The sequence below is a fragment of the Hoplias malabaricus genome, chromosome 4 (genome assembly GCF_029633855.1).
Source record: "Hoplias malabaricus isolate fHopMal1 chromosome 4, fHopMal1.hap1, whole genome shotgun sequence".
NCBI lineage: Eukaryota > Metazoa > Chordata > Actinopteri > Characiformes > Erythrinidae > Hoplias > Hoplias malabaricus.
Window position 1 is genome coordinate 29,744,335 of NC_089803.1, and position 144,179 is coordinate 29,888,513.

At 37.9% G+C, this 144,179-nt stretch overlaps 6 protein-coding genes and 1 long non-coding RNA gene across 11 annotated transcripts in view; 5 read left to right on the forward strand and 2 right to left on the reverse strand.

The window, feature by feature from the left end:
- The first annotated feature begins 9,072 nt into the window (after positions 1–9,072).
- Positions 9,073–16,630, forward strand: hexa (hexosaminidase A (alpha polypeptide)). The gene is made up of 14 exons (XM_066668407.1): positions 9,073–9,482; positions 10,448–10,549; positions 10,657–10,722; positions 11,104–11,150; positions 11,244–11,354; positions 11,449–11,550; positions 11,752–11,884; positions 12,366–12,546; positions 12,646–12,732; positions 13,040–13,112; positions 14,680–14,860; positions 16,029–16,119; positions 16,202–16,309; positions 16,408–16,630. The coding sequence occupies exons 1-14, from the start codon at positions 9,221–9,223 to the stop codon at positions 16,469–16,471; spliced, it is 1,608 nt and encodes a 535-aa protein (XP_066524504.1). The 5' UTR covers positions 9,073–9,220; the 3' UTR covers positions 16,472–16,630.
- Positions 16,631–27,666: 11,036 nt separating this feature from the next.
- nr2e3 (nuclear receptor subfamily 2, group E, member 3) lies at positions 27,667–30,811 on the forward strand. Its single transcript, XM_066669878.1, has 8 exons — positions 27,667–27,757; positions 28,009–28,159; positions 28,335–28,438; positions 28,541–28,819; positions 29,219–29,400; positions 29,851–30,091; positions 30,217–30,322; positions 30,679–30,811. Exons 1-8 carry the CDS (start codon positions 27,667–27,669, stop codon positions 30,809–30,811), a joined length of 1,287 nt encoding a protein of 428 aa, XP_066525975.1.
- A 1,358-nt stretch (positions 30,812–32,169) lies between these two features.
- Positions 32,170–35,452, forward strand: stoml1 (stomatin (EPB72)-like 1). The gene is made up of 6 exons (XM_066669174.1): positions 32,170–32,558; positions 32,650–32,799; positions 33,672–33,875; positions 34,279–34,492; positions 34,603–34,818; positions 34,942–35,452. Exons 1-6 carry the CDS (start codon positions 32,277–32,279, stop codon positions 35,136–35,138), a joined length of 1,263 nt encoding a protein of 420 aa, XP_066525271.1. The 5' UTR covers positions 32,170–32,276; the 3' UTR covers positions 35,139–35,452.
- Positions 35,453–37,121: 1,669 nt separating this feature from the next.
- cyp11a1.2 (cytochrome P450 family 11 subfamily A member 1, tandem duplicate 2) lies at positions 37,122–43,891 on the forward strand. Its single transcript, XM_066668363.1, has 9 exons — positions 37,122–37,440; positions 37,594–37,749; positions 37,833–38,032; positions 39,210–39,413; positions 39,623–39,780; positions 40,677–40,843; positions 42,532–42,610; positions 42,716–42,907; positions 43,542–43,891. The coding sequence occupies exons 1-9, from the start codon at positions 37,163–37,165 to the stop codon at positions 43,662–43,664; spliced, it is 1,557 nt and encodes a 518-aa protein (XP_066524460.1). The 5' UTR covers positions 37,122–37,162; the 3' UTR covers positions 43,665–43,891.
- Positions 43,892–43,934: 43 nt separating this feature from the next.
- Positions 43,935–63,168, reverse strand: ccdc33 (coiled-coil domain containing 33). The gene is made up of 12 exons (XM_066668364.1): positions 63,056–63,168; positions 54,487–54,545; positions 53,714–53,898; positions 53,556–53,622; positions 50,333–50,528; positions 48,195–48,283; positions 46,474–46,605; positions 45,897–45,990; positions 45,524–45,648; positions 44,535–44,624; positions 44,290–44,406; positions 43,935–44,028 (listed from the first exon to the last, which is right to left on the reverse strand). The coding sequence occupies exons 2-12, from the start codon at positions 54,529–54,531 to the stop codon at positions 43,966–43,968; spliced, it is 1,203 nt and encodes a 400-aa protein (XP_066524461.1). The 5' UTR covers positions 54,532–54,545; positions 63,056–63,168; the 3' UTR covers positions 43,935–43,965.
- A 42,695-nt stretch (positions 63,169–105,863) lies between these two features.
- On the reverse strand, positions 105,864–129,994 carry LOC136694764 (uncharacterized). Its single transcript, XR_010802237.1, has 3 exons — positions 129,878–129,994; positions 126,521–126,696; positions 105,864–106,010 (listed from the first exon to the last, which is right to left on the reverse strand). It is a non-coding gene; the product is annotated as an uncharacterized lncRNA (long non-coding RNA).
- stra6 (signaling receptor and transporter of retinol STRA6) overlaps positions 129,614–144,179 on the forward strand; it is a 19,171-nt gene continuing 4,605 nt past the window's right edge. The window contains exons 1-13 of one of the 5 annotated variants that reach the window (XM_066668552.1): positions 129,614–129,746; positions 132,894–133,257; positions 134,553–134,619; positions 135,336–135,418; positions 135,877–136,010; positions 136,663–136,829; positions 137,322–137,447; positions 138,079–138,149; positions 138,805–138,881; positions 140,192–140,253; positions 140,432–140,594; positions 141,660–141,735; positions 143,032–143,165. In XM_066668552.1, the coding sequence (XP_066524649.1) occupies positions 133,178–133,257; positions 134,553–134,619; positions 135,336–135,418; positions 135,877–136,010; positions 136,663–136,829; positions 137,322–137,447; positions 138,079–138,149; positions 138,805–138,881; positions 140,192–140,253; positions 140,432–140,594; positions 141,660–141,735; positions 143,032–143,165 (1,240 nt within the window). In that variant the 5' untranslated portion in view covers positions 129,614–129,746; positions 132,894–133,177. Of the gene's footprint in view, positions 129,747–129,769; positions 129,907–130,791; positions 130,810–131,016; positions 131,099–132,893; positions 133,258–134,552; positions 134,620–135,335; positions 135,419–135,876; positions 136,011–136,662; positions 136,830–137,321; positions 137,448–138,078; positions 138,150–138,804; positions 138,882–140,191; positions 140,254–140,431; positions 140,595–141,659; positions 141,736–143,031; positions 143,166–144,179 lie in introns of those variants that run through there. The other 4 variants (XM_066668557.1, XM_066668553.1, XM_066668555.1 and 1 more) reach the window with 4 other exon arrangements.

Consider the following 144,179-nt stretch of genomic DNA (forward strand, 5'->3'; position numbering starts at 1 on the left):
GGCCAAAAAACAAAAACAACACGCAAACACACAATAATTAAACTGCACCTAAAAGCTGGTGTTGTTGTGGTTTTCAAAACCAAGTTTTGCGACATCTGCGGGTCCATTACGTTGGGGAGCTATGCTAGTGGAAAACAATGACCAGCATGTCGAGCCGAGACAATCCAGTGCAGTGGAAAAGCACCATAAAACCACTGCTGTGCTTTTAAAGGTACATTTACACTTTTTTTCTGATAGTGTAGGAATTACTACGCTGTTTCTTGTAAATGGTTTCTTTTATACTATTAATGTAAATATTTAGTTAGTTATTAATATTAATATATAGTTTTTTTATAACAGTTAATTGCCTAATGATACTTTTGTGGTATGATAATGTGAAAATGTATGTAAATCAGTGCTTCAAGTTTTGACTGGCAGCTTTCATGTGCAGAGGCAGAGGTGGAGTCACCATACAACTACTTAAAACTACTTATTTAAGCCCAATAAGTCCCAGATTTACTCAGTTCTTTCAGGATAAATTCATTTTGTTTTGTTGTCTTTACTGTTCATTGAGTGAACAGGTTAGGAACCAAACCAGTTGAGGGTGTTGCAACAGATTCTCTGGGCGTGGTTATGTTCTCTGAAAACACTGACAACTAACAGTATATTTAACTGAAAATCATCTGTATGGTGAAAATGGGCACTTTCACACCCCTCTGATAACATAATTATTTTTTTATTTTTATTTTTTTTTTGGGGGGGGGGGGGGGTGTAATTAACAAAATGCAGATTTCCTTTAAGTATTAATCTATCTTTTTAAAAGATCTATGATGTTTGTGGGAAAAGAGGGTGTGTAACTGCCACTATGTCATAAGGAATGCAGTGTGAAATTTGTAGGGAAGGGTCCAAAAACAATTTCTCGCATGTGTCACTTGTATTAAACTATATGAATCACTTCTCAGACAACAAAAAGCACTCTAGTTTATGAGATAAATACAGATGAATCATATCAAGGTTTATGATACAGTGGCAATAATTTTGTAAATCCAGCAGACAAGTGGAATTTGTTAGAAAGCACAATAGCCTATTTAGAAATACCATTTGAGTAAACTTTCTGGTAGAATGCAAAGGAACATGATCAGATTAGATGAGGGGTCTGGTATGCAACTGCAACAGCATTTTCTCCATATATACACCTCTTAAAGTGTGAGGTATCCAAGTGAATCTACTCTAGCTGTAATTCAACTATAACTATCAAGAGGAATCAGAGCCCTTAAAATCCACTGAGCCATTCCAGGCATGTTTTATAAAAGGTTGAAGTCATACAAACCCTGGCAAACATGATGGGACCACCACTCTTTGAGGATGTTCTTTAAATAGTTTAATTTTGTAGAAAATATATAAATCACAGAGACATACCAAAAATTATCTTTTGTTTTTTTTAAATTTCAACCTTCTTGCATTAAGAAACACCAAAAAGAAACAAATATAATTGTTGTCACATTTTTTAAGATCATAAAGAGGAAAACATATGGAATCCCTAATCTCTGAAGGAATATATTATGGAATGTGAGGAAAAAAAAAAAAAAAAAACAAGAGCAAAGAGAAACTAGGCAAGCCTAGTTTTGCCAGACCACCATTAGCCATATAGCCATTGTCACAGAGTGTTTCTGGCATTTCATAAACAGGAAAGCCCAAAACACATACTGTTATTGGAAGGTCTGGGAAGTTTGGCGCTTCATATCAATGTCATCGTTTACAATAATAATAAATAAACTATAAAAATAGTTTATCTTGTCTATTGCTATAACAGTGTATGATCATTGTAAGTCTGTTATTTTCTGTTCATTCAAAGCTACAAAACCGAAGCACCGTGTTGAGATGACATTAAAGCAACTCATTTACCAGAAAGCAACAAGATAACTTTTTAACATTTAAGTTTTGAACATTTCTAAAACCAAGATTAACATTTTATCAACCAAGTAATCTACACTTGATAAAGGAACAGGGCATCGATGGGAACTAGAAATTTATTACTGACTTACATTTCTATAAGGGTCCGACTGATAAAACGGTGCTGTAATTAATTCACAGCCTTGTATATTATCACAGTAGTGATGTTCGATACCACTGACTTCTTTTCTGATCTGTTACAGAGTAAAATTCAGGCTGGTATCAGTGATACCGATCCGATGCAGATTCTTTATGCAAATATGCCTAACGTCCCAGACAGTGAACGTATATTGGTCCACTGGGTTAAAAAGTTAGCACACCACTGACTGTAGAGCACTGCTGGTCCACCATCGGATCACTCATATTACTGTCCTGTGTTCATGATATAATTAATTTTACTCCTCAAACTCATTTGAAATTCACAGAGACTTTTATTCTGGAAAACAAACTAATTATTACTAAATATTATCAACAACTATGCAAGATATAATAATGAGTATAGGTGTGATATAAAATGATTATTCCAAAAATGTTGTGCTGGATTAAAATTATTTACGAATCTATTTTGTAAAAATAATAATATAAGAACCTAATGAATGAAAAATTAGTAAATTGGATTCTGAATGGAAAAGTGCTAAAATGTGGCATTTTGACTAAAATTCTTTTTTATCACCAGTAGTCCACCCAGAAAACGACATGCAATATGCCAGTGGACCTCTAACTTTGCCCTTAATCACCAACGGTTGTCCGCTGTCTCCTTGTTATTAGGGGTGTCTGATAAATCTGAAAAAAAGTATTGTATTTCAAATCATAGCTTATCCAGATCAGGGTCGCGGTTGGTCCAGAGCCTACGATGGAATCACTGGGTGCAAGGCAGGAACACACCCTGGATGGGGCATTAGTTCTTTGCAGGGCGACGTGACATACACACACACATTCACTCACACCTATGGACACCTTTGAGTCGCCAATCCACCTACCAACGTGTGTTTTTGGAGTGTGGGCAGAAACCAGAGCACCCAGAGGAAACCCACCTGGACACAGGGAGAACACACCAAACTCCACACAGACAGTCACACGGAGCAGGACTTAAACCCTCAACCTCCAGGTCCCTGTTCAGAAAGGTTCAGAAAGTCAGTAACAGTGAGTCACAAAGTGAGTCACAAAAAACATTCTCCAAACATAAAGAACAGACTATGATAAATATTACCTCAACAACATTCAACACATTTCTATTCAGTAAAATACTGAGCTTCTGTTCTTTTATGTGTTAATATAAATGTGTTTGTGTTAATAATGGCTGTTGTTTTGCTTTTCTGTATGTAAATCCCATTTTTTAGGCAACTTTTGGCCACCCACTTGTTTTGTTGTGCCTTTTTGTTTTCAACTATCTTGAAGCTTTGATGTCTTCCTTGGTCTACCAGTATGCTTACAACCTTCCTATTTTGTTTTTACCTGGTCCAGATTTTAGATGCAGCTGACTGGAAACAACCAACATTTTTTGCAACTTTCCATTTAAGAAGTTTTTCCTATTTAAGAAGTTTCATAATTCTCTCCATTGTTTCAACTAACATTTCTTGTGTTGGAGTCATGATTCATGTTAATCCACGTTATGCAACCGATCTCTAAGGTGTGAGAACATATTTTTTAACTGAAGACTTATTAGCAGGTGAAGGTGATGAAGTTTGTTTTAGAACTGCAAAGTACAAAGTGATTTAATTATAATTGAAAAGAGTGATTCCATATATTTTTTCCTCTACTTGATCTAAAAAAAAAAACAATTGTAACTGACTACAACAATTACATTTCTTTCTTTTTTATTGTTTCTTTATGCCAAAAGTTTGGAGTTTTGAAACATAAGATAGTAATTTGGAATGTCTCTGTGATTTATTTTTTCTACAAAATTAAACAATTGAAAAAAAAAAATCCTCCAAGAGTGGTGATTCCATTATTTTTGCCAGGAGTTGTATTTAAGCAGCCTGTGATTGAGTGTCTTGCTGAAGAGTACAGCACCAGTGGTCAGACGGGAGACCCTTGAAACTATGGTATGTGGTGCCAAGTTTAGGGTCAACACTAAAATATGAAAGGTAACATATGTATACATTAGGGAAGCTTTTCAATCAGTGAATATTGCTATAATTACTGACATCCAAAGATTTCTTGTTGCCAACAGTCTCTCTGTTCCCGATTAAGGAGGGTTTTTCCACTTTTCCTTGTAGAATGCTTTTGAACAACACATTGTGCCCTTTACCACACACATTTAAAATCAGAAAAAAGTGGTCATTTCTGTTTTTTTTTTTTTTTTTTTTTTTTTTGCGCTTTTTTAATACATCACTTTTCAGAGTGTATTCCTGAAATGTTCATCTTACAACTTCTTTGTCAAGCTATGATTCTACATAATGGTAGAGTGTTTAGGTTTGACATACAAATACATAATGATGTAAACTCACTAGCCCTGTTCAAACATAAATAGCATTATGGATATTTAAGTTATTGTATCAAAGTTTGACCGTCCTAAAATTGCCTAAAATGACCTATTTTCACATAGGTTTGAGTCTGACTGATCAGGGCAATTCATGGACAGTTAAGAGACAGGTTCACTATTTTCCAAACCAGGCCATAATAAAACTGTATTTCCTCATATTCCTCATACCTGCAAAGTACATCAAGTCAAAACTGTATAAATTGATACTCATATTTTAGTGCCATTCTTTCATATTAGAATATAAAATGTCATATAACAGTTATAACAGTAAAAACAGTAATGGTGAGTTTTGAGTCAATATATTTATTTAGTCTGAAAGGTTTCTGTGACCTAGTAGAGGGACTGTTATAAACAGCGTTCAGAAGCAACTGTGGTACAATATTATTGGTAAAAATCTACAAAATACAGGGAACATTGGTAAGTTACAGTGATATATTGTTATTCAAGAATTAAATGTTTTATTTTGCATTTTCATTAATATTATATGTGGCATTACATGGTCATGTTGCTTATAAGTTATTTTTAATTAAATAATAGTAAATGTGTAATTACAGAACCCAGTAATATTAATAATAATAATAAAAAAACACCTCAAAGCAGCTGTTAATACTTACTGCTTTGAAGAGAAGATGAAATGGAACTCTCTCTCTGGTCAGGGGTATTGCTATTGGCCTGTCTTAGAGGGTTTATACCCCCACACTACATGCGCCCACCTTAATGTTATTTTACCCCTTAACCCTACATTTAAATTTAATGTTGATTTTGCTAATCATCAGTAGTTTTTCTCATTCATTCTTTTTTATTCAGGTGCCATCATGCATCTAAATTATTAATAGAGTATTTACTAAGACCTGAGGGAGGAAAACAGCTGCAGTAGAATGCTGCCACTATAGAGCAACAAGCAGTAACCTTTTACATTTATATAGTTTTATTGCTTGAGGTTCCCTCTTCCCTCACATGAGTAGCTAAAGGTTATATAATATACACATAAATGCCAGGTTTGTGTGAAGACAGATAATTTGAAATTTATATCAATTTTTAATTTAACTGAAAATCTAACTGAAATCATGTGGGAAATAAAAAAATAAAAATACAAAACATAACACAACCGTGGTTGCAATACACAATATTACACACCTGCCATCAATTACAATGAGGGCGGTGCCCATATTTTAGTTCAGATTTTTTAGTAGGATATTCCAGACATTTCAGCGAATCCATGGCCCTCCACAAGCCATGCTTACAAATCTTATAAAACAGCAATGTCGTATCATCATCTCTTTGTTGAAAAGTATAAGGCAGGACAAAACAAATCTCTAAGACCACAGATATACCCTGGAACACACTGATGAGTGTCATCAGCAACGAATAACAAAAGGCACAACAGTGCCTTTAAAAAGAACAGGATGTCCCTCCTGAATCAAACCACAAGAAGAAAACTGGTCAGGGAAGATGCAGAGAGGCCTCCAGCAACACTAAACAGTGTAGGAATTTCTGGCAAGTACAGATTGTGTATGACGCATGACAACAATCTCCCATATACTTCATGTGTCTTGGCTGTGGGGTGGGAGGCAAGACACACACGGGTGGAAAAAATATTAATAGTTAATTTGCTACACCTTGGAAAAACATACATATCTGCCAAAGGAATGTATCAAATGTGTTTTGATCTGATGAGAAAAACATTTGATGAGAAAAACATTTTGACCATAAGTCCAAAATGTATGTTTGGTGCAAAAACAACACTGCACATCACAAACAGAACACCATAAACACAGTGAAGCATGGGGGTAGCAGCATTATGCTTTGGGGCTGTTTTTCTTCAGGGAATTATGAACATTTCTATATATAAGTCAATTTTGGCACAAAACCTTCATGCCTTTGCTAAGATGAAGAAAAGGAATTTCACGTTTCCGCATGACAACAATCCAAAGCATACCTCCACATCAACAAAAGACAGGCTTTTCCATAGGAAGATCAAAGTTTGGAAAAGCCCAGCCAGAGCCCAGACATGAACCCAGGTGAAAATCTTTTGCTGGTCTGAAGAGAGCTATGCACAGGAGATGCCCTGACAATCTGACAGATTTACAGTGGGCAAAGATTGCCATGTCAAGATGTGCCATGAAGACTCCTACTCAAATAGACTGAATGCTGTCATAAAATGAAATAGTGCTTCAACATCGTATTAGATTCTGGATGCAATCACATTATCATAAGGTTTTTATTTTTATATTTCCCACTAAAATATTCCAGTGTGTTTGTTTTAAATTGCATTGTAAATAATATATAACACTTTTACAATTAACAATTAAATAGTGAACATTTTCTGAAATGATTCATCTTGTTCTCACTTTTTCTTTTACATCATAAAAACCTGGAGTTTTAACAGGGGTGTAGAACTTACGGTGTGGTTTCCCAGACAGGGATTTAAACCTAGTCCAGGACTACACAGCATTTTGAATTTAGATTTTCTATTGAAAGGAGAATCTATTCCAGGACTAGGCTTAATTCGTGTTTGGGAAATCAACCCAATGTCTTCTATATAAGACACTGCATATTTTCTTCTTTTTTTTTTTTTTTTTTGCTTGCTTCAGGGCCATGTGATTTTGTTTGTTGCTTTGGTTTCTGATTAAAATTTCATTATTGAGGGGTACTTTTGCCATTTGCTTTAATTCATCTCTGATTATTGTTGTGATCATATGTAATTCATTCATTCATTATCTGTAATCGCTTATCCAATTCAGGGTCGCGGTGGGTCCAGAGCCTACCTGGAATCATTGGGCGCAAGGTGGGAATACATCCTGGAGGGGGCGCCAGTCCTTCACAGGGCAACACAGACACACACACACACACATTCACTCACACCTACGGACACTTTTGAGTCGCCAATCCACCTACCATCGTGTGTTTTTGGACTGTGGGAGGAAACCTGAGCACCCAGAGGAAACCCACGCGGACACAGGGAGAACACACCAACACACCAACTCCTCACAGACAGTCACCCGGAGCGGGAATCGAACCCTGGAGCTGTGTGACTGCGACACTACCAGCTGCGCCACCATGCCGCACATATGTAATTCAACAAAAACATAAAACACACAGAGTTTATTTCAGAAAAAAATTCTGGTGAGATTTATTTGCTCATTATTAAAGTGGAGACCAAAACATCATGGCTGGGCACCAGGTGTTGCCAGGCCACTAGTCCTTGCAAATGCCTTAATATTTGTCTTCTGTTTATAATAATAATAATAATTATTATTAATATTGTTTTCTGCATTTGATGTTTTTCCATATTTACTATAACTACTAGAAGAATTAGAAATGGTAAAATGTTAAAATATCAATGCATAAACTCTGTTTCCTCACAGACGTACACAGAATAGATTTCGGCAGAAGAATTTGATTGTAATTTGTAAATGTAAACAACTTTAGAATTTGATGCTGGCACCACACTCAGAAGCTTTAGAACAAGGTCAAAATATGGAATAACAATATATAGAATATTCAAGATCCCATTTTTAAACAATCCACAATGAACAGGTTAAAATGAAAGTAAAAAATTGGATGCACTATTAACAGTCATGCTCAGTATTCAGCCTGTATTTAGTCTGAACCAATTCAGTGCCATAAAAAGTGTTAATCATTAATGCCGGAAAAACAACATGTAGCATGTGCAGAATAAGACCTGACATTGTTTTGACTGACTTCCTGAAGTCCAGATCTGTTTCTTATGGCAAGTCAAGAAGAGGAGAATCAGACAAAGACAGCTTAGGAGTGTAGAACAGGTAAAGTCTTGCATCAAGCAAGACTTGACTTTAATTTGGCCTTCAACAGTCAGGACTCCCACAGAGTAGATATTATTTGAGTGGTGGCATGTTTGAGTGTTTTGCACTAGACTGACAATAGTCCAACAACTGATAATATCCAGCCAGCAGGGCCCTTTGTCTACTTATAATTACTAACACAAACTGTGTGGCAACAGGTGAAATAATGTCTTGCTTTTTATGTACAAGAAGGATGATTAAGGAAGACGTGTCTAACAGTAGGCAGTGAGGGAGCACAGTGTTGAAATACTCTAGCAACACTGCTGTTTCCCCTACTGTTTTTGTATTGTTGTCTGACTCAAAACTTTCGAGCAATGACCTGTGTCTCTGTGAAGGGTGTCAGTGACCAACTTCTGGAAAACTGTCAAATCAACAGCCCTCCCAATGAATGTGGTTGTGTGCTGAACTAGACAGAGAGCTGCACAATATCTGTTCTGTCTAAGCAACACTGATAAAAATGTGGCAGATAAAAATCTTGAAATATAATTTTATGAATCTCTATGTCACAAATTTGTGTTCTTATTCTGTTTTCTTGAGATGCATCTTTATATTTCTGTTCTGCTGTGGATTCGAGTGCCCTCTGGTGGTTTCATTTCAGCCTTGCAGAACACAACCATCATTTCCAGGCTTTTTTTTTTTTTTTTTTAATGATTAACACTTTTTATCGCACTGAATTGGTTGGGTCAGGGTTCGACAGTAAATACAGGGTGAACATGGACCATCGACCAACGTCAATAAACATGCATCCACTTGACAGAGGGCGTGCATCATTTACTTTGCAAATAAAGAGACAGCAAATAAAAGGCTGCTTGGGGTCAGCTGACTCTTTAACATGTGTCATATGACCAGGTAGTGCCGTTTTACCTCTTCAGCGTTTTCGCGTCTGTCAAACGTTGCTATCGCGGTGTTTTGTTTGTCAGACGTGTGAGCTGAGGGCTGTTCGCGCGTTTTAGAGTAAGCTACACACTCAGCTGCCACCATGCTGAAGACGGAGGCAAGGCTTTTCCGCTTTCTGCTTTTGTTTTGTGTTTTTTACAGTGTAGTCGAGCCGGGGTGGGCAGTGTGGCCGATGCCGCAGCAAATCAGCCAGTCTACTGACCGCTACCCCTTAAACCCTCGGCTCTTTTCCTTCAGCTACTCCAGAGACTCAGCTGCTCAGAGCGGATGTTCGGTTCTGGACGCAGCTTTCAAACGATACTACAGTCTGATCTTCCCCGATTTTGAGGATGGAGCAGGCAAAGGTGGGTCGAGCTCTGTATTTTACTCTTTGATACCAATGCAAGTCTTTTAATGATAACTCATAAAAACCTACATAAACATCTATAAACGTTTCTTCCAACAAGCGTCAACTGTCACAAACCCGTGCTTCAGTCCTTAGTTCCTCTTTAGAAAGAGATAGGACAACTGAGTGTGGTTGGAATAAGCATTTGTAGATATTTGTTAACTTATGTCGGTTGTAATATAATATGAACAAAAACTTTTATGAACGACTACCAACCTAATGAAAATAAAGACCCGTTGAACTAGGACAGCATGACAGTACATGAGTAGCACTGCAGAGGAAGTGCTTAATTAATCCAGCATCTAACCTAACTTTTATGGTCAAAGATTTCTAGACACCTGCTCATCCAGCATTGCTTTTTAAATGACAAGTGTGAGGTGGTGATATTCCAGATTCAGTAACTGCTGCAGTAAGGCATTCTACATTTCTGAAAAGGCTTTAGACTAGTTGTTAGAACATTGCTATTATTATTTAATTAAATTCAGTCAGATAAACATGAGTAAAGGCATGTAATGACACTGGATGATTACTTCTGGATCACCACTCCAACATACTCCAGTGGTACACGATGGTGCTCGATTACTCCCAAGATCAGAACTCCACGTTTGAATATCAGTATTTTACTTAAACACGTGTGATGTGCTTAAGTACTTGTATCTAATACACATCTCTGGGGACATTCTAAAAGAAATTGTAGTTTTTCTCTTAGCATCTTTCCCTTAGAAGAGCCCACACCTGCTAGATTTGCTTAAGTCATGCACACAGGTTATACACTTACTGCATGAAAAACCATATAGTATGTGTACATTATTGCTTAGTGCATTAAGATATTAAAGGGTTTACTGTACCAAAAAAGGTAAATATAAGTTAACTTTTTTTTTTTTTGCTTTTCTAAGACATACTGCCTCATTTTGCCTTTTTCAGGGTTCAGTTATTTTTGGTCAGAGCCAAAGCCCTTTACAGTTTTTGTGAGTGTGAAAATTGGTGAATGTGATGGCTACCCTGATGACAACTCTGATGAAAGCTGTGAGTATAAGAACTATTTAATGCATTTTTCCCTTTTAATGTGTGTCTGATCTAAAGGAGGACTTCTGCACCCAAATGATTTTAATCCTTCATTTCCCCATCTTCAGATAACATGAGTGTGTCTGCAGGACAAGCTTCTTTAAGAGCAGAGTCAGTGTGGGGAGCCTTGAGAGGTGTGTCTTGACCCATACTGCATTTTTGTCTCATGCATATTATGCTGTGACCTACTTAACCCATTTTAAGCATTGTACCTACAAAATGCTAAAGATATTCTAAGTATTAAGGATACCATTTACAGTAAGAAGTTTTTGATTACTTGAAGAACCAAAAATATAGCATAACTCATATTTTAATTTTACCTAAACCATTGTGAATATTAATATTTCACTTTGGTCTCAATACAAAATAAAATGCATTAGATAAATAATTCCAGACTTGTAATGTTAAAAATGTTATTACATAATTACATAGTTATACATTTGAATGAATATAATTGCATGAGTATAGTAATTAATATCTGTATATTTAAAATTTCCCAATCATTTAAAAAACAGGCCTGGAGTCATTCAGCCAGCTGGTATACCAAGATGATTATGACATAGTAAGTACAATATGGAAAAGACAAGACCATCAATTGAGTACATAACTAACAATTACCTATAGTGAATCTTGTTTGTCCACTTTATCTTTGCAGTACTTTGTCAATAAAACTGAAATTGAGGACTTTCCACGCTTCAAGTTTAGAGGGCTCTTGCTGGACACTTCAAGGCACTATTTACCTGTGCAAGCTATTCTGAAGACACTGGTGACCAATTGCTTTTATTTAAGACAAGGCAGCTGTTGACATCTACAGGTAGTGGATAGAATGTTGTGTTTATGATGCCTTTTTCTTATTCCAGGATGCCATGGCCTACAGCAAGTTTAATGTGTTTCACTGGCACATAGTGGATGACCCTTCTTTCCCGTACCAGAGCCGCTATTATCCAGACCTTAGCAGCAAGGTAGCCCTTACAGGCTCCAGTACTTTTTTCATATGAAATATAATATTAAAATGCCAATTGAGTTGAAAAATTAAATATTTAAGCCACGTAGAAAATACCATTACACATTTAAAACTGTAGGAAAATTGGTGCACTCTGGGTTTAAAGTGATGTATGCTTATAGTGCAGTGGGACTTATTTATGGCCTTATGTTTGGCACAGGGAGCCTTTCACCCGATGACCCACATTTATACACAGTCAGATGTACATTGGGTCATTTCTCATGCAAGACTGAGAGGAATCAGGGTGTTGCCAGAATTTGATTCTCCAGGACACACCCAATCATGGGGTAAAGGTATGACAAGCACAAATATAAAAGTTATACGGCATCAGCACATACAGTGGTATAAATGTGACCTGTTCTGTAGAAGTTAGACACTTAGTGTCCTTGTTAAAACACAATTTTTTTTAGGGGAAAAAAATACAAAGACATTTGTGTAGGCCTCATTTGTTCATTCATTCATTTAGACATTCTTTCATTCTTAAATTCAGAATGAATGAACAAATGAGGCCTGCACAAAGGTTATATTTTTTTCAACATTAATTCACTAATCCTTGTTTAATAAATAAATACATACATAAAAATAATGCCGCCCATTGTTCCCTGAATTCCCAAAAAAGTCAGTTATATTTTGAACCAATAACAAAGTCACAGAGGCAGGAATACGACTGAAATTGTACTGCAGAGAAACATGTATTTATTTAAATCCACACCTGTATAAACTGTAATAAAACCTTAGTGTCTTGCTTTATTTTATGCTATGCTTTGTTCTTAGGTCAGCCAGACCTGCTGACACCCTGTTATAAGGGAAAAGTTCCCTCTGGAACTTTTGGCCCTGTCAACCCAATCCTGAGCTCCACCTACAAGTTCATGAATGGTCTTTTTAAAGAGGTGACCTCAGTGTTTCCTGATTCATATGTGCACCTTGGAGGAGATGAAGTTGATTTCACCTGCTGGTAAAAAGTTCATCAACAATTGCTCGGCTTTTAGTTAATATTATTTTGATTTGATTTTAAACAAAAAAAATCATTACATGTAATGTTTACCTTTGATAGGAAGTCAAATCCGAATGTGCAGGCATTCATGGCAAAAATGGGCTTTGGGCACGATTACACCAAACTTGAATCATACTACATAGAAAAGTAAGTAGAAATTAGGGAAAGCCATAATGAAAATACAACTTCCTGGAGTTGACCTGTTTATTTTGGTATATAAAGTGGAGTGTGTGTATATCCTACAACTGGATTCTGTAACAAGATTAACAACCAGATGAGCTGAATTTCTAGCTGAAATTAAAAATCAATAATATTAATTGCCACTCTTTTTGTGAACATAACAAATGGTCAAACGTTCTGCCAGCGGGGATTCTACAAGCACAGTGTACAGAGTTCATTGCCAAACTCTAACCTATTCTGAACCTCTTTCTTTATTTTTTATCATATCTTTTAGCCTTGTGAACATCACTGTTGCCCTAAACAAGACACCCATTGTTTGGCAGGATGTGTTTGACTACCGGGAACGAGTAAGTGCAAAATTACCCCCTCTTACTTTCCTCCTTAAAACTTCTTCCTGCAATCTTTTATAATAAGCTGGGTGACTTATGTTCTAGTACAGGACTCGTTATGTGGTGGAGGTGTGGAGGGTGGGCTGTTACTTGTGTGAGGTGAGCAGGGTGACTAAAGCAGGGCTGAAGGTCATCCTGGCAGCACCATTCTACCTGGACCTGCCTGGACCGACACATAACTGGGTCCGATACTACACAGTGCGGCCTCTTGCATTTAAGGGTCAGGCTCTGAGTGCCCAGTGATTCGAGTGTTGTGATGTGTTGCTGTATAATGACACTGTTACTGTCCTCTCTTTTGTTCCATCTATGTGTTTGTGCAGTGTTACTTGGTTCTTATCTGTTCTATCTAACTCTTCCCTGAAAAGTTCTTTTCTCTGCTTCCAAGTTTTCATTCCAAAAATAATAATTTAACTGTTAAGATCTAAAAGAAATCATTCAGAGTGTGCTTTAAGAAATTTTTGGGAATGTTACAGGCTCACATTTCTTTATAGTACTGGGTAATAGAAACCTAGGGCTACAATGTCTTTTTTTTTTTTTAAATTCATTTACTATTTAAAATGCCTAGTGCACCTACACACATGTATGTGTTGGTCATAATGGTATAATGGTAAATCTAGAAAAAATAATGTAATTTCTGGTATAGTTTTGCTGTGACAACACCCTGTTCATACCTCTCAGCCATTGCTTGAAGAAACATCCTTTTATCTCAAACAAATCTCAAAACAGTCCTCACTGCTTTGAGTAATCCTGACAAGCCTGGGATGCCCCTGTACACCAACCCACTCTGAATGACTGCCCATATCTTAATGGTTTAATTATAGAAAAATGTCTAAAAGACATATGGATTTCCCTGGTAAGGGCTTGATACATGTTGATGAGCAGAGGGATGAATGCTTATACACCAGTTTATAAGGTGCCTAATCTCATGGGCCATTTTGTCAGCTACAACCAGCATATAAATCCACTGTGTATGCACAATTTATCTAATTAGTAGTGATCCTATGATGGTCCCTTTTCATTGATTGAGGTGGTCAAGTGTGGCTGGTAAATTGTGCAACAGCAAACTGTGTTGCAAAATGCACCTCCATAGCAGGTGTAGCTAATAGAAGATCTTATTAGTGTAGGTAAAGAATGAACTGTGTGTGTATATATATTAAGAATTTTTATTACCACCAGATGTCAGCAAAGAGTCAACTGGTTAAACCCTGATGACTGTGATCTCAGCCATGGCAAAGGCTTAAGATGCCCTAGTTGATGTATCAGGAAAGAAAGAAAGAAAGACTAAAAACTGACATACAAAGTACTTGTGGACCACAACACTGCAGTTTTTAGCATTTTATCTGACACACCTGATTCAGCTCATCCGCTAACAATAAAGGACATAACAAATTGTAATCATAGCATTAGAAAAGGAAATACACACCTCTCTCTGGCTGTGGCCCACCAGAATCAGAGTTTGACACCCCTGTAAAGAATGAGATGTGTGGGGAAACAGGGCATTACTCTTCTGTGTGCACTCTCTCAGATCCCCAAGGACACAGTGCTGGAGATCTGGAAAGGAGTCCCTGCAGAATACTACGTTGAACTGAGCAAGATCACGCTTGCTGGGTACAGGGTACTACTCTCAGCTCCCTGGTATATCAACCACATCAGCTACGGGCAGGACTGGCGCAACGCCTACACTGTGCAGCCTCAGAACTTCTCTGGTGTGTGTAGCTGCATGTTGGGCTGGGGGGCTAGTGTTTGAGGGTTCCCCAGTGTAATTTCGTTCCAGGGTGGACTGGTGGTTTATGTAGTAGTGGATCTAGAGACATTTGAGAGCTAGACTTACTTTGTGATTAGGACAAAAGTTTTTACATGCAAAATGTGTATCACAGATGTTTTTTTTTTTTTGAATGATCTCAATTATTGGGATATATTTATCCTTCGCAGAGGTGTCATGCTCCAGTCCAGGAGGGCCAAAGCAATGCAACACACTTTTTTTAGAATTTTGCCATCAAATTTCATTTAAGGGATGTGTTAATGCAGTAGAAAATGTATTCATTTGGTTATCATGTTCCAGTAGAATTATTAAAATTACTAAAACTTTTCTGATATAAATAGAAGCAAAATAGGAAATGTAAAATAAAAATTGTTCAGGGTTATGTCTGAGCAAATACCAACCCCATTTTCAAAACAGCTGAGACAAAATATAACTAAAAACAGAATGCAATGATGTGCCAATCATAAATAACCCTGGAAATAGCATAAATACTATATTTCAAATGTTAAAACATGTATATTATCAGTATAATTTACTTTATTCACATTTAAATTTGATTTGGGGTAACAAAAGTTGAGTAATGCTGCAGAAAAATAATGAAAATATTTTTGAGACTTCCTCCAGGCTAAAGATAAAATGGAGGTAAACGTGCCTCTGACCCAACTTTTTTGGAACATACTGCTGGCCTTATAAATTTAACATATTTATAGAAAAAAAAAATCACTTCTCAGTTTCAACATTTTCATGAAATTTTGTCTTTGTACTATTTTCAGTTAATTCAGATTCTGTTTTTATTTACATTTTGCACATCGTCCCAACTTTTCTGGAAATGGAGTTTGTAAGATTAATGTGATTGACTGCAATTAGATGCAAAAAAATATGCTTAATAGTAATTTTGACATATTATAATGCATTTGACAGCCCTATATATAAAATAAATAACTGAACTCACCATCTGTTTGTTAATCTCCTATGTGCCAAGTGTAAGTTTAGTGCAGTGAAAACTCTGCAGTGCTGTGGTTTTAAGTTTGACACTCCTAGTATACTGTAGCTGTGTGTTTTATCTTGTTTTCCATGTTTAGTGGCTTATTGAACACATCTGTTGGGTTTAGGCACAGAGCAGCAGAAGAAGCTGGTGATTGGAGGTGAAGTCTGTATGTGGGGAGAATATGTGGATGCAACCAATCTCAGTCCACGCCTGTGGTGAGGAAAAAAAATAAAATGCTTAATTATAGTGTCAAAGGGGTGGCCTCAAAAATATTCAAATTGTTTTGTATGTGCACAGGCCCAGAGCAAGTGCAGCTGCTGAAAGACTGTGGAGTAATGAGGAGAAGACATCTAGTGTGGATAAAGCTTTCCCTCGGCTTGAGGACTTCCGTTGTACACTGCTCAGGTACTGAGAATTCAGCAAATTTGAAATCCGACAAATGATGGTTGTAATTCTAAGAGAAGTAAAATGCAGTGTTTAAAGTTTTTCCTCTGTCTTTGTAGGCGTGGCATCCAAGCAGAACCTCTTTATATTGGGCACTGTAAGAATGAGTACACTGGACGTTAGAATAAAAGGATGGTGACAAGAATGAACACTGGAATATTAACGCACCAACATTATACTTGCATTTTTAATTTATTTTTTTACACAAGAAATAGCATTGTATTTTTAAATTTTGTAATATAATGTCTTTCCTCTAATGCTAAATTAAATTATAATAACAAAGGCTTCTTCAAAAAAAAAAAAAATTGTGTTGGGTTTTGCATATCATAGGAAATTTTGTTGAACAGTAAAGGATGTCTCAATGTTTGCGGTAAACTAAGCACATAAATGTAAAGAGCTGCTGTTTCGCTGGTTACATTTCACTAGCATCACAACTGTGGACCTGTTGATCCTAAATGTTTTTACACCTGAGCCTATGTAGGACAAGAATTATCCTGAAATATTATAAATGTAAGACTATCTGTGTATACAATCCTGTTTTTGTCACTGCTTATTGTCAGGTGTACAAAAGCCATGAATATAGAACTGTAATTGTAGCAACACAATTTACATGAAGTATTCAATAAACAAGGGATTAGGGTTTTTATTTTTAAATTAGTTTTGTTTAGGTTTTCATAACTTTAGAATTTTACCATATTTAAACCCCAATAGGGAATATCAGCCCCCACCCCCCCCCACCCCCCAAAAAACAAAACATTTCACAAGTACCATGTCATTTTAACTTAAATCTAGACACTTTAGTCTCATTTTTGTCTTCTTCCTATCGGCTTTGTATATGCTGCAAGATGTTGCCTGATCCTTTATATGATAATTCAGCAACAAGTGCAGTTGCTTATAATAAGCTTCCATATCCCTTGTTCAGCAGAAACATGGTCTTTTAACTTAAGTCTCCCTAATGTTTAATTTACTTGCCAAATGAGCTTACATGTCTTTGATATTTACTTAGACAATTGATTTTCTCATTGCTGGGATTATGCTGCTGACAGCAGATGGCAGGGATTGGCTAATCCTGCAAGGCTCTGGTGCAAGGCCTAACGCTTCCTGGACCACTGACAGACCCCCAACCCCCCCAACACCTCTTTTCAACCTCCACTCAAAGGGGCTACATACTCCAAAACTACAGCCAATCCTACCCAGTAGTTCACATGAACCATGTCAGGATATTGACCTCTGTATGAACTTTACCCTCTATATGTTTACATATGCTTTAGTGGTAGATGAAGTGGAAGTAAATTGAATATATGTATCAAAATAATATCAAATTACACTTTGTTAATATGAAAATATGAATACACCCGCAAATTTCACCAAGACATTTTATTGCAGTCTTTTTAGATATTTATATTTTTTAGGAATTTTTTCTCCCTAAAAAAACCTGGGATAGAATTAAGAAAATTGCCCATATGTTGTACCCATTGCCCACATCATAGAGCCCTTCTATCAGTAAAGTGGAGGTCAAAAGTTGAAATACATATAGTTTAAATACATTCGGTATTCAGATTTTCACAATTCCACACATTTAATTTTTTAGTAAATTACTATTTCTAAATTTTCCTCTTAAGGATGTCATTGACTTTCTAAAGTGCACTACTAAACCAGCTCCACAACATGATGCTGCCACTCCCAGGCTTCACTGCTGGGATGGTGTTCTTTGGTCAAGTAGCCTCACCTTTTCCTCCATGCATAGTACATTGTATCATTATGGCCAAACAAAATTTTGTTTCTTCTGATCAGAGAAAATTCACCCAAAAGGGTAGGTCTTTGACCTGTTGGTGTGGTAGATATAATATTTAATGTTCAACTTACAAATAAAATAGTTTTACACATTTAATTTTTTAATACCAGGCTTGCTCCTTGTAGATTATTTATAATTTCAATGTTTTTTAAGCAACTGTATTCACAAACTAATTAACTTTTATATATAGTTATATATAGTTTGTCTTTTTTTCTGTGGTGATCTAAAGGTTATAAGAAATGTGTTGTGGTACGCAGAAACTCAATAACGGTAATACCATTGTTCAGTATTAATCTTAAATCTGAAAAAGCTCAAAGTCATCAATTTCAGAATAATCAGATGTTCACTACCAAATTATGTTACTTGGCAAGTGACTACAATTTCTCTGTTGATCAGTTCCAAAGGTGCTGTCTATTTAATGATCTAATTAGTGCCTAAGCCCAACGTGTTGTTTTTGCCAAGCAGCTTTTTTTTTTTGAGTATCCATTCATGCAAGTTAGGGATAACCTCAGCCAACATATGGCAGCTTGAGGTCTATAATGTGTTTAATCCTAAACTAATAGATGAATCACAATGAGTCAGAAATATAAACCTTTGGCTTCCTTCTAGTTAGTTTCTGTATATTATGCATGGGGTAATATAGCTGCTAAAGTTCAACTTTGTGATGTAATCCAAAAATAATCGAATATACCTTCTTTGGAAGGGCAAAAAGAAAAATGATGTTTGTCCTCCATCCACAATTAAAATCAAAATGCTGAATAAAAATATATAATGGAAGAGACCAGCCCATTTAATCTATGCATAAACTCAAAGTAAATTATGCATGTATGCTGTGATATTAGTGGTTCTGGGAAAATTAGTTAACTGAATTATTTGAAGTAGCTTACCTAATTAGCTGATTAATATTTTAAAGTTTGACAGCTCTTAATAAATATTCATCCTCAAAAAAATAAACAAAAAACACCAATTTACTGTCACTTATAGATGGACAACACAGGTCAATAAATGTTTCATTTTTTTTTAACAGAAGTCCTTATAAGTTTAAGCAAGTTACAATAATGATACTTTAATATTATTTTTATTTCTTATGATTAGCTATTTATTTAAACATGCAAATATACATGCATACTAAAAAGTTAATCTCACTCTTTGACAATAGCTGACATTCAAACAGCTTATACACAAAGCTGCTTAGAGTGATGCACGGAGATGTGAACTTATGGCAATGCGCTTTCAAGGACATTCTTATTCACCTGCGGGGGCTGTCCTTATATATTCTTATTTGCTGTGGTGGAGAATAGCATTTCACAACTTTCATGCAAATGTAGTGCATTATATTCTGAATTTCATGTGTGATTGCAGAAGAACTTATGAGAGACTGTGGTCCATCGACAGATCTGTGACCCCAGACACATGTGGCTGGTGTGTGGCAAGTCAACTGCCATGGAATATATTTTTCCAGTGGGCAGCAGTTAGTGCTAATTAGACTGGCTTGTGGCTTGGGGCTGCTCTGTTTAAGTGCCTCTGGATCTTCTAAACAGTCTGAGGGCTGCTGAGCCCCATCAGGAGGCTCAGGAGAGGAGCAATCTGACACTGATCCGCTCTCAGGCCGGGGCCCCAGCACACCATTTTGCTGATGGCAGCAGCACCTCGAGCCGGGCAGCAGCTGTTTACTGTCAGAGATCTAGGTCAGGCCATGCTTGGGGAAGGGTTATGGCTGCTCACATGCTGGGGATGGAGAGGGCCTCTACTGTTTGGGAGCTATACTTCTCTTGAATGTTCTGGAAGCTGCAAGGGTTTGAAAGTGCTTAACAAAAAGGCCTAATCCTTTTTACCTGCACCAGTCTTTCAAATTGCAGATACTTTATTCAGTTAATAATTTTAAGACATGATGTTCAGTAATTTACATTATTTAGTAAATAAAATTTTATAAAATACACACATATATAGTATTATATATCATGTGTTATTTAAGTAGTTATAAGAGAAAGGATTGGATGTATGCACTCGCATGTGTTTCTTAAAGTTTAATGCATTGAACTTTCTCAAAAATTTCAAACCCAATAAATTTTCAAGTTTCTCACTCCTCAACCTCAATTCAAGAGTTCAGGATTTGATATAGCAGCAGTTAAGCAAAGAGATAATACTCATATAATCACAATATTTATGTTTAAAAACCAGTCCAATCAGTTAAGATCTTTTGTCCACCATTTAAGAGTGACTGACATCAACAGCTTTCTCCTGACGTGTAGGGAGTGTAAGAGGCTAATCTCCAGAGCTCATGGCTCTGGCACAGGCAGACTGTGATACAGGCTTTAATGCATGGTTATGTAACACAGGCTGCAGAGTTACACTGTCAGCACTGCACAGATCAGATCCTAAACACCTTACCTGACCCATGTACACTCAAAATTAGTTTAGCTGTTAAAATGAAATAGAATTCAGGCACATATCTTCCCATTAAATTACATCCAACAAAAGTCTTTAAACAGCTGAAGGGCGTGATGTTCAGTAAAGACGGATTTATGTTTATCCTAAAAGTGCCTTAGTGATATATATATATATTTCTTGCTAATATATTTTTTAAACATCTATAAATATTTGTAAAATGAACACTAGGCAGAGAATTGACTAAAAACAATTCACTAAACTCAAAACCAGCAAAGCAAACCTTTTCACTGCCAATCACCAAACTTAATATTTGCGCTATTTTAAGCCATACAGTTCATAATCTCTTCCTTTTTCATAATCTCTGCTCTGCCCGTCTAAGCAAGTCTTGTCCTAAAAAGGCACCCGAGAACATTATGCATGATGACAGCCACCTGCCTGTTACATAAACTCTAATACCAGACCTGTGGCTTTGACTGCCGCTGGCCCCCACCTGCACAGACAGCAGACTGAGCAGTGTACCCAGGTGTGTCACGCTCACATGACATCAACACAAACAGCAGCTGCAGCCACTCTTTGTTACAGCCACTCACATGTTTTTAAGCTTGCTTTTTCAACTCCCATTCCCTTGTGAGAAACAAAATACACAGGACAAACACCTATTTGTGACAATGTAACACTATGCAGCAAGCTAAAATCCTACTCTGCATGCATTCAGTGTTCTGCTTAATTCGTACTGAGAGGATGGTAGTCATAACTATAGATGGAAATGGTCATTTCTTAATGCCAGGTGTCTTTTACACTAAAATAATTGACACGCAGACAGTTACAAATTACCTGAAGAGCAAACCTCGTGTTATTAAAACTGATGTTCACTGACCTTTTTTTAATCAATGTCTTTCTTATGTTGTGAGGAAAAAACACATTTTACTCAGTATTTCACTATTGCTATACATAAACCTGAACTCCAGAAATGCTGATACAGTATGTATAAATAGTTTATTTTTATGTATGCAATCTATTAGGGTTAATGTATTTTTACAGTGTGATGCTTTCCACATAAACTGAGATGGAAACAGGCATAATTTATGTGTTCTTATATGCTTAAGATAAATCTCTGTACACTGTCTGAAAAATTGTCAATGTGGTTGTACCATCAAGGGTACATATTCATACTTTTAACTAGGGAGCATAATTGTACCCTATTGTATTATAATTGCAGATTTTAAAATTGTGTTGATTTCATACACCCCATTTCATCTCCAGGACTTAGTTTATGTTTTATGTTCTCCTTCTGGAAAAAGTATGTAATGTACCTTTAGGGAACTAAACTGGACATTAAAACCATTGTTATTACCTTTAGTGACAATAATTTAACTCTACTTCCACCTTTTTTCTGAGAGTGTATGATCAGCCTTTTTCAATTATCATGCTACAATTGTTCTGTAACCTTGAAGTCTAGTTGCATTTATAGGGAGGCACAAGTTTGGGCTGGTTAAAGGTGATAGTATTTTCTATAATTTGTGTGAACTACTTCAATTTGGTGGGAGAGAGAATAGGAAATGCTCATGTGTGGTCATCTCTGTATAGGTAGTTTTAAATAAACCTGAAACACTCCTCACATGTGCACACCTCTATCCGGTATTTCTCAGTTACTTCTACATTTTGGGCTAAACTTACACTAAATGTCTATGAATTGGTGAATCCATCCAGGAGTCATTCAACTACAATCAAGATTCTTTTTAAGTCAGGAAGTCAAACAGGAAGTCTTGATGTGCTGTCACACAGCCACGCAACGGTGAGCTGAACTGTGCCGTCCTAGCTGAAGAAATAAATCAATGTATCAATTACATAACCAATAAATATTAACTGCCCCCTCTAGGGTGTGTTCCCACTATGGGCCCAGTGATTCTGGGTGGGTTCTGGACCCACTATGACTCTGAACTGGATAAGCGATTACAGACAATGTATGAATGAATGAATAAACAAATATTAATTGAAATATTTAATTAAATCTTTATCATTTGAGTTGAGCAATCTGGTGAAACTAAGATTTAGCATCTCTTTGGGGGTATTAAATAATTAAATATTTGCTAGCATGACTATCTAAAAGTTTTAAGAATATATTTGTTGAAAATATTAACAATTTTAATTTATTAACAGCCACCTTTTAAGCCTGTAATGAACGGGATAACATCCTCACTTTTTGTGATGATACTTGCAAATGTCAAGGGGAGCAGCCATGGCCTAAATGTTAGAGAAGCAAGCTTGAGGCCAGAGGGTTGCGACATTCGGGAATTAAACTGGCAAGGAAAAGAAAAAAGTAAATAAATGCAAAAAAATTATTCATGACTGAAGTGCACTTGAGCAAACTGCTCCCTGAGCTCTGGTTGTGTGTGGGTTCACTGCCCCTAGCGTGTGTGAAGAATTGCTCACTCGTGTATGTTTGTGTGTTCACTGCCACAGTTGGGTCATACAAGTCTTCTTGTATACATATTTCTAACACTATGCATATATAAAAAAGAGTTCAGGGAGCAACTGTAAAATTGTAGAGAAGTACACACAGTTGCCAAATGAAAAGAATGTTTCAGACAGATATTTCAGCAACTATTGAAATGCTAATTGTTTCCCTCTACATCTATATCTAATATAGCGCTCTATAATTATTTATGTTAATTATATGTGGGGTGAATCTTATGTCTCCCTGTTGCTGATACTTTGTGTGGTTTGATTTAAGAAGTCTAAAATGATGTAAATCAGAGAAGCAAGGCTTTAGATAATGGTGCCTTCACAGACAAATTTTCAACTACTATTTCCATAAATAATCTGAAACATGGGCAGGAAAACAGCATTCCTGGACAGTGTTGACATATGAAATTCTCTGTGCATAGTACAGTCTTAAAATTCATTCATGGATGAAGGGTTGAACAGTGTTTATTAATGGCATGTCAAAATATTCATGAGAACATGCAATGGTATTTATCACAGAAATCTGCCTGCCTTAATGCCATAGGGATCAAAGGTCATAGTAGAGCTGGACAATATGGACAAAATCTATATCAAAATATACTTCTTAATTTCCATAACTTTACAGTTGAGTGCAATGAACTGATGGCAGCACCCTGTAATGAACATCAAGTCAGTGATGTTCCACCCCACCCTCTTCCTACCAGCAGCCACACAATTTCTATTGTTCCAATTCTACAGCTACACCCTAAGGTTGCTGTGGCTGTTAATGTGCCGATCAACAACCAACTACCCTTAACATTTATGGTTACTCATTGAGCCCATCACGAGTACCCAAACCACCCACAGCATCACTAGTCTCTTCACAGGGGTCATCAGGTAGGCACCTCCCCTCATCAGTGTTTCACTGAATTAAGCCCAGGACACTTCCAGAAGGCTCACAAGTGAAGTCTGGCATCCCAGACCCCCAAGCTAGCTTTGCAGTCCTATCTTACCCTTAAGTATCAACAACCGTAAATCCACACTGGCCTCCTTGATGACTAGGGCTGTACCTAGCCCCACTGGCACTGTTAATATATGCTCAGTGCCACCAGTTCCATATGATCTTTACATTCTACATCACCAACAACCGCACCTCTACAGTGCATTTCCCAAACTAGTCTGTGTTCTCCTTATCCACAACTACTGACTAGACCTTTCAGCTATTTCTGATAAGCTATTTCTCTCTCCACCCGTTTTACATGTGCCTGCCACCTGCATTCCCTCACTTCAGCCACCAAGTCTGCATACTTCAGCTTCTTCCTTTTGAATGTTTTGTCTACTGCATGCACAAATGTAACTGTTACCTCAATTAAATAAACTATCCGTTTATTTTCAGAGTACAGCATGATATCTGGGCTTAGTATAGTTAAGGCAATGCACTCTGGGACCTGCATTTTTTTTTACCTACGTCCACCAGCAATTTCCAATCTTGTGCACCTGATTATGTCTCTTTGTATACCTCGTCTGCAACAAACTAACCTTACAAGCTGATAGAATAAAGTTCAGCGTGCCAACCCCTGTACATAATCTACTAGGGTCTTCATCTACCCCTATCCAAGATTTTGTGGGGTTGGAAAGACATCATAAGTTGCTCCAAGCAAAAACTTAATACGACTTGCCTTCATCACCCACAATTCTTGCCAAGTGATTGTTTGCTTCTCTAGATTCTCCCCGTGAAGCCACTGGCCTTGTTTTGTCTGTGATGCTGCTGTTGTGCACTGTGCCTCCTCTTCCTGATCGCGAATAAATTTAGTCATGATTTGGCTTCTCTCTGGTGATGTTGCTTTACTAAACGTTTTCCATGAATTACCTGACCCATGGCCTGCTCTTCCGCATTGCATTTGGCCAATCACATTCCTTAGCTCTAATGAGCTACCTGCACTGTGACTCGTTGGTTTCACTTCCTTCCTGCTTTTATGACTTGTGCTGGTGCTTTAACCACTGCATCCTTCAATCCTACCAAAATCATCTCGCAACTCACCTTTGCACATTTAAATTCCTCAACTAAACCTGTCAGTGGTTGCTCCAGTACCCCTCTCCCATACCATGCCACACTACTTAAACATTGTGGCACCCCTATCCACTTCCTTATAGCCTTGTTCATAACCCTTTCCCTCCTCTCTACTTCTGTGATTGAAACGTTATAAACTGTCAATGGCCATCTAATATGAGGCAATAAGCCAAACTGCAGACACCACAGTTTCAATTTCCCTGACAGACATGATCTGACATGATCTATTAATGCTATTAATAGCCTTCACCAATTCAGTCTTTATTCCCACAATTTGGTCAGTATCATAATTACTGCCCAACCTTAGGTCATAGGTGTTCAGTTGTGTTTTTCATTCTTGTTTGAAGAACTGTTGTTTTTAAATTGACAAATATCCTTGGCTGCAGTGACATTTTTGTTTTAGATAAAATATTTCTTTAAATACAGGTCAAAGTGGATTCAGAAATCACTGTTTTATTTCAATTTCATATAATATTCCAACTTATTACTATTTGAGATCTATCATAGAACTAACTTACCTACAGTAATTTTGTAGTTTTGTACTATATGAGTGATAAGTCTGAGTGGTCTTGATAATGTTGCATATATTGGGAATTTTCAGGAAATACTATCCTGTTCAGAGTTCAGATTGCTCCGTCTGCTCTCCTAGACAAGCCCCCAGTTCTAATCAGGATCTCTAATCTTTTTACACACCAGTTTAGGTCAACAGAGAGGGGTCTGTCACAGAAACAGAGAAACCAGCCTAAGATGAACTGAGCATTAAGTGGGATTTTTGCTTACAGAGATCATCTCCAGGATGGGCTATGTTCTGCCTCTAAGCAATTTGTCTTTTGAACTGGAAAATGAAACACGTATGCTCGCTTTTTCACATTTCTAGAAATAAAAAGACAAGGTTTCATTGACTTTATTGCTTTTCTGGTATTAAACATGCTAAAAAGGTGGCATTTACTCCACTAAATTACTTAAATAGAGTTGTTATTTTGTTCATTATCATTTTTTCAACCTGTTGTTCTCATGATACTAAGCAAAGCCTCACTCCCATAAACACCATCATGGGAATTTACCAAAGGAGGACAGATAAGGCATGTGTGACTGTCTGGCTTTTATATGTGACCTGGCACTGTCTAAGTCCTTAACAAGGCAAATCAAAGAAAAAAAGCAAATGGCTGACTTCAGCCCTCTAATTACCAGTAAATCATGCAGGGGTCACTAATTAGGCAGACAAGGATCCAGAGAGCAGTCACCATATGGCACTGGGCTGGACTAGAGGTTAGGGCCCTCAGTGTTTTTTTCAACCTTAGAGGCAGCTAACCGCCCCCCTACACACCCCTCCTGCTTCTGGGGTCTTTGTTAACTTGGGAGAACACGTTTTGTGGTAAGCTAAGCTGCTTAGCTGACTTGAAATGGGTGGCTTTTCCCAATGTCCCCCACCTAGGTAATTCCTTTTTAAAGTTAAACAGTTGAAAAATCAGCGCAACAGGACAAACTGTATCTGTAAACATGACAAACAAACAAATGAACTCAGACATAAACTCAAGAAGTCATAATTAGGCAGAGAAACTTGTATTGGCGTCATTATTATGTAGCTTTTGGAGTTGATCCAGACAACATGACTCATTATTAGCAGTGGACAATACTGAGGATTAAAAAATGATGAAATACTATGAAACACAACAGAGGTAATAACGGCCCAATTACAGGCCTCTGCCCAGAACACAAGAATAATCATTTGGGCAGGGACATGCCTATTAATTATTTCCTTGCTGTTTTTCCAGTTTCTGCAGCAATAGCAGGGATATATTCCACAAAGCAGAATTTTTGGGTAAGCTTGATAACTTAAGTCCAAAATTGAGGTCCCTCAGCTCTCTGCCTACTGAAAATTTAAGACTTGAGTCTTAAGTTATCTGACTAAACTGAGAAATTGTGCTTTGCAGAATATCCCACAGCTACTGACGCATGGCACAAATATTGATTTATGAAAACTGAATCAGAAAAGCATCGCACTCTGTTGTGCACCTGCCATATTTCAGAGGCATGCTGCTGGGCGCTTAATTGTGAAGGAAGTCAGTGGAACAGAAAACAGAGACAGTGTGTCCAAACTAAAGCCAAAGACCCTTCTTTATTCTTTTATTCTCCACTTATGGAAGGGGCTAATGCTGAACAGTGTGACTGATTGATCCACCCCTAGATGGACAGTAAAGATTAAGAGGATGACAAATAGGCATTTGCTTACACAGCGCTTGCTACTAATCCCCTTGTCTTCCTTTAGGGAGCCCAGACTGGACAGGGACACACACACACATTGTAGCATCACCACACACAAGATGAGGAGGTGACAGGCTTCATTGGACTTTACTTCAGCAATACTCATCAGGATCTAGAGACGAAAACGGTGCAAAGCAAGCAGACTAAGGACTAAAATCAGAAGGTTATCTGGAAGACACTAAAAGGCTTTGAAACAATTTCAACTTAAACAACATTTTTGCCACTTTTTGTGGGAAAAACCTAAATTCACTGGGCAACATACCTTCAGCAGTCAACATAAGCCACTTCTACAGAGAGGACAAACGTTTGGAACGTGACAAAAAACCTCATCCTTATCAGGAAGTGAACTTAATGGAGGAACCCATCTTGAAAATTTCCATGGTACCATCCACATCCCCCACAGACTCCCCACGGAGCAGCTCCACAGATGACAGCCAGGGAGGTGAGTCCTAAAGCTACTCATTGTATCTTCACCTGCATTAAGCTAGAAATATGTTCTCTCTACTTATCCACCATTGCTTTAAAATATCCATTTATTAAATCATATGTATTTATGAATTACATGGATTTCCATCTTAATTCTTAACAAAAAATATTCTTAGTTCCTCTAAAACAAGAACTTTTGGATCTAAAAAGAATGGGGGTTTTGAAAATAAATCCACCTACATTTACAAAGTCACTCCCTGTATGCAGGTAAAAGTCCAGCTCCTGGTAAGACCCTGAGCACAGGTATGCTGTGTAAGGTGTGCGCAGATACAAGTAGTGGGAAACATTATGGCATTTATGCCTGCAACGGCTGCAGTGGATTCTTCAAGCGCAGTGTAAGGCGCAGACTAATTTACAGGTAAGGAGAATCACAAAAAGCAAGAAAGGTAGATTTCAGATTTCCAATTTATTTTATTTAAAGTCATACTGGATTACAAAATTCAACTGGAGAATTACGTATAATAAATATCATGTTGTAAAGAGTTATGTACTGCAGTAATTCATGACATAACGATAAGCATGAACTGTTGCAGGTGCCAAGCTGGGACAGGCATGTGTCCAGTAGATAAAGCTCATCGGAATCAGTGCCAGGCTTGTCGCCTAAAGAAATGCCTTCAAGCTGGCATGAACAAAGATGGTAAGTCTAAAAGTCTCTCTTTCCACATTCCCCCTTATGTCTTTTCCACTCTTTCAGCTGATCCTTTCCTAAATGACTACATCTCTCTCTCTCTCTCTACAGCTGTTCAGAATGAGCGACAGCCCCGAAGCACAGCTCAGGTCAGGCTGGATTCTCTAGATGTGGACCCAGAAAAGGAGCACCTTGCTACCACTCGAGAGCCCACATCTTCCTCATCCACTTGCTCTGTAATCAGCAGGCCCCTGCTGGCCTCGTCAATCAGCTCCAGCATCAGCTCCACTGGCACAAACCACCAGCGCAGCAGCAGCCCCAAAAACAGCCACCGATTCATGGCCAGCCTCATGACCGCAGAGACATGTGCCAAACTAGAGCCTGAGGATGGTAAGAACGTGGACGTCTAAACTAATTTAAGCAGGCCAATGATAAATGTGTCTGACTGCTAATTATACTGATATACTGAATTTTCCTTGTGCTATGAAGATCTTGTATTGTATTGTATTATGACTTGAAATCACAGCTCACTATGAAAGAGGCTATGCCTGTGACAGATTACAAAATATTACATTTACATTCATGCATGTGCCCATTCATGTAAAGTCACATGCATATTTTTGGGCACCTAAGTTCGAGTTCTGCAAATTTTATAATATGTTTTGCTTATTTGCTGAATTTAACATATTGGGAAAAAAATTTAAATAAAAAATAAATGTGTTCTAATATAGGGTGAAGAATTCCATACAGTGAAATTAAACATTTTTTTCTATCTTTCCCATTCTGCAGAGGATGAGAATATTGATGTAACGAGTAATGAGCCTGAGAGGAGTTCTCCAGAATGCAACACGTCCCTCTACTCATATTCCGGCCCTGAGAGTGTATATGAGACCTCAGCTCGTCTGCTCTTTATGTCTGTCAAATGGGCAAAGAACCTGCCAGTCTTCTCTCATCTGCCCTTCAGGGACCAGGTACAAGCCATTTTTGTCTTTTGTCTTCTCACAGAAAACATTCTAACCACATTTTGAATACAATTTAAGACTCTGTGAATACATTGAAAATATGCCCTTTGCGTTAGCTTTGCATTAGAGTGGTATTTTAAGACCAATGGACTAAAAGAAATTGCCCAGGATTTCAAAGGATAAAATTAGGCTACAATAACAGAACATTTAGGAAATGTTTCTATCTCAAATAACATTAACACTGTGGCCAGACGAGGTTAAATCAGGAATAATTTGAATATGTTGATAGTACAAATCAGGTCATTTTTTCAGTGCAGCAACTGTTAACTACTACACAATGAGAACTGTATCATATAGTTTTTGAAACTCACAGAAATTTCCTATGGCCGTTGAAATTTAAATGTTTCCTTAAGTGAAATTAAGTGAAGTTACTTCATCACTTGCTCTTGGTTTATGCAGGTGATTCTACTAGAAGAGGCATGGAGTGAACTTTTCCTGCTGTGTGCCATCCAGTGGTCCATGCCACTAGACAGCTGCCCCCTGCTCTCTCTGCCTGAACTTTCTCCTCCCTCCCAGGGCAAGAGTAGCCCCTCAGCTTCTGACCTGCGCCTTCTGCAGGAGGTCTTCACTCGCTTCAAAGCCCTGCAGGTGGACCCAACTGAGTTTGCCTGCTTGAAAGCCATTGTTCTATTCAAGCCAGGTCAGTGATCCTTCCTGTGCCACATGGAGGAATACTTATTTTAGTTTTTAATGCACAAGTGTGTAGTTAAGTTGCAGATAGAAGGGTAAAATGGATTTCACATTTTTGTTGTTTCTTTAAACCAGAAACACGTGGCCTAAAAGACCCAGAACAAGTCGAGAATCTGCAGGACCAGTCTCAAGTAATGCTTGCTCAGCATATCCACACACTCTACACCAGTCAAGCTGCGAGGTGAGCCCTGTCACAAGGTGCAGACACAATGGTTGTTATTCTTAATTTCTACCTATGCAGTTGGAAGTGAGGTACATAACACACATCATACCATTGTAATTGGTTCACTCATCATTTGAAAAATGTACAGATGATGTTTACAAATGTGTGTGTGTGCATATGCGTGGAGGAATTATGAAAATAAACATACAAACTTTGTTCCAATATATGACAATATAAAATAAAAAGAAGTTTAATCATGATCTTAACCTGTACAAACAGATATTTCTAAAACAAAACATACACACAAAAGTGGGTATATACTTAGAGCATACAAATATAGTATGGGAAATCTAATCAAATTCTCTTTTCCTTAGGTTTGGAAGGCTGTTGCTGCTTCTTCCTTCCCTACACTTCGTGACCTCAGAGAGGATTGAGCTGCTCTTCTTCCACAGAACCATTGGGAACACTCCCATGGAGAAGCTGCTCTGTGACATGTTCAAGAACTAAGCATTAAATCATTCAACTTTTAGGTGCTTTCATCTTCATCTGCTACATTAGTGACAAGTTGCAATGCTTGCCAGTTCAGTTAATTCCTAAAAGAAACATATATTTATTGTTCCTTCATCACACCCCATGACTTATTTTCAAGTGTGTTTTAGATTTTTGTATTTTTAATACTGCTCATATATATATGCATCTTTATTGTATGAATTATCTTATTTAGGGACAGCGCTTTCTATCCCCTTTATGGGTAAATGTATGTTAATGCCTAACTGCCTTTTAAGCTTTTTTTATAATGTACATTTATTTTGGTAACAGCTTTCATGTGTAGGGCAAACTTTTTTTTTCTTTTTCTACTTTCTTTTAAGCTCACAGATATGCCTCTCTCATTTGTAAAAACATTAATAAAAATTATGTTCCTCTCTGAAAAACCTGAAAATCATTAATATTGTCATAAAATATAGAACAGAAATATCTTACCACCGAAATAAAACCTGCATAGACATTGTTATATATATATATATATATAATATGTGTGTGTGTTTCATGACACAGTTGTAATATGAAAATATTTCACTTAAGCAGCTCTTTCCCACTTTCCACAAGAAGGTCACATGTTGCCTGAAGTCAGTTTGGGTCACTTTTGTCTCATATACACTTACCACAGCATTTCTGTGATGTGGGCCACCTGAACATTTTCAATGTGTGCTACATTTGGTTCACGAACAATTTGACACCAGGCTAGTATCGTGTACGTTAGCCTGAAATAATAATAAAAATTGAAAACAAGACTCTGGATAAATCTCAAGAATACTCTTAAGAAATTAAGAATCACTGTTTGTTTTTTACCAGTGCCAGCTCAGCCTCTGGGCGCGTTGAATTGTGACGGTTGGTCCGTTAAACTTTCTGTTGGGTTCACATTTCAAATTTATTTTGGACACAGCCTCAGCAGAGCGGAAAGTCTGTTTATTCTCTTTTCTGCGATACGTATGAAACAGCAGATAGCAGTCGACTTCGTGAAGTCAGTATAGTCAAGCGGCTCTGGTTAATACTGAAATAAATTGGGGAGTGCTGAAGCGCCTGCATTTCTATTCCTCGACTGTAGATGGCGCAGTTGGAGTGAGAGCGGCTGCATCTCAAATGTCTCCCTACCCTATATGTAGTGCATTAATTCATGAAATCTGCGTACACCACAATAATGCACTATATATATAATAAAAATATATTTTATATTTAGGAAGCTATTATGACATATCCATGTATCCCGTTTCCATGCTAAGTTATGGCAGTATTTTGATGTGGTTTCGTGAACTTGTAAGTGCACTTCGTAGGGTGCAGGATTCATTTGATACTGGGCACCTGTGATACGGCTTTCAAAACACGGAAGTGTTGACTTTATTAGTTGTAGCGTTGGAGATGAACTCACTCTTCTGTGTATATCGTTTTTAACAGCTTTACCCGGATAGTGAAAATGTTCGGGAGGTCTGCAGGTTTCGACTACGAAGCGCTTCCTCAAAAAGACCCCAGCAGTAGCATTAACGTTACTCCTGGCCTTTACGCTACCCCTCTCACCTTCGGACAGTCTCAATTCAGTAGCGGACACTCCTTCGACTATGTGCCTAAAATCAAAGGCGACGACTTTACAGACAAAACCCAGGGATTTCTGTCGTGGATATGCAACTTGATAGTGATATTTCTGGTGTCTCTTTGCACGTTCATTTTATTTCCTATCTCAGCGTGGTTTGTGCTTAAAGTAAGCTTGACTGGAGCTTAAACACGCAGCGTACACATTCGCAGTGTTAATTTTGTGTCACGTACTGTATTCAATAATGTGTTGTCTTTAGACAGTGCCCAACTATCAGAGGATCGTGGTGTTTCGCTTGGGTCGTGTCCGAGCTCCTAAGGGTCCTGGAGTGGTCTTAGTTCTTCCATTGATTGACCAGTGGCAGAGAGTGGACCTGAGAACCAGAGCCTTCAACATACCGCCCTGCAAGGTACTAACAAACACTATTACTGTCAAAAGGCATCGTTTTATGTTTCTTTTGTCTCAAGTTGAATTTCAATAAATAGACTACTCACTTCGCACGTCGTCTTCAGATGAAATGAAATAGCATTTCAACAAATGGCTTTATTTCTTTGGGACTTACTTAAATAGGGCTTTTTTTTCACCCTAGATATTCAAAAGCTTCACATTTTTTAAAACATTAGGGAATCACCCCATCATCATCAATGTGCAGCTTTCATCTGGATAGCAGCCAATTTGCTATTTGGTTCACTTAAAGCCAACTGAAACCTGTGGAAAGGAAAGATGTAAATCCTGAACAGGTGCCAGTCCATCTCAGGGCATCACAACCTCACAGTCACTCACACACTCAGACCTGTGGGCAGTTGCTCATAGCCATCAACCTACATACATGTGATTGCAAGTTGTGGGAGGAAACCCATGCAGATACAGGGAGAACACATCACAACTCCACACAGGCAATAACCGAAGGCAAGAAACGTATGACCCCAGGACCCTGGTGTTTTATGCAAATTTTACAATTGTATTGTACAAGAATTTCATTAATGTTACAGTCTTACATATTTATATAACTAGATTGACATAAAATATGAACATAAATTAGTCAGCAAACATGCTGAGATGGACATCACCGCTACATTTTACTATTTTAAATCATGCTTCAGATTAGTTTTGTGAATAAGCATGCATGTAAGTCAAATTTCAAAAGTTTGATGCAGCTTAATTAAACCACCCGGGTCACATAAGATGCAGATGAATAGACTGTTTCTACTAATGGCATTAAATGTGATCATTACAACAATCTGTATATTAGATGTTTTCTTTCCCTCTGTGCTCTGTCAGGTGTCTACTAAAGATGGTGGACTAGTGTCTGTAGGAGCAGATATCCAGTTTCGGATCTGGAACCCAGTCATGTCAGTGGTGGCAATGCAGGATCTGAATGCCTCCACACGCCTCACTGCACTCAATGCTATGACCCAGAGCCTGGGAAAAAGAACTGTGAGAGAGATACAAACAGAGAGAGTGAAACTTGGCGAACATCTTGTGGTGAGACACAGTCATATTTTTTTTATCCAAATTCAAAGAATTCCACTAAACTTTAAAAGACTTAAACATGTTAATTCACTTTAAAATGATTTGATGAGAAATGGTCCATTCTAGGAAAACCAGATAAAAATGTCCTAACTTTTAAAACAGGAACTAGATATCTTGATTAAGTCATGCCTCTGAAAGCTACTAGTTATTTCATAAAATGGCTATGAATCCTGTACAAGATGCCTGATAAATTTTTTAACATTAGTTAAGAGATTTTGATTATTTATTTATTAATTTATTTTTGAAAGAGATTTTGATTTCCGCGACCCTGAAATGGACAAGCGGAAAAGATGATGAGATGAGATTTTGATTTGACAGCAACAATATATTTACTTGTCGTTTTAATGTTTTGCAGATGGACTTAAATGAGTTGACAAAGCCATGGGGTTTGGAGGTAGACAGAGTGGAGCTGACCCTGGAGAGTGTGCTTCAGGGTCCAGAACAGCCTCAGTCTGGGTCTCTTATCATGCCTCCTTCTGTCCCTGGCCTGGAAGGTCTCACTGGGCCAATACAACAGCTTGCTATGCACTTCCTTGGACAAAACACATCCACACTACAACCTGTTAAAGGTACATTTGCACTTACATTCTCTCACTGACTGCCCAACCAAGTCATTTATACTTTAACACTGAGCTTATATCAGTGCCTTCAGAGGAGCCTTTATAAATTGTCTGTGCAGATACAGTAAGTTTCACTGATGAGCTGAGTATGGAGGCTCCAGTGGCTGTAAGCAGCAGCAGCAGCAGCAGCAGCAGCAGCAGCGTGGAGGAACTTCTGGCCTCAGTGAGTCTGGTGCTGTCTGAAAGCTTGGTTAGGCAGGTGGGAGCATGTTTCCAGTTTAATATCAGCACGACTAGTGGCCAAATCAGCAGCTACTACGTGGATCTGACTCATAGTGAGTACAAGAACCAGCAGTTGAAAAACATTTAGCACATCATTCAGCAAGTACTTTATTGACCTAGAATGTTGCATAAAGTATTGTTTTCCTCCTTTGTCTTTCTGCTCTCTTCATATCTAGACAAGGGGGAGTGTGGTATCGGTGAAGCAAGGCAGCCAGACGTCTCTCTGAGCATGAGTGAGCAGGACTTGATAGCCATGTTCCAGGGCAGTCTGCGGCCACTTATTGCATACAGCAGTGGTCGACTGAGAGTCGAGGGAGACCTGAACGTTGCCATGAAGCTAGAGACACTTCTTAAACTCCTCAAGTCTCAATGAGAATTGCATGTGTACTTCCTTCACCATCATATCAATTTCTGTTCGGTTCTGGTTCCATAGGCTGTGGTACTATATTTTAGTACTGAATTTTAGGATTTATCAAAAAGATTTTAAAATGAAACTGATTTTATCCCCATCAAAAGGCTATCAGAATCTTCTGCTGGCTGTAAATTTAATATGAAATAAGTCTGTACTTTGTATATCTGAAAAAAGAAATGTTTCATAAGTCATCTTTAGTATGACACATTAGATTATATTTAATGCAAATAGGAACCTTGATACAGATCTGTTTTTACTAAATTATTTATTTAAAACCTGTCATTATTATCATTTGCTTAAATAAATGTCTTATACAAAGGTTATGCTGGAAGGGTTTTGTTTTTGTATGATTGGATATCTGTGTTCTAAAATATAACTGTCGAATATTTATTTATTTATTTTTTGCAATAGTTGAAGTTTTGTTGAGATTTGGATTTACCATCCCAACTCTCTTATTTAAATGTGTCCTTGAGTCAGTGTGTGTGTTCTAATGTGTTTGCCGTCATTGAACACATTAATACAAGGCTGAGTGGCTCTCTAATGCTCACTCTGACCCTCACTCCTGTGGCCTTCTCTGCCTACACACAGCTGTTTACAGAGAAAACTCCCACAAGGCCACACTCTTGGCATTCATTTGTGCCATCAAACCCATACTTTCAAAGAAAAGCAGTATATGCACTATATGCTGTCATATGCTGTTTAAAGGACAGCAAAAGTTAGAAAAACAAAAAATATCACTACCATGTCACAGCCTGAATTAATTTTTGTTTAATATTTGTTTGCATTACTTGAACATTTAGTACTGTGTAAAACTAAAACCAAAAACCATTTATGTATAGATTACATATTAGATAATCAATTTTCCACAAGAAAGGACAGTTTCTAAAATTGGAGTACAGAAAATTATTAAATTAACAGAAAGATTGGGACTCAACAGTCATGCAATACCTGATGCTGTCTGATTTTAGAAAAACAGTTAATACAGGTTTCATTCTAAGAGACAGGAGAATATCAACAGGCACCCTTGTTCCATATCTGAAAAAAAAAATCAGCTTTTGTTTCTATCAGAAATATAGCTACTGGTGTTTTCAGTATAATGTATACTCAGAGTCCATAACTCAATCATACCTCAACGTTATAGCTTTTGTGAAATTGAGAAACAGAGCAGAGTGAACTGAACTTTGAATGTGTGAAATCCCTGCTGATTTTATAAAACAGAATGCAAAATTTTAGACTTGAACCTGTATTTAACACAAATGAAATACTGAAATATATACACTGTGGTATCTGATACCAGTGCAACACACATTAACGCACCACAAACACTTCTATGTCACTGCAGTGCTGAGGATGATCCACAACCAAAAAATATATTGTTCTGTGGTGGTCCTGTGAGTGTCCTGGCCATTGAATAGAAGAGTGAAATGGAGCTTGTAAAAGATGCAGAGCAACAGTTCTACAATCTGTAACTGTAGATTTACAGAGTGCACCAGTATAGTAAATGGAGAAAGTGTAGAATCCAGGAGGTCATTTTAATGTTATGGCTGATTAGAATATATAGCTTTGAAAAAAGTGCACTTTTCCCGACACTGATAAAATAAATCAGATAAATAACTTACATTTTATGACACTTTTGACAGTAAATTAAATGATAGACAGTAGTTTTGCAGAGCACTGGACAGTAAGTTTAAAGATGTGTTTTCTTATTCTTGTAAAATGGCCATTTCAGAGACTATATAAAAGTATATATATATATATATATATATATATATATATATATATATATACCTCATTGTGTAACTGTGTGTTGATCTTAAGTATAAACAATATATACCTTTTAAATAATCTATAACTTTTAATTATAACCTTGAATTCAGGCTGAGGGGAGGCGGTGCATATAAAAGTGAAGACAGTGAGAAGAAGTCCCTGAGAGTTTCAGTGAGCGTGAAAGGGTTTGAGAGAGAGTGAGTGTGACTGTGAGTGTAATGGCAGTGAGATGGAGAGTTTGGTCCAGACCTGTGGATTCCTCTCTGGTCATGCTAGAAGGACTGGGTCAGGTAAGGACATGTCACAGTGAGAGTATGTCCACAGTTAGAGAGACACACTTCTCAGAGAGCAGCTCCACTGTACGACCCTTCAGTGAAATCCCTGGACTGTGGAAAAACAGCCTCGGAAACCTCTACACCTTCTGGAAATTGGATGGCTTCAGGAACATCCATCATATTATGGTGCATAATTTCAACACTTTTGGGCCAATTTATAGGTAAATCTTTTCTAAATTCCTATTAATATGTATTTTATTTTGTTGCTCAGATTTAAACATGAATTCTCACACTGCTTTGGTGTATATTTTGCTTACTTACATTCTGTTGGATCTTGCGGTTAAACTATGTTTTAAAATTATGCATAATGCCAGGGAGAAAATCGGCTATTATGAAAGTGTGAACATCATCCACCCTGAAGATGCTGCTATTTTATTCAAAGCGGAGGGTCACTATCCAAAGAGGCTTCGAGTGGAGCCGTGGACATCCTACAGAGACTATAGGAATCGTAAATATGGTGTCCTGCTCAAGTATGACTTCTCATGTTGTTCTACTGGTCATGCATTTAAGTATGTTTTAGTATGAGGCTCAATACACTTGTTTGCTTCCTCAGAGATGGAGAGGACTGGAGGTCCAGCAGAGTGATTCTGAACCGGGAAGTGATCTCACCCAAGATACTGGGCAACTTTGTGCCAATGCTGGATGAAGTGGGCCAGGATTTTGTGGCTCGAGTCCATAAAAAGATTGAAAGAAGTGGACAAAATAAGTGGACAACCGATCTATCTCAAGAACTCTTCAAATATGCACTTGAATGTAAGATATACCAAATTACACAGCAAACGGTGTTCAATGCATTTCTGTTTTGGACACTTTTATACAGAGCAAAAAATTTAAATATAATGGAATATAAAAGAGTTTAAATGTTTACTCATTTTGATTATGTGGTGAAGTGCTTGGCCGACCAGAATATGAAAAACCAGTCTGCAACTTGGAGGACAATGTTATTTACAGGGTGAGTCCAAATCGCAGGACAACATTTTATTTCATTGATATGCTACATGACCACCTTCCCATGGGAAAAATTGCACTTGATACAATATGGCGGCTTTCAAGATGGAGGCCATGTACCGGACATAGCTTAAAAATATGCCCCCTCACCCACTACTTGCTTGGGGTATTCAGATAAAAGGGTTTCCTGCGACTTTTGACTCACCCTGTAGTATAACGACCTCATTATCGAGTGAGCTGACAAATTACATACATTTTTTTATCATCAAAAGCTCTTTTGTTTTTATTCATTTACATTGTTTAATTTAACTTATATATGATTTTATTTAAGGGCGGCACGGTGGCGCAGCAGGTAGTGTCGCAGTCACACAGCTCCAGGGACCTGGAGGTTGTGGGTTTGATTCCCGCTCCGGGTGACTGTCTGTGAGGAGTTGGTGTGTTCTCCCCGTGTCCGCGTGGGTTTCCTCCGGGTGCTCCGGTTTCCTCCCACAGTCCAAAAAACACACGTTGCAGGTGGATTGGTGACTCGAAAGTGTCCGTGTGTGTGAGTGAATGTGTGTGTGTCTGTGTTGCCCTGTGGGGGACTGGCGTCCCCTCCAGGGTGTATTCCCGCCTTGCGCCCAATGATTCCAGGTAGGCTCTGGACCCCCCGCGACCCTAAAATTGGATAAGCGGTTACAGATAATGGATGGATGGATGGATGATTTTATTTATGAAGTGTTTTAATAATGTCATTACATCTTAAATGTAAACGACTAAAAGACTGTGGGTATATCTAGTTATCATGCTGTCTATTTCTGATGAACAGACAACTGTTCCAACCAGTTGTTTGTGTTAGTTCTAAAAATCAGCTCTTGAGCATTTCTACTTGTTTACATATAGCAGGAGAACAGAAGAATTAGTGCTGACTGTTCCAGAATAAACATAGAGAACCAGTGACTTGCTATTCTCTTGTCTTACCTGAGACCCGTGTCTTCCTCAGCTGTGAGTACAGTGCTGTATGGAGAGCGTCTGGGGCTGCTGCTGGACTACATTGACCCAGAGGCTCAGCACTTCATAGACTGCATTACCCTGATGTTTAAGACCACTTGCCCTATGCTGTACATACCCCCAGCCTTGCTGCGCCGCCTAGGAGCCAAAGTGTGGAAGGACCACGTGGAGGCCTGGGATGGCATATTTAACCAGGGTAGGACTGCTTCCACAGAGGAGAAAAAAGAACACTGTATAAGAATGAAATTACATTATATTGTAAAATTGTAATATATATATATATATATATATATATATATATATATATATATATATATATAATTATAATATATATATATATATATTATATATATTTGCGCATTGTACTGCATTTTATGTATTGTATTGTATTCTGGGACTCCACAGCGGACCGCTGTATCCAGAACATCTACAGGCAGCTCAGAAAATCTGGGACCCAGGGCAAATACCCTGGTGTGCTGGCTAGTCTTCTGATGCTGGACCGTCTTTCCATTGAGGAAATCAAGGCCAGTGTGACGGAGCTGATGGCTGGAGGAGTGGACACAGTAAGATTAAAAAAAACTGTTTTACAATCTTATGTCTATCACTGACATGCAAAAAGCATATTGTCATTTAGCACTAAATGTACTTTGTGTATACAACATTTGGCCAAATATTAAAATGGCCTTGTTTCTTGTCGCTATTTAAAGGTGCTGTTTGTAGTTATATAATTACAGAATAAATTTCCACCATGTTCTTTAATGACCAGGACCCACAGGAAACCACCACAGAGCAGGTATGATTTGGGTAGTGGATCATTCTCAGAGCTGCAGTGAAACTGAAGTGATGCTGGTGTGATGGTGAAATGATTGGATCAGACACAGCAGTACTGCTGGAGTTTTTAAAACCCCATAGTGTCACTGCTGGAATGCAAATAGACCATCAACCAAAAATATCCAGCCAACAGCGTCCTGTGGCCAGTGAAGGACTAAAGGGTGACTAACTCATTTTGGGAAGCAAAAGATGCCTCTGACTTTGCATTTACAATGTAGATCAACAATGTGAGTTTCATACAGTGACTGGTGAGTGGGCACAAGTTTAAAAAATCATCCATTTCCACCTGCATAAAACACACTAGCATGCCACCACCAGTTCAGTTTCAGTTCAATGCTAAGAATGAGATACCACCCAAATAATACCAGCTCTGTGGTGGAACTGACCTTTGAAAAACAGAGGCACTAAAAATGTATGCTGTATACTAGAGGTATCACAGTCTTTAGAAAATTTTAGGTTATCTCATTAAAAGGTTAAATAAAATTGAGTGTAAAATCATGGAAGTCATTTTAACATTTGGTGGATAAGTGAAAGATTCGGTGTGGGCTCCAGACCTACTGTGAATCTGAACATGATAAAACAGTTACAGAAAATGAATGCATGAATGATAAGTTTGTGTGTATTGCAGACGTCCATCACCCTGCAGTGGACTCTGTATGAACTAGCGCGGCACCCTGACCTGCAGGAGGAGCTGAGGACAGAGATCACTGCTGCTCGTGCTGCATCTCAAGGAGACACACTGCAAATGCTAAAGATGGTGCCACTGCTCAGAGGGGCTCTGAAAGAAACACTCAGGTGGGTGTAGAAGCATATGGTGTTTGTGAAGACATGCTGTAGTACAGTGCACACAAATACATCCCTGTAAAATTACAGATTTTTAATGATGACCTATATTAACTGCATTTTTACTGAAAAACAAAGGGAAATCAGGGCGGCACGGTGGAGCAGCAGGTAGTGTCGCAGTCACACAGCTTCAGGCCTGGAGGTTGTGGGTTCGATTCCCGCTCTGGGTGACTGTCTGTGAGGAGTTGATGTGTTCTCCCCGTGTCCGCGTGGGTTTCCACCGGGTGCTCTGGTTTCCTCCCACAGTCCAAAAACACACGTTGGTAGGTCGATTGGTGACTGTGTTGCCCTGTGAAGGACTGGTGCCCCCTCCAGGGTGTATTCCCACCTTGCGCCCGATGATTCCAGGTAGGCTCTGGACCCACCGTGACCCTAAACTGGATAAGCGCTTACCAATAGTGAATGAACAAAGGGAAATCATTTAGGGTTTTTTTGTTGTTGGTTTATTTTTACAGTTTTTTCTTAGTTTAAAAAGCTGTGCAAATCATCTTATACCTGGGTAAGTGTTCTGAATCAAATTCAAACTCATGTTTATTAGTATTCATTAAACACCTGGCATGAATTAAAGTCACTGTTTACACCATAATAAGTTCAGCTGTTCTAGTATGATATCTCAATCCATGGCACACACACTGAGCTTACAAAGCAGCAAATGGATCACACTGTTGAAAGTTATAAGGCAGGACAAGAATACAAAGTAAAAGACCTAATATAAACTATAGAACACGGAGAAGACAAGTGAAAATAAAATGGCACGAGAATGATTTTAAAAAGAACACAACACCATAAACACAGTGAAGCATAGTGATGGCAGCATTATGCTTTGGGGCTGTTTTACTTCAGGGAATAATTAACAGTTAAATATCAATATTTTTTAGAACAAAACCTTTAGACCTCTGCTAAGATGAAGAGGACTACCACATTTCATCATCAATGATTCAAAAATAAACCTCCACGTCAACAAAAGAACAGCTTAATCAGAAGAAAATCAAAGATTTGGAAAGACCCACAGAGGCCAGACCTGAATCCAGTTGAAAATCTGATGTGATCTGAAGAGTGCTCTGCACAGAAGGTGCCCCAACAGTCTGACAGATTTAGAGTGCTTTTGCAAGGACAAGTGTCCTTGGGCACTAATGCACCCCATGTCATGACAGACATTGGCTTTGCAGTTTTCCCTTTTGTTTTGGCATGGACAACTCAATGTCTTTTTGCCCCATAAATAAGCTGAAATGTGGACTCATCTGACAATATAGAAGACTTCTAGTGTCTTTCTGACCATCTGAAATAAGACAGGGCCCAGAGAACTCTGCACTATTTCTGTATAAAATATGCCCTTCTTCGTGTGTAAACGAGTTTCAGGTTGTATTTACCTAAGTTTTCCTAAGCCTATTCTCATGTAATTCCTGCAGACCTAAATACTTGTTCATTTTGATCTCTTTAACAATTCTCTCATAAGGTTGGGCACAAAGTGTTGAGACATCATCACCCATTATTGCTTGCAAAGACTGAACTTTAGCTTGTTGCTCTTTTTATAAACCACTATGATTTAGTTAACCAACACCTATTCAATTCATCCGATCCGATCTAAAATATATGTCTAACATGCATTACATATACTGACTATAAACTTTTTTTTACAGATTACATCCTGTTGCTGTAAGCCTGCAAAGATATATCACTGAAGACATTGTAATACAGAATTACCATATTCCATCAGGGGTACGTCATATTTAAATAACTAGGGTAACATCAAGACAAATGCTTACTGTGTGGTCTAACATGTTGGGTCTTTGACTTGTGTGTGTGTGTGTGTGTGTTGGTAAGACTTTGGTCCAGCTTGGCCTATATGCTATGGGCAGAGACCACCGTATCTTCCCTCGGCCTGAGCAGTATCTGCCCTCTCGCTGGCTGAGGAATGAAAACCATTATTTCAGAGGCTTGGGTTTTGGCTTTGGACCTCGCCAGTGTCTCGGGCGCAGGATCGCAGAGACTGAGATGCAGATCTTCCTCATTCATGTTAGTTCTTTTATGCATCATTTTATTCGAGATTAGATCTATTTGAAGGAGCAGTCAGTCATTATCTGCAATGGTTGTTCTTCATGTTATAAAACAACCATTAAAATGAAAGCTAGTGGCCTGGATATTACAGATTCTGAACCTATTTTAATTATTCAGGGGCTACAAAAATATGAATCTTCATCTAATGTGAGTTGAGAAACACAATGTAAAAATGATAAAAACCTCTAAATAACTGGTGTGCTTTTGTTAGTAAAAGTGACAGATGGCTCCACAGTTTGGAATAAATTGTCATATTAATAATTTTTAATATAATAATAATTTTCATTGGGTATATTTCAATACTACAAACAACACAGGTATCTTTAACATTTTATTCTATGTATAAAGTATTTTGGGAACAAGAAGAAGTTGATAATTTCATAATAACTTCATTACCGAGGACAAACCGCTTTTTATTCCGCTTAAAATAATCTACAGCTCTGTTCACTGTCTGTCAAAAGGGACTCCCCTGCCCCACTTTCTTCTTTAGTGTCTAGCCTAACTTCTTGAAACCTATGAAAAACCTACAAACACTGGCTTTGAATACAAATCCAAATTGTATGTGAAATCAATCATTTTATGTATCCCACAGATGCTGGAGAACTTCAGGATTGAGAAGCAGAGACAGGTGGAAGTCAGGAGCACCTTTGAGCTCATTCTGCTCCCCGATAAACCCATTCTCTTAACTATAAAACCTTTGCACAGTCCCAGATAGCACAGCACTAGACCAAATGAAGCAAGACTGGAGTTTATGTGATTTACTTTTTAAAAGGGATCAAACCTAATGTCTGCAAACTCTATCAGAAGGCACCAGTGTAATGTACCCTTATGTAATTAAGACAAATTACAACAATTTGTCTATGAAGCACTCAAAATTGATCAGAAGAGAAAAGTATGTTTGTTCAGTAAATTAAACATGACAAATTTTTAATTACATTTTTTTGGAAATATTTTCTTGTTTTATTTAGTTTTCAGTACAAAACACTACAAGATAAATACTGTGCCATGGAACTGACTCACTTCAGGGGATCCAGCTGCTTGTGTCGTACAGGTCTTGGAAAAGCGTCAGAAGCATTTTTCTTTAAGAAGAAAAGAAACAGTCATGACCAAAATCTTCATAATACAGCAAAAGTGTAATTGTGGCCTAGTACATCACCATTATCCCCAAAAAAAACAAATCAAAGAACTCAAAAGTGTAAAATAGTAATTGTGCTGAATGTGCTGAAATGATGTAGAACAATAAAAATCAGGACATATTGTATTATTTTTGGAACAGCAACAATATGCTCAGATCAGCAAATATTTTTCGGTTTCCATATGAATAGATGTTAAATACTAACCAGTGTCTGGTTGTGCAGGATCATAGCAGATGTGCGAGTGAAGCCATGCTCATTTTCACTGAGTCTTATCAACATCTCCTGCTTTTCCCTGCCCCACTGCCTGGCGTTCTCCTCCAGCTACAACACAACACACAACACTGACTCAGCTCTCAAATACACAAATAATCTTTAACTTAATATGTAATTTACTTCAAATACTAACATTTATTTTCCCATTAAACTGAACCCCTCTTTGAGAAACACACCTGTTTTTCCAAAGTACGGATATATGCCTTCGCTCTCTCTACTTGCGCCATTAGCCTCAGCTTCTCACTGTCTGAAAAAGGCTGCTGAAACTAAGTAGGACACCACATAATAATGGAGTAAGCATGGTCAGTTACTGAATTCTAAAATTGTTACTTTATGTATTTTATGTGATTTAAAAGTAATTTGCCAACTAGTTTGACTTGTAATATTCATATGATTCTACCATTATTAACATTATGTATTAAACAGTCTGTGTATTTATGCAGCATGTTACTCACTGGTTTATACTAATAATGTGACAAATCATTTAGCAGCTTACAGATATTTGGTAGGCCTCCAAAATGGTAAATTTACAAGAGAAGGAAGGAATCTATCAGTCGAAATGTAGAGATTGATTCCCAGGTAAATTTATTCATTCATTCATTGCCTGTAACCTCTTATCCAGTGCAGGGTGGTGCGAGCTTACCCGGAATCACTGGATGCAAGGCAGGAACACACCCTAGAGGGGGCGCCAGTCCTTCACAGGGTGACACATGCACTCACTCAACCACTCACACCTATGGACACTTTTGAGTCGCCAATCCATCTACCAACGTGGGTTTTTGAACCATGGGAGGAAACCGGAGCACCCAGAGGAAACCCACGTGGACACAGGGAGAACACACCAAACTCCTCACAGTCACCCGGAGTGGGACTTGAACCCACAACCTCTAGGTCCCTGGAGCTGTGTGACTGTGACACTTCATGCTGCCCCAGGTTCATTTATAAAAACAATAAATATATTTTGAAATCTAGTATAATATGACAGAATTACAGTTCTGCAAGGTTCTTTACATCAATAAAAAACTTTTTTTTATTAATATCATGAAATTCATTTTTATATGATAAAACCCAATTTCCCTGGTTGGGCAAGACAGAGAAGAATTCTACATAAACCTCTACACACTCTATGTGTTTGAAATGATGTGTTACAAATGGTGATGTTCACCTGGGCAGGTGGTTGTATAATAACAGTTTGTGGCTGATGGCGGAGTCTTTCCAGTTCATTTCTGAGGCGTGAGTTCTCTGCCACCAGGACAGACTCCATGTCTTTCCTCCTGCTCTCTTCCTCATCTTAAAACACACACACGCACACCCCTCTAAAGAACTGCTTTATCACTAGATCCTGCATTATTATGGTTCCAGATCAGTCCCAAACCAATCACAATCCATTTATAATAGCCATATTTGAATGCCACACCATATCTACACTCATTAATATGTAAGTGCATTTCTATTATGACAGGTTAATGACTGAACACAGGCTAACTGACGCTCATTAGGGACAAATATCTGAATAATTCACTTTGCTGTAGACACACCTTTGTGTTTTAAGACTGTCTTCTTCCGCTCTGTGTTTTCTTTATTTCTTTCTCTTAGCTTTGTGTCCAGCATTTTCTCCATCTTTTCAATGACCTTAGAAGAGAACGAACAAATTACTAGTGAATATGACAGCAGCCTGACCATACATATTGAATTTGGTCAGTTGTAACTTGTACTGTGGACACACTGTCAGATTTGCCTTATAGTGTGATTAAAGCCTAGTCTACTGAAACTTCTGTGACAGGGCTACAAATGTAATATACAGCACAAATGAACAAAGATTTGAAATATATCATTACTGTCCAATTAAAAACATGCATCATTTTGTCGATTTTTAATTTACTACATCATTTGAACACAGCAGCTGTCCTTTACATTGTGTGAAAATTTCATGAGTAATGGACCAATAGAAATGATCCAAATTTAATTGAAATAAAATCACTTTCATTGAAATTAAGAAGGTTTTGTCCTTTTTCTGTTACTATTGTGGGAAATACATGTTTTTAATTGGACAGCAACGATATATAAATTAATGACATAATTGGTTTAATTACTTTGCATCATGCAGACTGGTACCTTCTCTTGCTGGTGTACTGTAGCCTCAAGGCCTGAGAGTTTCTTGATATTCTTCTGATAACGCAGCAGAACGGCCTGCTGCTGCTGATGAGCCTGCTGCAGCCGCACCAGCTCCTTCTCACTGTCATTCTTCTACACCAGAATAATCACAAGAGAAACTTTTACTTTTACTTTTGAATAAATCACTTAACCCTTTCTGATACTCTACAGACAAGAATTAAAAAACAATGTCTGATACTGTTATGAATTCTTCACAATTTACTAATCACTTTACGGTAGTAAAGTGGATTGTGTTGACTCTGTTGATTAGATTACATGCCACCTGCATGAGCCCTTCATGACACACTAATTCATTCATTGTCTATAACCGCTTATCCATTTCAGGGTCAATGTGTGTCTGGAGTCCTGCCGGAATCACTAGGCACAAGGCAGGAACATACCCTGGAGAGGACACCAGTCCTTCGCAGGGCGACACACACTCACACATTCACTCAAACTCTCACACCTATGGACACGTTTTGTGTCACCAATCCACCTATCAACGTGTATTTTTAGACTGTGGAAGGAAACCAGAGGAAACCCACACGGACACGGGAGAACACACCAAAATCCTCACAGACAGTAACCCAGATTGGAACCCACAACCCCAAGATCTGGGAGCTGTGTTACAAATGACAACATTCTGAGCCGTTTGTCAAACCACGTTAATGAGTTGCAGCCATCTGCAGAGCAGGACATTGTTCTGATGCGTGCTGTAGTTTCATGCGACATCTAGTGGCACAATGTGTAATAGGAATGCTGTGTTACTATGACGACGCCGGAGAAGTGTTTAGAACTGGGGAAACAATGCCATGTTATTGTTGTTAGCCTGTTGGACAATTAGCTGGATGTGAAATGGCTAGCAAGACTGGGCTGAAACTAGTGTTGCCAACGGTCCCGTATTTGGACTCTAAAATATGCGTTCCGTTTTGAACCGATACGGGACGCGTTTTGTTCCATATTTTTGAAATCACACATTTATGGCAATGGTCTGAGACAAAAACACACAACTCTCTCTCTCAGCCGGAGCGAGGGGCAGATCCTACACGGCTCCTAAACAGAGAACGTACTTCTCATTGGTCGTCACCTTTATTTAGCCAATCAGCAGCCAATGGAGTCATAGTCCCTCCTACAGGGGGTTGTTTTGCTGCAGCGCTGAGTATTTAAAGCTCTGCTTTTAAATAGAACATATGCTATAACTGTGTCCCAATTTTTTCTATGAATATTTCTGGTAGCAGTCATCCATTCCAATTATACTGTTTGTACTGAACTCTTTGACCTCTACATCAAAAAGTAAAAGGGAAATTAAAATAATTTTCTTTCTCCATGTTGTATCGAAAATGTATCATATCATGGAGCAAAAACAGTAATAAGTATTGAACTGTGAAATTTGTGTATCGTTGCACCCCTGCATTCCACTCTAAAATGTGAGTGCTACTGAAACATGTACCACTTAATGACCTATTCAATCAATTGCTTTGGGCAGAGATCATTGATACATACATAATTTAGTTTATCACTTCCTTAATTTCAGCCAATATAATAGAGGTGTGGCATGGCAGTCAATGGGTATACTCTTTAAGGTGGAAGAAAACCACCCATACAAATAGCCATAACCAATTTGATAATGCAGAGTCACAAAGAGAATGCAGAGAGTGACTGAACTTCATGCTGGAACAGACCTTGATGAGCTCATTCTGAAGCTGCTGGATCTTATCCCTTTGTTCTGCTACTTTACTGCTCTCACTGGCCAACTTAACCTTCAGAGAAACTGTGTAAAAATAACAACATACTATGAAAGTGATGGCTTCATCATGAAACAACATGAGCAATAAATAGCACTGATAAATTATGTATAAAACAAACAAACAAACAAAAAAAACACAACAATTGGAGATGTGAAAGTTTATCCAAGAAGTGACCATATTATAATGCATTAACAAAATCACAGAACACTTAGACCCATACAGACATTTTGCCTTTTCATTTAAAACTTGTTTGCTGGGTATTAAATAGCCACAAACTATTACAGATGCATTCCAAAGGAGGCCAATTAATGCTAAATGGCATTTTCAGGACAAAGATACAAGAGAGCTTTACAATCACAAAAGCTGCCAATCAAAACTTCAAGATTATCTAAATCTAAAGCTCAGACAAAGACACTGAAGAATTTTAAACAGTAACGGAATATAAAATGCTGACTTGCTTTGATGGCCTTTAAAGGTTGTGAAGCTTGCTTCAAGCAAAGGACTTGTGTGTGTGCCACACACTGTCCTTCAGGAGATAAAGCTTCGACTACTTATCTGACTCTGTGCTAAATGAGCAGTCTTATCAAACCATAGCACAATCCACAGAGAGGAAAAAAGGGCTGCATGGATTAGTAAAGAGCACCTTTAACTTCCTTCAGAAATTTGATACCTGCACTTAGGGCTGCACCCTACTGTAGGAAAAACTTTCAGAAAAGGGTTTATACAGCAAGGACATACTGCTAGACTACAGTTAATGCAGTCTCCCCAACAACAACAACTACATTTAATTAAAATATTAATATATATGAATTAAAATATGAATGTTTGCAGCAACATTTTAAACAATTCTATAATGTCTCTCTACAGCTCAGTGATGAATCAATCTTGTCTTATATGACTGCAATTTGATGGGTGCTCTGTGTCCTTCCTTCAGTCCATCAGTTGTCTACAAGGATGAGCTAACAACAGGGAAATCAGCAAAGTCAGCTGGACATTGGCCTTCAGTTACCCACCCTGTTGTACATTATTTAAACCTTTTTTCACAGTAATGGTGGAGAGTGAATTGTTTTTTTTCCCCCCTTTTCACCCCTCAGTGTTTACTAACTGCACACTGCTATGAGTCATCAGCGTCCTAGGCAAAATGAGGAAAAAAAATTAGGAGAAAATATTTTATACATATATGTTAATTCTGAATGTTCAGGTTGATTAAGATTCCAATTAAAACGAAGAATTCACGCTTTAAGGAAACATGTATGATTATGGGGAAATGCAGTTCTCTCTGGTTTGTTTATGTTCAGAAGCTCAGTGTATTTTAAGTTGGCACGTATGTTTCAGGGGAAAAACGAATGAAACTAAATTGTAATTCAAATTGTTCAGTTTTGTTTCATTTTCAGTAATGCAGTTAGCCATCTCACAAATTTGGTGTAATTTCCACCTTAAGTAATCTGAAACAGCAAAAATAAGGTAATGTCACCTAGGGAGCAGAAATAGAACAATATCCTCATCTTGGTTCATGAATTTTGATATTTGGAAAAAAATTCCAGATGCCACTGCCAAGAGCAAATAGAGAGATAGAGACAGTTTGTTTTTATACTCATTCACAGACACTAGGGCTTCATAAACACATTAGACCAGTGTCCAGCATGAAAACAGGCTGAAGAGGTAGCAAATGGCGAGAAAACATCTTCAGATTTCATAAAAAAATATTTTTTGATTAGAGTTGTAGGATACAATAGCATAATCTGACCTATAATTTGTGATGGACATTTAAGAAAAAATAAATTGAAAAAGCAATATGATTGATGAAAGCATCATAGCCATAAGTGAGAAACACTCTCTGTTGCTGCACATGCACAATGGCCAGAAACAATTTAAAAAGGTATTTTTGTGCTATTTAGGAAATTTTCAGATTTTCCATTCATTTTAACTATATTTCTGAAGTATTACTGAAGATTTAATTTTCAGATTTATACATCTCTCTGCATTCAGTGAGATAGGTGGAAGTAACTGCCTGATAGCAACTGCAAAATGGCTGCCAAAAGACAGAAATTCTATAAAGGATTTGGTTGTACCAATTCTGTCTGTGATCTCTGTCTTGGTCATGACATCGATATCTGTGTCCTCCAGCAGAGTGTGGCCAAGGTCCTGTTGCAGCGAGAGCTCAGTCCGCAGCCGACTGTTCTCAGTCTCCAGAGTGGACACCTGAGAGCGCAGTGCTAGGATGTCCTCTGCCATTGTACACATGGCTGTACGGTAGTTCTCCAGCTCCTGATTTACAAAGAAAAAATCATAATTCCCTGAATCATTAGAAATTAATTGCTTTATTTAAAAAGAAAATTTATCTTGGGGAGCCATGTCTTAGTGCCCATGCAGCCACTTCATTTATTTACTCAAGGGCATAGCAGCAAAGGTCTAAGGAAGGTCATGGAGATTAGGATTTACACAAATCTGACTCAATATTAATCCGAGTCTCATAAATATAAGCTATGTTCTATGAATAGGGAATACTTCCTACAGAGAAATCTTCACATTGAGGTAGTATTATATGCTAATTTAAACTTTTGTTCTAAAGGACAGAAATCTTACATTTAGTTTATATGCAGTACATCAAGAAAGGCTGTGCTTTTGTTTCCCCTAATGTTTGGAAAAGAACCCTTAAGCATGTTATACGCTGAGACAACACCAGAATTGAAGATAAACAACTTCAGTGTCAGACGATAGTAGTTTCATACTCTATGCACTAGGTGTCCTCATAACATCAAGGTCCCACGAGCCAAGAGTATTTAAGATGAGGGCAGGACGTGCTCCACACTGCCAAAACAGGATTAACGGCTTTCCCTCTTTATGCTGTGTTTGTCTGAGTCGGTTTCAACGTCTTTCTGATTAACATTTATTTACAACACAGCACGCTTGAATCATGCTGAAAGGAAAATGAGAAATACCCAGGTGAAACCAAGCTAAGAATAATCCTTTATGGCTGCTGAACTGTGTCCATAATTCAGGTACACAGAGTTTTGTTACATTAAACATTACATGTTCAGGAATCTATGTAAAAGATGCATCATGGGTTGTAAAATCCTGTTTACAGAACACCGTGGCTCATTGTGATATGCTGGCAAGCTCACCACTTCAGCTTGAAAAGATGATATTGCCAGAGGGAATTGAAGAGGATATTCACCATTTTAAATAATTTTACCTCTACCTTCTAGGGTTGCCTCCTTAGTCTTGAACTTGTACTGAATCATGTAAACATATGTGAGACACTAAGTAGCTGCTATTTGTTGCTATAATAGATAGTCTGTGGTTTCTGTTTTAAAGGCAAAAAAGATCAAATTTTAGCATGCATTGTTCTTGCTGAAAAAAAAAAATCCTGACAATTTAAAAGTTCCCTTTGAGCAATTTGTTACATATTCAAGGTGGAAACAACGGGAAAATGTCAGATGTACAATTTCTATACCTCAACAAGTTTAGCCTTCACCTGTCTGACTGTCCATGTTACCAGTGCCTTATTACAACCCACTGAACAATAGCACTATTGTTACACTGCACTGAATGGAGAATGAGCTTGGTTGGAGTATTGTGTGGTCTGGTGTGGCTTTGCCTTTTTTTTTTTTTGTTTTGGAGGTGTAATGTATGAAACCACAGATGTGAAGTATCTGCTTTTACACATCCCTCTGTCCATCATTCAGGCCACACATACACGATGAGGGGTGGGGGTCTAGCTGGATGAGGATTTGGGGCCAGGGCTGGGAGAATAAAACACAAACGGTTTAGAAGATTCCAATCTGGGCCAGTGTGGCAGCGACTCCCCTGGGTCCTCTGGATGAAATTGAGCGCCTAATTGAAAGGGCGCACACGCAAGGTGAAAATCATGACTTGGTGATGAGATTGGAGACTGGGGACCTGGTGGGGGGAGGGGACAGAAGGTGAATAGAGGAGGGGCCTAATGATAAATCATTTTGGTCAAAGAGTGAATAGTGGAAGGAAAAGAGAGGCCCCCAGTGACTCTATTTAATGGCGAGAACAACAGGGTCCCACACAGCACTTTCTGTTGCTCCAGGTCAAACACATATCTCTCTCTCAAACTCAAAATGAGGACATTCCTCATATAAATTGCATTATAATATGATATTTAAAAATCACTCTCACTTAACACAGTCTGCTACCGCATCAAGAAATGCAACTCAAAACTGTATTATGCAAAGTGGAAGCCATATATTAATTTTGTTCAGAGATGCTAGTGAGTTTTTTGGGCCTAAAGTCATTTGAGATGGACAGAAACCCAATGGAAACATTCTGTGGTCAGTCAAGTCCATTTCAGCTGGTGTTTGGGGAAAATGGACATCAGATTCAGGGTGTCAAAGATAAAAAAAAGACCATCCAGATAATTACCATCAAAGTACAAAACTCAAAACTGAACGAGCAAATATTCTACTTGTGCATCCTCAATTATTAACTTCAATTCCCAAATTATTAAAAAGTACAATCAGAAGAAGACGTGATGTGACCCAGTCATAAACAAGCCTCTGTCACAGTTTTATTTTAGTGTGTTGTCCCAACATTTTGAATAATAGGTGGAATTTTGCTTTTATTTTGCATTAATAAAGTTCATAGGTTGATTATTCTGAAGTACTGGCACTCTATTTTGTAAGACTAGCCAACCCAACATAGCTTAATCATAATATATTTGACCTGCTTGACTTACAGTCTAAAGTACCCAAAAAAAAAAAATACAATTAAGTCCTTACTCTACTGGTTTTCCTTTAAGTAAAAGTCAGCAGGTTTGATACAGCAACACTAGTAGAGAATATACATGTTACTAGAGATTAAAACTAAAGAATTATTCCTTTGAGTAATCTGTTACATATTCGAAGTGGAAACAATGGGAAAATTTTAGATGATCAATTTCTATAAACAGAACTGTGCTCAAATGACTGTTTAAAGTCAATAATGTACCATGTACCATATGTGACCCATCTCTGTAAAGAAGCAAATTTGATCAATATACTTGTTTATGCATTCCACAAAACTGTCGCACAGTGATGTGTTTAAATGTTAATCTATGCAAGCAGTGGCTATGCTCCCCTTGTGACAGAGAGAGAGGAGGTGGAAAGGAGATACATTTCTTGTAAGAGAATAAACCTCTATAGAGAGTTTATTGGAGGGTTCAAAAATATGTTGTGATTTTGAAAATATCCTCCCCCCTATAATTTCAAAAACTACTGTTTAGAGGTGGAATTGATGTACAGTAGGTTACAGTTCTGTAGAGGGTTATCCATGAGCATATACACTCACTTTAGCTTGGTGTTCTGTGACCTCCTCCCCTTGTGGGTCATCTTCTTGAACACTTGGCACTGGGACTCTATTAAAAACATTTTAATAAACCTGGGGTTTCATGATGAAAAAGAAGAAAATAACAGCTGATCTGATGTACTAATATCCAGGAAGCTCACCCCTGTTGTGGAGAGTGGATTTCAAATGTTTGGTTGAGCTTTGATGACTTCTGGCTCTTCTTTTGTTCTCCTGGTTCACCTTTGCTGTGTTGAGGAGCTTTAGGCTTCTTGAAGAGATGTTGATATTCTGGGAGGATTTGGGCGAGGGCATCGTAGGCCGGTAGATCATAGCCCTCTGTCTGAAGCTGTATAGAATCATGCAAAGCATTACAAATATGCTACAGACGCCCAGCTTTTTTAGCATTACATGTCCTGGACAAGAAGCTGGCACACATTGTCGATGTTTCAAACAGAACATTCTGTCTCCAAAACATCATTTCTCTGGTCATTTAATGAAGTTAACAGAACAAGATGTTTTTTTCTAAATAATTCTGATCAAATGTATTCATCCTGTAATATGTAAGGAGTTCTAATCCCGTGAAAAAAAATTAAACAACAGAATTGTACATTTTATTTATAAATTGGTTTAATTCCAAAAACACAGTGATCTCTTCATGCATCTAACTACAAGAATTCAGTTTTTCTTTACTTTCAGTAAGACTAAAACTGTTCCCAAACACACTCAGTCATGGAAACCAGCCAGAAATTTATGTCAAAAAGTGGTTCACACAATCTTCTTTTCACAGAAAGTAACACACCCCCTGTAATCACTGTGTGTCCTAGTGTTTGCCTTCTGTCTACAGCACTGGTCTAAATTACTGATCTAAGAATAACTTTATTAGCTCAGTTAATCCTTAAATCTCAAGGGAAGTTTTTCAATACTGATTGCGTACCTGTTTAGTACCAGAAAGCACCTGTGGTTTCTTAGTTGTCTGCATTTGACTGGGGAATTCTCAGTTGTATGATGGGACCAATTCACCAGACAGAGAGAAAGAGAGAGAGAAAATACAGAGGCTGAAACTAGACTGTTTCCACAACATAAGCTTTGCTTAGCAACTGTAGTGCTGTGGAACATGAAAGTGCTCATGTTTCATATGTTTACTCTAAAAGTATATATAATACGTTAATTTGGTTTCTAGTTTTTGGTACACTATTTTTCTGGAAAAAACTTTCGGATCGTAACCATAAAAAAACAGCAATAAAGGTGGATAAGAAAGTGTGCACAGAAACAGGTGGCCTACAGTCTGTTATTGTAGAACTACAAAGTGCTCCTGTATGGTCAGTGGATATATATACAGTCTTGGTCGAAATTGTTGTCACCCCGGAAATTTTTCCAGAAATATTTCTTCGTATTGCAATTACACGTATTTTGTTATACACATTTTTTTCCTTTGTGTATATTGGAACAACATTTTAATTTCAGGACGGCACGGTGATGCAGCAGGTGGTGTCACAGTGACAAAGCTCCAGGGACCTGGAAGTTGTGGGTTTGAGTCCCGCTCCAGGTGACTGTCTGTGAATACACACGTAGGTAGGTGGACTGGTGACTCAAAAGTGTCCATAGGTGTGAGTGTGTGTCGCCCTGTGAAGGACTGGCCTCCCCTCCAGTGTGTGTTCCTGCCTTGTGCTCAGTGATTCCGGGTGGGCTCCAGACCCACCGCGACCCTGAACTGGATAAGTGATTACAGACAATGAATGAATGGCATAAAGTCACAAAAATAAATAAATAATTGTGGGTAAATAACTTTGTTTCAATCATGTGATGCTTGTTTAAAGTCACCTGTAGCGAGTAATAGGTGTGGGAAATATAAAAATCACACATATACATATATATATATTCATTCAATCATTCATTCATTGTCTGTCAGTTCAGGGTCGCGGTGGGTCTGGAGCCCACCCGGAACCACTGAGCACAAGGCAGGAACACACCCTGGAGGGGAGGCCAGTCCTTCACAGGGCAACACACACACACCTACAGACACTTTAGAGTCGCCAATCCACCTACCAAGCTGTGTGACTGCGACACTACCTGCTGCGCCACCGTACCAAAGGAAAAAAATATATATAATATATATAAATATTAGGAACAGTATTGTGCCAAAGTCCAAGACATATTTAAAAAAAAAATTAGGTTTGCAGTGAAACCCCTGGAAAATCATTAAAGCCCAGTAAAAGGCCCTGCCCCCAACACTCGTATGCAAATGAGTATTGTTTGAGTGCCGCAGCAGATTGATGAGGAGTGATTGTTGGTGTGCTGTGATCATGCTGTGAGAAGCTTGTTTCTCATTCTGAGCGCTGCTAGTAGCACACTGAGGTACCTGTTAGCCTCTGAAAAAAAGATGTTCCGCTCCCCAGGACAAAGGTTAATACAAATATATATTCAGCCAGTTCACCTGTCACATACATACAGATAATACACAGTTTCTTCAAATTTTTTCAATAACCTATTTCTTCAAAACCAAATGCAGTATTTGATTTCTTTCAGTGAACAATTCTGCATTTTGCGGTTTATTTTGGAAACAGTATTTTGTGATCAGCAATCATTTTAAGAATCGTCTACACTCACTGTTGATTCATCTCTAGTTTGGCTTTGCACCCAAATAAAAGGCCTAAAACTTTTGCTTCTGATTCTATCATGAGAGGATATGCATTTTAAGTCTCATACGCAGACTAGTCCTCACCAATGGCCATTTATATTTTCAAATAAACTAAACTTTCATCAACCTTTGTGTCTACTGCAAGACTCCTGAGAAACGATGTGTACACAGCAACACCAATTCCATCACGCCTTCCAATGAGAGTGAAAGCACATGAGCAGCTAGTTAGCCGAATGGCTGTTGGGTCGCATAGCGACAGAGAAAAAAGAGACCCTGCAGTCTTTCCCTTCCAATGAAAACCCGGCCAACTGAAATATTTGAGACGCCCAGTCACAAATGCAACATTTATCTTTTATGCAAAGGCATATGCACAAAAACAACACAAATGTTTGCACCAGCTAAGCATTATATATATATATATATATATATCCTTCCCCTTTTTAACATTTAAAATATCTTAGAAATAAATAAAATATGTTATATATTTTTTCTAGACATCAGATTTTCATTGGAGGCTTAAACTGATAAGAATTCAGCCAAGTGATTTCACCAAAATAAACAGTAGTTTTTATAATTTACTGCTTTAATCCGTTATTAATAATTCACTCAGACCTCACAGCTATGTACTCTGCTAGAAAGTGAGAGCAAGAGAATGTGAGAGAGAGAGAGAGAGAGAGAGAGTCTCCAGACGGCTGTATGATTGCTCAGTGAGCTGGGTGCTGGAAGCTTGGAACTCATCCCTGCATCAGTATTCAGGACACAGGCAGCTAAATGCAGCAAATGGGCCTTCAGAAGAGTGACAGGCTCGAGTCAGTCACCACACTGAGCTCAATTAGCCTGTCAGAGCCAGGCTGAGTCCCCAGAGCCCCCTGTACTCTCGCTCTATATATCTGCTCTTGTCTGTGTTCTTCCTTCTTATATTCTTCTCATATTCATCCGCTTCAATTCCACTCTGGAACCACAGTCTGCTTCCTGACTTCTATCCAGTTCTCTCATTGATTATTTAGCTTTATTCACATCTATATCATGCCTATTGTTTTCATCAGCGCCTTCACAACATCATAGTGACAATCTGAAGGGTCTTACGCTGTAAAATCAACAGAACACTAAAGTGATAAACAATACTGTGATGATCTGACAGACCTCAGATAAAAGGACTTCAAAACAAGTGTTCCTAAAGCATTCCTAATTACACTATTATGTTTGTTTTCTGACATCATACATAAATGTGAGTAAACATGGTCCTCTTAAAAGTTCAGTAAATAAACAGCTATTTTGCATTATAGAGGAAAAATATAATAAAATCAACAAAATAAATAAAATCAACAAAACATGTAATTTCATAATGGGAGTCCAGACGTGCATAAGACTATAAATTAAAATAAGGAAATTAACAATAAAAAATATAGACTAAAATTACATAAGAAACATCATAACTAATAAAAAGCAAATAAATTCCAGATTCTACTCAACTACTAGATAAATAATAACATTTAAATTTGAGGCACTGAGCACATTAAGGCTCTGTCCAAGAAGAGCAGATTATTAGTCATTTCAAAGTACTTTCACTCTTTTTGCCGGACCACCTGCCGGACCGGCCTATAAGAGGCATATGTGCTTACTGACTGACACCTAATTTTGAAACGCATATGCGCAAGTAGGAACTGTTAATTCAGCTGGATTTTACAAAGTGAACTTAACGCTACTACATCATCTGTTGTTAGTTCAGTCATATTTCACATTCCAGTTCATGAACTAAATTTGGAACTGTTCAGCCGTGACTAGAGGTCCTCTTTTCCCTGGACAAATAGTCTTTTCAGGACCTAAATAATGCGTGATCAAAGCGTCAGAGAGTTGAGAGCTGAACTGGGACACACTTGTGCTGCTTCAGCGCTGTAAGTCCTCAAATCATCGCGGTGAGCAGCTCAGTGTTTTACTGGAGCCTCAAACCCAAACGTGCTGAACGTCATTAAAGCAAAAGTGGAGCAAACCATACACTAAAAAAATTAATCTATACAGTCCATTGCAACACAGAAGAGTGTTTTTTTTTTTGGAATGGGGGCTAATGAAGCACATTTGGAAGACCAAATGAATTTTTAAAAAGCGTGGAGAGATGAAAGACTCCAACATCATCTTTCGTCAACAAGAATCAGAATATCCTGTGATCTGCTCTCAGGAGCTTGCTCTATGATCTGCACCAGATATTGGCTTGTGATCTTTCTAGTCATCTACTAAAGATTTCCCAAAATGGTATGTTTTTAAATGCTTCAGGAAATATTTATATAACTTAACCATAGTAAGCTCCTTCACAGAATACATATCAGTAAAAAAAATAATTTAATCAGAGAAGTCTGTCTCAGTAAAATTATTTTGGTTTCATTGCATGACTTCTTTAATTGAATATATTATATAAAGTGACCCCACTGAACTGTTATCATGAGCATGGGAGGTCCAGTGATTGATCCTAATTCATATCTAATAAACTGTTACAGAATTACCATGGGTTAAATCAATCTACACCCTATTGTATGGCATAGATTGGTTATGCTCCTGCTTGTAAATCAAATCAGGAGAATCCCAAGTGGGACACAGTGCCGAGGCCCAATCTTAATAATGCAGTGTCAGCACAGAAAAACACATCCGTGGAATTTGTGTGTGTCAGGCTGTTTGTGAGGAAACGTGCCGTTCACCGTGTATAGAATGCATGTGAGTGTCAAGGACAGAATGGACTGACCGGTGAAGGACATGTGATTAAGGAGCATGCAGTTAAAGCCAAAACTGCCAGAAAAAAAAGACTTAAAATATTATAGAGCATCAAAAATGTAGAGAGACTGCAATACTACATAGCATTGGCTATATGATATTTGCTACATCTGTATATGAGTCAACCATATATTCAAACAGTGCCCTACTGTGAAAAGTGCAACCATAGTGCCTAAGGTCTCTCTCTCTCTCTCTCTCTCTCTAAATATATATATATATATATATATATATATATATATATATATATATATATATATATATATATATATATAATGTGTGTGTGTGTGTGTGTATACAACTGGAGTCAACAAGGAGTTTGTCCCCTTTTATGCAGCCGCTGCTCTGCTGGTAAGGCTTATATATGTTACAACATTTTTGTGATGATTTAATAGCATTCAGCCATAGGAAGAACATCTGGACCATAAACATTCTCTATATCATAATGAAGGTACTGGATTCTGCTTCGTCTTCCCAGAAAACACAGTTCCTCTGCTCCGAAGCCCTATTTTGTATTTTTACACCTAGCCAACATCTGGCATGAGCAATATCTCTATAGCCTTCTATTTCATTTCAGTCAATCTTATAGAATTTATTTTCTTTCTATCCTGGACAAGTCCAACAGAACATCTTTGTCCACAGCGGCAACATCTTAAAGAAGATAAATTCACAGATTATACAAAGTGTATTTTACTCAAAGCGTTCAGTCCTATTTCATACAACACCGCTTACACAAGCCAAATCTCACAGGAATGTGTGTATGGGGTACTTGCAGCACTTTACCCTCCTGATACACACTCAACTGTTGCAGCCAGCCTTCCCCTTAGGGCACAGGTGACCTTTCCAAAGTACAATACAAGCATGGCTTAATGGCTTACACACTATGTGACATTTACACATGCCAACATGCTGTGGAAAATCTTTGTGTTCTTCGTGCCCAACAGGCAAAGTGCTTCTGTACCATGTTGGAAATTCAAGTGGAAACACAGATTTGCATTTTACAGTCAACACACTGCAACATAATGAGATCTTCTTGGTGAGAGGATGGAAGTGAAAATGAAGATATCCAGACAGCTTGAGCAGCATTAACACTCTTACACATACAGTAGATGTACACGCAAACACCCACAAGGCCAGGGCATGACTCCAGCATGTCTGAGAGATTGATGGTGCATGGGGGTTGGTGGAGGGTGGATGATGACTGCTTTAGAAAGACTGTGAGAGAGATTGGATTCAGATCAGATGCCATTTCTTTAATGGAGGATATAATTTATTGCTTCCTCTGTTTGTGCCAGCACTTTAGTTTAGATATGCAGAGGTTTGTGGGCAACTCCATAAAAGCATTAAATGAAACATCACAATGCATCACAATCATTTGCAGACAATGAATGCAAGCAATATCCAGATACAAGACACTGACTGTAAAATGTAAGTATATCTAGGGAGCTGCATTTGTAGAAAATCAGTCATTTCCAAAAAAACAAAGACAGAGGAGCAAAGTGTTGCATAATAAATTGCTTTTGCTGTTTGGGTGCATATAATTAGAGCAAAAAGAGCTTTTCACCATCCAGGATGGAAAACTGCACTTCATGTACTTCTATTTTTAAGACTATAGCCTGCTATTTAATAATACATCAAATTGGAATACAATAATGCCTACAAGAGATGTTGACTGATCTGGAACTTGATTTGACTATGGAGCATTATCCCAGTGGTACTCAATACAAGTGTGGACCTAAATGCCATTAACTACAGACCAAAAACAAAATATCAGAGGAGGAAAAACACTCCCCACAATCTGTCTTTTTGTTACACTCTGACCTGAGGCACGGTCACTTCTAAATTGTTTTGACTTTTCAAAAACTGTACAGATGGTGCTGGCTTGGACATTTACCACTTTTTCTGCTTTGGATGTTTTCCTGTATTGAGCGACATGTCCTGTTTTCAGGTCATTTCAAACCAGTCCTTAGGCACTGAGCCACTTTTGACACAGAACTCTCAGTGGTTACTGTCCAGAATTTTGACATTTTCAATGTTGGTCCTCTACTGCTCAGACTATTTGCACACATCTGCCCTGACCATGAGAGAAGAACCAAAAAAAAAAAAAACATCAACAGTGCTTCCATTATCTATAACCATCCATCCATAATTGTCAGTTCAAGGTCATGGTGTGTCCGGAGCCTACCTGGAATCATTGGGCGCAAGGCAGAACACACCCTGGAGGGGCACCAGTCCTTCACAAGGCGACAGACACTCACACATTAACTCTCACACTCACACCTATGGACAATTTTGAGTGGTCAATCCACCTATTGACTTGTGTTTTTGGACTGTGGGAGGAAAGCAGAGCAACAGGAGGAAACTTACGCAGACACAGAGAGAACACACCAAACTCCTCACAGACAGTCACCCGGAGCGGGAATTGTACCTACAACCTCCAGGTCCCTGGAACTGTGTGACCACAACACTACCTGCTGCATGAATGTGTCGCCTGCTTCCAATCAGTATTTATCATTTTCATGACTAAAACATTTTTAACTGTAATTATTGTAAAATGTTGTTCTGACACTGTCATAGGACTATTTAATTTTTACATTTTTTCCCTGTCAAAACCTTTTAAAGTTGAATCTTTAGTCAGAAACCTTTGACCATTTTCTGTCCTTCCCTGTCAGTATGTATACTGCATCATTACTAGTGAGTAAACAACATACTAACGCACATTTTTACTGATAACTGTGACATTCCATTCAGTTGCAAAACAAAAATCAATTCCACAATAAGATATAACAAGATGTGATTGTCTCTTTCTACTCTGTGCTGTATGTATATATATATATTGTAATCAGCCAGTAACTGTATCAGTGAGCACTTTCTGTGTGAGTGCAAATACAGAGATTGGATTTCTCCAACTGAGGGTAATAAAGGCCGCACTGCAGCACAGCGGAAGCATAACTGCTTGATGTAGATTAAAGCTGGATCAGCGTGGGGAAGGCTGGATAACCTTTGACACCTGCTTTATTCTGCTGATGTCTTCCTCCTGATTTACAACATGGTGACCCTGTTGCAGTCTGTTAAGATGAGCAGATAGCAAATGAGAAGAGCTCATTTGACCATGCTGAAGCTATGAGACCTACTGGACAATGCAGGGGAATGACTGGACTGCCTGACTGTGCTGACTGTGGGTAAGTTAATGTGTGTGTGCAAGGGGTGAAGAAGAGGACATTCGCATAGCTGATAGGAGGGGGTTCTGTTAAATAACACCCCCGCTTCTCTCACTCTTCCTAATATCCATTCCTTCCCTCCTTCCATCTTTTAAACTCTATTTCCCATCTCTCTCTCTCTCTCTCTCTCTCTCTCTCTCTCTCTCTCTCTCTCTCACACACACACAGCTGGTGTAAACGGATACAGCCCTATCGCCGGTGCTTCAAAGCAGCCTGAAAAGCCAAATGTGTCCCTCCTCTCCTCTGTGAGTCACTAGAGACTGTTATCAGAGCAGTGCAGGAGCTAGACTGAGCCACCGCTGCTCCAAACAGCAGTATATAAACCTGATAACACAGGTGCTAATGAAGCTGTCCCAGAAACAGCCGCCAAGGAGACTGCCAGCCGTTTTAATATAGCTGTTTATTTACGCAGGACAAGGACATAACAAGCATAAACACGTGATGACATTTAGCACATAGTAGCAGTAGTGCTGGGCAGCGCTGATACAATTCAGTTTCATGATGTGTTCCACATATATCACAGCACTAAATGACATATATTCTGGTATTAATAAAGTTAATAAAATCTTGTTTTCTGAACACTGCTGGTATAAAAAACAAGTGTTCAGAGCATGGAAATTAATTTCTACATGTTACACTTGGATAAGACAATATTCAGAAAATATTTCTCCACTAATTAAAAAACCCAGTCTTTTAAAACACATGGTCAAATCTGTTTATAAACTATTTATGGCATTGAGCAGACATTCACTTTCACAGCTCATTTTCAATCACTGATGTTCCTGCTAAACTTTGAGCAGACTGATAAATCAATGTGATTAGAGTTACTCCACAGTAGTAGACAAGATCAAAAGGATTAAAGAAACTCTAGATACTATTTTTACCTTAAAATTACAGCTTCAAAATCATCGTGATGTTCCACTGACCTGTAACACAGAGAAAGAGACTCAGTCATTGCTACGCCAGATTCGGGGCTTCAGAAACTGCACTATGTAACTTTTGGAGGCAGGCTGTAAACCACACCCTTCCTCACTGATTTCAGGACAGGCTGTAAAATGAGCTACACTCTGCAACTGCAGGGGGAGCACAGAAGCAAAGATAGCAAATATGTTTTGGTGTTTCTTTAAACCAGACTCGGTGACAATGCAACTGAAAATCACACAGCTGGTCTCTGTATGCAAAAGTGTTTTTAATTGAGACAAAGCTAATTTTTTCCAAAATTTTACAATGTTTTTAAAATAGTTCATTCATTCATTTATTGTCTGTAACCGCTAATCCCAGAATCACTGGGCGCAAAGCAGGTACACACCCTGGAGGGGGCGCCAGTCCTTCAACAGGTGACAATCACTCACACACACATTCACACCTACAGACACTACTGAGTTGACAATCCATCTGCCAACATGTGTTTTTGGACCGTGGGAGGAAACCAGAAGCACCAGGAGGAAATCAACACGGACACAGGGAGAACACACCAAACACCTCACAGACAGTCACCCTGAGCAAGACTTAAACCCACAACCTCCAGGTCCCTGGAGCTGTGTGACTGCGACACTACCTGCAGCACCACCAAATTATTCTGCATGTTAAAACAATAGTTTAGAATATGCATGCTCTGTATAACATAACACCAAAGGGACACCCCTAATCTGGCAGAAGCCCAAATTAATTGAACAAATAACATTTACTATTTATACAACCCTTTAAAAAATGAAATGAAATTATGCATCAAATAACTAAAACTATAGTTAAACTAAATCTGTAGTGTAGTTTGAAACATATATAGGGATAAAAATGATGTACTGGCCGATCCTGAAGCCTGTACATCCCCCAAGATTACCAGCAATATAGGAGAGGGTGATGTAAACGCAAACATGAGCTTCTCTCGAGGTACTGCACATCAGTATTCATAGCACAGGCTGACTTTAGACAAACATGCTGTTACATGGTGAAAGCATTTGTAAAGATTTTCAACAAAGATCAGCCTTGAGCTTCTGAATGTTCTGTAAATGCTCACGTATACATAACTCCAGCTTTGCCGTGTACCGCCAACCTCCAGCTGTGCTACACCTCCACACATCCCCATGCCCACACTCTCATATACACCCTCCAGCTTGACTCCGCCATTGTCTCTCAAGGCCAGCAGGCTGCTGCTTTTCTTGCACAGCAAAGCCACTGTTGTTATGCTAGACTCATTTGGACCTGCAGTGAACCGAGTACAACCTTTGGTGGAGAAGCTCGAGCCTGGGTTTTAAAAATAACTGGAAAGTCTCTGCAGTAAAAAAAAAAAGACTGTCTGGTGAAGGCATTTTAACTCTGAAAGTGGTCATAATTACAGTGCTATAAGGATGTTATGAGATTAACTATTAAATATGTTTAATTTGGTTTAAGTATCAGGTAAAATAACCTTACATGAAAATGTAATTCCTTCAAGCATTTTCGTGAAAATTAAATAATGAAAATAATAATGATAATTTCAGCTGATTATATAACTTACTTTAAACAAAATATGAATAATGTGAATAACCTTGCAACAGTCCTGAACATTCTCACAATTGGAAATCCAATGCCTACATTTCAGACACTTGACAAGGACTACCTTTTTGAGTGTGTTACCGCTGACTGAAGAGCCATGGGATAAAACACCAAGATCGTCACAAATCAGAGAGCACAGAGAAACAAATGCGAATTTTAGGATACCATTAATGATCTAAATACTCGTCTTCAACCACTAGATGTCACTGTGGGCCCACACAGCCCTGTGACCCTGAAGGCAGTGGACTGGTCCCATATGACAGTCAGCCAGAGAACACTGCACTGCCCTTCTATATGGTCCATATGAGCAGGACACATGCCTAATATTATTATTCATAATATCCCCCCGACCACAGCCATGAGTATGTGAGTGTGTGGGTTTGTGTGTGTGCTTCTCCAAATTATAACACATTCCTCAGCTGGTGGGCCCAGACTGCATGCATTATTCCACATCTGAACCCTGGGTTTTTCCTGCTGGGAATTCCGTCTGCCTGCCAATAAAAAACACATAAAGGATTTATCACAAAACAAGGCTGAGCTCTTGCACAAGGCTGATATTAAGAACGTTGGGTAACTAATAGTGTTTGTGTAATACTGTTTTACTCAAACCCAAGAGAATGCGTCAATCTCTCAGAAGTTTTTTTTGTTTTGTTTTGTTTATTATTATCTTTGGCAAATGGTCTCTAAAGCCTACTGTTTTTCTTTTTGAGTAACATAGGTAATCCCCTTACTTACGTACAGCGTAGAGTTAGGCTGATCCCACCAAAAAAGGGCAAAAAACCTCTTCTGTGCTTTCTTTCCTTCCTTTCTTCTGAGTGGACAGACAAAGCCATACTTTTTCTCCGTCTTCCACTGGTGCTACAAGGCTGCCATTGTTTTAGACTCCTGGAAAAGCGTAATCAGATTCTTTTCAAGGCTTTCAATCCGAAGAAAATCAATACGATATAAAGAGGCTTGATGAATTAGAAATTTGTACTCAGCGTGAATATTGACCAGCTTCAGTCACGCAGCTTTTGACAGCCAGCATGTTCCAAATCAATACACAGTTAATGCCAGCCTTCTGAGGTCGGAATTACAGCAAAAAAATAGCAAGCAGAAAGGGCACATGTACATATGTGTGCTAATCTAATACTAAAGAGACTGGAAGAGAAGGAAAATAGGGAAAATGGATGAGAGGAAGTGGCTCACTGGGTGTGGTGGTCTGAGAGAGAGAGAGAAAGAGAGAGAGAGATGGGAAAAAGAGTTAATATAAACAGAAGATAAGATAAGAGAAGAAAAGAGAAGGGCAGTAGAGAAGGGCTGATTACTATTGGGCTACTCTAAGTTGTGGTGGTCTTAGGGAGGCGGAGATGGAGGAGAGACGTGAAGAAGGCTGGGGGAGCAGACGAGACGGCTGACACACCGTGGACTGCTGTAGGGTGTGGTGTTCTGAGAGGGGAGGGCTGAGACCACCCTCAGCCTTCTCCAGCCCCAGCTCCAGCTCCAGCACTGAACAAGGACTCTAAATCCCTCCTTCTGCAGCAGGAAAGAAAAGCTGACCCTGAAGCTGTGGTTCCACAAAAGGCAGTTGTCTACAGTCCACTTGACTGAGGATCGAAACTGAGAAAAACAAAAAAAGAACACCTTGACTCAATTACATCTGATGAAAAATGAACACATACTGAGTCAAGAAAAGGAACTAGGAAAAGAAACATGTATTAAAGTGGAGTCTAACTGGTATATCATTTGTTTTAAGATTTTAACAGAATTATTGACATGTCTGTGATTGGAAATATACATCACATACCGTTTACAGTTGTGTACGTTTGAGTGCTTCTGTGCAAAAGGGAGATGTGTAAAATATCCTTTACAAAGAACACTTATCTGCACATTTAAAAGAACAACCACTTTTAATTTGCCCGACTTAACATATTGAGGGCAAACAACACAGTAAATTTTAAGCATTTTTTCTTCAATATTTTAAAACACGTCTAATATAAACTGCACTAAATATCACAGAACAATAGTCAATTTAATATAAACTAAAAAAAATCTCATTTGACCCAATTTTTGAATATTGTGTGTGTGGCAGATCATATGTTGCTTGTTCTGATTAACAGAACAGACAACTAACTTAAAATCTGTGAATTCATGGCCTTATTTTCAGTGCTTATTTGACCTAAGCAAATGTGACAAATGAGGACAGATGGCTTTTTTTTACCTTATATTGAACAAAATAAGTATTCATAAGGCCCATTAAAAATGAACAGTTATATGATTATTGGAGGCGGCACGGTGGTAAAGCAGGTAGTGCTGCAGTCACACAGCTCCAGGGGCCTCGAGGTTGTGGGTTCGATTCCCGCTCCGGGTGACTGTCTGTGAGGAGTTGGTGTGTTCTCCCCGTGTCCGCGTGGGTTTCCTCCGGGTGCTCCGGTTTTCTCCCACAGTCCAAAAACACACGTTGGTAGGTGGATTGGCGACTCAAAAGTGTCCGTAGGTATGAGTGAATGTGTGTTGCCCTGTGAAGGACTGGCGCCCCCTCCAGGGTGTATTCCCGCCTTGCGCCCAATGATTCCAGGTAGGCTCTGGACCCACCGTGACCCTGAACTGGATAAGCGGTTACAGATAATGAATGAATGAATGATTATTGGAGGTATAGACAAATGTTAATTGGTACAGAATTTTTAAATGATGTGACCCCCCCCCCAACACACACACACACACACACACACAAACACAAAATCACTTCTTTGGCATAATTCCAGAGAAGACTCTTTTGGCACCTTTTATTTTCGGGTGCAGCAGACAGAAATGGAGCTGACAGAGGATTTTCACAGAGAAGCTCAGCACTGACTTTCTATCCCATGAACACAGAATAAAGTCATTTTAATCTGCACACTTGTCTATTGATGGCTGAGCTGTGCTGGAGGAGTGAGGGAGCGGGAAGACCTTCCCAATAACCTTGAAATAAAATGCTTTCTGAAGCAGGGTCGTGCTGCTTTAATTGACACTGGGGGCTGAAGGAAGAATTACCGCGTGGGGGAGAAGAGGCCGTCCGGTTCCGCCCAGCCAACCTAGTGCTCGCGTTCCATCAAACACTACTTTCCCCTGCTCACGTCTAAATGGAAGCAGTGCACTGGAAATGCATCTCCAGACTCCAAACTAATGTTATTATCAGCGGATGCACATCAGCAGAGCTAATCCAGCTGTTTCTCACAATTACATTACACTGCATTTCAGCCTCGTACTTCAATCCACCACAGGTCTACTCCGCTCACTCTTCCCAACAGGAAGCAAATACAAAGAAACAGAGATAACCCTCAGTTCAATGCTATCATGTTGAAAACAAATGATAATCCTATTAAACCTACAATTATCTTCTGCTCCTTTTACAAAGTTAAGCATTACTTGTGTATATTATAGTGACATTTTATGTCACATATTTAAAAAAAATATTAAAAAAAAAAAGTTTTTTATACAAACATGAAATAGAGACATCAAAATAAATGTCAAAGGAATCAAAAAATTTAAACATTTAAAATATATAGATGGTACAGAGATCCAAGAAAGATAGTGGCTGGTACTTCATGGTCGTTTTGACTTCAAAATAAAATACAAACAAATGATCCAGACTTTAGAAATGATGAACACGTAAAATGACAACAAAATAAAACCAGAAGAAGTAAGACATATGCAGCTTAATTGGATGGGTTACAGGTGCAGGGAGTGTAATGAGCTCTGGTACTTCTTGCATCCACTGATGTGACATTTGGTCATGGGGGTAATGAGGCAGTCGAGACAAGGAGTGTAAGCTATGCACAGTCACACACACCACACACGTTTGTCTTGTTTAACATTCTGTCACTCCTTTCCACCTAAGTGCTCCTCCCCAAACACACAGGATTGACCTTCTGCTGCGGCTGTGTCAAAAACAAATGGCCACAGTGCGAAAGCATTCATCAGAGTCTTGTTGGATTGCTGCAATCCCAAAAGTCTTTACATTTATTCTAGATAGGGCAGAGTCAGCCTTTGTCTGTGGATATTATTATGCCATACATGTACTTGCTCTACAGCCTTCAACACATAGAAGACACACAGGAGAAACCAAGCCTTATCAACAGCTCGTGGCACACTCACGGCACAAAGAGTTCCTATGTGTATCCCAGCATGCCTCTCCACTCCAGCAGCATGCAACTGGTTGCAGCTGTGCGTCTCTTGGTGCTGTCCGTGGTGCTGAGCCAAATACAAGCATCAAAGCCCAGATCTGGCTTCTTCTGAGACTCTGTGCTGGGGAGGCACCATGTGCACTTGATTCAATTAGCGGGTTTCAGAGGCGTCCCCTGGGAGAATGGAGTGCAGTGTGGGGGGATGGCGCTGTCTGCAGCCCAACAAAGACATGCCTGAACCACCCTGTGCCCTGGGCTCAGTCCACCTCATTAGTCAAGCAAACGAGTGTGTCTCAAAGAAAAAAAATTACACACACAGGAAAAAGCATGTGCATCCATGTACTGTGTGCTTTGCTCATTACATTCTCCGAAGAAGATGTGCCATCATTGGACTACAAATGAACTATACTTATAAATATTACATGGTTATTAAATAGGTTGTAAACACATTAAATGTCACCAATAATAATTTGTAACAGAAAGGACAACCTCTTTTTATCTAATACTGAAAGTGTCAGAGAACTTGATGCAAATGTCTAGGCAGAACATAAACTAAGACCGGAGAATCATTTCACACACCACATTATCATTCATTCATTCATTATCTGTAAGCAGTTATCTGATTCAGGGTCGCGGTGGGTCCAGAGCCTACCTGGAATCATTGGGCGCAAGGCGGGAATACACCCTGGAGGTGGCGGCAGTCCTTCACAGGGCAACACACATTCACTCACACCTACGGACACTTTTGAGTCGTCAATCAGCCTACCAATGTGTGTTTTTGGACTGTGGGAGGGAACCGGTGCACCCGGATGAAACCCACGCAGACACGGAGAGAACACACCAACTCCTCACAGACAGTCACCCGGAGCAGGAATCGAACCCACAACCTCCAGGTCCCTGGAGCTGTGTGACTGCGACACTACCTGCTGCGCCACCGTGCCGCCCCACCACATTATCATAAATGCATAAAAACAACACTTTAATTGTAACTTATTAACCAATATGTGATGAAGCCCAACAGGCTTAATGCAAACTATTTGAAAAGACAAACTAAGGTAAGTGGTGAGATCTGTTTAACTATAGTTTAACTATGTACATGGATGTGAGCAAACAACACATCACAGTTACCTTTTCTATCTATATGTAATAAATGATGGTTATCAGTGGTCATAATGCAAGGTCCTGGGGAGATTAGAGGTCCAGATTTGAAAACATCTAAATCTGCATGCTGCCAGAAAAAAAGGAAATATACAAAGCGTAGCCTCACAAGGTACAGTGATGGCCTTAAAGCTGTAGAAGGTCACTATGGAAAAAGCAGCAAGTGTAAGCTAGCTTTTGAAAAAAGCCACCACTTGCCTTCAGCCCTTCTCCTAAAATCCACATCCCCAAATAAATAAATGCACACTTCCTGCTGGAGAAGTCCATGACTGAGTGTGTTGGATAGAGGAGTGCGATGTGTCATTTCCATGACTGTATCCATCATAGTCTACATCTTTTTTTTCTTTGTTGAGCAATGCAGGATGTTAAGGATGTGTGTAACAATTCAAAGAGCTCAATATGTGATAACAGCAAGAAAACAGAACATGTGGAAACGAGTACACATACAGACATGTAGAGATGAGTTTGGGTCAAATTAAATCACAGGAGAGATCTTTTTTAGTCCTGTGAATGCCACAGATGACATAACTTGTTGTTTGTTCTAGACCAGCACATCTAATATCGTGATGTTTCTAAAATAAATAACCTACTGCAGCTTTAGTTTTAAGGTCCAGATTTGTATCTTAAAAGTTTATTCTAGATCCCATTTTTCATAGTGAAAGAGCATATTTGTATCTGTTCATAAAGTACCACTTTAAAAATAAAAAACAGAATTGAAAAAATACCCAAAGTCAAGACAAAGTGCATAGAATCAGTGCATCTTTAAAAAAATAATCTGTTAGCTCAGGTTGGTAATCAAAAGCATAGTGAAAACCGTAACCTTGAATATTTAGTATTTTTTGTCCCTAGCATTAGTATGGACTGACTATGCAGCAGTTATCTACCTGAAAGCAATAGATCACAATCTTTCATTCCTTAGCATCTGCATCATGCAGATTACCATGGATAAAACTTCTGATACATTGCCCTGCTTTTAGTAAAAGCACAGATGCTGAATAAAACACATTTAAATTGAAGCCATTAGGCAGATGTTTCAGGTTTAGCACAAACCCCTTGGCTTCTGTTAAAAGTGTTTATTTATAGGTTTGAAATCTGACGTTTTTCAGTTCCTTTCTAAATACAGAGAAATATCTGTTGTAGCTGACAATGCTACAGACTGCATGAACTTCCAGGGTATTTCTGTAATATCCCTTCAGTTGTGATGTTCACTGAGGAAGGTTGCAATTATTTACTTAAACAATTTCACACATAAACATTAAAATAATAACATAATAATAATGAAAGCCTTGGAGAAATATAAGAATTATTAGTCCCTGCTGATATTTTCCATCTTTAAAATGTGTTCACACAAGAAGTCAGCTATGTGGAAGAGGCTGGCTAGCATTGGACGAATGCGATATCTCCCGAACAGCATCTGTTCTCAGCCTTTTTCTGCCTCAGTTACTGAGACTTCCTCTGTCTTACTCAGCTGCATGGCTCAGCTCCTATTTCCTGATAACCCAAAGCCTCAGACCCTCTCCTATCTCTGTTTCAGAGCCACCGTATTTCACATCCACACACAACAAATTCAGCATTTACTGGCAGTGTAAATCCAGGGGAAGGACGGAGAGGGAAGTATGGGGAGGGCCGACTGGACGGCACTTGTCTCACAGCATTTGTATTCAAGCCCTGTGCTGCCAGTGCTTTCAGACACAGCAGATGTCTGTATTTCTGAATTTGTTGGGTTGTCAGAATCACTTTGGGAGTGAATGTGGAATTTGACAGTGGTGAGAACTGGAGCACCTGTTCAACTGGCACTACCGTACAAGTTCACCTGCCAGCCTGGGATTGTTCAGAGGAAATACATTATATCAATTAAATCAAATAAACTTAATGAGATATTTCACTCTTTTTTGAACAGCCGTCTGAAAGCACAGGACTGTGACAGCAGCAGAGAAAGCCTATAAAACAGGACTCATGTGTTTGTAAGGATGGATAGATGAATATTAGTAGAAAGATGTATGAAGTCTGGTTCCCACAGAGACCTTATGGTGCAATAAGTAAATTACACATCAGCCGATGAATCAGTCTCGATGATTCTGATTTAATGAAATGGGGGCCCTGATTTGTGTAAGATCTACAAGTGTGTGAATTAATCTGCAAGGCTGTGCATGAGTGCACACACACACACACACACACTCACACACACACTCACACACACACTACCCACTTAAGTGCCCACACCTGCCCTTGCCCCTCCCTGGTCTTTCATTTTCAGCTGCAATCATAAGCAAGGCAGTAGCCAGAGAGATAATTGCATGCAGGCTGAACAGCAGCAGCCTGTGTTATCCTAGCGTGAGGCGTGAGGGCGGGGGGGAAGGCCATTATTGCTTCAGAGCTACAATAACACTCATCTCAATGATTTCCCCCACACTTTACAGCACGAATGGGACCACTCGTGTGTTTCAGTAGCCAACTGGAAAAAAAGAGAGAGTCATAAAAAAATTAAACAATTCATTTTTGCACTTAAGCTGTTCTCACTTCAAGTAACCTATCGGCTTCCCTCTAGGAGCTTTGGTCCACTTTGTGGTTTGACGTGACTCCTCAACCCCTTTCTTCTTAGTCCATTTTATCAAACCCCTGCTAAACTGGTCGTCCTAATGCGTGTAATGTGGAACAGATTATAATGACTATTATTTTGAGATTAATAGAGGAATTTACTGTATTATCTCCATAGAAGGGCATTGCTAGTGAATTGAACACATTCTGCAGCAGCTCCACATGGGCCTAATGTCATCGTGTTCAATGCCAAGCAGGGAGCACAGCATCATAAAGAATACACACAAAACTGATTTCTATGTTTTGATCAGACATGTTGTTCTACATTATCTGCATGTTGCCAGAATTGTCTCTTTTTATTGAGTTTGTCCCAAATACCAAAGCATTTACTCAGTCTTTCCCCACATCTTTTGTTAAATCTCTGTCCTTGCGCCTGCTTGTCCACCAGTAAACAGTGAGCCCTGTCAAAATTCATATATTTCTCTTTCATCTCATGCTCTTCCTGTTTTAATGATGAAACAGGGGGGTACCTTTTCTCACTCTCTGGCCCTTGGAGAACAGTGGCCCCGTTCTCTCATCCTCCTCCTCTTATTTTCCACTCCTTAGGCTTTTTCTTCGTCTCCTCTCCACAATTCCTTTGTTCACTTCACACCATCAAGTCTGTATGAGCTCAGATACTCCACTCACATGCAATTAACACTCCAGCACCCAACCTTCACAGTAGCCCACCCCCACCCTCCTGAGGGGCTGCCAGACAGTGCCATGGCCTTACCCAGAACACGCGTGGGCGTCTGCTGTAGTTATGCAAATGACAATAACAAAACATGAAAAAAATCACGGGCAATCCTCGGAAAGTTAGCGCTAATTATCAGAGGCATTGGTGAACATCTCTGAATTAAAAACACAATAACAATCTCGTTTGTTATAATTCATTATACATTCTGGGAAGAGTGGCAGAATCAATCCATTTTTCAGCTTACAGATGTTAGTTCTCATGTCTGAAGGTTTCTATATATTTTACATATGCATCACAGATTCACCTAAACTTAGCAGTAAGTTATGAATAATTCAAAATGACTCAATATTGTCTCTTTTGGCAACAACCAAGGAAGTATTAAAAAATAAGCAATATAATGCAATGTATTTATGTATTCATAGTCAGTTATCTGCCTCAAAATGTAATCAAATATGTACAAGGCACTTATCAAATGTTTATACATGTGGGTGTAGTGTGTTGGAACAGTGGCTGTTTTTCAGTATAGGAGGTATATCGCATCACTGATTCCCTAAAAAAAAAAGAAGTGATCTGTTCTAAACTATTAATAAAAACAATTCTAAGTCTAAGGATCAAGTTATTTTTAGAACAAAACCTGGTGTTTTTTATCCTCACAGAGAAGTGAGGAAGAAGAAATAGACCCTGTTAATACATGTCACCCAGCTTGCTGTGAAGCAGCTCTTGAACAGGAATGAGGGATGAGGAAAGGGAGGGACAGACAGATGGAGATTCTGTGCCTGAGAGTGCTCCAGAGAGAGCCAGTAAATGGCTCCCTGTCCCCTGCAGCCTATAAAAATAGCTGCATTAAGATAATAATGTTGTATAGCAATTATTAAAGGGCAATAAAATGGCTTTAGTACCCACTTCAGGCTATGGGCTGTGTATGTGTGAGTGTGTGAATGAGAGTGACAGAGATTCCCAAAAAATGTGCTAGATCTGGATATGGATGATACAGAACACACCAGGTCAGTGTGTAATCAGATAATGCAGCTCAGTGATCCTGTTATACACTAAATGGTGCTGATGCTCTTGTAAATCAGCTTACCAGAAAAAAAAGTTTTGGTCTTAGGTATCATTTCATCACATTAAATGTACCTCGTTAAAGGTGCGCTATCTGAGATTTGACATATTTATATATCATTAATCGACTCTTTTGAATATAAAGGTGTAGTGGAGTTAAGGTGTCTTGAGCAGACAAAAAAAGCCACACTCTGCTCTGTTTTGCTGTTCTCAAGGTCTTTTTTTCAACCCTTGGACAACAGATAGGTCTACCTTCTGGAAACTTGGGCCTTTTCATTGTTTAATTTGCCCTCCTCAACCACCCACAAAGCTTTCTCTAAGCAAGATGGTGGATTCCACTACCAAATATTCAGGACAACATAACAATTCACATGTTCCTCCATTGAGAGAGAAGGGGGGGGGGGGGGGAAGCCACTAGCACAGAGTGCTAAAAAACAAGAATAAACTTAGACTGAGTTTTCCATGATGGAGGACACCAAGTTCTGATGAAAGATTCCAACAGGACTCTGAACTCAAAAGATATTCTCCTAGAAATTCTCTCCTGGGTCAATGACTCCTGCCCTGGTGATGTGGGGTGATGGGACACAAAGGGAAACGCTGCTTACTCTTCATCATGTAAATTAAACTTCCAAAGTTACCGTCATGTTGTTTCCATTCACAGCATTTACTTACAGTCAGGGCACTTTATTTCGTTTTCTAACTGTTATTTATCTTTATCAGTGTTAAAACACAATATTCATTGGCACAATTTAAGCTGCAGCATTCTACGAGCCGGTGAACTGTGCTCTCTCCCGCTGTCGCTGCACTGCTTTTATTATTATAATGCTCCATGTCTGTTTTCTTGAGTGACTGGCAGGATAACATTAGCTGTTACGGATATTATGAGTTCTTGAGAGTGAGTCACTGACTTTTTCAGTTTTTGCTGTCAGCAACGAGAAGACGGGAGGTGGGGTTGAGGCAGGAAATAGGATGACACTGAAGGGAAGAGCAATACTGTTTTGTCACTGTGCTGCTCCACCTCATCAGATACCTTTTTAAACCTTTTAGCTTTAAGAGATAGAAATAAGCCTCACTCTGGCTTCAGATGTCAGATTATCACCATAATTTCTGACCATGCTTCCACCATGAGAGAGCATTGTGGGTCTGTAAGGATATGTTGATGTCTAGTGGCTGCTACTCAGAAAATGTCTTCCGAACTATGACAACTAAACTTTGAATATGTAAACAGTGAATACTCAATACACTGGAGCACAAATATTTTATATCTGTGTAGTTTATTGTAAAATATGAAGTTCCTCTTTAATTCAGAGCTTACAAAAACAAAAAAGCTTGTACTTAATGAAAGGCTAATTTTTGCTTTTATACCTCTTATAAATCTGACTCTTTCTTTGTCTGCTAAAAAAGATGCATAGGCACGTGAGGATCTGTCACATGTTTCAGAAAAAAAAAAACATGAGAACTGAGCAAAAGAAACTGCTATTTGATTGGAGGAGAATGCTCTTGGTCACTAACCTGTGAACCAATAAGACGCAGCTGACAGAGTCTGGGCCATGTGAGGTGGTCTGGAGTGAGGAGCCCTGAGCAACACAGCGTATTAACATACCATCAATACCTCAACTATTGCTCAACACTTAACAGCTCACCAGGCTCTAAGATCACTGTTTTGGCAGTTGGCAGTGTTAGCAAAGCACTCTATCATTTATCATTTATGATATTATACAGTCTTTGTAAAAATCTTTAAGAATTGCATTGAGCTTTCTTTCACAATATATTTTTGTTCAGTTTAGCATTTTTCTTTACCTGTAGATGTACTCCCACTGTCTAAGGTCTCTCTGTTGAGACTCTTCAAATGCCAGCTTACAATATTCATCAGAAGGATTAAAAGACCTTAATTTGAACAATAGCCTTATATTTATCAAAGATATATACATTATGTTAACAATAGGTTTGTAATTATAAAAGTTACAATTAAACCTTTTACAATCACTTTCCAACGCACACATTGGTGATGTATAATAGTATTTCTTTTTTAATTAATACAAATATATGTACACTGTCAGGAAAACTGTCACTGCGGTGGCACGCTCAAAAGCATATATTATTTACCTTAAATAGGGAACATAATTGTACCATATCCTATTATAGCTGTAGATTTTAAATTTAGGTTGATTTCAAATGGCCCATTCCACCTCCAGGATTTAGAGTATGTTGTTTTATTTTACACAGTTCTACAAAGAAAGATTACAAATATTCATGTCTCCTTCAGGAGAAGAAAAGGTACTTTTAGGGAACACAACTGAACACCAGTGCTGTACCTTAAAAGTATATTTACATTTTTGAAAACTTTACTGACAATTATGTTATGTTAATTACCGCTACCATACCATTTCATTTTTCTGAGAGTGTGCAATTTGTAAAATAATGACAACCAACATAATAAAAATCAAAATAATAGGGAATTAAATTATGAAAAAAGAGCAAAATACTTAATCCTTGTGTTAATAGCAGTCCCCAGAATGAAAACCGTGGCACAGTCACAACTGAGAAAGAGAAAGCTGTGACTCCACACTTGCTGTTCCTCAGGGAGAAAGCTGAACAACAATCAGCAGTACTGTTTTTTCAGAGACATTGTATGTAGCCAGGATTTCAACTATTTTTTTTAATTATTATTTTGCCTAATTAAACCCTATGGGTTTTACTCAGTTTTAATATCATAAAACTTATTTGAACATATTATCAATTATTCAGTAGGTACTATAAATCTAACAGTCAAGTTATGTTGTTTTACATTTTGAGGCCTACAAAGTCTAAGTTTAAGAGTTAAATGGGCAGTAAATAGAACTATGCAAATTAAACATGAAATGACACTGAATTTTTGCCCATATTAGACCTAACCAAAACCCACCATAATCTTATTAAAAATTATACATTTCCTGAAAATCAACATTATAACAGTCCAGGTGATAAGGCTGGAGTCACTGTGAGCTAGAACTCTACATTTTTTAAACGTCTAAATTAAAATCAGTTCTCCTGGTTGTGTATCTGCATGGCAGGCTATAGTGGTGTTTGCTGGGCTCCAGGGGCAGTGTTGTTGTCTGTTCTGAGCGGGTGGGGTCTCCAGCAGTGCAGGCATTGATAGCAGATGGCCTGTACCCTGAGGGCACTTGGTTAGTCCTGCTGCTTGGCACTGTGCCCTGTAGCTGGGTTTTGAAGCAGGTATAGAGAGATATAGAGTGAGAGAGAATCAGAAGGAGAGAGAGCTGAAGTAAGAGGTTCGGGTTAAATAGGGAGGGTTAGCTGGCAGAGGTTAGGGCAGAGGACTAGCTGGGTTCAAAGCAAGTGGTCAAGCTGGGAGAAGACAGATGTTTGCAGTCATGATACAAATAATTAATTCATTTAGAATTCACTACACAGTTAATGCAAGAAATATATTTTCCAATCATTATATTAAAAAAAAACACATCCCAAAATATAATATAACAAAATATAATGAATAAGAATAAATCATTTGTAATAATTAGTATTTTACTTTTTAAATATACTTTAAAAGGAGCTATATTTTACCCCTTTTTCACAAGTTAACACAGTTCACTGGGGTCTTATCCCAACATCTGTGACATGCTTTGGTCAAAATGCCACAAGGCTCAAACAACACAGTGTTCTCCCTGTCTAACCAGCCCTGTAGAATTACTAGTTTCAGCTCCTGTTTTTTTTTATATTTATCAACCACAGCACACGTTTGTCATTATTTATCAGTACACTTAATTTTCTATGCTCTTTGTGTTTGTTTTGCTCCATTTAACCTCTTTGTTGCACTCTCGCATTCCCTAGGAAATATGAAATTTTGAAATACTTGTCAAACAAACAAACAAATAAATAGATATTTAACCAAACCATGGTTTAAACAGCATTCATCAGTGTTGCCAGTATTTTTGTCTAGTGTTGGAAATAATATGCTAGTGTCAGATACCACTTGATCAGTTCATCTTGTATTATATGAAAACTCTATATCGTTTGACGCAAAAGTGAAGATTAAGGCCTGTATTTGGCATAATGCCTTTTTGCTTGGGGTTATAAACTTCCATTACTGTGCACTGATGATCTCATAACACCAGTGCAAATCTAAAGAAGCAAACTTCAGACACCAACTGCCTCGATAGGGTAAAATAAAGGGTAAAATAGAAACCTAGGTGAATTTGATTGGGGTAGCTCTGGTGAATTCAGACTAGTTGTTTATGTCTAGTTTCATACACAGAGGGCAGGTGAAGCTGCAAGACAGCAGGGGTGTAATTTGGGCTGCCATGAACACCTCTCTCCTGAGAGTGGTGCAGCTGAAATGTCACTGGCACTTGCTCACTGAGCACACACAAAGGTCAATAGTGACAGTGCCTCCCCTGGTCTGCATCGATTGCCTCTTTAGCATAGTCACACAGAGCAATTACACAGCACACTGGCCTTCTAATCATGCAAATGAGCACCCATTTTAAGGATTTTGGCAATGCAGCGATAATAAGGTTAAAGTTTTTTTAAAGGAAAATCTAGATTTTTTTATTTCATATTAACATATTCTCACTTTCCCACTGTAGTATAAGGTCACTTCAAACACACAACAATCTTAACATGGTTCCCTGTTCTGATATTCACTCAAAAACACACTAGGCAATAACTAGATTCCACTAGCAACTGGAAAATGTTTTGTATGTTAGGACTGATCAAGTATGCTTGATTGCACAAGAAAGCAATACAATATTTGAATAGTGGAAGTGAACATTTGCATTTGTTTATGTTATAAAGGAGTTAATAGAGTTAATTCAACAAGGTTTCTGTTCTTATTAAAAATATAGGTATTAATCTGATGTATGGTTTGTTGTAAACAATGGTTAAATGCTGATCCTGCTGTTAAAAATTAGACGGAACATTTAAAAAATATTTTTGTAACATGCTATCTATATACAATGAGTTCTTTATGTTTATATGAAACATCGACAAAAAAACTGCAATACAATGATGGTTTCTGTAGAAGATCAAACACTGTGTATGTTTTCAAAACAATGGGGCAATGGATTAAAAATCATAGCCTATTAATGAAGCACAACCAAATAGAGAGAAGATTAAATGCTCTGATCTTGCTTGCATAGCTAATGTTCAGGTGCTGAGAGCTATGTGAGTGGACAGTGCTATATGAGTGGCTGTAGAAAGACCTATGGAGGGATGCCACAGCACTGACTGGGCACAGATGGTACAGGAGCAGCATGTCAGACCTCTCATCTCGCCTACACACACACACACATACGCCGGAATGCACATTCCAAGCCAGGTGGTGGGTACCTGCTATTTATGTAATAATACATGGAGGCAAACTTGCACACAAGCCCTTCACACAAAATCAAACTGATGTAACATCATTGCAGTCTTTGTTGTTGCTACGTTGAAATTCAGAGCATACTTACAGAACAGATCAAATGAGTGCACACACATAAATTAAGCCTGCTTCATTCATAATAGGACAGAGATGTATAGGTGTGCAAGGACAGTCAGAATGGATGTGAAGAAAGGCAGAAAAGAAGACGGATGGATGGCTGGATAAATGAATGCGAGCAGTTCAACAGAGAGATCAATATGACTCAGTCTCTGCGGGATTCACTTTAGCCTCAAGTGAGAGCAGGAGATAGCATGTCACACAGCCAGGCCAGTCAGAGAATCCTGTGTGTGTTTTTGTGTGTGTGTGTTAAAGTAAAGCATGAGAAAAGAGTGTTGGCAGCAGGGTCAACAGTAGCCTCTCCCCAGCAACAGCAAGCAGCAGGAAAGTACACACATACATAGACACACTTAGTCCGTGTGTCTACCCTGTCAAGGTATGACTAGGGCTGAATGGTTTGGGAAAATAATCTAACTGTTACCTGTCAAATTAATTGCTATGTATCATGCAAACTACTTACAAATACAATGATTTTTACAGATTAAGATCAATATCTGATTTTTGTTTGGGGGGTCGGGGTGGGGGGTGGTTCTCATGTACATCCCATCTAAAACAACATTATTAATGCCATCTGAAACCTGCATTCTGGCAAAATAGGACTAAATAAGAATAATAATCTTTAGCCATAGATGTGACAAAATCAAATGTACAGCTTTTATAAAAAGTATTTTACAAAGTCAGCACCATTTTGCTGCTTTTACTTTTGACATTTTGTTGTAAATGCTACCAGTGCAGATTCCAAAAATAACAGTTTTATGGAAGAGAATGCTATTTAGTGACATCAGTAACTGACATGGACCCCCTGCCAGTCAGTTATTGATAAGTCCCTTCCCACCATCCCCTCACAAAAACCAAAATGTCAGAATGCAGGAGTAAGCCTCACCTGTACATGAAAAACACAGCAGATGATAAATATATATATATATATATATATAGACACACACAGTATTGTGCAAAAGTTTTAGGAACCCTATCATTTTGAATATAAATTCTGTTATAGATATTTATTTTATGAATTCTGCAATATTGAGTCAGTACAAAAACGCTTAGGATTTACTTTACCAATAATAATAACAATATTACAAAAAAATTATAATTATATGTCTGTACATTAAGCAACTTATTAAAAAAGATGTTACATTCAATAAAAAAACAAAACAAAACAAAAAAACATAATAAACTGAATTTTTGCATGAAAAAAGAAGTGTGACAATCCAACTTCTTAAAAGAACTGTGGCAGATTCTCCAAGACTTTCTAGACCAAAACTACCATCTAATTTCTTTATAAAACTCTATAAACTCTACCTAGGACTAATATTTAGGGGGGGAATATGGTTGTCACATATAATACTGACTTTCTTTTGTTTATTATTATTTTGTTTACTGCACATTATTGTCTTTTTCTTACAAGTAATAAAGAATTAAATCCATTATTTTTGAAGTCATCTTTACCTTCCAACATTTTTTCATGTGCCTAAAACTTTTGCACAGGTAGGTATAATCTCAAGCAATTATCTTGGATCAGCCACCTCCATTATATGTGACAATATAAATAACCCAATGGTACAAGGGGTACAGATAGGGAGCCTGTCTCACACTGCTGAAGTATAAAGCCTCTACTTTGCTAGGAGTCTTTACAGATTCTTGTGATGTTTTAATTGTATTCAACCACAAAAATATTATCGGATGATCAGTTCTGGATCACTAATGGTACGCAATCTTATCCTAAATATAATGGAATAAGCTCCATTTTTTCAGAGAACAATACAATACAAATGCGTATTAAAGTAGCAAATATTGTGGGAAAAAAGAGGTGCTTACAACCTTTTAGTTCATACCTGTACTGAAAAAATCTTTTGCATATTTTAATATCTGCTTGCTGTTTATAACATAGAATATTGCAAAATAATAATAATAAATAAAATAAAATAAATAAATAAATAAATAAAGTTGCATTTGGAATATTAATATCTCTTTAAAATGTGTTTAAATATCAGATAAAAATACTTATAATGACAGTGACCATTTATTAAAATACTTAATAATTCAGACAAACGTGAATACAAAATGCAATAAAATGTAAAATGTATCAGAAATACACACAGAAATACTGAATCATACATAATTTTTAAGAAACTCCACTCTATGATTACATACCGATGCATTAGGCCTTCAAAATCCAAAGACCAGTATCAGTGATGAAGTACTTTATATCGGTCAGGTTCCACTAGATGCAACACACGAGGAAAGTAAAAGAACAGAAAAGGAAAGAGGTGACTCTGTAACACTTTTACTGTGACTGACAGAGACACAGTCCGATAAGAACAGTGGTTTGTTCAAGAGATTGCCTAACTGATGAGACACACACACACGCCAGATGTACACATACACACGTACCCTACTCTAAGACACACAGCCAGAAAATGAAAATGTGAATGTGACAGCCAAGCAGCCATCCTGAGATTGCAGTTCTAATGATGGCACAGGAAAACCACTCGGGAATGGAAAAGAAAAATAAATAAAACATGGATTCACACTTCCAGTAGTATGTCTTGGCAACAACTGCACTATTATTAGCAGCACAGTGTGTGTGTGTGTGTGTGTGTGTGGCAGAACCTGCTGAAGTGATGGAAAAAGGACAGAGTACACCTGTATCCACACACACACACACACACACACACACACACACATGAATTAAACTTCTTGTTTTATACATTCCATTATAATGGATCAAGAGATCCTGTGAAATTAAACAATACAATGTAAACTAAAAAAGGACATATGAAGAGGAAAGTAATAGTATGGCTAATATTTGTACAAATTTTAAAACAATAAAAAAAAAATCCATATCTTGATAATTGTAATATTCTGACTTGTTTATGTAATGATGCCGTGCACTTACACATAATATGGTGTACGTTCATTATTTGAATCATTTAGGCACAGCAACATTGTTTGGCGAAAAATAGAAAAGTTGGTCCCCAAAAAATATATTAATTAATTAATTAATTAATTTTAAAAAATGGGGAGCGACTTCAGTAGTGAGAATGTGGTAATCAGAAAATATCAGATGTACAGCAAACTACGGTAATATTCAGGATATGCAAGAAGCCTGTAACAACAAAAAGGAGAAACACATCTAATCTCTTCTTCTACCGCTACCTCCTCTCTTCAGGCAAAAGCACCCTGTTTTTATGAGGAAAATAAAATTGCCACGAGGGGAGCTTAAAAAACTGCTCTAGCCCAAGCAGACAGATTTCACTGACTCAGCATAGCATCTTTTTTGCATTTGTTTTCTTATTTAATGTGAAGCCTAAATGATTGTTTTCGTTTGCTGTTCATATGAATGCACTCAATTTTCTGCACTTCAATATTGTTGTAGATTCATGTGTGATATTATTTATTTCATACAAAATCTGAATTTTTTAGGTTTGTGCTGTTTACAAAATATCCAAATGTTTACAGATTTTTTTGTTTCTTCTGAATGTTTGAAACTGTTACATTTACACAAAAATGAAACTTTAATATTTTGTTGCAATAGTATGTTCTTTAAATATTTGTAATGGTGTTTTTTAAGATAATATGGTGTTATCTCTGAAAAATTACCCTGAAATATTGTGATATTCTTTTAGGGCCACATCACACACCCGTATGTTACAGGTTTCATAAAGATTTACTTAAAGTTTGCACTCAATGTAATCTGAACATATACAATGATTCTGATGCTTTTAGACATATTTCTCATTTTGAGGTTGTAGGTTGAGCACTAATTAGTGCATCGCTGACTTTATTTCCCAGGCAACAGTCAGCTACATTGTGTGGCCGGTTAATTAAGTACTGCACTATTCTTACTTACCAGTTCATGTCTGCTACATGTACAGGGAGCGGATAATTAGACAGACGGTGGCAATAGCTGCAATAATGGCCCGGATCAATACCTAAACAAAATACATAAACCAATTTCCAAAGCAAATGAGAGATATTACTCCAAAAGCTCTCTAGTCTCTAGTGCACTCTGCCTGACACATGCATGCACTTATACGGTTGAGGAAGCCCAGTCCTAACCCCTGAGCAGCAAAGGTTCTTCTGTTGACTTCTAAACCCCTGCCAACTGCCACCATCATATCTGAGCTTTTAGAGAGCTAATCTAAGCATGTGGAGCAGTGGATCTCTATACTGTCTCTGTTAATTGATGTCATGAACCTTAAAGTGCATTAGTATGAAGTGCTGCATGATGCTTTTAGATCCACAGCTCCACCTCTGAGCCCTCAGAGAACATCACACATCCGCATACAGCATATAGCAGGAAAACATACTAGAGAAATGGCAGAAGTTCATAGGGAATTGTACAAGATCAACTATACCTGGATGAGTCAAAATCAGAAACAACCAGAGCAACAGCTAGATATTTTAACACTTTCTGTCCACACACTGCAACAGCATCTGCATAAAAATACACCAAACAGGAGTGAGGGGTGACGGGGGGAGGGAGAGAGAGAGATACAAGAAATGCTATACAGACTGGCAGAGTAAAAACAAAAGGTACCAGCTCTCATTTCTAGACCTAATCTTCTCCACAAAGCACGTCCACATGCCTCTTACAAGAATGCAGCTGCATGCTGCAGCATTTTAAACTCATTTGATATTCAATACCTCCTGGCATGAGGCAGATCAATGGAGAGATTCAGTAAATGGGAGAGGACGTGATTAAGTTAGCCTTTTTTTTTTTTTATTACAATAATGAGAGGGTCCCAGAAATGAGAAGATGGAGATCGGGTATCTCAGTTATTTAAGATCCAATTAGTGAAAAAATACTCCTGACGTACAAATAAGTGTGCATTAGTGATCCCAATTAAATTAAAATCATCCCAATTTATAGTTATACTAACACCAATAGAGAGGATGTGGGTGAAGCATATTTCATAATTAAATTTTCTATATCACAATATTAAAAAGAACCCTTTTCTAATTTAAATGATATTCTTAATTCATCACCACCACCAGGTCAATTTTTGTCCCTCTGGAACTCAATATGTCAGAGTGCTTCAAAATAGCACAATGAGGATCTTACAAAGAGCGATCCATTTATAGCAGAGGGGCAGTGCTAACCCCATTAGCTGGTAATGTAGCAACACACCACAAGCATGACAAAGCTCTTTATGCAATCATACAAGTATGTCTAATCTCAGACTCTACGTGGAGTAGCCAGGCATCAGTGTGGCTGGGAGAATGCTTTACAAACCTTAGTGCCAGAGAAAGAGAAGCAGGGGCGCCTGGGGAGGAGGTTTAGTTTCCGCACCATGGAAACATAGAGTCTCACCCCCAAGGGCACTGCCCTGTGGGGCTGGAGAAAATACACAAAGAGCTGGTTTAGTGTTAGCAACCAGGAATTATTTATCTCTGGCATAATAATTATTCTTATCTAAAAACGAATACATAAATGACCCAAGGCTAGGGCTACCTTAATAAATTGTATTAAAATTTAAGTAATCTACAACTTACATATTTACAGACTAATCTAGGTTTTAATGTCATTTACTGTCTTATGCATTATTCTACAATGGATTATTATATGGTTTAGCCACACACATTTCACAGAATTAAGAATATTGTTTTCATATATTTGTTCATATTGGTCAGTCTGGAGTGGGCATACATGTAAATAGCACCCCTAGTGGAACATGTCATTAAACATGAGTAAGGAAAATTATAAAAAAGTCTTAATTAAAAATATATTCTGTGGGGCAAAAAATGCAGATTTGGAGATTTGAAAATCATTAGGGTATCTAAATTAGAAATACGTTTTAACTGAGTAATCTGTAAATATATACTTGGGACCAGGCAACAAGTAGGCTTCATCATAAAGAAATAACATCTGTTTCCCTATTCTCCTCTTTCAGACTCAACAGACAAGTGGGAGTCATTGGCTCCACAATAAGGAAACAGAACATAAAGTGTGTAAATATTACACCTCTTTATGATAGAGATGGTGGTGTTTAAATGTGGTTATCTATCAGTCTATGTGTGTGTATGTGTGGGGGTTTGGGAGCACAAGGCCACACATCACCTTTGATTACAGCTCTGCGCTCTCCAGAGTGTGCTTCGATAAAACAACACTGCAGGGATCAATTTTTATGGGGGCCATAAAGCACAACTAGCTAGGGTCCCAGCGACCTCAGAGCACGGCTTCATCACGAAGAGAGCATGCCGCTTATTATGTGTTTGATGAATAACTAGTTATAGTAGTTCTGCTTTCACTCCATTAATCAATGTCTTTTTATTTAATTCCCATTGACAAATGTAGACTACCTGCATTTAATGTAATTATGTGTAATTCTGTGCTTTCTTTATTTCTATCGCACAGATAGAATATCATTCTTCTTCACGGTAGAAAAAAAATATGGAACTGATATATTGCTAATTATGTCCATTATAATACATTGCAGCCTTACAGCCGAGAGTGAAATTACAGTGCCCACAGTGCTATGGCCACAGCTATGACTGATGAATAATTTATGTGAGTTAGTCTGCCGGCCCTGGTGAGGAGAGCTGCTTCAGAGTGGAGGGGAGAAGCGCAATCATGTGTGAACTCACATCCTCTCTGCTCTGTGGGCTTCGGCTAGAGACTGACAGCTAAAGGGCAAAACAGGGTAAAGCCGAAGAACGGAAATAACATCTCTCTCTCTCTCTGTCTCGCTCTCAACTTCCGTCTCTGGTTTATACAGTACATCCTTGTTGTTCTCCTGAAATGTCCTCCAGCCAAAACCACCCATCTGCCCTTCTTCCAAACCCCTCTTGTGGACGGCAGCAGATGATGCAGCTCAGTACTTCAGGCACAAGCTGTGCTGCGTCTGAATAAGTGTCATTGATCTCATCGCCTCTCTGCTGATTATATGCAGATGACAGTGATTCACAGTCCCAGCTGAGACAAGAAAAACTGTCATAGAATTTACAATGAACATAGCATGTGTCTACACCAGATCTGCCAAGAATCAATACTCAACCTGCAGATGCTGGAGGGGTGGGGAGAGATGGACTCGTTACAAAAACCAAACATTTCACCAGGCTACAAATATAAAAATAAAACATTTCGCTGGGTGGATGCCACAGAGGAACAGCTTGTGGTTCCCAAACACAGCTTTCAGTGAATAATTCCTTAAAGAGCTATTTTTCTAAGGAAGATGTGAAACTTTAAGCAGTTTTATCAATGAAGTGTAAACAAAAAGATATCAGGATAGTTTGATATGAACCTGCACTGTAAAGAACCTGTGAGACTACAGGCTGTCTGAGATGTTATTGTTAATGATATCATCAGAAAATATGTGGTCAACCAAAAATATATGTAATATTAGTTTGTTTTGTGCCTTATAAAACACAAGCTGAAATTTAAAAAATATATTTTTTATTACATAAAATCTTTCATATCCTGAAACCTATTGCAAACAATGTCTTGGGCAAGTTCCTATCAGCACCACTGTGATCAATTCTGGCTCCTTCTCTAAAATGCCTCATTTCACATCAATCAACCCTGAACAATTTGTACAATTTGATTGTGCTGTCATTTTTAAAAATCAGTTGTTAAATTACGACTTAGGAAATACATAATGTAAAATCCATAAGCCTTCTGTTTCCATTGTGATGCAAGGGGTGTGAGCTGTTTCCAGTTGAAAACCTGTTAAGATTTCCATTTCAAAAGTGTGTTTTGACATACACACAAGCATTTTACAGTTACAAGCATAATGTATTCAAAATCCAACATGTTCCTCATTTCAAGCTTATTGTCTATAATTACAATAGGTTTCTGTACAAACAGATCACCACTTCTTAAAATAGCATTAAACTATGGTCCATGTAATAACAGACATCTGCTCTAACTGCAGGAAGGTTCTAGAGAGCATGGTTTATTCATTGCACTCGATAAAGCAAACACAGGTCCTGTTTGATGGATTTTGCCTGAGGCTGCTCCTCTCACTCAGTCTGGTCAGTGTGTGTGTGTCAGGATCTCAGCCCTCTCACAGAGACCCTTAAGGCAGAAGATGGGGACCGCTCAAATCACACACTAGCTCAGGCATTCAATCGGTCTGCCTTACACCATGACTATATTTGCTCTGTCCAACCACAGATACTTCATACATAAAACTGATGTCAGGAAAAAGGTGAATTGTAAGTACAGATTGTGCAACTGAGCAATGTTTTTACTGCAAAATATACATTTAAATTAAAATAAAATAAAATAATGGAGATGATGCTTAACAAATTTATTCTCTGTGTTTCTACTCTACATTTACTATTAAAGTTTAAAATACAGCTCGAAATACAAGCCCTTTAAAGTAGTGTAGAAAATTTTGAGTTTTTTACTGCCTAAATCTAAGCCTGTGACCAATATCGAACAAGCCCACTGACGTTTCAGAAGTTGGAGAAGGACACTAACAGCAGCACAACAGCAGGATAAGTGTAAGGATGTGCTCAACATCTGTAGTTTTGTATTTTAGTCAGAGCATCCCTTTATGGTACAGAACTGAAAAAAATAAATGTGCTAAAGTTGTATTTGGAGGCTGAAGGAATGTTTAAAAAAATGTTTACAGAAGTTTAAAGAACTACTATATCTACATTACACAACACAACAAGTTTCCAAGAGTAGTCTAGTGGACTCCTTACCTGCACCAGCTCCAGGTGGCAGTTCTCAAAGAGCTCCAGATAAGATGAAGACAGCAGGAAATGTGCCAACAAATCTTTAGATGTGTCGCATTTATGATTATATCTTCAAGCCAGTAACACACACATACACAAGCACACTCACCCAACAAACGACACCAACAAAACAAAAGCACTACAAATCACATCTAGATAGGGAATATACTTAAACAAGATGGAGAGGTAAAAACAGGATTCTGATTATTGAGATGTACTTTTAACAGGGCAGAAATCTAAGTGGTTGTGACAGGCAGAAATAATTATAGAAGATTTTCTATGCCAATTTCTGTACTTAGATTGCACCAAATGTAATATCCTATCAAAGAGAATGGAACATGAGGCAACTATAAGAGGCTTCTCTTAACTGATGCTTTCAGCACTGCGTTTCTTACAATGTGTCAAACTAGTTTTGTGTCTGTGAGTGCACTGAACGAAGAATGAACCTATTGGCTTCGACTTATGTTCTACATCCAGCCCCAGGCTCAGTCCAAACTCCTCTGGGCAGAGGCTTATTTTCACAGAGAAAGGAAGGAGGCAAAATTCTTGGGGTGATCTGCCTAAACTGCTATAGCCCTGTCAGCAAATCTTTGTCAGCGGAGGCCTGGAGGGCTCTGGCCCAGAATTCCAGCATGGGCCTTGGCATTGAAATTATTTCTGCTACTAATAAGCTGTGTCTTCTTTCTTCCAGCAGGTCAACAAACCAAGGTGACTGTGCCCAGGAGCAGCCAGCCATTTTCAGAATCCCGTTCCCAGACAGCTCAGCAAGACATCTTAATGTCTTCATGCCAGCTTTCAAGGACAACCCCTTGACTTTACGATCAGCCAATGAATGCACTTCCCAACTGGGGGAGAGCACATAAAGCCAATAAGAGGAGGCTGAGCAAACACTTGGAGGATTCAGACTGTTTGAGATGTTCTGGCGATCTTCTCTCCTGCCTCCATCAGCATTCCCAACATATCCAGAGCAATCATTCCCTCTGCTCACTTTGGGAGAGCCATTAAGGCCCCAGTGTGTAATTATTCTGTCAGTTAACAGGCAGAAAGCATGCGGCAGGAATAATCAGACTCACGCACCGTAATTATCATCAACATAGAAACCTTTTTTTTCCCCCAGAGCTGACTCGCAGATCAAGGCAAAGCAATTTCACACAGATAGATTTTCCTGTCACATGCTTTCTTCCTTTCTGTCTCTCTTTCTCTCTCTCTCGCTCCAAACACACAGCAGAAAAATGCTTGTTCGATTTACATTCAGTAAAGGGCAGTCATGTGCAACCATAGCTCAGAAATATCCATCAGATTTTTTTTCCAATGTGGGCTACAACACTTCAAAAACACAGGCCCACTGTGAATGTTAATACAGAATACTCACTCGCCTTAGTGTCCAATTCAGGACAGTGAAATATTTGGAGCTGTGACACATGATTTTAGAGAATTGTTTGAGAAAAACTTGCAACAGCAGTCAAGAGAAAATCAAAGCTGTTCAGGATGATGCTCATATGCAAATCCTGAAAGTGACTGTAATCATATTACTGAGCCATTTCTGATGAAATTAAATAGAAAAGAAAACTACTTGCCCCAGAAGGCAGACCTCATCTTGAATATATCTGGTATTAATCCTTATGTCCTTATGTTTTTGGCTTTGTAAATCAGAAGATTCATTCATTCATTCATTCATTGTCTGTAAGCGCTTTTTCAGGATCACGGTGGGTCCGGAGCCTACCCTGAATCACTGGGTGCAAGGCAATACACACACTCACACCTAAGGACACTTGTGAGTTGCCAGTCCACCTATCAATATGTGTTTTTGGACTGTGAGAGAAAACCGGAGCACCCGGAGGAAACCCACACGAACACAGGGAGAACACACCACAGTCACACAGAGCTGTGTGACTGCGACACTACCTGCTGCGCCACCATGCCGCCCTAAATCTGAAAATGAATGTCTAATGAAAAAAAAAATGTCTTATGTCTTTTTCCACAACCTGAAAAACAAATAACTTGTACTTAATAGCTGTCCAGATTTACAGGAGTTGGAGTCTCTATTGTAGAGTTACAAGTTTTCACAAAAGCCAACCTACACCGCACAAGGCTAAGCATTCCACACATTTACTGAGTGTAAATCTTCTGTTTGGTGTGTAGAATTTATCAGTTGCCCATCCCATGTACATGGAAAAGCACCAATATATGATATGACTTCTGATATGAGTAACCACTGATTGATCCAAAAAGGCCCTGAAGCTTCTCGAAGTAATAAAGCTGTTCTGGGATCAGAAAATACTAATATTTGGCATTATTGGACAAAATCAAATTGTCCTGCTTCACCTCTGAGAAATATCTTCATCAAACATATCTTTGAGCATAGTTTATGTTAAAGTATTTTTATGTTTCAGAGTATTTTCTAAAGATCACATTTAATTATGTTCATTATGTTTAATTAATTCCATTTGTGAGAAAAGAAAACAACATTTTACTTGGTAAAATTTTTGTCAGTAATATATTGAAGATTCTTTTTTGGCATTTATTTTGAGTTATGTTGGTTCAGCATCTGTAGTGTCCTACCACTGAACACATACTTAATGATTAACATTTTTCACCATACTGCAGACTTTTGCCACAGGACATAAATAAGGAAAAGGAAAAAAAAAACTCTGGTTTGTAAGTGAACTGAAGCTGGGTGAAGTAAGATGTACTGAGGTAAATTGATACTTTTCTACTCCTACCAAAGTTGCTCTTACTTGATTAGGCTACACACCTCCAACTGTGATCAGAAACTAACCACTGACAAAAGGCTACTGACACAAAAACAGAGTACTGAAAGTGATGTAAAATTACTGTAAACTTACAATATTTACCAATAATATCTAAACTGTATCAAAGAGAAATAACAGTAAATGAACATTCATTTATTGTCTGTAACCGCTTATCCAGTTCAAGGTCCCGGTGGGTACAGAGCCTTCCGGAATCACTGGGCGCAAAGTGGGATCCCACCCTGGAGGGGGCACCAGTCCTTCACAGGATGACACATTCACTCACACACTCACACATATGGAGGCTTTTGAGTCGCCAATCCACCTACCAAAATACACATCATCACTATATCAGCAGCACACTGTCAAAAATACCACATTGGTGAAAGTACAATGCAGAGAACTGTCCATCACTTAAATTAGTATCTGTTCAAAGGTTGTCTTAGTATGATTATTAATAATTTATGAGACTGGCTGCAAACAGGAGCAACAGGAAAGCCAAATACAATAAAACCATGAGTGTAGATGTGCCTAATATGAAAAATCAAAGTTTCTGCATCTCAGTAATGTCATAATTATATAAGTCAAATCAATACTGTTCAATTTTGTTCTTTACCTATTAAATTCTATTTAGTTTTTCTATGCAAACAGGCAACAACTGTACACTGCCCTGGGCTAGCTATCATTACAGCACCACACTGCAGGAAATATAAAAATTCAAGCTTCAGTTCAGTTTGAAAAGCACATTCCTGGAGCACAGCCAAGACGACTGCACTCAGATAACAGGGTCAAGGCAAGCCAGTTATACTTTTGTGCAGATCAGTCATGTCCACCAGGATATAGGGCTTGTTTTGAATAGGGCTTTGCAGAGTAATTTCCAATAAGTTACAGGCCATACTTCAACCCACACATCAGTACACAGTGTGATAATTCTGTTCGGTTGCATTAGCTGAGAGCTGTTCATCCTCCCTACAGGCTTCAACATCCAGTGGCTCCCCCTGAGAGCATCTCTTCCCAACAGGCACCGTGAGTGGGCTGAAGAGGGCAGTGGGTCACTGCCTAGCTCCCCCACATACTGTCCACTCCATAGCTCCTACGGGTGTCCTCATATATACACAGATGCACACAAGAGTCAGTCCTCTTCTAATATCAAAGTTTGACTCAATTACTGGGTAAATTATCTAGATACCGTTTATTATTAGAAGCTATCTTCTATTATTTCATTACTTGGTTCAGTGCTTTGATAAGTAAATAAGAGTCAAGCATTCACTCCAATATTGTTCTGTCAGCACATACCATAAATCAGACCATACATCTGTTCTGCTTTCATCTAAACTTTCACTTCTCCCTAGCAAACAGGATGCACATTGACATTTTGGTTAGACTTCCCTAATTCTAACTAATACTTCCCTAAATCAAACTTTTCTCTCCTCTACGTGCATTAAATAGTCACGTATCCAAGCACAGGATGTTCTGTATCATAATCACCACGTATAGATTACAGTGTATCTTAATCATTTCAGACTAACCACAGTATTAATTTACCTTTACTCATTACATTGTTAGCATTTTTCCATAACAACACTCACACTTCTGCTTCCTCATTGAAGGCTTGATGAATTCTCCTAAGATATCCTGATACTTGATTGAATCCATCATGCCCTCCACATGCTGCAGGTTTCCAGTCCCAGAGGAATGAAAACAGTCCTAGAGTATCACCGAGCCAACACCAGCATGTACTTTACAAACTCTTAAAAATAAATGTGCAACAAAGAGAAGAACCACTTTTGGTTTCATATACAATCATGTTGATTTAAAAGTTTAAAAATCTATCACTCAATCTTACAGCTCTTTACACATTTAAATGTTATTAGAAAATTTAGTTTTTATGGAACCAAAATTGGTTCTTCTATGGCATTGCTCAGAGAACCTTGTGTTGTACCTTTATTTTTAAGAGTATTCTTCCTCCTCTAGACATTCCATAGCCCAAAATATTTCCATAGTCCACAGAATACAATACAATAACTTATGTAACTTATATATATACACATTGGAGATTAATTGTCTTGTGCTTTTGGATCAGTATGTGTTGGAGTTTGTGCATGGAGACCTTCAGGGTTTAACATGCTCCATACTGTGCAAACTGTAATCTCAGTGCCTGCTTCCACTAAATCTCACTTGTAGTCACTCGACGGTGTGTCACCACCTGCCTTCTCAGGAATCTGTTTGCAGCCTGTGAATGTTCATTTAATTTTGAACTTGCAAACTATGCTCCCAACTCTATCTCTGATGTCTCCTCTAAACGTTTTTGGCCAACTCTCTTGATTTGATCTTTGATGAAGATATTTCTCAGAGGTGAAGCAGGACAATTTGATTTTGTCCAATAATGCCAAATATTAGTATTTTCCTCCCACAGTCCAAAAACACACGTTGATAGGTGAATTGGCGACTCAAAAGTGTCCATAGGTGTGACTGAATGTGTGTGTGTGTGTGTGTGTGTCTGTGCTGCCCTGTGAAGGACTGGCGCCCCCTCCAGGGTATATTCCCGCCTTGCGCCCAATGATTCCAGGTAGGCTCTGGACCCACTGCGACCCTGAATTGGATAAGCGGTTACAGATAATGAATTAATTATTAAATTATATAATTATTATGTTATATTAAGCTTGTCTAATTTAGCACCAGTTGCTTGGACAATCTTGGTAGTGATATGGTTAAATCAGATAGTTGCATCAGGTAAATCATACCAAGAAAAAACTAAACTGTGCAGTAATCCAGTAGTGCAAAATTCACCATTGGGAAACAAGATTATTAGAACCTTGATAAAACATTTTAATCCTCTTATATAATTCTAAGCACAAAGTACAAACCCTCACAAGTTAGACTGATATTCCTTCATTCTGCATTCCTTTAAAGGTTGCTCTCACCAGAAAAACAGCTCAGTGCTTACTAAATTCATCTAAAAAGGGATTCAGAAATTCATTCAGCTTATCTGATTAATGATTCCCTTCCTTTCAGAAACTTTGAACTGTTTAATAAAGAAATACACAGGCCCTGTTTTTCTCTGAAAGACCAATACACAGGGGATGAAAGCAAACAAATGTGCCACTTTGTGTCTGCCCTTTCCTGGGGCAAAGCAGACGTTTGGGATTTCTTTTGCTGGAGAGTTGGGAACTTAATTTATAAACAGATATGTGAAAATTCAGCAAGACCCGTTCTCCCCATCCATTAAGCCCCCCCCCCCCCCCCCCCCCCAAAGCGCACTACTGTATGAGCTGAGTGCAAAAGGTGGGATTAAGTGATGAAGACAGCTGCAGGATCTAATGAACATGATCTCTGCTAAATCAGCTAGATTAAATACAGAACACACCTCACAGACAAAGTGTGTTTTTGACAGAGAGAGCAAGAGAGGAGGAGAGAGACAGAAGGACACGCAGACACAGAGAGAGAGAGAGACAGAGAGAGAGAGAGATGAAGAAAGGAGAGAGGGGCTAGGAAGAAAAGAAGATTAAGGCAGAGGGAGGGGGAGAGAGTCGAGGAAAGGAGGGGGGAATGGAAAGCATAGGAGAGGAGGAGAAAGAGAAAAGAAGGTACAGAAAAAGATGGGGGAAGGCAGGGGCCAGAGAGAGAAAGAGAGACTGGGGGAAGGGGGGGGGGGCAGAGAGAGAGAGAGAGAGAGAGAGAAAAGGGGGCACACAAAGAGGGGGGTCAGAAGATAGAGAGAGAATGATAGAGAGAGGGGGACAGAGAGAGAGAGAGAGAGATGAGGAGAGCTGTCAAATGATGGCTGATGTCTTTTTCAAAGTCAATTACTGTAATATAATTAATTGTAATGTAGATGAGAAGAGGACATAACCCTCATCTCACAGGAGATGTCACTGACTCAGTCAAACTGCTACTGAGTGAGACAAACTCTTCTAGGCTTTTTTGATATCATCAAAATTCTAAACTTTAAAGACAGTTGAAGATGCTTGAAGATGCCAAGAGCATTACGGTGAGTTCAGATCTCATAACGCCACAATGACTCTCTGACCCAGAGCCACACTGACAGGCAACATTCATTATACAGACAACAGAAGTTCATCTTTCATGCTCCAGTTTACTTCACTAGAGGGAAGAGTTTTGGAAATCCAGTCATTTAACATAAGTCATTTGTATTCGTCATTTGTCTGTAACTCAAAATCATAGCAATTTGAAAGATGGTTCAAACATCTTTCATGTCATTACATTACAACATGCAATGAATGTCCAAAAACGTTGTTACAATCATTGATTTTACTGAAACAGTATCGTGTAAGTAGGGAAATACACAGATCAGCCACAATATTAAATACCATTGACAAGTGAAGTGAATAACATTTTCTCATTATAGTGGCACCAGTCAAGGAGTGAGATATATTAGTTCTGGAAGATGTTGTGCTTGAAGCTGGGAAATGGGCAAACCTAAAAAACTCAAGGGCCAAAATGTGATGGTGATAATGTGTTGATCAGAAATTCTTCAAAATTGCAGGTTTTGTGTGTTGTTCATGGTATGCAGCAATTAGTAAATATGTAAAGTGGTCCAAGGAAGAACAACCTGTACATTGGTGACCTCATAATGTGTGCCATAGGCTCACTGATTCACAAGTTCTGTGAAGGACATACACAATTCCTTGAAAATTGCCATTGCAAAAAGCTAATCAATGTTATTCACTATAACTATCAGTGGTTTTAATCTTGTGGAAGATTGATGTAGGTGCAGCAGGTAGTGTCACAGTCACACAGCTCCAGGGACCTGGAGGTTGTGGGTTCGATTCCCACTCCAGGTGACTGTCTCTGAGGAGATGGTGTGTTCTCACCGTGTCTGCGTGTGTTTCCTCCTGGTGCTCCAGTTTCCTCCCACAGTCCAAAAACACACGTTGATAGGTGGATTGGCCACTCAAAAGTGTCCGTAGGTGTGAGCGAGTGTGTGTGTTGCCCTGTGAAGGACTGGCGCCCCCACCAGGGTGTGTTCCCGCCTTGCGCCCAATGATTCCAGGTAGGCTCTGAACCCACCGCAACCCTGAACTGGATAAGCGCTTACAGATAATGGAGGATGGAAGATTGATGTATATCCTCATATATCCAGTTTTAGCAAAGCAGCCAAGGCTTTGACTCAGAAGTGTAAACCAATGCCATGCAAAATGTTGCCCAGGGAGTTCACATTTACAAGACCTGTGTGTTTGTTGCATTACAGATCTGTTCACATTTGACGGATGTTTGTTGGTAGCTTGACCCAGAGTTTTATTCTGTAAGGTATCAGAACATCTCATTGAAGTCTGCAGTGTATGAGGAATTCATGGCCCTGAACAGGTCCAAATGACCAAACTGATCTACTGAAAGTGCCTATGTTGGACATTTGTGCATCAGAACAGGAAGATGGTACTGTAGAAAAAGTGGCCTGATTGGATTAATCACATTTTATATATTTTGTTTACCTGGATAAGAGGTGACACCAAGACGCACTATGGGAATAATGCAAGCTGACTGAGACAGTGTGATGTTCTGGGCAATGTTCTGCTAGGAAACCTTGAGTTCTGGCTTTGATGTAGACATTACTTTGGCACATATCACCTTCATTAACTTTGGTGCAGGCCAAGTACAGCATTACTGTGGCCTGTCACACTACAACAAATTGTTCAAGACTGTTGAGTAACATATTAAAAAGGTGTTGACTTGGTCCAGGCCTCCATGTTCCCCAAATTTCAATTCAATCAAGAATCTGGTCATGGAGGCCCCACATCACAACTTACAGAACTTAAACAAGCTGTTAGATATATCTTGGTGTTGGATACCCTAAGGTACCTTCAGAGGTCTTGTGGAGTCCATGCCTCAACAGAACAGAGATATGTTGGTAGCAGAAGGGGGGCCTACATAATATTAGACTGATCATCACTATAAAAACAGGCACCAACACCAAGCCTTCTTTAGTGAAGCCTTCGTAAATATAAAATAAAAAAGAATAAAAGCCAGTTTTCCTTTTTCATTCCTCCGTTCTTTTCTACTCTGACAGTTTACAGGCTGTTATAATAAGGCCTGGGCCGCCAGAGCGCATTAGCCTCTGTATAGGAGCAGCACCCGGAGGATTCAGCAGTGCCGGGAAATCTCTCATTAAAAGTGCAGACAGAGCAGCTCCTACTGAGCACACACCAGCAGAGAGGAGAGCAAGAACCAAGCACTCATCACTCTGATTAAGGCCACTGTACCTCAAAGGTGACCTGCAAAAAAGACATCACACCTTGACAACCTTTAGTACAGACCTCAAAAAAACTGAAGTAAGCTATAGTTGACAGAAAGTTCAGAATTCTAAGGCCTTGTTCAGACAGATCATTTGCAGCAAATCCTGATTTGAACAGGACAAATTTTCTGAGCTACAAAAATCAATATTCACTGTTCAATGAATAACAAGTATCACCAAAAATAGTAACATAACAGGAGAAGGGGGGGGGGGGTGACTTTTAACTTAACTTACAATGGCAGTTAATGTAAACTGTGTAATGACTGTAAATAATAATGTAAATAATGTAAATGACTGTATCCCAATCATTTGGAGCAATTCTACTGGTCCATTCATCATAAAATTTTCACAAAATATGAAGGAGAGCTGCTGTGTTAAGACAAATGGACATTTATGTTTTTCTTTGTGCAGGGATGATATCAAATCTAAATTTTCCTGTTGGATTAAAGCAATATTTGTAGGTGTTTTCCTGTTGGTGTGGAATCGAACCACTGAAAATCCCACTCATTTCCTTTCTTAATTTGCTGGGAACGACCATTAACTGAAAACCATTTCCGACCTATCTACCCTCAGTGCATTTATGGCTGTGACATTACTACCACAATCAAAGTGGTTACACCACTAAATAAAACTACATCCTGATGATACCCTAGATTTTAAGATTAATCTTTAAGACAGTTTAAAGAGCAGATATATGAATCAAGTCAGATTTGTCCTTCTGTGTGGACAATGCTTAAAAGCACCAATGCCTTCATTTTAGCAAACAGAAGGCAAATGTACCTTTTTTAATTATTTGATCAGATCAGCTATTCATGGAGTTCATCTCACATGAAAACACAAAGAAACTAGCTTAACATAAAAGAGTAATTTAGCTGAGAATAACTACGGACCGAAGGACACACAATAAACTATGGGAACTGAGGAGACCATTTACTGTAGTTTTGAAAATGAAATGTTCTCATTTTCTCATGAATTTCTCATTCTGGCTTGTGATAGGATTTCTGCTGGGGTCTCCATTATAGTGTTTTTTTTTTTTTTGGTTTCAGAACACACCAATTGTTTTTCAATGTGCAGCAGTCTGGACTTTTTAAGCACAAATCTTTACTAAGGAGCCACGCTGCTGCAGTAAATAAAGAATGTGGATTGTCCTTGACTTAATAACAAGGTCTTCCCTGAACCTTACCCGTCTTTTATGGCTCTTTTCCAAGTATTTTGGAACGTTGCTGACATCTGTTTTAAAATGGACAATGTCCATTTGTCTGTTTTTATTCTTTACTCTGTTTGGCACAGCAGCCCAAAGTTTCATGTTTGAGTGAAATTATAATAATAATAATTTTAGCTTTATTTGCTTTTTTACTGGGAAGTACTAACTTATTATTTCTGAAAAACAAAAAACACCATCATACCAAGCATAAATAGCACTAATACCATAAATAGTGTTTATCTTTATGCCAAAATATTGAACAATTCCTAAATCTCCCTTTGAGGAAGGCCAGAATTAATAGCAGGTATCAAACAACACATAGTATTGTTCAATATGTACAAAATAAGAAATTTTCCCAAATGAATTAAAGAAATCTAAAATCTGTCTCCAAAGATGACTTTTTGAAAAAAGTACATTGCTGTTTAATTTTACTTCATCATTTGTCTCTACTTGAAACAAGGTTTTACGAGTAAAACAAAAACCCAATTTATGACTCAAAGTTTTAAACAGTTTCCTTAGACTTACACAGTGTCTTGTCACATTGCAAAAGTACTGTGCAATAGCACATGACGGCATATGTCCTAACTAAATTTCCACTCAACAAATGTTAATCTAAAACTAAACATTTAAGAAGAATATTTCAGCTTCTTTCCTCTTTTTATTTTTATTTATTTTTTGGGGCAAAAAAGACAAGCATCTTCACATTTCTAGAAAGCTCTCAGTTAGTTAAGACTTATTGCTTTATTTACATGTCTCTCTCTCAGCAAGAGATCATTAGAAGTGTCCTCTTCTGACTCCACCCTGCCAGGCTGAACTTCCTGGAAGGACGCTATAGGAGCACTCAAACAAAGCTACAGCACGAGGCTGGCTTTCTTTCTCTTCTGTAAATAATCACCATGTTTTCTTTCCCCCCTGTCAGTTTCCCTCCCCCTCAATCTCCCTCTCTTGGCTCTGAAAGCCCAGGTTTGTTAGAAGCCTTCGATTTGCCCCCGCCTGGCTTGCCCCCTCTTCTGTCTGCCTCAAAGCCAGCTGCAGATGAAAAATTTATGACAATGTGGCTTGAAAAAAAAATAGTTCCTCCATTCCATTTGAAGTGGAGCTCTCCCTCTGAAGCTAAGCCTGTCTGATGGCAGCCATCTTAGCACTCTCAAGCCCCTTGTACTCAACTGTGTGTGTTAGGCCTCAGTTGATTAAAGCTCATTGGAACTTGCTAGCTGGTGCAGTCAGAGATTGATTTAGTCTACTATTGACTAAGGGTCCTTTCAACGAGGCCAGTTCAGCCTGATGATGATAATTAGTGATTGCCCCCCCCCCCACACACACACACACACACACACTCCCCACAATCATATAAAAGTGCTGGGGGGACTCTTCTGATTTGAAAATTGAATTGGTATGCGCTCTAGCCAATCGTTGTTGTTTTTTTTTCTTGCTGCTTGCCACATTTCCCCGCAAGGTCACACTGAACGATTTGAATTTATTATTCATAAGGGTCTCGTTATTTGGGCATCAGATCAAAAGGTAGAGAAACATTAGTACAGTCTCTTGCTCTCTCACTGGGAAAAGCCCACAGGATCATTGTGTGTGTGTGGTGTGTGAAAGAGTGTCTGAGTGTGTGTGTGTGTGTGTGTGTGTGTGTGTGTGTGTGTGTGTGAGAGAGAGAGAGAGTGTGTGAGAGAGAGAGAGATTATTTGCAAATCTTCCTTTCATTTCAATGAGACAAAAGAGAGGATGAAAAGCTTTGAGAGGATTGATATTGAAACCTAAAAGTGCATTTCTCTGTGTAATGGCATGCTCTTTAACCTGATAGTCTCAGAATGCTGACAATGTAAGTTTTGCTATGTTATGAATTAATTTTATTGAAGTAATTTTATTGTAGATGGGATTAAAGCTGTAACTTGCATTTTTAAACAAATAATCTGAATAGCCAATCACAGTCTGGGTTTATTATTAATCATTTATGTATTTCAGAACACAGCTTGGACACGGACATGGACACGGACACACACACAGACACACACACACAGACACACACACACAGACACACAGAGGACACTAGTGCTTTCTCTCTTCCTGGGATTCATGTGTCTAGCTAGGCATGTGGAAATTGGCAAACGTAGCATGAACCTTTTCTCACACTAGACACTAAAAGCACCATTACACAGATTGCTCCAGGTGCACAGAGTGCTTGGGGTCAGGGGCGTGTGATGATTTGACAGCAGTTATAATGGTCCATAAGGTAGAATCATACAAGAGTGAATTTGGAATCTTTGCTCATTACCTTATTGATCTCTGGGTATTTGACACAATTTTTACCTATAGACAATATTTTGAGAATTTTTTAGGTTAGAAAAGGGACCTCAATGCACTCCAGAACATGTTGCATGTAGCAGCTTCAGGAATATTGGGTTGGACAGAAACTCTAAATAGCTTTACTTTAATAAAGCCACTAACAAATATTTTTAAGTGGCATATGAATTAATAATAGCAACACAAACATTGCAGAATGTCATAGGATGGTTTGGCTTTAACTGTTATTTTAAAGATCACTGAAATCTCAACATCAACCGCCAGTACAAGATATATTAGAAACCTTTTGGTGCCATCAGTGCTCTGCATTTCACAACACATAACTATTTCACAAAGAAGCATTAAAAAGCTTAATCAAAAGAAGATCATCAAGTGTATGAGCTGGGTGCTACGTATCATCACAGAAAGAACATTACAGCAAGCTTATTTATAGGCAAGGTGTTAATGACTCCATACACAGCCTCTCTACTTGAGGTTCAGCAGATGGTATCTCCAGCAGAGGAAAAAGTCATTAGCAAAAACCCAGGAAATGGTGAGCTAATGGTCACTCTGTTTATATACTATCCTTACAATGTACAGTAGCAGCTCCTTTACATACAAAAGACAACAGCTTGTTTGAACCAAACAGAAGACCAAGATCTTTTGGTCAAATGTATGTAATAATATAAGTTAAAACAATCTGGAAAAAATGAGTAGGAGGGACATGCAGCTCCAAAATGTAACTGAGAATAAAAGGTAGGTGAAAATTGTCACAGTTGTTGCATTTTTTCATACATTTTCAGTACCTTTAGTTAGGGAACATTATTGCACCATGTTCTATAATATTTGTACATTTTTAAGTTGTGTTGGTTTCATATGTCCCATTTCACACACATGACTTTAACATATTATATGATACTTTTTTTTTTAAACGGTTCTATAATGAAATCTTACAAATATTCACCCCTGTTATGTGTTCTTTAGGGAACACAAATGGACTTTAGGAACAATAATGTATCTCCACTGTACTTTTATTCTGAGAGTGTAGATAGTGTATTATATAGTTTTTCTAAAATTTGTAAACAAACATGAATTTAAAAAAGCACTGGCACTGTATGGCTGTGTAATATTATTGCTGTAATAAAATACATGGAAAATAATTTGAAACTTTTAATTCACTAATTGTCAGGGCTATCAACTAACTGCAGGAAATAATTACATTCAGTAATTGTAACACATTGGATAAGATATACAATATCATATGCCAATTCATTAGAGTTTCACCTATCCCACTTTATTCCTACCAGCAACCACAACATTCCTGTAATCATCTACTTTGGCCATTTTCCTATTCCAAATCAATGGGCTATGACCCATCTGATCAGCAACCAGCTACACCTACACTGTCAGAAAATTTGTCACTGTGGTGGTACATATTGTAGATTTTAAAATTGTGTTGATTTCATATGCCCCGTTTCATCTCCAGGTCTTATATTATGTTTTTGTATACGACACAGTTCTATAATTAAAGATAACAAACATTTATATCGCCTTCCAGAGAAGATAATGTAATGTACCTTTATGGAACAAAACCTGTTTTTTTAAACACGGTTGTACCCATAAAGATACAATTACACAGTTTGTACCTTTAGTGACCAATATTGTACCTCTACTGTACCTTTATTCTGAGAGCGTAGCACAGTAGCCTACTCTCTGAGTCCAGGCCATGTGTACGCACCTCAGCTACTGCATACTGCTATAGCATACTGCAAACTTGCTATCTGATTGGACCAGTTAAAGCTTTCAAATTTGTCCATCAATTTGCCAGCAAAACAGGGTCAATAATCCACATTTGCAGAAAGGTTTACACATACAGAAGTGGACATGTGTGTGCAGATTACCGTCACACTCAAAAACTCCCATAGTCAGAATTAAAACCTTAAAATGTATTTTGATTTTATGCTTAAACCATTTAAGCAGCACTGATTCACACATTCACAATATTTCATTTACAAATACCAATCCTTTCTACACATTAAATATACGTACCACTTTTGAACTTTTTGGCCAATACAATAACGATAATAAATACCTTGGAGTAGCCAATACCGATAATAACCGATAATTTTATCTGTCGTGTAATTAAAGCAAATTCACATTGGATTAAAACAAAACAAATTCATCATAGGTTGTCATAGGACAGGCCTTTTTGTCAGTATTTGTACATTTCTTTACCTTTTAATTTTATCTTTTAAGCTAATTAGTTGTAGTTCATTTATATTTGAGAGATTTACTGCTGGTTCCACATGAATGGTTTGTAGAGGAGTGCTAATTAGTGTAGTACCGGATTTGTTTTTGAGAGCGTGGGAGAGAGCGGCATAAAGCATGTGTGTTTGAGTGAATGTTTGTAATCGTTTGTCATCGTGTGTCAGTGGTAAATTCTGACACTGAAAGACTCTATAGCGATTTTCATGTGTTTTATATAAGAAGGGTTCCTGCACTGTGGTGGTTGAGAGTATATTTCTGTGTTTAACCTGCTGTGTTTGAGTGTGTTTACACCGCTATCTGTGTGTAATGAGTGTTGCTGATATTTTAAAATAGTTTTCACCACGGAGATATTTAATCCCAGAAACTGTTCCTTGCAGAAACGGTTAGAAAACATCCACACAGCATAGTGATGTATTTACAGGCGTCAGTGCATATGCACAAGCACAAATATGTGCCAAGTTATCAGTTGTAACATTGGCTAAAATTACATCAGCTGCCGATAAAGAACTAAAAATTCTTTCTATATATTAAAATATTTTTACACATTTGTGAATTTTAATTATTATTACTATTATTATTATTGCTGATTTTGTTTCATATTTGCACATTCCAATTCATTTGTGCATTTGGATTTAACGTGTATGTAGTTGCTCAAACACAACTGCAAATTTCAATAGATTTGTGAATACTGTTTTGTAAGTTCAAAATCTTTTTTGTCCCTATTTTGACTCCATACTAGCCCCATTGGGACTATTAATCCATGCTCAGTGGCACCAGTTCCATGTGGACTTTACGCTCTATCAACTACCAGCACTTCAGCAAACATTATATTCACAATGGCCTCCCTGGTGACTAAGGCTTACCAAGCCACACTGGCACCGTTAATGCATGTTCAGTGCCACCAGTTCCATCTGAACTTTATGTAATATATCATTGGCAGCTGCCATTACACAACACAGCATTTGCCTGTCCTATCCTCCACGTCCCCATCTAGTTTGTGCTCTCCTTATCCACTACATTTGACAAGACCTATCAGGTACGTCTGACAACTCTTTCACAGCGTCCCTTGACGCCAAACTGCACAAGCAGGGATGTGGCAGACTTGGCTACAAATCCCCTAACACCTATTTCCACTGGTCTTACATGCTCCTGCCACCCACATTTTCTCACTTCAGCCACAGAGTCTGCATACTTCACTTTCTTCCTTACAAATGCTTCATGTACTGCATTCTCAAACGGAACTGTTAACTCTATGAAATAAACTGTTTTACTGTAAATCTGTTCACTTTTAGAGTGCAACACCATACATGGTGAAGTTAAATTAAACTGGTGCTGTCGTCCCGCCGCTTCACGCCATCACTCAGGTTTGTTGACGGTGGAGCAGAGGGATGCCAGTGTTTCAGGATGCTCCCGTGCTCCCGAAGCTGTCCCTACACTAAAGTTCTCACGGACTACTAACTATTATTACCAATAGATTGACCAGAGGAGGATAGGTCACCCCTTGTGAGCTTTGGTTCCTCTCAAGGTTTCTTCCTCAGCTGAGGGAGTTTTTCCTTGCCACTGTCGCCCCTGGCTTGCTCACCTGGGGTTTTTTACATTTTTTTTACATGTCATGCCAAATCTTTGTCTTACTGGAATTCTGTGAAGCTGCTTTGTGACAACATCAGTTGTAAAAAGCACTATACAAATACATTTGATTTGATTTGATTTAAAGCAATGCACTCTGGGAGCTATAGTATTTTTTATCTACATCTGCCAGCAATTTCCAGTCTCATGCTTCACCCCATTTACCAATATTTAAAGCACTCCTAAATATTTCCCCCCTCACGTTCAAACCCAACTTCTTTATTACTACAACCACTTGGCAATGAATTAAACACTAGGCATTTGCTGTTCAACCAATACACTAAAACACTTAGCACTTGATTATGTCTTGATTATGTATACCACCCCTGTGACAAGCTAACCTTACACACTGATAGAATATCTGCAATATAACGCAGTGATATGCTCTAGTGTGGTTTATCATAATCAATCACATTTATTCAGATTTGACACTAAATATTTTTCCAATTTTGAAAAAAAAAACTGCATTTTGTCATATATGTATATAAAATAATTCAACAAGATTATTTTTGTATAATTTAAGCAAATTAACGTGTAATGCATGATAAACTTTAAAGTGGGATAAAAGAAGATTCCAGTCATCATTACGTATTTGACTTGTACATGATAGTTCTGACTCAAACATTGCATAAAAAGAAATGGAAATACATTTTGTTTCATGAAGCAATCAATGAATATTGCTTTTTTTATTAAGCCGTGCATATATACCAATCTAAATAAGAGGGCTACAGTCTTTGATTAATAGCAACATGGACACACATTCAGCCTAGTTTAAAAGTGTCAAACTGGAATGTATGCATTTCAAAAAAAGGCTTTTAAAACTGTATACCATAAATAATTTTTTGGATAAATTTGGAGTTATTGAATCAAAGTGTTGCAGGACCAAAAAAATTGAGTGAGTGAGATTAATTTTTATCTGTGGTAGAGGTGATAATCTTTACTTACACGATAGCAAATGACAGTGAGGTGCCCCCATTCCCTTAGTGTAGGCTGGTGGGTCCTTGAAGAGTTAAGCTGCTGATTTCATCTCCAGGGCAGGACACAAGTGTGAGTGGGCGAAAAAGCGACGGAGACATCTCCTTGCCACAGAGAAGACTCCAACACCTACCTCAAAATCACAAGCACACAAATGTAAATCGACAAATCTGAAATGCCACTGAAAATGATAAGAAAGCAGAACATGTATATGTACACAGTACCAGTCAAAAGTTTGGACACATCTTCTCACTTATCATTGGTGAAGCTGGTCTATTCACTCTATAGAATTGTGTACCAGCCCTACCACTGAGCAACCCAAGTTATGGTCTCAAACACATTAGGATGTCGAGCAGTTCTACAAATTAAAGGGAACATATTATGCAAAACTCACTTTTTGCATGCTTTTGTATTTCCACTTGGGTCTCTACTGCTCCTATAAACACTCCAAGCATGAAAAAAACACACCCATCAGTTTTCTGTGAGTCAGTTGAAAGATTTTGGTGCCAGGAATCATATGCTTCTACAAGCCGTTTGGATGGTTCCTGTATTGTAACGTCACACTAGGGAAATTTGCAAATAACTACCCTGAAGTTGTTCTATGAAGGTGAAGGTGTTTGTGCAGGCAGAGCCGGACCGTCCTATGCGCTCACTACACACATTGCGTACAGCCCCACAAATTAACAAAGGTCCCCTCATCTCATGTTAGGGAGAGTTTGTGTATAACCAGAAAATGAAGAGAAATTATCCTTCAGGAAAAAAAAGAGGAAAAAAGAGAAACTGAGCTGAGGGAACAGCGGTGAAGTAAACCTGTGACTGTTTTTCTCAAGGTTGGATTGTTAATAAATAATAGTCTACATACATAGCCACAGGAATAAATTTAGAGGTGGCGTGCACTGCGCAGCTGCTCTCCACGACCTTTAAAGCCTCGCAGTGCCACAGTGTCATAAACCAAACTTTGAAGCTGAAAAGTGAACAGTGAACATATACTTATGTTTTTATACTGTCTAGTACACTTTTAAACTTCCCCAAACACACAAGCACAATCTAAAAGTTGCTTACTATTTCATACCACCTTAAAAATGGTGTAGTTATTTACAAGTGCTAAGTTGAGTTCTTCGAAATTTCAGTTCCACCTTAAAAGACTGCCACTATATTCACACACACACACACACAATAACACTGGCAGGCATATTTGAAATTTTAGTTAAACACTCAGGGTTGAACATACAGGGTTGGATAGCACCTCTGTTTTCTGTCATTTTCACGTGTGGTAAACGCTACTCGTAAACATGGGATGGATGGGGCATGACCAGCAACAGCTTATGTGCATAAAAGTGACAGAGCCCTTAAACAGCTCATTCTGAAAGGGGACTGAAACTGCCAAAAATAGAATTGGTGAGATCTCTTTATGCAAGAGTAATTTTGTGCTTCATCCACATGTTTTGTATAGCCCATAGACCTATTCTAACTTGTTTAAAAAAAGTATGATATGTCCCCTTTAACTCTTGACAAGGCCACAGCTGTTCACTGACAACCATTCGAAATGACGACTTCATGAAGCTGACTGAGAGAACACCAAGTGTGTGCAAAGCTGTCATCAAAGCAGAAGGTGGCCACTTTGAAGAATATAAAGTATAAAACATATTCTGGTTTGTTTAACACTTTTTTGTTTACTACATAATTCCATATGTGTTCCTTCATAGTTTTAATGTCTTCCATATTTATTTACCATGTAGAAAAGAATGAAAAACTAAGAAAAAACATTGAATGAAAAGATGTTCAAACTTCTGACAATATGTGGAAAATGGCTCAAAACCAAGGAAAATTCTCCCTGAGTGGGCATGTCCAAACATGCAATCCTGACCAAATCTGGACAACTATGCTATAACAGTGAAGGTAAATAATTATCTAATTAACCTTTTGAAAGTAGTTTTCATAGCCTTTGCACTAAACCTCAACCTAGTTTTTAATGAATGGATGAAATATTCCACGAAATTATCCCAGGAAGTCTCTGAGCATTTAGTGACATCAGGAGCAAATTATTTCTGCACAGGGACTTGGAAAGGATTTGATCTAAACGCATTAGGCCTTTGGTATTCTAAATCAGCAGATTACACATAATGAACATTTTGCTTCTAAGGAATAATATCAAGACCTTGGTTGAAGTGGAAACCAATGCTTCTAGTCACGGTGGTTCCTAAGCAACAGGTGATCTTACAATACTGGTACAGCTGTAGCAGAAATGGCTTTTCACAGCAGGGGCTGAAAGCTTCAGAAAGTCAATCCAGTACTACATCACATAGCAACCTTGAGACTCTACACCATTCAAAGCACAGGGGTGACAGCTATTTCTATTCACCACACATAAAAGGTGAAAAATAATCATTGGAGAACAATGAGACTGGATCCATCTATGACACAAGGCCTGGTCCTGTGAGCTGAATAATCAGCATTCTCCCACTCCCTGTCGTGTTTTTCAGCACAAAGCGGTGGTCTGTTCGAATAAAGGATTTTCTCAAAGCTTCAATTTTTTATCGTCTTATAAAATAAGCTTCTTATTCCCAAGAGGGGGAAAAGAAAACATGAACGCACAACATATTCTTCAGTCTGGCGCAAGCAGTAGTGACGTAGACCTAAATGGGTTGAAGAATTCTTTTTAGGTTACACAACACCAACCATGAAAATGCAACAACATTCAGACATGAAATCTTACTTATTTTCATTTTGGCTGAACTCTGTGAACTCGCATTGGTGACTTAAGGTCACTACCGTTCTTAATCCTTCCTGTTCACTTGTCAAGAGGTCATGGGACAGCCAACTGTGAAGTTTAAACTTAAATGGTGAAGCTGAATTATTGGTATTAAGAACTGTTGGTATTCATTGTTATGGTTACAAGGATAAAAGACCTAATTTAAAAAAAAAAGTCAGGTTAGATAATTACAGCATTATTTCATAAACATTGCATTGAAATTTTAATATAAAACATTTCAAGAATAAAGTCAGAAATACACACTATATTTTTATAATAAAAACAGACCTACAGACAATGGCCACAAGACACTCAAAGGAGTGTTAGATGTGCAATTTATCATACCATAACATACATATTTCCAACCCACATATCCCATCCTGATTAGACTTTTTATTCCAATGGAAATTCCAATGAGCATCAAGGGTTTGTGTAACCCGTAATGAATTATAACAATTTTAATGTTGTTTAGGAATTTAAATAGGACTTACAAAGCTACTCATGCAAGGAAATAATTTGTTACAAGCAGTTTCAAGAAGGGGCTTTTTCTACAGACCACTTGAAAAGCAATTCATTCACTTAAATATAAAGATGGTGAAAATGCAGCTGATCTTGACAATTGGACAAACAAACAAAACAATATCTTCTGGGGAAACCACGTTTAGAATTGATGGGCCTAGGATGTCCCTCATTATTGTCAAATAGTTGAACCTTATGAATGTTTTGATTAATCTAACTTAAAGGATTTTTATAAAAATGTCAAGAGAACCACAAATACTGGAATTAAACAGAGAACATAGCTAAATCCTAGCTTTGACTTGAATTTAAAAGACCCTTTTTTGGTTGTATGACTATCTATACTGAAATAAAAGACAGGTCCATATTTTCATGCTAAAACTGGAGACTGATGGCAGCTTTCCACATGCTCAACCTCCAGGGACTCCAGACTTGTCAATAATTCAGAGGTGGAGGCAGAAATGTTATAAGGCGAGACAGCACATAGTGGGCAGGGGAGGTGGAGGAGGGGCACTTACGGGTAAAGCAGAAGGGAGTAATTAAAGAGTGAGTAAAACGAGCAAAGATATACAGATGGACAGGGGATTGCATAAGTCTGATAAGACAAAGAGATGGAAAAGACACACAGGTATAAGCAATGGAGAGGAAATAAAATCCAACACACACAGAGAAGGAAAGATACACACTGACACCAACCATGAATCAAAAAGTGCTGAAAAAATGAAGAGAATTAGTGGGGTATTAGTAGAAATAAACAACTTGGTTGAATTTAATTGCCTCACCCCCTAAACAGACTATCCATTCTCTCTCTCTCTCCCTGTTCAAATCTAATCTTAAAACACATCTGATTTTTTCATGACTGTAACATACACCAGGCAAAATCTGCCTCTCTCATTTGGCCTTATATCACCTTTTAACCTTATACTTCAATCACATGGTCTGTACATCTGCGTTTCATGTTTCTGCATTAATCTTTGTTTCCATGCTTAATGTTAGAATTTAAAAAAGCTATATTGTATGCATATTTGGCAACATAAAACAAATAAATCCAATGCATATTATTGTTGTTGTTGATGATGATGATGATGATGATGATGTTGCCCTCAATGTTTTGAATAGAGGAAAAACCTGAATAAACATTTGATGGAGATCCCTTCTTGGATAAAACTCTAAAATTCAATACACTTTTCCTTAAACGGGGATATTCTTGCCAAGTAAATATCAGTCTCTCTAAGAAATCAATAAGAAAATTGTTGTGGCAATTCCCTGTTGTTTCAATAACGTAGAGTTAATCCATTTTCTATGTGCAGTTTCACACAGGGCAAATAGTAGGCTAGATAGATATAAAAAAATAGATAGTTTTTCTTACTAGGATTACCATATTATTAGAATTTTTGTTTGCATTTATTAGATTTCAGAGAAACGTAGCTATGATTTTCAGTTATATTACTGTATGCAAAAATGCATAAAAAAATAACTGCTAGTGTACCCATATTAATAGACTGGCAACTGCACATCCCATACCTTATGAATAAATTTGTTTGATTTTGAAAAATGCAGAAAATGCAACCTAATTTTAAGACTGAACTTTGTGTGAAAACATATTCCTGAAGATTTCTTTGAAACGATAAATGCAAATGGAATGAATGTGGACACAATTAATACCAGAAAACCTTATCCTAAATAACAAAAGAAACAGAAAGAAAAGGTTTTCATCTGACAGAAGCAATATTTGCTCTGTGAACAAGCACTGCTCACAAATAATATATTTCCTATAACTTAGAATGCCTTTGGAGAATCAGACAGACCACTATTCTCAACATGGTTCATGTACTGAATGGGAGTGGGTTTATAAAAAAAAAAAAAAAAAAAAAAAAAAAAAAAAAAAAAAAAAAAAAAAATCTAAAACAACTGTAGCACACATCCCTTTACCACTAAAACACTCTTTGATAACAACAAATCGCAGTCAGCGAGTCACATGTGGCATGAAAACAAACAAGAAAATGCAAATTGGCCAAAAGGAGAGAGAAAAAAAAAACCTCAAACAAGACACACATTCGGCTGCAGACGAAAGCAGAACAAAGCATGATCATGCTGAACACACTCAGCAGCCGAGAGCTTTTGAAAACTTGCACAAACAGCCGAGGGCTGTGGGGGCGGCGAAATCTGAGTGACTATATAAAAGAGAGGCAGACAGAGCTGAGCCTTTCACGTCTCCAGAGGAAAAATCTCCCAGCAGGATTTAAAAACCTCCCCTTTATCAGGTTCCACTCAGAGATTCCTCCTTGAAAACTAATAGTGCTCATTTGTAAATCTCTCTGTGTTGACTGTCACTATGTAAATGCCACCACAAGCCATTGAGAAGATCTCTTTTAGTGTGGCAGGGTAAGTCTGTGAAGTAAAATGCTTTTAAAAGAAGGATTTTTTTATCATTAGTCTTGGATCTACTTATGTAAGATAATACTCAGATCACACAGAGCCGTTACTGCAGATACAATGATCAGCCATAACATTAAGACCACCTCCTTGTTTCTACACCCATTGTCCATTCTCTCAGCTCCACTGGCCATCCGTGAGCACTTTAGAGTTTGACAATTACAGTCTGCAGTCCATCTGTTACTCTGCATACTGTGCTTCACCCCTTCTTTTCTATTTTGTTCTTTAAATGTCAAGACCTCAATAGGACCACAGAAGCAGGTATGATTAGCGTTTGGATCCACTTGTTTGTACAAGTGGATCCAACACAGCAGTGCTAGCAGTTTTAAAAAGCCCTCAGTGTCACTGGACCAAAAACAGTCCTGTGTCTGATCCACTCATACCAACACAACACACTAATACACCACCACAGAGTCAATGTCACTGCAGCTCTGAAAATGACCCACCACCTAGCAAAACATAAAATGTCTCTTTCAAATTTGTCTTTTAAAAAAACTATGGACTGATTTGAGCATAAGGAGAGTTTCTAGCTCATCTCATAGTAACTATGCTTTCATCCTCATTGGACAATTATTTTCCACATAAGCTACAGTACATTTCTATAAAAATGGGATGCTTCTTAGGGCCTGATTTATATATGTTGATTTATAAATTAACATAAAAATTACATAAACAAAGAGAACAGAGGAGCTTCCTAAACTGTATTTCAGAACAATATTAAAAGATATACGGAAATTCTAATATGTTTTAAAATATGTTATTTTTAACCCTCCAGATGGAGGCTAATGCTCAGTATGTTACTGCTCTGTATAAAAGGGCTATAACTTAAATAATTTTGATCCCACACAGGACCTTAAATATACGATTTGAGGGGAAATGCATTGATGGTGCATTCTGCAAACATGCAATTTGCGATGTGAAGATAATAGACTTTTTGAAAGAACCAATCAAGCATTGTTCCTGAAATTTAGTGCTAAAGGGACCAACGACACACGCCTTGTCTCCAGGGAAATTGAATGCTTGGGACTCACCCTAATGCCACCTCTCTGATTGGTTAAACAAGGTTTTAATGATTGTAAAGCCACAGGTTGCTCTGCACTACTGAACATCATTACTGTACCTTCTTTAGATCTGTTTTGTTATAAAGCAAGATTAAGTGAACATGCAGTTTAACACATTATGAAACCCAATCAAACAAATAAGCTGGGGGTAGGGGTGGAGGTGTTAAATATGTGTGAAAAGCATATGAGACAGTAACTAATACATTCACAAACAAAATGAGTCACCCATTCTCCATTATAGATGACCAGGGTGCTGGAAATCAATCATCAGCCTTACTCTAATGTGTTGCAATATGAGTGCGTTAGCAATGATTTTCCCTTAGCTCAGAGGTCTGCTATACGGTTAATGTTAAAGTATCCTCCCCACCCATTCCTAATGTGCCAAACACACACATGCTTCTCGGGGTATCCATATGCAAATAGTAATCTGTTGGCTTACTAATGAGGAGTCTAGGTCATGTGACAAAAATCTCCTGAAGGTGTGTCCCCATAGAGAGTGGAGGAGGAGCAGAGCTAAAAAATAAAACTGCCCTGGAGCTTACTGTTTAAAACCAACTACCTGCCACCTATCCAGTGATTCACATTATCCAACATGTGGGTTAAAAAAAATTATATTCACACACAATTCATTTTCAACCTCTTCAAAAAGTGTTGTGTGAACAGTACTGGAAGATTTAGACTTTGAGAAATGGAAGAAATATGTGCCACTTTTTCATTAGATCTGAAATAATCCACAGGTGTTTCTATCCGTTCTTGCACATGAGAAAACAATTAACATTGAACGATCACTGGATTCATAAGACTTAATTCAGAAAAACTAAGCATACCTAGTTTAGCCGGACCGCGATTAGTCATATAGCCATTGTTAAAGAGGTGTTTCTTGTATTTCAAAAACAGGAAAGCCCAAAATACATACGATTGTCATTGGAAGGTCTGGAGAACAAATAATAACAAACTATAAAAATAGTTTATCTCGTCAATTGCTAACAGTGTATGATCATGGAAAGCCTGTTATTTTCTGTTCATTCAAAGCTACAAAACTGAAGCACCGTGTTGAGATGACATTAAAGCAACTCGTTTACCAGAAAGCAACAAGATAACATTTTAACATTTAAGTTTTGAACATTTCTAAAACCAAGCATTTTAATCAACCAAGTAATCTACACTGGATAAAGGAACAGGGCATCGCTGGAACTAGATATTTATAATATGGTGTTCTAGCTTTAATTATCCAGTAATTTGGCTCGTTTTCGTGTAAAGTTAAACAAAAAGCTGTGCAGATGTAATTTACTCTTCAGAAAGTCAGTAACGGTGAGATGTGTTTGTGTATTTATGTCATTAAAGGAACAGACAACATGACTTTGTGTTTGTTAAATATATTGTATAAAACACAAAAGGCTGGGTCACAGAAACATTCTCCAAACAAAGAAGAGACTATGATAAATATAACCTCAACAACGTTCAACACATTTCTGTTCAAGGCTCTAGTAAAACACTGAGCTGCACCACGGTGGATGGTGGAGCTACAGCGCTGAATCAGTGCGAGTGTGTCCCAATTCAGCATTCAACTCTGACCCCTTGAACAATTCAACCATTGCGCATTCTGTTCACCTTTCAACAATGTTATTAAAGTGAACATATTAATGAAGGATTTAGGGCTTATGGCAAGAAATGGGATGGGGGAAAAACTGCACAGTACTCTGGATGTGTGTTCACTGCCACAAATGGGTTAAATGGGGAAGACACATTTTGTTGTACATTGTACAATGACAAATAATTGTACATTATCACATTACTATCATATTATTATCAGACAGCAAAATCCCAGACATTTTTGGTGATTTAGAAATCCCTGATGGATGCTATTCGCGCATACGTGTTTCAATATTAGGTGTCAGTCAGTCAGTCAGTAAGTGCAAATGCCTCTTCTAGGCCGGTCCGGCAGGCGGTCTGGCAAAAATCACCTATATTTCATAAGAAATAAATGTAACCTTGAAATTGCTAGCATTTTGTTTATTTAGACTTTCCCTTTATTACAACATTCATTAATTTCAGGGGATATGCTTTTAATAATTTGAAAAAAAAGAGAGTGAGATGATTTACAGTGTTAACAGGATGTTTACCCAGCTTTTGTAGTTGTGGTTTTATAGTTGCAATTAACGGAAAGAATGAACAAACCAAATGTTAAAAATGTTCATACTATATTTAATTGTTAAGGTTTCTGAGTAAAATTCTTTGAAATATGCAAAAGATTAGGACATTTGTAAAATATCCTCATAAGAATCTGTGATTTGTTAACTGTCTTGACCCTCTATTTAAATAAATAAACCATTTTCACCAACAAACTTCAGAATTTGTAAATATCAAAACATTTGATTTAATTTGTTTCCTGTAAGAAAGTAAAAAAAAAAAAAGCTGTAAAGAATTAGCATTACACGATACAGTATATAGGTTATACAATATTCAAAAAATACACTGTAAGCAGGTACACATAAAAAGCATACAAAAAAGTTCAGTTTGCAAGCAAAGATGGGTTTGTCTCTGAATACTTTGTGCCAAACTGTCAGACAGTTCAAAGATGATATTTCTCAGTGCAAGACTGCAAAGAATTAAGATTGTTTGGCATCTAATATATATTAAAAATTGAAAAACATCAAGGAATCTGAAGAAACCTCACGGCAAGGTTGGAATCTATTGTTGTATGTGTGTGACCTCAAAAGCACAAGAAACTGTGTTACTACTGTGATGAAAATAGCCACATGTGATTGGGACTACTTCACTGAATCTGTGTCCACAGAATGGGAGACTTGCATATGTGTGATTGTACCATTGGTATACCATTGGGGTATACTGGGATTTTAGGAAAACATATGCTACCATCAAGGTGATAATGTTTCCTGGGAAATCCATAGTTAATTCAACAAGACTATGCCCTGCCTCATTCTGCATGTGCTACAACAGCCTGGTTTCAGACACACAATGTGTGAGTCTGACAGGTTTGCCTGGAGTCCAGGCAGTCTCCCACTGAAAATGCATTGTGCATCATGAAGAGATGAATCAGACAACAGCGACCATTGACTCACATGGAGTTGCTGAAGTCTTGTTTCAAGCAAGGATGAAGCAAAATTCTACTTGTAAAAGCGTCCTAATTTAAAAGGTTTTAATTGTTTGGGAAGTAAGGATACAAAGGGTAATTTAAAGGAAAAAATGCTTCTAATCCAACAGTTTTAGTGTGTGGCATCATATTCTGTTTAATATTTAATCTTTATATTAAATTTATTTAATAACATTTCTTAATATTTACAAACCAATTAATATGGTCAGTTAATATATGGAAATGTTTCCTTGTAGTTTATTATGTTAAATAAAAATGTAAGAGAATAAATGAAAAAAATGGTATTATATTGCTTTTAACAAATGGTCAAATTTTCCCCATATATGAGGTTTGTATGTTTTCTACACAAGGTTAAACCCTTTTTATATTTCCTTCTTGATTCCAATAAAAAAAAATCAGCAACAAAAAAAGGTTTAAACATATCTTCCAAACTTCAAATTCAATAATGTTTATCCAATGCTTTGGTGTATATCACTACCCACTTAGGCAGGGTCAGTTATATTCTTACCATCACAGGGAATTAAGATTTCCAAACTTACACAACAGAGGAAAACCTTTCGATTTGAGAGTAGTGCCTGTTAAATACCTTTATAACAAAATATAACATTTATGAGGGTCAAGTGTAAGTACTGACAATATCCACTAAAAGCCAAGAAAACATTTTACAACATAATTTATTAAGATACCAAGTCTCTATATTCTATACCCATTATCAACAGACACCATTCAATATCCCATTAACTTCTCTATAGTAGCTGCACGTATTTTATCAGAACTGTGGTGTCATATGAGGACTTGAGAGGATCTTCTATAACACACTTCCCAGTCATTGATTACCACAGATATTAACAGACAGACAATTTGGGGCCACTTGGGGGTGTCCCGTGTATAAATGAGTATCTAGTGACTTGCACAATGCGCAGGATATGCACCATGAAGCAATCATTAGAAGACACCAGCACACATGAGAACATATGTCCAGTGGCTGCACCCCTCCAAGGGGCTCATTTCCTGAAAGAAGAATGACTCAGAGATTACACTATATCAGTCAGCATCAGCACAGTGAGATCACCATTTTATTTGTGGTGATTTATTGTTTGTCTTAAAGCTGACCTGCAATAGTCACTCTTCCCGCAACAGCATAATTTGTCAAGTATTATGGGCTGTTTGGGTTTCTTTAAAATATCATACTCCTTTTCCATAAATTAACACAGTTTACTGGGACCTTCATTGTGACATGCTTTTGTAAAAATGCCACAAGAATCAAACATAACAACACAGATCTCCTCATGTCTAAACAGCTCTGTTTAAAATGGACAGTTTCATCAACTTTTCATTTAAATGAGAATGAGTCACAGCTCACTTTGCTCTATTTAAACCTGTCTTTGTGCTCTCAAAAAAACGCACGTCCAGCACTGTGATTGGAGAGACTCAGACGAGCAGGCAGTACTACTCTAAAAAGGTATGCACTCTACATGCCCATTTTATTAGGTATTTGTAATTAACTGATTAATTTAAGAAGGCAGTCATGCTCTCGTATTCACAGTGCAGCTTGCAAAATGAAAAAACTATCATCCTCATTTGTTAAGTGGAAATAAAGACTAACAGGGCACAGAGGCAGTCATATTCTTTAAAGTAGGGCTTCAACAAATACATTTCTGAGCCTGAGAACTGCTTAAAAGTAGATCAGAAGAGTCTAAGGAAATTTGTAGAACGTTTGCGTAAAAAAGTAACAACTGGCAACAAAAGATAACACAAACCTGAAATTTTATGAAACATTTATAATAATCAATTCACTGACTGCAAGTTAAGAGTCATGATTCCTAATAAAAGCTTAACAAGCCAGAAACACAATGCAAAAGGCAGTCTCATATTTACTCATCAAACACCAGACATTATATGAACTTTGTTTTTTGGGTTAAAAAATCATGGCCTGTACTTAACCCAAAAATAGACATAAAAATTTGAGCTTGAGCTTGATCTGGTCCAAACTTAGCTCAAGACAGACATCTTTTTTCAGACCATTTACCACATTTCAACAAATTTTAGATGTAGAGGGATGTTTTTGCAGACGACTTTTCATCTTTCATATTCAGCCAAATATTAACGTTGTTCAGACAGCTGACACTGTCCAGCTTTAAAGCGTCTTTTCAAGTTTTTGCTGGGTGCCAGGATGCTTTGGGGGAAATGCTCTACAAAATGTTTCAGACTTTGAAATGTGTTATGATAGTGTTCAGAATGATAGCACAAAGAACAAAGAACATCAAACACACAGAAATATAGGGAATACAAACAGCACCTAAGTAGTAAAAAAAAGTATTTATTGAAAGAAAAATAACAAATTGAGGGCAGCACAATATGGACAAACAAGAATATATTGCATTTCTACTGCTACATCATCTGTGCCATACATTAACACCATCTGTGCAATACAACAACTCTGCATGAGTTTGACCAAAATGATGTATGTTTCTTGAGTCATGTGAAAGCCTTGATTGGTCAAAAAGCCCACAAATATGTAATATGCTGGTCTGGACTGGTCATAACAGACTAAATGTTTTTCTTGGTGCTCATTTAACACAGTCATAACACAGCCATCCAAAATATCACTATAAAATAACTACCAAATATGATCTTAAATTTCAGCTTCAATCAGAAGTCCTACACTATTTGCAATGAGCTGCCGGTAGGACAAGCTGACCAACACATTTCTGCATGATCCCTTTTAGTGGATAGGAAAGAATCACTTCACCTAACTCTCCTCTTGTCATGCCCAAAATAAATTAAAAATATCACTTACAAAGTGCCTTGCTTTGTTGTATCTTCAGATATTTATAAACGGTGTCACAGGCTTTGCTTTATGCTGGTGCCCATGTGTGTGCAGTATTTGAAGCTGATGAATGATCTCTGTGGGAATGTGGACATATGTGAGCCTCTCCTTACACAGTGGGGCCTTAGATGAAACATCAGGGCCTGTCAGGTCATTTGTACAAGGCTGACTTTTACAAACATCTCACTAACTGCTGATGCACATTCAAAGCATCGGCATGAAGCCAGTTCTACAGCCACTGAATGCTCAATTTGCGATGAAGAAAGCAGAAGTCATGATCTGCAGCGAAGCTCTGAAAGGACAGCATTTTTTCCTTCACTTGATCCATTTGGAACCGGTAACATCATGATGTGAATTGAAGCATAATAAAGATCATAACTGATGAGATATCTTACCATTTTAATTTCACTGGGTGGTTTGTGGAAACATTAATATACCATTACTCAGAAAATTAGCTGCATGCTTGATGGGTCCTAAGATGGTAATGACTTCAAAAGAGTACTGGAAAAAACTGGAAGTGTCCTAAAATCTTCATTGCTATCCCTGATATTCCATGCAGCCTCTCACAGGGGTCTTTAAAGTCCAGTACCTAATGGTAGAATAGGCCCTTCAGACCTCCTTTAAAGGTGCACTAGGCAAATTCTTCACAGTGCCTCTCTGTAGTTTAACTACCAAGCACCAGAGGTTGACCAACACACTAGTACATTAGTCAAAGGAACCTCCAGTGAGCAAGCAGACAAAACACAACAAAGACCACCTTTCAGAGCCGAAGTGCTGTTTTTCAAACAGGCACAGAACAGATTTCAGCTTATGATACTACTAGAAAAATGCTTTTGAATAGTTCATTCATTCATTATCTGTAACCGCTTATCCAGTCGTGGTCGTGCTGGGTCCAGAGCCTACCTGGAATCATTGGGCGCAAGGCAGGAATACATCCTGGAGGGGGCACCAGTCCTTCACAGGGCAACACACACACACTCACACCTACAGACACTTTTGAGTCGCCAATTCACCTACCAACGTGTGTTTTTGGACTGTGGGAGGAAACCGGAGCACCCAGAGGAAACCCACACGGACACGGGGAGAACACACCAAACTCCTCACAGACAGTCACCCAGAGCGGGACTTGAACCCACAACCTCCAGGTCCCTGGAGCTGTGTGACTGCGACACTACCTGCTGCACCACCGTGCCGCCCCTTTTGAATCATGAACTTCATATTTTACAGTTTATTTGTACTACTTCTAAAGTAATATATAGACACATGCTGCACCTCTAAAGCCCAGATTCTGGAGAAGAGTGTGCAGACATACGGGTCTTATTAGAAAACTAGTGGTTGAAACACATGAATTTGTTAGAGGATGATGAGACATGCTGATGAGACAGGCTTGTCTGCTAATATGATCATCTGATGATCCAATTCAGACTACAAACATAATGTAGCATAATGATATTTTAAATTAATAAACTCATGTGCATATCTTCCCCTATGCACTGTTAGTAAGACAGCTGTAAACAAAAACAGGCTCTAATCATTCTTCATCTGTATCTTGAGGAATTTTGAGATAAAGGCTAGTGCTGTTGCTGCCTTATTGCCATTCTTACTGAAGGCTGCAAAAAGGATGCACAGAAACTTCTAGTGACTACCGCTTTAAACCTATATAAAATAAATAAAGGGCCACACTTCACTTGTGTTCCTCACATGCACACTCATGGGTGGCTGCAGGGACCATAATAATAATAATGTGTAATGATCTGTTATTGTACAACATACAATAAAGTATTTGTGGCAGTGAACACACACATACACTAGTGCACTAGGGGCTGTGAACACACACACAGAGAGGGGGACAGCCATTCCTGAAGCCCGGGCAGCTGTTGTTGGTTCAGTGCCTTGCTCTTGGGCACCTCAACCGTGGATGTTGCTATCAGTCATGGGGACTTAATCACAACTTTCCAGTACCGAGCTCAGTCCTCTAACCATCGAGGGTGTCAAAATAAACTGGGTGTAAATTTACCATCTTTTCTTGAAATTAACGTCAACAATCAAAACAGACACCCATGTTTCAGACTGTGTGTCATGTGCGTGCAGCCTATGCGAAACATGCACGTAATCATAAATCCCAGGGTTTGACATGTTTATGAGGCTTTTTAGTTAGAGGGCAGCATGACAAGCACAAGAAGAAGCTTTGTTTGGAAGCTAAGTCAAACCTGTAGAACACAGAATTAATCCATAATATATATATATATATATATATATATATATATATATATATATATATATATATATATTTTTTTTTTTTTTTTTTTTAATTATTTCTACATCTTCCTTTTTTTTACTATGGTACTATTTTACACCAACAATTTAAACCTCCAGAAAGTAATTACAAGTAGTTACTCAAGGTTATCTGTCAGTAACTTTGTTTCTTTATAGATTAGAGGGTCTGAAAGATGAGAGAATATTTTTTGAAGTTTATAAAATTGTAAGCAATAGTGAACTGAACATTATCCACAATCACCAAAACAAATGTGTGTAAAATGTTTATATTAGGTTTTATAAATATAAAACCCTGATGCATAGAGGATGTACAGTAAATTTGTACATTACATTTGAAAATACAACCTGTTAATTTTGTTTACCCATTTTTTTCAGATAAATTAAGTTGTAAATAATACAAAGCTGTCTCTCTCATTCTCTCTTATAATATAACTTTGAAAGGGGTCATAGATAACAAATGAGATCTATGAGTTATCTACCTATAAGTGCAAAATGTTTCCTCACCTTCAGCTTGACAAAGAAGGCTATACAGTTTTATGACTGGTGTTGAAATCTGACACAGATAAGGTATGGGAAACTGTGATAAAAGGGGTCTACACTAAACACTGGCAATAACCTCTGTAAGTAGAGACAAGATCTGCTCGGACAAATTGCAAATGAATAAAAAACTAAATAAAAATAGTAAAACAATAAAAAGTGGTCTTCCCGCAATGAGCCAAACCAATCTATCAGGCTGACAATAAGCATCTGTGCTGCCTTGGCCAGTCGGCAAATTAAATGAAAACTCAGTTCTGCTGGCCTTGTGTAATCTAATAACAGCAAAAAAGAGTTCCACAAAACTCTAGGGCAACGTGGGTGAATCCAGTGTAAGCCCGCTGGAATTGCTTCAAATAGTAATTTCATGCTCCATATCAATAACTGCAATAACTGCTGGCTGAGTTTCTTCTGGTTCCTGCTTTGACAAACATCAAGAGAAAAATAGCAAATTACCTTTTTAGTGCCTTTAAAACAACTCCTGTCTCACGAGGAGACGGAACAATTATAGTTGGGAAATAAAAACTGACATATTAAAATTGGCAGAGTAGCACAATACGTTTGGATAAATTGGATAAAAATGACTGTGGCATATATTAGCAGCTACTATTGTAAGTGGTGTTAAGCTTGAGGCACTAGAAATCTAACCACAAAAACTAACTTGAATCTCTTAGTTTCATTGGCATGAACTGTGGTGCTTCACAAAATACAAAAAATACACACACACAGACAATCACAGTCTTCCTGACGAAAACAATGTTGTTTGATGAAAGGAACAAGAGATGAGAGCTCGCAACTCCCAGTGTCTCAAAACTCTGACACAACATTTCAGGATTTCAGAGAAGAGGAGCACATTGGTTCTGACAGGCACACTGAATAACTTATAATGCTTATGTTGACATATTCTACTTTAGCATAATGCAAACTAAGCAATACATAGCATGTTACTCCACTATGAACCAGGCTGCATTATGCACGTGCCTCATACCAGTTCGTTAGCTAAAAATATTTTCAACAAACATGAAGCAAAAATAAATAAATATATGATGAGACCAAGGAAGCAAATTAAAATGCATAACCTGTATTTTCGCTTCGTGTTTCTGCATAAATCTCACTATAAGCATAACAAGAGTGATCTTCTAATCATACATATTAGATCTAATCATCGTACAAAATTTCCCTAAAGTAACAAATGCAGACAGATATTCAGAGTTTTTAATACGTTATTAAAATGCATAAAGAATGTCACCTGAGACAACGACCTGAAATTGCAAAATGTTTATTACGCTTCTGAATCCCTTTAGTTAATGATGCTTCAAATGTTGAATAGAAATAAAAACATTAGCCGAAATTAAAAATGCTATTATTGATGCAAGAATAAAATTAATTGCATAAATGTTTTAGAAAAGCGCTTGCATTTAATAGGCAACTGATTAACCCCCCAGCAGGCAGATCTTCAACATGTCGAACAAACGTGTGCACCAACATCATTCATCACCAACATAAAGACTCTTCTCCTGATAACAACACGTGCACACAATTAGTCTTTGACTAAAATACTCCCTAGGCCATCATAAATTTCAGCCATTAATTACAGCACTAATTTGCAGGAGTACATTTTTACAGCATGTTTGTATTCAGCCTCTGTGCAGGGCTCATAATGGAAGCAGGGCAGGTCTTATTAAAAGGGCAGCATGGTGTGTGGAAGCTTGAGGAAAGGAGCAGATGCCAAGGTCAGTCATGACAAGGAAAACACAGTAGGGCAATGGTGGAAACACATCAGGGGGCATCACGTTACAAATTCTAATCACTAATCAGGACAATAAAATGCAAATAATTCCTAAAAACTCTTTCCAGTTACAATCAATGATTTTTTTAATGTCCTTGTGGTGTTTATTAAACTCTATGAAATATGTTATCAATGATCAAATAAGCTATCAATGTCATGACAGAGCATTTCCTTTTTTAAAATGCATGTTTCCAAATATAGGGCAGGTTCTAAGAGTAGAGGGGAAGGAAAGTCTTTTTGCAAGCATGCAGCAAAGGCATGTGTACTGAATGAAGTCAAGGGCAGAGTTACATCTAGATAATACTCAATAAATTCTACAAGCTTTTACTGTCACCATAGTAACAGTCACCACTTAACAAAATGTAGTTACATTAACATACATTCAAATATAAGATAAGGTCTCCTTCATTGGTAACCCAACCATTTTAAAGACAATATGGTTTGTTATTAAAATTTTACATTTCTGATAAACCATTTCATTCACTGAATATAAAACATAAATAAGGAAGGAATTAACTGTAAGTAATAAGCACTCTGTTCTGCCCTACTGCACCAGCTTTAGCGAGTGGTGATCTTTGTTGGGTGCCTCGGTATTTAATTAAAGCAGGCTTGTTCCTGTCACAGCATCACCATGTTATGATTAGTGCCAATAAGACTTGGCACTGCAGACGCCGTAATGTGGCACACACAACTCACTAACACGTTCCAGTCAAGGGCAGACGAGCCAAGCAGGGAGCTAACAAAGCATCCAGGGGAGAACGAGTAATTAAAGACAAAGTCAACATTATGGTTGCTCCGTCTTTATAATGATGATACCATGGTGCTTCAGTCAGTATGCTTCAGTTACTGTGTTTCAGTGAAGATGTCAAGGACATATTCGCATAATGTTTAGCCAAATTCTGTCCCTTTATTTTCCATTTGAACATTTGTCGCCTGGTAGCTATGCCATTATTCCAGCCGTATTTTACATGCAAATTATACGATTTCCATCTCTGCTTCAGATACAATCAATTCCAAACGTATCTGCGAGCTTCATTCTACACACACATTGCCATATTCAAACTACCTATACACAAACATTTAAGCACAGAAGCTTATTTTAATGTGGATGTGGCCATCAGTTCAAAATACATGTTTATCTGTTTATCTTGAAATGCTGAAAAACAATGTGAATTTTCAAAATTCAATATTAAGTTTACAGCAAGTGTTCATTCATTGTGTTAAATCCATTCTACACTCTCTGAACTCTCCCCTTTACTATACTTTAGATCAAAGGTCTTCATTTTACTCCTAAACAAACATCTAGATCAGCACTCGTCCAATGTAAGCAATCCCCTCCCTGTCTCAAAAAAAAGCTTACTCAAACATGCACTAATATAAACTCACACAGGTATCCATTAGTCATATACACTGCAGCCAGCCATCTAACATACAGACATGTCTTTCCCAATCTTGGCTTATACAATTCTTTCTTATTTTTACACAGCTAATTTAATCTTAAAAGCTTTATACAACATACCCTGAATGAACACTGAATTAAGAACAGCTACCTTGTATCTACATTCACTGTACATTTTATCAGCTCCACTGACCATACAGTTTGTAGTTCTACATTTACAGACTATTGTCTATCGGTTTTTGTCTCTCTGTATACTTTATTATCCCCCTTTCACTGTGCTCTTCAAATGGTCAGGACCACGAGAGAGCAGGTATGATCAGAGCTGTGGATCAGTCTCAGCGTTGCTGAGACACTGACATGGTGGTGGTGTGTTAGTATGTGTTGTGCTGGTACAAGTGGATCAGACAGCAGGGCTGCTAGATTTTTTAAAGCCCTCACTGTCACTGAACTGAGGATGGTCCAACAACCAAAAATACCTGGCCAACAGCGTCCTGTGTCCACTGATGAAGGACTAAAAGATGACCAACATAAACTGTACAGCAACTGATGAGCTATACTATATCCTACTTTATATTTACAAGGTGGACCAATGGGGTGTGTCTAACAGAGTGAACAGTGAGTGGACACTGTTTAAAAACTCCAGCAGCACTGCTGTGTCCAATCCACTTCACAGGGTCACCGCAGTGCTGAGAATAAAAAATACTTGGTAATATGGATGCCATACACACTTAAAAATGATGGAACCTCAAGGGTTCTTCAGCAAAGGCATGGTTTCTGTTAAGAATTATGTGTTCTTTATAGAACAATGTGCATTGTTAAACGGTTCTCTCCATACCTAAACGGATCTTCAGGTTGATTGAGAATGTGTTGTATATGATTCTGTGTTATGCCTTTTAGAAAATGGTTCTAAATATCACCAAATATGGTTCTTCTATTGTGTAAAGAAGACAATCAAAAAAGAAAAACTCTTTCTGTTGTATAGAACCATTTTCAAAAAGGTACTATACACAGAATTGATAGAGAATGTGCTACATATGGTTCTCACATACAGAACTTACAGTTCTATTCAGAATCATTTACTTTACTAAAAAATATTAGAGAACCATATTTTTAAGAATGTAGCTAAAAGCCCAATGTCTTTGTTCAAGTGTTTTTTACCCCACATTTTATTTGTGATTTCTTGTGCTCTAAGGAGCCTGATTCAACTCCTCATAATCAAGCCCTTAATCAGCTGATAAGGCAAATTAGTGTAAATATTGTAAAAATATATTTTCAAACAAAGTGTGTGTGTATATATATATATATATATATATATATATATATATATATATATATATATATATATATATATATATATATATATATACACACTTCTAGTTAAAAATCTACAATTTTCTTGACATCAGGGCAACCCATGTGTCACCTGCAGTTTAACAGGAAACACATGTCTGTTCATAACAGTGTAGATGATTGGGTGTATTTATTCTGAAAAGGACAGAAACTGCTTCATTGCAGTGGCATTATAGTTGTCAGCTGTGATAAGTGCGTCCAGAGCCTTCTGTTAAACGGAACGCAGAGAAAAGCAGGAACACACACCAATCCAATTACACTCTAATTGAGCGCTGCAAGGCTCATTGATTACAACTGCCACTCACTAATAGAATGTGCCTTAGCACAGCAACCTTGGAAATCAGGCACATGACTCTAGAGTCTTCCCAGTGTCAGTCCATAATGGTAGGGGCAACGAGTGAATCTGTATTAGGGCTTCAGGGCACCCATTCAGGTCAACAAACCGACAGCTCAAAAAGGCAAGGTATATTTATCACTCAGTGACAAATGTAAATGAGATATTAGAAAGAATAATGTCTGTGCTTTAACCTTAAATGCATTAAGGCAACTGATTAATCTATAGAGAAAGACATGTCTTTACTTACCAGAATACACACTAAGGGCTCAAGGCTTTGTGATGGGGTGTCATCATGGGAAAATTGAATAAGGTCATATGAGTCAGACTCTATATTTTTTCTAGGCTGCTCTGTGGGGGTTGCAACTCTTGGAGATGAAGGGAGGGTCCCACTGGAGGTGTCTATTTCAGCAACAGGATGTGGCTCTGAGATCAGAAGGAGCTACAGTTAAGTATGGTCAAAATTATGTAGTTCAATTATAGAAGAAAAAAAAAAAAAAATATATATATATATATATATATATATATATATATATATATATATATATATATATATATAAGAGTTGTTTTCCCCAGGATAAGACAAAGATTATTTAAAAAAGATTAGATTTTTTTTTTTTTTTGGCTTGTTCGATATTTGTTCCCCCAATGCCATAGCAGCCAAGTCTGCAATTAACATTTGGATAATTTGTTGAAACATTTACTGCACAGCCATAAAAGTAACTTTCTTCCAATTGTTTTTGTTTACTGAATTGTGTATAAAACACAGGATTCAAACAAATACTATTTAAATACATTTTTAAATAATAAATGTGCCTGTAATATAACAACAGTTAGAAGCCCAAACCAACAGTAAGAACAAGCTAAAAGAAAGCTTATTCTTGGTGGGGTTAGTCTAATATCAGACTCCCACTGAACATTGTGAGTATTCTAAATCATATGCACATCAATTCAAAACAGCTGTTTCTTTGGATGTTATATTTATTATAATTTAAAATATTTGCAAACAAAATATATTTCAGTTTTAGGAGACACAGAGTGCTGATTTACCAAGTGTTTTTGCAAATAACCATTAGTTCCTCAATGTTTTACAACTGACCTTGGCTTTGGGGTAAGTTGTATCATATGTACATGTGCTACTTTGAAGAGAACTGTGTCCAAACTTTGAGGAAAAAGTTTGTATTTGCATCTGAGTTCTGCTTGTATAAACAAAAAAAAGTTGTACCTTTATTTTGTAAAAAAAACGAAATTAGTTTAGGGTACACCACACTCTCCCATAACTTAGCCTTTTAGCCTCTTAAGGTATTTTGTGCCTAAAATGACAGCAACATTCTTACCACCAGTGATCAATAGCCTTTGGGATGCACTCAGTTACTTGACGTTAATTTTTGCAGTTAGAAAGGGAAGGTCCAGACAGGATCACCTGCTCCTGAAAAGAGCCTAGGCTTAGAGTGACACCAGAAAGAGAGCAACTTAGGAGTAGCACCTCCATTATTTTCTCCTTCTTTACCACAGTTAAACTGGAAATGTTCATCTCATTAAGCAAAATAGTAAGCATTAAGCAAAATAATCTGTGGCCTTACACGAGGCCAGGCCTTAATATATATACGTCTCATAAAAATAAGTTAGCTGCTTAACTGATATCTGGACCCAAAAAATATCTGGATTTTTTTTCAGACAGGTTTTTAACCTAGTCCTAGAGTTAGCTTACCTTTGTGCAGAGAATGTACAAAGCAATGGCTTGTAAATGCATACGTTTTCACTATAGTTTTTACTGCACTGTAGAGACAGAGCTTGCTTATATAATCTCCCCATCTTTCACTCTGAGCTGGACTACAGCTTCAGAACGGTCCTGAAGTAGATACTTTACATTCAGCATGAGCCTGTACAGACCCAGTTGATTAAAATTAATGTTTACAGTCTCAAAACAAAGTCCTCATCTTCAATTTTAACAGATAGTTCTTCAGAATTATTTATAATCATAAACTGTTTTTTTTTTGTTAATGATTTACTTTTTTCAGGGTACAATTCCATACAATGTTGATTAGTGGCATTTACGCTGCTGCCATAATATCTGTTGTTTTGCTAGTAGTACAAATGGAACACCAAAGACTGTAAACTGATTATGTTAGGGCACTGGCTGCCAGTGATAATCAAAGGTGCTGTAAAACAGAGAATACTGCTCAATGGCATGTGTTTTCACAGCAGTGCCTTTATAAGACCATAAAAAATAAAACACCAATATTTGGTCATGTCCAGCAAAATATATCTTGCTGATATCAATATGTTCATATGTGAATATACCACTAATAAAAGGTCACTTCTTTGAACTTCAGCCAAGTTGCGTCCTGCTGCAGCACCCACTGCACTTTCACCATGTTTTTTTTTTCCTTTTTTCCTTCTTCAGGTTCATTACCAAGATCTAAAAGATGGGGTCAAAGTCTGGTGAGACTTCCTGCAGTGTTCAGGTATTTCTGTCTCCATTCAAAATGTAAAAAATCAGGTACCGAAGAGTTTTAGGTTGGGAAACCTGCATATTTAAAAACAGAAAGGGGAGCATAGAACATGTTTGAATGGACTATTTTTAACTTTGTGTACTGCAAAGGAGTCTAAGAAAAGGTAAGGAGATCTACTGCAAATAATACAACACAGAAACCATATGGTGTGGGTAATTATTTTTTGCTGCAATGCATGGGTAGTACATTATTATCCATTTAAATATTTTGAATCACTTTAATTTGCTACAGACTGAAGAATATTATTATTATTATGCATAGTAGACCATGGCAATCCTTTTATCCTTACACTAATAAATGAAACATATGCTTGGGATGAGTGAATCAACACTAAAATATGGTTACTTCCTAGGCTGACTTCCTAGCACATTTGGTTAAACTGCCATTATACTTGTGATTTATGATGAAAAAGTGGGGATTTTGTAGATATGTTGAATGTGGGCGACTAATTTCTTATAGTTTTCATACCCAGAAACAGAGACTCATAGAGAAACACAGATGTGTTAACACTGTATAAATATAGTTATTTCACTCCCATACTGAAGAATTATGCAAACGTTTTCCAATAGAAATGCCATTGATTTGCCATTTTATGGGCTGTGATAAAAGACTGAAATATTAACTTTTTAAGTATCGTAAATAAAGCCTTTACCTATAAAGCCAAAGATGATCATACTTAGTCAATTTGGAACCAAACATGTTTATCCAGTGCTTTACATCAAAGACAATGTGTGTCCTTGTTTTTTGTTGTGGGGTACTTTGGCAAGAACTTAAATTAGGCCACTCCTTTTAATTTATATTATTTTGAATGTGCCATCTACCATAAACAAGGAGCTCCTGTCTGTGAATCTCTTTGCACCTTTAATCTTATCTGCTTTTAATACAATTTTCAATGTCCCTTTCACTATTGCTCACTGAAGAAGTCATATAATTCTCCCAATAAGACTTAGTCACACTGTGGTAAGTGAAAACTAGCCTCAGTATTTCTTGGTTAAAGATCACAACCGATTAGTTTTACGGCTTATTGTTATATAACACACACAAAAGAATAAATGTTTAATGCTGAAAAGAGTGGATTCAACTCACTTTACCTGCAACCACTGTTGCTTTGGGAAAGCTGGTGAGTGGCATTAAGATGGAAAAAAACTGCTTTAATTCAACATGGATGTTTAATTACGATTTCAAACTGGGGTTTGGGAAATATTAACACTAACACTCTTAGTGGAATAGAACGCCAACGGTATTATTAACGTTGCTAACGCTGTGAGACGAAAAATACGTCTCTAAAACAATTTTGATAAAGTTTGATATTTAACTTAATTATATTTCGCTTAAAAGCAGGTATATCATGCACTATTGTTAAACGAGTCGTAGAGAAGTATATCAACGTGTTAAAAAATGTTTCTGTTAGGTCCCAAGCTCACTAAGTTCTGTCCGTTCAAGTGCCTATTCATTATTGTTATTCAATTTGATGTCCAATTAATTTATTTCATGTAACAAAATTTGTCACAATTTTCTGACGTATTATTTGTACTCAACCAGGAAGTTTTTGCTAATGTACGATTGAATATATGAATATGCTCTGTTCTGATTGGCTACCGTGTTTAGAGCCAGTTCAAGTTGAACACGCTGTAGGTCATCTCATCTCAAATCATCTTTTTTCACGTTATCTCTCTCATGGTCGCGGTACGCTGTAGAATTTCACTGTGGATTGCAGATTAATTTCACTGTGAATTCTTGAAATGAGGTACACCAAAAATATTTATAAACAGACATTTAAAACTGGGCAATCTGTCTTACCTTATTCTTGGCTAGGATAACTAAAAAGTCATTATCTTTACATGTGAAAAAGAGTACATTTTAGGGTTTTTTTATTTTCAGAAAAAAAAGTAACGGACATTTTGACATGACATGGACCCTTCTATAACACATTCTTGTTGAATTCTCTGAGCTTAAATTGCCTAGTTAAACCCACCTCAATGTTTAGAAACTGCCAGAGACAGAGTACATCCCTGGTTTGAAGGTTTGTTGAGCTATTCCTAAAGTGCTACAATATGAAATAATGTAAATATGGATAGCTGATAATAGTTTTGTTAAAATTAAATCAAGGGCAGCTGTGAACTACATGTCTTCTTTAAGCTGGTCATTGACACATTAAGGTTGGAGATTAAGCCGTCACCTGTCCTGTGTCCGTGATTGATGTTTGTTTTTTATTCGACATTAAATGTGCCAATCTATCATTGGCATACCTAGGTTAGCACCATGGAGACTTCTTGTTCCTTTAACCGACTGATGTGGGCTCCCTAGAGACTGTGAGTGATGATTGCGGATATGAAATCATTAGAGAGGACGTCTGTCTTGTTTTGTCTGATTCATGCTACTGTGTCTTTAATTAGATTCAGCCATGTTAGAGATTCAAGACACAGATAGGATCCCATTTCTAGTTAACCATGCCAGAGTGGATATTTGACTGTAGCACCCAGATCTAGCCACGCAGCCACTGTATACAACATGCCTGTAGGCTTTAGACAACTATGATTCTGGTTATAATGATTTAAATGCATGTCATGTGAGCAAATTTGTTCATAATGCATGGTTTCTTTTTGTGGGGGGGGGGGTATTTGTAAAGGGATATCTTATAGTATATAAACACTCTTCAGGAAGCACTCTTCAGCCCATATTCAAAATACAAGTTATTAGCCAAGCCAAGTTTTTTCATGTACTAAATAATACACCACAATGTAATAGTTAGTCATTTTTTTGGGGAAAAAATTTCTGCCAACTGACTTAACAACAAGTTTTTTGTTCATAATTTACTGCTCAGCCTTAGTTACACCATCAAAACCGAGTATCATTTCCCCACCTGGTGCAAACAAACTCTCTGGCCCATGTCCACAGCCATCTTGGTGATGTAAGTCTTCAAAGCATTCTTTGTTCAGCGACCTCTATTTGTCCAGACTTTTTTTTTTTTTCTCACAGGGGGATGAATCTGATTCTGGAGGCTGTTGTCCCCTCTTATTTTAAGAGTGGTTTTGGAACCTTTTATAAAAACTGTCTTTAACTGTAATCCCTGCATAATGAGAGTGGCAAAACCAACCCCAACACTGGGACTTAGGTTACAAAACTTGAATACCAACACAGAGACAATTAAAAAAATGAAGGGGGGGTTGAGTGGAGTGCGGCGGCCCTTGGATAACTGTTGAAAATGCAGTGTTAAAATGTTTGTTTAAAGTGTGTAATTGGTGCTGAAGAATATATGTATATAATATAAAATCCACCCTCAATTAGATTCTCCAGTTATCTGAAGCTGAAACAGTTAAAGAAAGCCACAGACAGGCCAAGTGTTTCTTAAATCTGATGAAATGGGATTTGTGTGGACATTACCACTATGTCTTTGTGTGTGTGTATGTGTGTGTGTGTGTGTGTGTTATAGAACAATATTTGCATACTTGCTCCTATTAAATCATCAGCAGGTTTAAGAATACAAAGCACCATTGTATGTTTTATAAGTGCACCATGTTGGTAAATTTGTTATATCTTTGTATATAACAATGATGATCAATAGGTGACTAAACAGTAAATTAATATGTTCTGAGCACATATACATGTTTCAATATTGTTTGGTTTGTTTGTAAGGGTTTCTTTTTCTGAAGATTTACATGTTATGGCAAAACCATTGGCTGATGCGATTGAGATCACTGTAGTATGTGTGTGTGGGGGAGGATGTACAGTAGACAATTTGCCTCCTGTTCCTTTCTTTGATTCATCATTAGGAATCTCCACAGTGAAAAAAAAAGTGTGAAGTGGAAAGGAGCACCCACACATCTGAGTTTCCCTGTTTTCACAATGGAAAGGGTAAATGACTGATAGGCTGAATTTTCCTGGGTTGTTCCCATCCCACACGCATGTAGCTGAGGGCATTATAAGTTTATGCTGGACAACAGCCCACCCCTGGAAGGCCACCTAATCCCAGTAAGCCACAGGTGGCTCTAGAGATTGGCTTCCCCTGTCAGAAACGCTGCGCTCCCAGCTTTCACACCCATTCTCTCTCTCTCTCTCTCTCTCTCTCTCTCTCTCTCTCTCTCTCTCTCTCTCTCATTCTCCCAGGTTTCTAGTTTGGTGTTAATCCCTGTCTGAAAAAGAAGGCCTGTACAGGGGTAGAGGAGTTTGGGGGTGGCAAACTGCAGCACGGACCTGTCCCACTACTGTTCAGAAGTGTTGACTTCACAGTACCTTACAAACTTTGAAGGGAAGTTTTTTTTTTTCTTGCATAGCACAACTGAACAGGAGAAGAACAGTCTGTGTCCCACTGAAAGGGGGAAGAGAACTCCATACCTCTGTCCCTTACTGGATCCCTTTGATATACTGATATATCTGTTTAAGCTAGCACAATGAGTGCAGAAGCTGGAAAGGACTACTATGACTACTCGGAATGGTATGAAAATGCTGTACCCACTAAGACTCCTGTTGAGTAAGTACATTTTTCCTTGTGTTTGTTTATTAAACATCGATGTAATGCCATTTGTAAGATTAAAAATATTTTCTTCCGTCTTTTACGGAAAAAAAAATATGTAAAAAATATTCATAATAAAATGATTTCTTAAATGTTTTTACACATTAAATGGTTCTTCACCATTTAGCTAGAGTACCTTCTCTATTTGATTCATTCATTCATTTATTGTATGTAACCACTTATCCAGTTCAGTGTCGCGCTGGGTCAGGGGCATACCCAGAATCATTGTTCACAAGATAGGGACACACCCTGTAGAGGGTGCCAGTCCATCACACTCAACAAGTCATTCACACACATTTGAGTAGCCAACTCACCTACCATCATGTGTTTTCGGACTGTGGGAGAAAACCACAGCACCCGCAGGAAACCCACACAGACACAGGGAGAACACACCAAACTCCTCACAGTCAGTCACCAAAGGTGGAGCTCAAAACCACAACCTCAGGATCCTGGAGCTGTGTGACAGTGACGCTACCTGATGCTCCAGTGTACTCCCCTCTTCTATTTGCTTGCATAAAAGAAAAACCTTTGGAACAACGCATAGAAACATTTTCAGTATTGCACAGAATTGTTATGAAAAGGTTACTTATGTCCTTTAATGTAAGATCCTTATATTTCTGTTTAGAAGTGGACTGTTTAAATAATTTGGACCATCCCTAATTGCTAGAACATTTTAAATATTACAATCAATTATATATTTAATATTGCAATGTAATGCAAATGATATGTATGTATAAAAAACAGCACTAATTAGGCTCTGTGTGTCACTACGCTTGCTGTTTGTTATTAAGTCACAGACAATATTCACAATAAGCTCTAAAAAAAAGGGATGTACTTCATGTTGTCCAACCCTGAATGGTCTATATATATCACCAGTATAGTTCCACAACTTTTTGGCTATTATATATTTAGCCATTTTTGATAAGAGAATTATATATATTCTGTTGTCTTTTTACTGCACACAAGACATTTAGCAGTCAAGTCAACTAAAGCCTTTTTCCAGAATTTGCATATAGTCATAGTGTTGTGTTTGCCTTGATTTTGTGGTCATTTCCTGGTCACTTCATTTTCCTTTACATGTATAAGCAGCTGTACCTCAATCATGAAACTCTTGATAAGTATTGGTCTACTAATGGAGGTGGGTGTGGGGGTTGTAGGGTAGTGCACTCTATGGGGGTGATCTGTGTTGTGTGAGTAAGTGGCCTGTATTGCACCAGCTTACAATAAATGCTCTTTGCTTGTGAAATTTCCAGAATAATCCCACCATGTGACCCCACAGCTGATGACGGACTCTACCACATATCCATTGCAGCCATATCTGTGAGTAATTTGTGTAATCTCCTCCTTCACACAGCATATATCATTCAAGGTTACTCACAGATGTTGAATGTCGTATGTAAAATAAAACTGTAAAAAATCAATTAAATGTCTGGTTTATCATTTTACTTTAATTTTCACACACATTATAATAAACTGTTATTTTTTGCTCACATAGTAAATGTTTTGTTTAATATTTAATGACAAAGTAAACTAAATAAGACAAGACTTGGGTGGGCAAAGCATTTAGGTCAAATGAACTCAGTTCACGATCACTTATCACCATCAGCGTAACTCCTCTGCTACCCACAGAGGAAGCAAAAAAGCCCCTTGCTGTCCTGTCTTCATTTTTCTATCTTAGATGTTTATAGAAACAGCTGAATGATAATTGACCATCATGAGCCATGTGGCAGGCAACCCCCAACCCACTCTTAAGGCCCTGGTGGTTTTTAAAAGCACCAAGGGTCAGAACAGGTCGCTGATCCCAGAGCTGTGTTCACTGAACGTGAACATGAAGAATGAAGGATAAGCACACATCAGAGTGTGAACATATTTTGAGGCATAGGGTCTTCCCCTTGCTGCTTCATTTCAACTGGGCAGTTGTTTAATTGCATCAGTGGGTTCACAAGGTGGATTATAAGGGCATACAGCAGGGTTGGGCTAGCTGAATAGAGAGAAAAATGATTGACTGAGCTTATTTCCTGTGTTTGTGTGTGAAGTTGGTAGTCATGCTTATCTTGGCTGTTCTGGCAAGACGACAGAAAGTTGGGGATAGTCTCAAAGGAGTTCCAGGTTTACTCAGGTGAGCATGCACATTTTCTTTTGCTGTTTTGTTTAATGTATTTTACATATAGTTTTATGCCACTCACAGACATTTGCAATTTGTGTCCCAGTCCAGGTAACAGTGTGAAGAGGTGGGCCACAAAAAATGTGGGCCTCTCAGGATCACACAAAGTCATTTTATAAACCACTGATATATAAAACCAATGGGTCCAGCTATTGATAAAGATCGTAAATATTTTGTACAATATAGAATCATTTAAGCTAACTGTTACTTATACTCTAAATTTAAGTATTGATGCCATAGGGAAAAACTAATGGAATTTTCAACACCAATTTCAATCAAATCAATCACACAGACAAAACTAAATGTATGTAAACAATGTATGAAAAGTCTTCAGGGCAAGTCTAGTTTATGTATAATGCAGTAAATACTATGAGTGTTTGCTTTTATTTTATTTTTTTCCTTTCTCTCTCAAGCCCAGTAAATTTTCTGGACCATACACAGCACAAAGGCCTGTCAGTGGCTGTGTTTGGGGTGCTTTTCTGCAAGATTGTAGATATGGCCCTAGCCCATAACCCACTACCCTTTACCAAGGACACACAGTACAAAGGTATGAAGGTGTATCTATGTGGGAGTCTGTATTGACATGGGGCAGACGATATACAGATTACATTTCTGTGTATACTAGTACACACAGAGGGTTTATAGACAGAGCACACTGTTCTAGGCTAGAATAAATCAGATCCTGTTGTATATAGAACATTTTAAAAGTGGTTCTTGGGTGGATGATATGGCAGAAATAGGCCACCAAAGTAGCTGGGAAACATAACTGGTAAAAAAGATATAAACCTGGGGCATAGTGAGTCACTCCTGCTTCTGAGCTATCAAATGAACACTCTGTCTATTCAGAAAATGGAGCCTTTCCAAAACAGGCTCCATTCACACAAGAGGTTGAAAATAGCTCTTCACCTGGATCTGCAGACAGAGCTGATAATCTTAGTCATGCAACTGAAATTATTCATATTGTTTTTATGTCTACATTTTATTTCCTAAGAATGTTGATCTAAAAAGAAAAAAACTGATGCATGTTTCTTTTATGTGTAAGAGTTTTGCTTTTTATATTTTTGTTGTTTGACAGTTAAATATTTTAACTATACCAACTTCTTGAGTTACTTGAATTTTATATAACCAAACTGAAATAACAGCAGTATACCAAATGTTTTGTAAAATATTTTGTACATCTTTTTCCTTCATTTTTCCAGAGTACTGGCTGATCCTGGCCCTGTTCTACTATCCTGCATTGTACTACCCACTGTTGGCCTGTGGCACTCTCCACAACAAGGTGGGCTACGTGCTAGGCAGCCTGTTGTCATGGACACATTTTGGAGTCCTTGTCTGGCAGAAAGTGGACTGTCCCAGAACACCACAGGTAGGACTTTTCATAAGGTATACAATTAATTTTTCATATTTTAAATGTATTTTTTAATGTATAGGTTTAATAGAAGAATGCTGAAGCCTGTTGTATCAGATTTTAGTCTTCTGTTTGTCAGATTAATTCACCATTCCTTTTCATTTACCACCCTTTTGTCTTCATGTCTTAATGAATGGTCTTCAAACTTAAAATGTTTGGTTCTGCCTCAGTGTCACCAACAGCAGAGCTTTTGTCAGAGTTAATCACGTTAGTTTCTGTCAGCATTTAAAAAAGACAAAGTCTTGAAAAGAAAAGTTTGGATGAATAGGTTTGTTCTCACTGTAACATGTTTTGGTTGTCTTTGAAGTGCTAGATTGAGAAATATGTGTTACATTTTAATTCCTTAGTGAAGGCAGTGGAACCCTTCAAAAGCAGAAACTCTTCTAACCTAAGCTACATATTAGCAGTATGTGTAATAATATTATTTTTGATGCATCTCATCCCCTGCAGATATACAAGTACTATGCCCTGTTCAGCAGCCTGCCTCAGATTGCATGCTTGGCCTTTCTCAGCTTCCAGTATCCTCTACTCCTCTTCAAGGGCTTAAAAGGCACAGAGAAAAGTAATGCCTCTGAGGTGAGTCTACATCCATAGAAATGTATGATGTGAAATTGAAATAGAAAAAATGTCTGCCAGTAAATAAACAGTAACACCATCCAAGAATATAACATTGCTGTCCTTTTCACTGCAAATTTTCATTATATATTTCTTCTTGTTTTCTTGCGTGAAGCTAAAATATTCAGAGTTATGTTTTCCTTTTTCTTGTTTTGTGAGAAAAATGTATATGCATGTTTTGAGTTGGATAAGCAAAAGTTTAAAGGCTAGTAATCTAGACTTCAATACCTTTATGGTTATGTGCACACGTGAGAAAAGTAGATTACTAATGATGACCTTTCATTTGCATGGGTTAGAGGTAGCACAATAGAAAGTGGAAAATGGTGTGTAAACTCCAGAATGGCATTCCACAAGTCTAATCATAATAAGCAGCTTTCTGAAATTAGGTTCTGGTCTGTGGCAGAATAGATTACAAAGACATTGTTATTTTCCCACAGAAAATGCACAATGCTGGTCTTATATGGCCTTAATCTGTAAGACAAATATGTTGGAGTGTAATAGGATGACAAAGATCTTTTCAGGATCAGAGAAATGTATCTTGTATTTAGATTATCTTGTATACAAATGTGCCATTTATTAATTGTTGTTTCAGGACCTAAAGAGCAGCTACTACAGAGACTATGTAAAGGAGATCCTCAAGAGGAAAAAGACTTCCAAAACCAGGTCAGATTGTGTAGGTTGGGTTGAAGCAAATCTGGATGGTAAAGGTTAAATATGATTACAAAAACACATCAAGAGGTGTTCACTGACCTTTCAAAAGATATCTATACTGTCCAAACTATGTAAATGAAAGCGAGGAACTTTAAGATTGAATTTAAAGAGGAGGATCAGGAAGATGATGTGTTTCCTTTGACAAGGATGATAAGCCAAGTGGATCAACTTTAGTGAAGGATGTTCCATCCTAAGCCTAGTATCTATTGAATTACACACAGCAGATAATGATCATTCCGGCTCATTGAGTATATAGCATCTAAAACGTGGGAATTCCTAATTGACCCGTGTGCAGACTGTTTGAATAACTCCACTCTCTGCATAGATTCACATCTCTTTTATGCAAAGCTACAGTAAAAGATAAGAAAGGACATTGGGAATAGTCATGGGGTGACACTAAGCAGATTTCCTGTACTGTAAAATATTTCAACACTGTAAGCAAAGTTCAGCTGCTACCATGTTTTCTCAAATTACAGCTACACATGACTAAAACTGCAGGAAAAAGGATGTGTCTATGCAGACACATACACACATATTCACAAATTATTGTCTTTAACAACATTGTATAAACCTTTATTTGTTTAACTCTGCAATTTTTCCTTTGCAGCACAAGCAGTTCTAGACCTAAGCTGACTGAACGAATCTCTGATGCATTCAAGTCCTATGTGTACACACCTGAGGAAGGTAACTCAAACATTATGTGTATATTGTACAGTTTTGTTTACAGCACTGAGCAAAATTCACAAAAGGACACCACTTTTCATTTATTTAATTTGCAGAAATATATGACCATTATGTTATTCATTAATCTGGAATTATATAGACACTTCTGACAGCTAAAATTACAGTTTTTAAATTTTGTTTCTATTTAAAAATTTAGCTTCCATTTACTTTTATGAAAGGTTACTGTCTTTTCTATAGATTCTGCCTTGGTTTTTAAAGAAATTTGGAAATATATACAATACCAGTCAAAAGTTTGGACACATCTTCTCATTAGTCATTGATGAAATAGGGCTATTCACTGTAAAGGACTGTGTACGAGCCCCTACCTCTGTACAACCCAAGGTATGGTCTCAAACATATTACGAATGCGAGCGGTTCTACAAATTAACTCCTGACAATGCCACAGCTGTTCACTGAAAACCATTCCAGGTTACAACCTCATGAAGCTCATTGAGTGTGGAAAGCTGAAGAATGTTCAAAGCTGTCATCAAAGCAAAAGAAGGCTACTTTGAAGAATCTAAAATATAAACCATATTCTGGTTTCTTTAACACTTTTTTTTTGTTTACTACATAATTTTATATGTTTTCCTTCATAGTTTTAATGTTTTCCATATTCTTTTACAATGTAGAAAATAATAAAAACCATTGAATGAGAAGATCCAAAGTCCAAACTTTTGATTGGTACTGTATATTCATAAATATGTGGAAAATGGCCCAAAACAAATGAATAACTCCCTAAGTGGGTGTGTCCAAACATTTGACTGATATTGTATTTCCGGCTTCATATGTGCCAATTAATCCACAAAATGTTCAGGGATCTTAAAGCCCAGGCTCTGGTGTGGCATCTCCTTTGTTCTAATAACACCAGCAAGTGAATAATCATTTTTCCTTCTTCTGTCATATATTCTCAGTAACAGCTTCTTGACAGCTCCACAATCTTTGAGACCCGTATCATTGTCTTCACACAGCATGGAAAAAAATTCTGATATTTCTTTTTATTTGAATTGATAGTGGAGTTTGCTTGTTTCCTGTTTCCTAAAGTTGTGGTCTACAAGATCTTGTTAGGAATTTAATCTTTTTTTAATTACTATTTTGTTTTTTAATGTTTTGTATTTCCTTTTACATTTCAAGTGGCTCTTTGTATTTCTAATCTTCTCATAAATATCCTCTCATGGGTAACCTGTACTTAAAGATATTTCTGACTATAATTTTTTTTAGTAGTAGTACTGCTTTTTGTTTTGTGCTGTATGTCTAATGTTGTGATTTTTCAGTTTTCAGGTTCCCACTTAAATTAGCCATCTCTCTGGTTGTGGCCTTCATTGCACTTTATCAGGTGTGTATATATATATATATATATATATATATATATATAAAGAGCTTATATATATATATATATATATATATATATATATATATATATATAAAGAGCTTATATCTTATATATAGAGAGCTTTTAGTTATTATTATAGGATCATATCAGTATTATTTGTCATCTACCCATACTCTCACAGATGGTACTCTTGCTGGTCACTGGAGTAGTGCCCACTCTCAATATTGTCCGGAGAGGAGTGAATGAAGATATTTCATATCTCCTGGCTGGCTTCAACATAATTCTATCAGATGACCGTAAGGAAGTGGTCAAGATAGTGACTCACTATGTTTGGTGTCTTGAAGGTGAGTTGAGTATCTTTTGGCTCAGAATCTTAAAGCCCCTAACAGGAATAGCTGCTGCTGGCAGGGTTGTTTTGCATCCTGTTTGTTAGTAGTCTTGATCCCAAAACTGCAGAAACGGTAACATTTACAAAAATACATTGTTTAAAAAAAGAACAGGAGGAATCAAACAATGGGTAAAAGTAATATACGTGGTCAAAAAATTGTCAAAAACCGTGGTGATATTAGCTTCATGTGCAGCTGCGCCAGTGCATCCCATTCTATTGGTCAATGCTTTTCTAAGCTGAAGCTTTAAACTATGAATTTACCTTAAACATCTGAATTCATAAATGTAGGAATCTGTTCACAAATAATAAATTTTTTATTGCTTGTTTATGAAAGACAATGACAACAAAATACAAGCAGACATCCAGTCATGTAGTGACTTTGTAATTTGTGTTGTTACTACACACTGATTTTGCTGTTTACAAATTGTCAATAACTGGATATTTTATGATGCCTGACATCGGTCAATGCTTTAGCAGCACTGATGCCAGCCATGATTTATGATCAACTAAGATATTGTCACTTTGTCCACTTCATTGTACAAATGAAATAAATTCATTTTTGATTCCTGTTCTGCTCATATATACTACTAAAATAATTGAGGATACCATCTCATTGATGTGGACTGCAACAGTAAACTTGTGCTCCATCAAAACAACTGTCTGCAGCCCTGTCATAATTAGCTTCTTGGAAACTGCAAGAAATATTGCTCAGAGGCCTGTAATAGACTTTATACTGAGCGCATAGATCCACTGTCACTCAGCCTTATACACACGTGGGTAAATCTATACCATCCACATTGAAATATGCACACGCACACACATACACACACACACACACACACACACACACTCCTACATGCACACACACTCACACTGATGGCAAATAGTGATGGAGTCAGCAGAGCAGACTGCTGGACTGTGGTCAAGCTTGTTTGCTAATCAGTGGATGGTGAAAAGTGCTGAGAGGGTGATGTGTGTGCATCTCGTGATGTGTGGGATTTTTTTCTTGTTGCTGTTTCAGTGTGCTACATCTCTGCAGTGACCCTGTCCTGTTTGGTCAATCTGACTATGTTTATGAGGTCCATGGTCCTGCACAGGTAAGGCTGAATACAGAGCAGCAACTGCAGAGCTTCATTTAACCATTTCTATTTTCTTTCTTTCTTTCTTTCTTTCTTTCTTTCTTTCTTTCTTTCTTTCTATTCTTTTCTTCTCACATACACCAGGACAATGCTGGAGAATGTATTGAAAAGATTCATTACAAATAATTAATTCTCAGAAACTTTAAAGAGATTATCTTACATATTACATCTTGGAAAAAAAGGAAATCTGTCTCAACTCCCCCATACTCTGAAGCCAATACAAATCTGTATCTTAAAAGTACAAAATCACAGTCAGATAATAATTTCAGTATTTGTTAAGATAGAAATAGACAATCAAATATAATTTACACAATCTCTGCCTTAGAGCAAGGCTAGATAATATATAAATTATTAGATTATCTAATTCTGTTACAGATAAATCATACCTTTAAAATTACAATTAAATAATACAGAGCTGTTCCTGAATTAACAATGAGTGTAGTCTTTTTAGATGACTAAAGCTCTCTCTTTTTTAGGAAAGGAATTGTTTACCCATCAGTTTAATTTTAGCATGATGCTTCAACAGATTTTTTACCACCACTCTGTTCAAGGCATTTCACGCATTTGTGCTGTGCTGCCCTTGTTCACTATTAAAGTCTCAGATAGCACGTTACACAAATTATGCAGAAAAACATATAATCTGTAGAGGAAACTCATCATTAATAATCAGTTCATATAAATAATAGTTTTCTGAGAGACATGTGAGTGATGCAAGAGCAAACATCACCAGCTGTAATGTGATTGCAGGTATTTATACTCTAAAGCATTTACACAACTTTGTTACTAGGATGACAGTAATTGCTGTGAGATATTTCCTTGTAACATATCCACCTACACTGCTCAGGGACTACATACATTGTATACTGAATCTTTCCCTCACTCACATTCATCACTGTTTCTTAGAGAGAGAGAGAGAGAGAGAGAGAGAGAGAGAGAGAGAGAGAGAGAGAGAGAGAGAGATCAAAAATGATGCTAATGGTAGCAGTCATTTTATTCTCAGTGATAACAGTTACTGCAAATGGGAGCAGGCATTATCTGACCCTAATTATAATTGGGTAATTACACTCAGTAACACCAGGCTGAAAAATAATGGATTCTCAAATTGAGATTTTTTTCTGTGTTTGTCTCTTAGCGATTTGATTTAACTACATAGAATTCCTGTGCCATTCTCTCTTTAGTCATGTCTCTATTATATTCTCTGCCTCATACATTATGTCTCCTTTAACTCTTAAAATGGCATATGTGTGTATTCAGGTCCAATCTTAAGGGGCTGTACAGAGGGGACATCTATAATGTGTATAACTGCCAGAGGAGTATAAGGCCTTCACGTCCCGCTCTGGTTTGCTGGATGGGTTACACTAGCTACCAAGCTGCTTTCATTTGTCTAGGTAAAATTACATTGAATAACAGTCTACATTTTCATCCTTGTTAACTAGTGCTGCCGAAGGTATGAGTTTTGTCCAATCTGAGTATTTTCCATGAAGATGTTTCTTTAGAAGGCTGCACGGTGGTGCAGCAGGTAGTGTCGCAATCACACAGCTCCAGGGACCTGGAGGTTGTGGGTTCGATTCCCGCTCCGGGTGACTGTCTGTGAGGAGTTGGTGTGTTCTCCCCGTGTCCCGCGTGGGTTTCCTCCGGGTGCTCCGGTTTCCTGCCACAGTCCAAAAACACACATTGCAGGTGGATTGGCGACTCAAAAGTGTCCGTAGGTGTGAGTGTGTGAGTGAATGTGTGTGTGTGTGTCTGTGTTGCCCTATGAAGGACTGGCGCCCCCTCCAGGGTGTATTCCCGCCTTGCGCCCAATGATTCCAGGTAGGCTCTGGACCCACTACGACCATCAACTGGATAAGCGGTTACAGATAATGAATGTATGAATGTTTCTTTAGACCTGTGAGAATGTTACCCAAACACCACATACTCACCCAGAGTGAAATTACCATTGGCCAAATGACCTGATTCTCTGTCCTCACTGTCCTGAGTATTGTTAAAAGTTCAAGATAAGACTTCAAGGTTTGACTGTGAACAATGTTTGCCATTTATTTTAAGAAAATGTTCTAATATATATATCAGAGAGAAACAAATGTTCTTTCAATTTTTAAATAAACACATTGTTGCATGTAAACATGAACATTTTCAAAGCTTTTCATTCAGTATGCAGTCCATATATAGAGACTGGCCACTAAAAACATTTAATGTTTTTCTAATGTCATGCACATTTATATTTATTGACCTATAGCAGTTCACCTCAGATTAGAACCTCTTGTTTATTCTAAACATTAAAAAAAGACTAGATAATTGTTAGTAGTGATTAACTATGTCTATTTTTGGTGCATTAATACATGCAGACACCATATGCAGTAACCTGGGGGAAAAGAAACAATGTGTATGATACTGATCTTTAA

Excerpts from the sequence above, each read along its gene's own strand:
- hexa (XM_066668407.1), top strand. The coding sequence starts at position 9,221 with ATGCTGAAGACGGAGGCAAGGCTTTTCCGCTTTCTGCTTTTGTTTTGT. Across the intron at positions 13,113-14,679 it reads TGTTTGACTACCGGGAACGA|ATCCCCAAGGACACAGTGCT; the intron begins GTAAGTGCAAAA and ends GCACTCTCTCAG. Across the intron at positions 14,861-16,028 it reads GCAGCCTCAGAACTTCTCTG|GCACAGAGCAGCAGAAGAAG; the intron begins GTGTGTGTAGCT and ends TGTTGGGTTTAG.
- nr2e3 (XM_066669878.1), top strand. The coding sequence starts at position 27,667 with ATGGAGGAACCCATCTTGAAAATTTCCATGGTACCATCCACATCCCCC. Across the intron at positions 29,401-29,850 it reads ATCTGCCCTTCAGGGACCAG|GTGATTCTACTAGAAGAGGC; the intron begins GTACAAGCCATT and ends TGGTTTATGCAG. Across the intron at positions 30,323-30,678 it reads TACACCAGTCAAGCTGCGAG|GTTTGGAAGGCTGTTGCTGC; the intron begins GTGAGCCCTGTC and ends TCTTTTCCTTAG.
- stoml1 (XM_066669174.1), top strand. The coding sequence starts at position 32,277 with ATGTTCGGGAGGTCTGCAGGTTTCGACTACGAAGCGCTTCCTCAAAAA. Across the intron at positions 34,493-34,602 it reads CACACTACAACCTGTTAAAG|ATACAGTAAGTTTCACTGAT; the intron begins GTACATTTGCAC and ends TTGTCTGTGCAG. Across the intron at positions 34,819-34,941 it reads CTACGTGGATCTGACTCATA|ACAAGGGGGAGTGTGGTATC; the intron begins GTGAGTACAAGA and ends CTTCATATCTAG.
- cyp11a1.2 (XM_066668363.1), top strand. The coding sequence starts at position 37,163 with ATGGCAGTGAGATGGAGAGTTTGGTCCAGACCTGTGGATTCCTCTCTG. Across the intron at positions 37,441-37,593 it reads ACTTTTGGGCCAATTTATAG|GGAGAAAATCGGCTATTATG; the intron begins GTAAATCTTTTC and ends GCATAATGCCAG. Across the intron at positions 42,611-42,715 it reads ATTACCATATTCCATCAGGG|ACTTTGGTCCAGCTTGGCCT; the intron begins GTACGTCATATT and ends TGTGTTGGTAAG.
- ccdc33 (XM_066668364.1), bottom strand. The coding sequence starts at position 54,531 with ATGCAGACAACTAAGAAACCACAGGTGCTTTCTGGTACTAAACAG. Across the intron at positions 53,623-53,713 it reads ATCCACTCTCCACAACAGGG|AGTCCCAGTGCCAAGTGTTC; the intron begins GTGAGCTTCCTG and ends TGTTTTTAATAG. Across the intron at positions 44,029-44,289 it reads TCCTGCACAACCAGACACTG|AAAAATGCTTCTGACGCTTT; the intron begins GTTAGTATTTAA and ends TTCTTCTTAAAG.